The sequence below is a fragment of the Chanos chanos genome, chromosome 8, assembly GCF_902362185.1.
Source record: "Chanos chanos chromosome 8, fChaCha1.1, whole genome shotgun sequence".
NCBI lineage: Eukaryota > Metazoa > Chordata > Actinopteri > Gonorynchiformes > Chanidae > Chanos > Chanos chanos.
The window spans coordinates 11,155,552-11,284,186 of record NC_044502.1 but is presented as its reverse complement, the minus strand read 5'-3'; the positions used below and the strand labels follow the sequence as shown (position 1 = coordinate 11,284,186).

The 128,635-nt window shown below is 40.3% G+C and overlaps 10 protein-coding genes across 12 annotated transcripts; 4 read left to right on the top strand and 6 right to left on the bottom strand.

Moving 5' to 3' along the window:
- Positions 1 to 23,327: 23,327 nt before the first annotated feature.
- klf1 (Kruppel like factor 1 (erythroid)) lies at positions 23,328 to 25,584 on the top strand. The gene is made up of 3 exons (XM_030782327.1): positions 23,328 to 23,599; positions 24,365 to 25,250; positions 25,360 to 25,584. Exons 1-3 carry the CDS (start codon positions 23,525 to 23,527, stop codon positions 25,533 to 25,535), a joined length of 1,137 nt encoding a protein of 378 aa, XP_030638187.1. The 5' UTR covers positions 23,328 to 23,524; the 3' UTR covers positions 25,536 to 25,584.
- Positions 25,585 to 37,788: 12,204 nt separating this feature from the next.
- nfil3-3 (nuclear factor, interleukin 3 regulated, member 3) lies at positions 37,789 to 41,474 on the top strand. Of its 2 annotated transcripts, none has more exons than XM_030783393.1 (2): positions 37,789 to 37,969; positions 38,776 to 41,474. In XM_030783393.1, exon 2 carries the CDS (start codon positions 38,903 to 38,905, stop codon positions 40,097 to 40,099), a length of 1,197 nt encoding a protein of 398 aa, XP_030639253.1. In that variant the 5' UTR covers positions 37,789 to 37,969; positions 38,776 to 38,902; the 3' UTR covers positions 40,100 to 41,474. The 2 variants fall into 2 exon arrangements, with proteins under 2 accessions (XP_030639253.1, XP_030639254.1); XM_030783394.1 differs by lacking the exon at positions 37,789 to 37,969 and adding an exon at positions 38,136 to 38,413.
- An 8,339-nt stretch (positions 41,475 to 49,813) lies between these two features.
- Positions 49,814 to 51,661, top strand: nfil3-5 (nuclear factor, interleukin 3 regulated, member 5). Its single transcript, XM_030783336.1, has one exon. The coding sequence runs from the start codon at positions 49,835 to 49,837 to the stop codon at positions 51,659 to 51,661; it is 1,827 nt and encodes a 608-aa protein (XP_030639196.1). The 5' UTR covers positions 49,814 to 49,834.
- A 12,182-nt stretch (positions 51,662 to 63,843) lies between these two features.
- Positions 63,844 to 68,946, top strand: iqcb1 (IQ motif containing B1). The gene is made up of 13 exons (XM_030782849.1): positions 63,844 to 63,955; positions 64,048 to 64,213; positions 64,582 to 64,702; positions 65,190 to 65,283; positions 65,397 to 65,496; positions 65,640 to 65,812; positions 65,996 to 66,105; positions 66,913 to 67,034; positions 67,235 to 67,377; positions 67,612 to 67,760; positions 67,871 to 68,002; positions 68,414 to 68,570; positions 68,723 to 68,946. Exons 1-13 carry the CDS (start codon positions 63,844 to 63,846, stop codon positions 68,944 to 68,946), a joined length of 1,803 nt encoding a protein of 600 aa, XP_030638709.1.
- A 2,228-nt stretch (positions 68,947 to 71,174) lies between these two features.
- tbx19 (T-box transcription factor 19) lies at positions 71,175 to 77,346 on the bottom strand. The gene is made up of 8 exons (XM_030782675.1): positions 77,114 to 77,346; positions 75,498 to 75,762; positions 73,470 to 73,604; positions 73,251 to 73,312; positions 72,212 to 72,273; positions 71,913 to 72,092; positions 71,663 to 71,798; positions 71,175 to 71,409 (listed from the first exon to the last, which is right to left on the bottom strand). Exons 1-8 carry the CDS (start codon positions 77,344 to 77,346, stop codon positions 71,175 to 71,177), a joined length of 1,308 nt encoding a protein of 435 aa, XP_030638535.1.
- Positions 77,347 to 80,041: 2,695 nt separating this feature from the next.
- On the bottom strand, positions 80,042 to 83,942 carry sft2d2b (SFT2 domain containing 2b). Its single transcript, XM_030782460.1, has 8 exons — positions 83,823 to 83,942; positions 83,362 to 83,451; positions 83,122 to 83,207; positions 82,849 to 82,930; positions 82,659 to 82,694; positions 82,510 to 82,568; positions 81,427 to 81,456; positions 80,042 to 80,779 (listed from the first exon to the last, which is right to left on the bottom strand). The coding sequence occupies exons 1-8, from the start codon at positions 83,883 to 83,885 to the stop codon at positions 80,740 to 80,742; spliced, it is 486 nt and encodes a 161-aa protein (XP_030638320.1). The 5' UTR covers positions 83,886 to 83,942; the 3' UTR covers positions 80,042 to 80,739.
- A 1,383-nt stretch (positions 83,943 to 85,325) lies between these two features.
- LOC115819286 (uncharacterized) lies at positions 85,326 to 88,081 on the bottom strand. Its single transcript, XM_030782848.1, has 4 exons — positions 87,902 to 88,081; positions 86,390 to 86,644; positions 85,766 to 85,864; positions 85,326 to 85,433 (listed from the first exon to the last, which is right to left on the bottom strand). The coding sequence occupies exons 1-4, from the start codon at positions 88,079 to 88,081 to the stop codon at positions 85,326 to 85,328; spliced, it is 642 nt and encodes a 213-aa protein (XP_030638708.1).
- Positions 88,082 to 90,086: 2,005 nt separating this feature from the next.
- Positions 90,087 to 92,273, bottom strand: LOC115819285 (PI-PLC X domain-containing protein 1-like). Its single transcript, XM_030782847.1, has 6 exons — positions 92,190 to 92,273; positions 91,853 to 91,989; positions 91,644 to 91,772; positions 91,198 to 91,353; positions 90,710 to 90,890; positions 90,087 to 90,343 (listed from the first exon to the last, which is right to left on the bottom strand). Exons 1-6 carry the CDS (start codon positions 92,266 to 92,268, stop codon positions 90,087 to 90,089), a joined length of 939 nt encoding a protein of 312 aa, XP_030638707.1. The 5' UTR covers positions 92,269 to 92,273.
- Positions 92,274 to 95,813: 3,540 nt separating this feature from the next.
- On the bottom strand, positions 95,814 to 99,514 carry rgn (regucalcin). The gene is made up of 7 exons (XM_030781347.1): positions 99,415 to 99,514; positions 98,425 to 98,590; positions 97,880 to 98,062; positions 97,429 to 97,635; positions 97,178 to 97,309; positions 96,696 to 96,850; positions 95,814 to 96,555 (listed from the first exon to the last, which is right to left on the bottom strand). Exons 2-7 carry the CDS (start codon positions 98,585 to 98,587, stop codon positions 96,505 to 96,507), a joined length of 891 nt encoding a protein of 296 aa, XP_030637207.1. The 5' UTR covers positions 98,588 to 98,590; positions 99,415 to 99,514; the 3' UTR covers positions 95,814 to 96,504.
- A 360-nt stretch (positions 99,515 to 99,874) lies between these two features.
- vps16 (VPS16 core subunit of CORVET and HOPS complexes) lies at positions 99,875 to 108,221 on the bottom strand. 2 transcript variants are annotated; one of them, XM_030781700.1, is made up of 24 exons: positions 108,057 to 108,221; positions 107,515 to 107,603; positions 107,236 to 107,327; positions 107,018 to 107,146; positions 106,779 to 106,923; positions 106,453 to 106,568; positions 106,145 to 106,267; positions 105,773 to 105,828; positions 105,556 to 105,651; positions 105,288 to 105,376; positions 104,497 to 104,573; positions 104,003 to 104,134; positions 103,761 to 103,888; positions 103,453 to 103,488; positions 103,218 to 103,326; positions 102,981 to 103,115; positions 102,746 to 102,854; positions 102,573 to 102,670; positions 102,200 to 102,304; positions 101,932 to 102,009; positions 101,271 to 101,440; positions 100,831 to 100,927; positions 100,621 to 100,724; positions 99,875 to 100,411 (listed from the first exon to the last, which is right to left on the bottom strand). In XM_030781700.1, the coding sequence occupies exons 1-24, from the start codon at positions 108,104 to 108,106 to the stop codon at positions 100,267 to 100,269; spliced, it is 2,508 nt and encodes an 835-aa protein (XP_030637560.1). In that variant the 5' UTR covers positions 108,107 to 108,221; the 3' UTR covers positions 99,875 to 100,266. The 2 variants fall into 2 exon arrangements, with proteins under 2 accessions (XP_030637560.1, XP_030637561.1); XM_030781701.1 differs by lacking the exons at positions 103,761 to 103,888; positions 104,003 to 104,134; positions 104,497 to 104,573; positions 105,288 to 105,376 and having other exon boundaries at positions 105,562 to 105,651.
- Positions 108,222 to 128,635: the final 20,414 nt, after the last annotated feature.

Sequence of the window (128,635 nt, the reverse complement as noted above, 5' to 3'; positions counted from 1 at the left end):
CTCTTTTAGAAATGCCTCATGTTAATGTTAAGCACAGTGTGAGCCAATGTTGTATAAAGTATCCTGTAGTCATACCTGAATAAAAGTAAAGATACCTCTGTGTAAGATGACTTGAGTAGAAATTAGAGTAGCCCAGAAGAAAATTACTTCATGATGCTAACTGTATGTAAGTATGAAACGTACATGTGAATGACATAAACAATGAGAAAATGGCAGGACTTTTCCTTATTGTTTGATATGTTTTATATATGGTCAAAAAAAAAGAATCTTTCTTATGAACTCCAAAAATCCAGACATCTCCTTTGTGACATGAATCACAATGTTGATTTGTTTGTTGTTTTTTAATACCTCTGTGTTGTTACACGAATCCTTAGGACTCCAATTACAATCACTTAAGCATGGGCAAAATAACCAACTTTGGCAAGTTTATCAGCCAATAAAGTGATCTAAATAAGATACTGATACTGAGTAGGGCTGAAATGAGGCTGGGCCATTGGCATACCGCCCATGCAGCGTGAGCTGGTCATAACCATGGTAACCTTGAGGACCCTAATCTCGTCTCTAGGAGCATGTAATTTGGCTGAATGATTCACGGAGCAAAGCACTGTGCCTATTCGTCTATTTGCAGTTTTTCTGCTGATTTGACATTGAAGTAAGGAAGGTGTCTGAGGAAGTGTACTGGAGTAAATGTAACCATTTCCTCCTGAAAAAGTAGTGAAGTAGAAGTGAAAACTGACAAAAACATTTTATGTTTGGTTAAAGTACAAATATCAAATATTCCTAAAACATACTTTGTTTGTTCGATGCATAAAGCAGTTGATGCAGTTAAACTAATGACAGGTAAATGAATTGTATGTTGCAGAAATTTGAACATTGCCAGCTTCATCTTAAATAAAGAAAAGAGCCCTAGGCTGGGAAAGGTCAGCATGTGTTGCTTAAAGATTAGTGTTGCAAGGCCTGATTTACCCAGTGCATTTCATTCTGGGTTTAGGCTAGCCAGAAAAAGATCACCAATGATGTAGACCACTTGCTTATTATTAAAATGAAGGGAGGGGGAATATAAACGGGGGAGGAGAGAGGGAGTTAGAGAGAGAGAGAGAGACTTATAAAGGTCTGGACTTCCAAGCACACCATGTTGCATACGTGTTGACATCTGTCTATGGTTGTGAATGAGACAGCTCTGAAGGTGTGACTTTAAGGAACTGTGTGGAAGTTAATCTCACCAAAAGGTAAGTTTTTGTGGTTCTTTTATATTAATACTTATGTGAGGTAAGCCATGTTGTATCCTATTTTTAAAGTTTCATATTCTGTCAAAGAAGAGGAGCACTAATAGTCGACATGTGTTTAATACTCTAAAGCCAGCGGCAGAGTTAATGCATTCACGGAGCTTTTGAAACAGAATTTCATTTACTTAAGATGCGCAACATAGTGGCTAGGGGGAATACATTCGGTGCAGGCTAAAATTATTATTATTATTTTTTTTTTTAAAACTGCCTAGATGCACACAGGTTAAAAAGTAACACTTTTCAGGTTTTGTAATATATTTTAATGACATCATAAAAAGAAAAGTTTGTTGTGTTTACTATTAATAAGTGGAAGAGGAAGAAGAAGAAGAAGAAGAAGAAGAAGAAGAAGAAGAATCCCTCAATGAGAGATGGGAAATGGGAAATGAAGTTTTATGTACGCTGAGACTAAGCAGGGTGTAATCTGATTAAAATGTATCAATCTGTGTCTTATGTAATTGGCATTACAGTGTGTGATGCCTGAAAATCCTTATGCTGCTTTCAGAGCAATGGATATATTTAGCAGTACAGAGTTCACTTATGAGTCAGTCCATTGTAACTGGCCCCGTCTGTGTCAACACAATTAAAGGTTCACGGCATTATTATGTGTAAAGATATATGTGAGACGTTTCTCAACCTTCAGCCTTTGTCTTTAAGTAAATACATCTGCGTTAAGGCCTTTCCCTAGTTAAAATTTCACTCACCAAACTAGAGATGATGTATTACTCTTTCAATCACACCATACAGACATTACGAATATTTCCTTTTGAATACACAACTTCCAGTGAGGTATTTTTTAGTATCAGTCCAAATTTCATGTAGCAGAAGAGTGTGTAAACTGCAGAATCTTTGTGAATTTGGTCAGTGGAAATCAGTAGTCAACTCAATCTTTTCTACATCTGGTCTCTGATAGAAGTCATTGTATTACAATTAATGAAATTACCTGCCAGTACTTATTAGTTCTCATTCTTGACACCCAAGGATGTAATTTTTGTGAATCTAAATCCAATGTTAAATTTCTAACTGGAGGTACTTTGGCTTGCTTGTACGAATCTTACATACTAATTTAGCTGAAATACATTTTGAGGTTCTTTTTTTTTTCTTCTTTGGTGGTTTTACCTTTATTAGTACATTTTAACCAATGCACGAACCCTTCTAGTATCATAGCATTTCTAAGCATTCGATATGTGTTTAATGTGTTCAGACCACAGACATGGGAAGATGTCTATGCTCAGCCACCCTTGTGTCACATGGTTGTGTGAGCACAGAGGGCAGTCACAAAATGTCCCTCAGCCCTTGGTCCTCTAGATTCCACATTCCTGGGTTAATCATTTTCTAGCAAGTGTGCCAACACTGAGACCTCTCTGGATGGTTCAGCAAGCAGGGAAGTATTATTGGCTTGGCAACTCATTCAAGGCAGCTCTTTGAATTAAACAATTACAGAGAAGGGGCGTACAGACTGGAGTCTACAGGGACTGATTTGGGACTATGCTATGAAGACATTCGAACAGGATATGGAGCAAAATGAATGAATGAATGAATGAATGAATGAATGAACGAATGAATATACCAGTGAGAAAATATCCCGTGAACCTTTAAGAAGGAATGGGATAATATGTATGGGATATGGGATAATGACTGGTAAAAGATGAATCATATTCAAAGTGAAGACGTACAAAGTTTTAAAGGGGAAAGGCAGGAAGGGGGGGGCAATAAAGTATGGAATGGGAGTACGGAAAAGAAAACGTCATATGCCATGGTGCGTGACAGAGCTACGAGCCTTGATTCTGTCCTGTCAGTTGGAGGATACATTTTAAATGAGCTCTGTTAAGCAGCTCACCAAGAGTTAAGCAGATTAAAGTTTACTCTAAATCAGCAGAAAACTGAGTGTGTTGTTCTGATCCATTGTTTCCAGTAACTCAGTGCAGCTACAGAGCAATTACACCATCACTGAAAGAAAGAAACCCATAAAAAAAAGAATCACCTGGGACATTAGATTGAATGGCTTTTTTATTGCCATTGTCTCAACAGTGTACCTGCATTGCTGAAAATTCATAAGGAAAGACCATATTATATATTCTTTATGAAATTGCATTCTGCAATGAGAAATCTATCAAAGGTGGATAATGTTATACATGTCTTTAGAGGGATGATGTTCAGCAGATTCCTTCTGGGGCAGTTACAGCAGGTAGTATTAATGGTTTTATTTGGTTGTTTTTATTTATTTCATCATTCATATCTATCCTCTGTATTTCAGACCACAACTAATTGGCCTGCAGTTGTACTGAAGTTTTAACTTCCTTTTGGCTGCCACAAAGACCATGGCGACAGATTCCCTAAAAAGTCCACAGAGCTCAGAGTGCATGGATGAATGGGGGAGTGGATTATGGAAGGAAGGAGATTCTGATTCAGCTGAGGATGTGGTACACACCTCCTCTGAGGAGGTGGCACCCAAAGCGGAGGAGGAGGATTTGTGTACAGATGCTCCAGACCAGGAGATGTCACAGGGTGAGTCTGTCACCCAAAAGCTGGAAACCCTGCACCACCTCTCCACTGAGGGTTTGCCTTCCACCCCTCTGAGCAATAACACCACTTTACCAACAGAGGGGGCCACAGAGCCAGAGAGCAACTCCCTCCCTGATCAAGCAAATGAGTCCAACATTGGCTCAGAGGACCAGTTAGTCAATGAGAATTGTATCTCATCTGAATGTCAAGAAATCCAACTAACAGCTCAACAGGACAGAAACATCCAAGCAGAGGAAGAAACTGAGGAAGTAGTTGAAAAGGATAGTGGGGTTGACAGTAACAAAGTTGAACAAACACAAAGAGAGAATTGTGAGACAGTGAAGACAACCTCTCAAGAGCATCCACCAGAGTCACAGGAGGATGACTCCCCCATATGCTTATCTGAGGAGAGTGAAAAGCACAGTGTGGATTACAAACCTCTTGACATCACCTCAGCCAGGAAGCAATGGGTCAAACTGGACAGCACAAGCAGTAAGCCTCCAAAACCGGCCTGTTCCAGAGCTTCTTTCAGAAGTCAGATTACCGATCCAATCCCATTACAGGGAACACAGCGTGTAGAACAGACACTGATACAGCCTGGCACAGGGGAACAGGACACTCTGCAGGGGGAGCTGATGGTGCAAAACCACTCCTCTGTGAATAAGCAGCAGGAAGTGCAACAGGTGTGCAAGGGTGCTCCACCCCTAGAGACGGTTGCCGATGTGGCAGCCAATCCCGAGAGAGGCAGCCCCATCTCCAGTTCTGTTGCAGTGAAAGAGCCTTTGAAAGAGACAGGAGGGAGGGGGGAGGAGAGCGAAAGTGAGCAAACAGAAAGAGAGGGAGAACAGAGACAGTCGGACACACACAGGGGTGAGGCCGGGAGAGAGGACTGTAGAGAAGAGGAGGATTTGAACAAAGTTGAAAAGACAGGAAAAGAGAAGGAGAGCACAGTAAGATCGGGCAGCCAGGGTTGCCCGCAACATCCCAAATCCAGGATGGAGTTAGACCACTCTGATGACAGCCAAAGTGACAGTGGTGTTTCAGCAGACTTCTCCCCCAGTAGTACTGTGGAACTCTCAGAACGTGAGAAACCACAAGCCAACGAAACCCCAATTGAAAGAGAGATCCGCCTAGCTATCAAGAGGGAGCAGAGCTTGAGACGTTCTCGCGGTCTAAATAAGAACCAAGAGTTTGTTGAGATTCCTCTGAGAAAGCTCATCTTGTCCCAGGAAATGCCACCCAAATCAGTGAATATCCAGAATAAAGACAGACATTTGGCTGGAATGAAGATGCAAAGGGAGATCCGTATTGAGACTGAGAGGGAGAAAGAACTGGTCAAGCTTGGGCGTCTCCCAGGTTTCTACGACAAGGGCACAGTCAGAGAGGTTCGTGAAAGGAAGCTCCTCTTCGAGGCCTTTCAAGAACCAAAAGAGTCAGAAATACTGTCGAGAAGGCCTGCCTCTGTGTCAACAAGTGACATCTCCACACTGAGATTTCAGGAGATTGAGTCCTCCCGCTCACCCATGAAGGGAGGCCGCCTGCGGCGTGGACACAGCCTGGATTTCCTTTCCGAAAATACCAGCTCTGCTCCAACATCAGCATATGATGGGGGCTTAACTTACACACCCCACCTCTCACCAGGTCCTAATCTAACTGATGGTACCAGTAGCCAGACTGTTATCCGCGAGAACAATGCAACTCTCCAATCATCTATGCCCAAACCTAAAAGTCCTCTGCTAACCTCTCCCGGCAAGAAATCACTGAAAGAGACAGGAGGTCGTACTGTTGCGGACTCAGCTACCATGAGGCTAAGCTTGGTGGAGGATGGCATGAGGCGAGACTTTGTGTACAGATCAGGGGAAATTGATGAGGATGAGGATGCCTTGCCAAAGGAGAATCCTTTCTATAGGCTACGGCCCTCCATGTCTCTGAAGTCCAAACTGGAACAGGACATCCAAGAGGCCGTGGAGAGGGAGAAGGAGCTCCGCAGGCAAAGGAGTAGAATGTATGGAGGGACAGGGGCTGAAGGAGGTGGAGGGGGAGAAGTTAAAATCCTCAGCAGAGAAACTAGGAGTCTCACATCGTCACAGACCAGTTTGAACACTCCAAAGGGGTCAGGAGCATCCATCTCTGCAAAATCAGGTGATTGCTCTGTGCTGTTGGGGTTTTTTTGGGGACGTGAGTGGTTTTGACAGTGTCTTTTTTTTTTTTTTTTGGTTGCTCTTCTGCTAAGGTGAAAATTCAAGGAGAATTTTCCTTTGCAGTCTGTACCAGATGACAGTATCTTGACAAGTCTAAGAGCGAGACCATAAAGTTGCTGTTAATAAAAAAGAAGTACTTTCCGAGGGTACTTTTTATACTTAACTCAGAAATGAGTTTGCAACAGGAACATATACTGCCCTTGTTTTGCTTATTTCAAGTAAATTTTGCAGAAAATATTATACCACGGCACATCATTGAACAGATTTTGAAGTGTCATATTTTCATTGAAGTGCTGTTAATTTAGCAGTGGTGAAGCAGTGAGGAAAACATTTAAATTGATGGCAGTTCCTGATCAGGACGCTCCTCTGTCAATGTACCCTTGAGCCATGTACTTTGACCAAAGGCTGCTCCAGAGGTGCATTATCACTAAAATAGATAAACTGCAGGATGTTATACATAAGAACATCGGCTACTGAAAATATGCAACATACAATATGCTATTATAATAGTTTCATATATTTGAAATGATCATCCTTGTACAATGAAATTATCCAACACATGTATCTTCAGAGTAAACTTAAATACATTTTTAAGTAAAGCAATGGTGTACTAAACCGGGCCAATTTCATTCCCAGTAGGTATAGAAACAAAATGAATATACAGTAAGATAAAAAATAATGGTCCAGTGCATAGCCATAGTGCTTTCTGGACAAAATGTATTGGCTACAGTAAATATAAATGCAAGAAAGTATGCTTCAAGTATACTGCTTTTTTTGTATGTGGAATCTTGGCCCACCAACACATCAGCAAGATTAAAAAACAAACAAACAAACAAAAAACAGAAAACGTGTGTGTGTGTGTGTGTGTGTGTAGGTGTGTCCATGCTGTCCTTATAAAACCAAACCAAGGGTTTTGTTTGCTGTGATGTAATGATGCTCTTATTGACTATCTGTGAGGAAGGCTTGATATTCGTGTCTTTGTGTGTTAGCTCCCGTCTTTAGAAAGTATATGAGCTGTCTAGATTGTTCTGCCCTATGGAACTGTATCATGCTGCTTTACAAAGACAAGGATAGAGAGAGTGGAGGAGCCTATATAGAACAATAAATTCATTGCTGACACGCATGAGTGAGGGATCTCTGATGCATTTACACCTGCTGCCTTCATTTCTCATGTTAATCAGTAGGTGAGACATTTCTATATCTTTGAAGCATCAGACCCTGTGTAGGAGCAGGCCTAGATTTCAAATTAAAACCACTATGATCTGCCACCATACTAAAAGTGAAAGGAGCTGACCAAGATTCCCAAAATTTCTCTAATTTTCTATTCCTCTTTCTCAGAATTTCAATTCAAGAGTATTTGCTTACTGATGCAAGTTTCGTTAAAGCTGAACCTTGTTCACTGAATGATTTAATATGAGTTCTGTGTCCCTGAACTCCAAATGAAAGAATTTGTCCTTTGTTATTGCACGGTTATGAAAAAAAGTTTATGATTGTTAATGATTGGTTTGTACTGTTGTTGTACAAGGGCATGATCAGTTATATCCTTTTATGGTCATAGATTTCGTCGAATATACATTATTGCATTATCTCATCAACAGTTCATTATTCATAAATTATGCTACAATAATGGCTAAACAGCCATGGTTGAAGTGAAAGCAGCTTTTTTTTTTGTTAAAGGATGAAATAACCTTTGTGAACCTCAATATTGTACTGATATAATATAATCCACAGAGGAGCACTCACTAGCATTCAGTGACCTATATATATATCTTAGCATGGTAATCAGTTTGAGTTTTGTTAAATCCATGCCTCGCGTTTTTCTATTCCTTTTTTTTTTTCAAACTCCTTTTAAGTGTCAGTCAGAATTATGATTCTAATCAATGGAAAGCGCTAGAATGCTTCATTCCTTAGTCTTCAGTCCTTCGTCACGCTTTCCTTTTCTCTCACCCGCAGTGGGACAGTCCTCTGGAAAACTAGGACTGACGTGGCCTCCGCAACAGCTAGAAGAAGCAGGAAAAGTACATTCAGAGGTAAACGGTGTTATTATCCTTCTTCCCTTTGACTTTTGTTGTCATGGGTTTTGTTTCTGTTATGATGCCATGGTTATAATACCATTGACTATTGTTTGCCCGTTCATTGTTGATATTGGTTTCGATGTGAAAGAACTGTACAGAGACAAAGTGCAGCACCCTTTGACCAATGACCTTGTCAACAGGCTGTGTGTGCACTCTGTGTGTGTCATTTTTTTTTTTCATTGTGTACATTGAAGCTTATTTCCATAATACTGTCATAAAAAGGGCAAAGTGAGACAGATTTATCACGCGTGAAACTACCTTTATCAAAAGCACTCATGAACTTGATCCACTCTTGTGAACAACCAGACTTCTTCAGCTTCTTTGAAATAAGGACATAGTTGAAGTTTCGAGTGGTTTGCCCTTTCTTCTAGATAACTCAGTATGATAGGACAAGGCTGAGAGCTTGTAAGGCAAGAATTTATAGAATATGTTTATGACATTCAGTCATTAAAATCTCACCGGAAATGACAGCTTGCTTGTGGTATGTCACAAATTCTCTTAGTTTAAAATTCATATCTGTTCTGAAGCATGTGAAATTTATTCAGAGAGTACACTTTTAAAAATGTAAACTGATGATGCCCTTGAAGTTTTTCATTATTCCCCCTTGTTTTGATTGATTCTCTCAGGTGCAGAAGAGCACAAAAATCAAGAACCACTTAACCCCACTCTTCCAGCGTTGGGAGTCCGGTATGGTGAATGGACATGGAGAAGATTCAGACTGAGACAAGCTAAAGAAGTTGAAGACAAGCTGAAGAAACTGAACTGTATATGTTGGCATGTGGGAGCATTTGAACAAATGTATATTTACAGGACTGGTAGAGGATTTTAATGGAAGTTTTCCCCTGTTTGCCACGGTTGATGGACAATGAACAAATCGTCTCGCCCAAAGAGGCATTAACGAAATGACTCAGGACCATTGATCTGCAACTGTTTATACATCAAAAACATACCGTTCCCGTCTCTATGTCAACACTGGTTTTCCTGCTGAATTCATCAGGAAACTATGCCATTTGACTGCTTTTCCATTGTACTTTAAGCACATCATTAATCATTATTTACAGAGAATAATACTACTATCTCAAGATTAGATAAAAGCAAGCATCTGCTCATAACAATTGTTCATGCACAATTTAGTATCACAGCAACCAAACCATTATGAGAATAATATCTTTTTGCTTATTAAAATCTATATCACAACATAAAACACAGATTTTTTTTTCCCCAGTTAGCTTTGAGATGTGCCTTTGATTTGCATTAGTGCTTTGAAACTACACACCCAGTAACATCAGTCGATGTTACTTTCAGGAGTGAAGGAGTGACGTCAGCCTTGTGTAATCTGAAAGGCTGCTTCAAAGGTTCATGCTACCCAGCTGCACAAAGCAATTTACCTGTGCTTATCTGAGGCTTGGCCCCAACTGTGTAATCATTATGGAGGGGGAAAAAAATGCCTTATACAATTTTTGTTGTGACTAGAGGGCAAAGGTTTGACACAATCTCCATTTCTCTGAGGGTAGCATGACACCCCCCCCCCCCCCCCCCCCTTAAATAGGGATATGATGCTTAGAACCATACATCAAAGGGGTCTCAATGGAGATTGGAAGGAGAGCATTTGAGGGCAACGTGAAATAAACATCCAAGTGTTAGTCTTCACTATCAGCCTTGAGTGAGAGATCACGTTTTTTATGACCTCTCAAATCCCTTGTTAATTATTCATTGGCTAATTCAAACTGCTGCCAGAGCAGAGCTGTCTTATCACATGCTGTACAGGAATGTTGATTTGCAAATGAGCCAGCATTTTATCTAAGCCACCTCTTATAGATACGAATGCAAAGTTCACCATTAGTGTTGCTGGGATGAACATCATACGGCACTGTTTTCCCAGGCAAGGGCCAAATTACACTTTAAATGTCTACTTATTATTTGTGAAACCAATTCATGCAATTGAATGTAAGGTTCAGTTTTTGCTAAAAATAAGTAGGACATAGTGTTTCCGCCGAATGAGGAAAATGACACAGGCCAGTACAGATTACCAAGCTGCCTGTTATAATAAATGGTCATAAAACTATTTTGGGGTTGTGCTTTTCCTCATAAATTCACTCGAAGACGTCACAGGAAACTGCAAACTATCCTCACAGAATGATGGTTTTACTTTTGCCCTCTCTGGGTAGGTTCATTTTACATTCAAAATACTGTATGAAGAGGAAGGAGAATTGAAAGTGTGTGTGTGTGTGTGTGTGTGTGTGTGTGTGTGCACTCATGTATGCTGTGTCTGCATGGCACACAGAGGCTGATGACTAGAAATGGCACAATATGACTTGACAGGGACACAATGTCATTGTGAACCCCAGTGCACTGGTTCAGGAACTGGCTGATTGCCTCTTTTCTTTTTACAAAAAGAAGAGAAGAAAAAAAGTTCTCTGGCAGCAGAGGAGAAAGGAATAGTAGCATAAACAATAAATAGCTAGCCAGTCAACCTTGGTGGAGTTATTAGAGACTGACTTAGTCAAACTGAACAATAAGTTATCAACACGTATTTCCTTGTAGCTTCCCAGGTCCAGATGGAGCTGGTTTCTATAACAACACTGAACTTTATGTCGGAGATAACAAAAATAACAACCGGAAACAATACTGATCATATTATGCGTGTAATGGTAAAAGGCCTTATCTGGTGACCATTTTATCTATGTATATACTCTGAGTCAACAGTGGGAGTGTAATTTTTTTCCATGTGGAAAAAGAACTCTTTGAAGTGTGTCTTGTGTTTGTCTTCACAGACACAGCCCAACATATGATCTACAGCGGACTTCATAAAGCCATGGCTTATCTCTCTCACTCAGTTTCAGATAGGAAAGGGAGTTGGAACTTTCTTTTCTGTCCTGGCAAAATAAAATATTAACAAGTAAAAACAGAAAGCTAATGCTCTTCCTCAGTAGTACCCCCTGTAACTGTCAAACAGCATTCAATAATGACATGTCACAAGATGTAATCTTCTTCTGAAATCATTATGTACAATTGAACAGTATTCATGGATAAACTACCCTAAATTTAGTTAGTTATTCAGAAATACTGTGAAATTCCAAATTCTACATCATTCTGCATACAATCCTGGAGTGTGAGAAAAGAAATAATTTTGGCTTTGATCATTTTGACATTACGCAGATGGATTCTTACCTTTGGCTGTGGCCATTAAATTGACATCTTAAGGCATGAGACAGAGATCCCTCCACCCTTGCAATAAGACATTTATGGGTACATCCATAAAACCCACAACAGTAGTCAGTGCATGTGTTGAATCACTGTGTAACCACTCAACCCATTTTTTCCATGATTCATTTTTTAAAATTGTTTTAATTGTCTTCAACTGGGACAAGCTGCCAACAATCCCATTTCCTGGAAGTGAAGAGCCCTCTAGTGGCCCTAAAAGTGAACTGATAACATTTATGGTTTTTATTATACGTTAGTCAAACAGAGGAATTATTGTGTGTATGTTGTAAAAATATTTTTTTATTTCATTATATTACATAAAATACAAAAAACCAACAAACTTAAAAATGAACACCAGGTATCAGGTATCAAACATCAGGTATCACAATTAAAGATTGTGATTAATTTTATGACAATTTAATCATTTTTGTCAGCAGAGATTAGTACTGAACATATATTCCATGACTCATCTGAATATCAACAATGTGTGTAAACAACTTTTTTTTTTTCTTTCTTCTCCTGGCACCGCGTTACGACATCATATCATATTCATATGACTGGGGATTTCTGGATTCCTCAAAACAAGACTGCAGTGGGCTTTTGTCATGAGTTGACAATAAATATTGGGGGGGGGTTTGATTCCCGTTTTAGTCCGGAGAGAGATGAGGTATATCATGGGTGAAAGAAGAGAAGAAATGTAGGAGAGTGAAAACAAGAAAGGGCAGTGACCTTATGGGCAATATTACCCATCGAAACTTTGAGAAAGAGGGGAAGACATGGTGAAGGATTCAGGCGGAGGAGGAAAATTAAACGTAGATGTCGGAATGTCATAGATGGGCTCTACCGTCGGCTCCTGTTTGTTGGTGAATGATTCACAGTCCTGCAACCGGCAAAGAAACATCATGAGAGCTTTTACAGAAACACACAAGAAACACATGACTTCATGATGAAAAATGTCCAAAAAAAAAAAGGAGGATACTTCTGCTTTTCAGTTGAGTAGAAAACAACGCAAACTGTCACTATTATCATTGAGAACGCATTTGATTGAATGAAGTTTGAATATTTGTATTAAGAAATATCGATGTGGTTTGTCGCCTTTAAGACTTTTCAGGTTATTGTGTCCCATTGAATCAGTAAGGACTTTCCATTGATGGTATCTAATGAAACTTACAAAACTGCTTATCCTGTTTTATAGCAGCAAACACTGAATCGGGTATGACTATTTTGCAACACAATAACTCTCGCTAAAGAAATCTTAAAGAGGTATCATTAGATTACTCCACGCCGTGACAGTCAAATAATGCTTATTATCAGTTACGTGTCGGCATGTTGGTTGCTTGAACTTGGCTAGTTGTCATATTACTAAATCTCAAAGACATGTTGCAGGAGTGAGGATGGGCATTTTGAAATCTGGTCATAGGGAAACAGCATGAGCTCATTTTGAAAGGTAACGTTGGGAGATTTACACAAAGTAAAAAGAACCCAGTCAGACAGGTATTGTCACAAACCTCCAGCCTCGTGAGCTGCTTCCCACAGTAAATACCCACCTCTCTACCATAGGCACGCATTGTTAACCAGAACCAGGGGCTTTGGAGGCAAGAGTTTGGATTAATGAAAAGATACAGAAAAGTATATTACCTCTGAATCAATTCGAACTCGATTTAGGGTGAGGTCTGAAAAGAGAAAAAGAAAATCTGTCGAATTTCTATTGTTTTGAATTGTGACGAAATTTAATATGAACAGCATCCTGATGATGATGATGATGATGATGATGATGATGATGATGACCAAAAACAGTGACTGAGAATGCGGAATAACAGTCAAAGCATTTCTTCACAAAACTCACCTACTATGTGGTCTTTAGAGTGTACCCCAGCCCAGAATAGATTTTGCTCTCTAAGGACAAACAAGAACAGACTTTCACATCGACATTTTAATCACAAAATATTTACTTCATTATGAAGATTCGTTTTAACATAACATTCACGTATGACTAAAATGCATTCAATTTAAACGCTGTTCTTCAGTTCTTACCTCTGCTTCCTTTTCTCTTCTGCCTCTTTTGCCATGGCTTTGCCTTGAGAAAGAAACCGTGGGAGGTCATTCGAGCGTGAACCTTACCGTTTTCAGTTACTTGAATAGTTAATCAGTACATCATGTTTTGAAAACGTGGGACACACAAAGTGTTATGTACCTTTCCTGTGTATGATAAATCCCAGCAGACCCAGGGCTATCACAAACAGAATCCCAGCTGAAAAGGAGCCCAGGATCACAGGCAAGTCCATCTTCCCTTTCATGAGAACAGACAAGAGAAACACACACACACACACAAAAGTCTTTAGACAGGTGCTACTGGGGCTGTATATGAAATGGAGGTGAATCGTCTGAAAGGGTGAGAAATAGAGGTCTTGAAGGAATTCTATTAAAATGTTACCTTTCGATGGTGGGGTGTGTGGGGGCACTTCTGAAAGACAGAGAGAGCAAGTTGGTGTGACAGCAGTTATTACGTGGAAAGATTGGCTTATTACTTTATCGATTGTTGTTCGAAAATAAAATCCAAGGTCTACAGAATAGAACTCTAACAACAAACCTATTATTTCAATCAGAAGTGCATAGATTTACACACATCCTTTTCTTCCTCTCTCTCTCTTTCTCTGTCTCTACTTTTCTCTCTGTCTCAGACACACATACACACAAAGATAGTTTTATTATGTCTACACACACACACACACACACACACACACAGACACACACACACACATACATATATACCCATACACGTACCTGTGCCCCCTGATATACGCACTGGCGCACTGAGCTCTGAATAAACCCATTCCCGACCCAGCTGAAGACTGTACTGACACTGATACTGAGTTTCAGGGTTCTGCTGATTGGGCAGGTGAAAGTGCACACTGTGCTTGATCTTCGAGGCGGAGAGTGTGGCATCAGGCGTCTTAGCACCGTGGCGAAACAGAGAAAACTGAGCACCGGGATAGGACGGAGAGCCTGTACACTCCAAACCCTTCTCGGCTTCAGCGGACACAGACAGAGCGGGCAGAGGCAAGGGTTCTGTGACAATGATGAAAAAAATAACACAGACGGAGGAAAAGAAAAGCGATGACTGTGATTTGATGGAGGGTAAGATTTCTTACACAGTCCAGCAGTAAGAAGTTAGAACTCTAACTGCTATTGATGAAGCAACCTGGGAAAAATTTCTTCCAGCCTCTTACCTGTTACGGTGATATGAACCGGCTCGCTGAGGCTAGAATTCACCTGTCCCTTTTTGGGAAACTCGACTTGGTACAAGCAGGTGTAAGTACCGCCTGCTTCCCTCCCGACCGGACCCACGCTGAAGGAGGCTCTGGGGGAGCTGGAGACCAGTGTGGCAGGGGCAACCAAAGAGCCCTGGCTACTTCGAGGCCTTCTCAGCAGAAGGAAAGTTTGAGGCGTCTGGCGGCCAGATGGGGGTGAACAGTAGAATGACAAGGTCTGACCTTTCTGAACCTGACCACTTGACGGTGTCACTGACAAACGAGGAGACGGAGGAGGAGTAACTGTAAAGACAGACAGAGGAGGAGTAACTGTAAAGACAGATGGAGAGAGAAACGGAAAGACAGAGGGAGAGAGAGAGAGAGTTAAATGTAGTGGAATACAATACTGATGGTATACAAAACAATTTTGGGACATGACTGATTGTGTGAGAGAGACTTCAATAATAACTAAAGAAGAGAAAGGATTTTCAAGGCGCACTGAAGAGAATGGAGTAAAATTTTGGTGGATTGAGGACAATTTAAGTTTTGAATTTTTTTATTTTCATTTTTATTTTCTTCTCTCAGCCTAATGCACACAATGAGCAGTGTATTGAAGAGTTCATTTCTTGTGGTTTTAAGCAAACTTGCAATTTAGCAGCGGTTTCTTCCCGCCTTTCTCTCTCTGCTCACCTGTTGTGGTTTGGAACTGTGGTTTGAAGCATGCATAACTATATCCTCCACAGATGAAGTGTTGCATGTTTAACAAGGTTCAGTGATAATCATGCTAAAAATTACATTTGAATTAAACTGACAAAGTGAATACACAAATAAATAAATAAATGACTTTTGTGTCTGATTTGGGGAATGTACGTTGTAGACTTTGATTAAGTTTTGAGTTTGTTTTGTGCTATTTTGTATGTGTGAGTATATGTGCATCAATGGTACAAAAAGATGAGAAAACACGTGCACTGTGAACGGAGGTTGAGAGAGAGAGAGAGAGAGAGAGAGAGAGAGAGAGAGAGAGAGAGAGAGAGAGAGAGAGAGAGAGAGAGATCAGATCAAAGTATATCTTCTTTGCTGAGAGGTGTTTGCTTTAGTATGGAAGTCACTAAAAGGTGTACAGCTGCTTGGGGCTTAGGTCACCAGTTGTAAGAGTTCTGCCAGCTGCTGATGGAAAGAGAGAGAAAGAGAGAGAAAGAGAGAGAGAGAGAGAGAGAGAGAGACAGAGGGAGGGAGGTAGAAGGAGGCTCTGTGTGGTTTTTCTGTGAATCAATGCAATGAGGTATCCACAGGATGTTTGTGGGTTTGAAGCAATCCTTTCTCACAAAAGGGCGGAAGGGAGTACCCAATTCTCACTCAACGTACACATCATTTTGTCTTTAACGGACTCATTCTCAAGGTGATGAGAAACTACAGTGCATTCATATTACTACAACGTATTTTACAGTTATGTGAGTTCTGAAAACTGAAAACTTCAGAGTATTATAAGGGGCTAACTGTCGACTGACATTGGGGGGAAAAAGGGAGATGTAAAAATCATCTGTCAGTCAGGGGTAAATGACTAATAATCAGAATCAGAATCAGAAATAATAAAAGACTCACCACTAGGAGTCAGTTTCAGGTACGGACTCATGACACTGTAGCGGCGAAGGTGGTTCTCGTACTGACAGCAGTATAGATTCTCCCCACTCAAGTCTTCACTTTTCAACTTGAACTGAGCCTCCTGCTCCGGGATTCGATACTTCACACTGTCAATCAGAACTGTGACTCTAAAAAGTCTGAACAGGAGCCCCCCGTGGCCCTTGGGGGCCTTACAGATTACTGTAACAGCGCCATTCACAGATGTCTGAGAGAGCGAAGGGGCCGGGGGAGTGTCTTTGTCTCCCGCTTTGAGAAAAAGAGAAAATAAAGACATGATGTATATGTCAGTGATGAGAGAACATGTTCACACTGCAGCAAATTCTGTTAACAAATCATTTTCATCGTCATTGCTTTAAACAGATCATAATTGACGGCAAGATATGAAACCGTTGGACATGTAACTAAAAAAAATTACAATCTAATGGATTAGGACAAGGGATGAGAGATGTCGATCTTGCTCTTTAGCCATTTCTGCATGTGATTTCCTCAGTAATATACAAATATAACATGTTTGTTTTAAAAAGATATTTTAACAGCTTTTTCTTTTTCAACTTTAGCTTTATTCATCCCTCACAATGTAATGCTCTGTTACATAATTGCGTCTCTAGACAGTGATGAAGTGGGGTTTTTTATTAGTTTATCTGCAATAATAAGAACATACACACACACACACACACACACACACACACACACATAAAATAAATAAAAATACTTACCACAAAAGTGCAGATAGCAGCAAAGCAGAAGTGCTATGTAATGTCCAGAAGGCATTCTTTAAGTGTGACAGGGCACCCGAGTCTTGTCAGGAGTTTAAATACATGTTTGAGAGTGATCATGTGCAGGGACAGAGAAGTGCACGTCTGGTACAGCTTTCACAATGACAGATTGAGAAACTGATTTCAGAGGACTCTGCGTCTCAAAAACACATGGGTGGAGGGTGGGGATATGGGGGGGGGGGGGGGGGGATGTTGGTGGCGGCACTCTTAATCTCTTTAAGATGAAAACAAACTTCTTCTTTCTGGGTGATGTCAGAAACCTTTACTTCACAATTCTTCGGAAAATGAGTTAACAGGAGCAGTTCTGTGTCAGACAAATTTCCCACGGCCTTTTTCAATTTTATACGCAGCGTACCAGTGCCCTCATGTTCCCTCTCACAAGCAACCCTCAGAGTGATAAAGATTAATATACAATAAGGAATTCAAATAACAGGTTTAAATTTTACTGCATGGATAGACACAAAGTCATTTCAAAGGCCTACACTGACTGATATTTCTCTTCATTTCTTATTGCAGGCGGTGTTGATATCATTTTCAGTGTTACTCTGATACACACTTTGATAGATTGGAGGTACATGTACCACTGGTGGTACGCAGTGCTCCCTTCAGTGACACACGGAGGAATCTCCAAAGTATTTTTAAAAAATGAAATACAATGAATTTAAAACATATATCGACTGTCAAAATACTACTACAAATGAAAATACTTTATCCATGAGATCAACGAAACAGGATTTAAAATAAGTTTTCCCTTTCCTTTATTTTTGTTTCAATATCAGCCTATTTAAATGTTACGAGCTAATCAACTGTTACAAGTAGCCTATTAACAGTTACAAGCTAAACTGTGATGGGACGATAGTAAGAGGAGGTGGCTGAAATGATGAATGGTTCAAAAACACTGCAATCGTGGCTCCAAACAGGAACTATTAGGAAGAGAAGTGCGGATCAGGAGGAGACTATTTCGAGCACCCCTGCAGAAACTAGAGTGGTGGACAGTGAACTGAGCACAAGCACTAGTGGCTACTTCAGCAGCGCCATGAAGTCTCCACAGCACTTGCTAGAAGCAAACGACGCAAAACAGTAAGGAAGTATGAGTCGGGGTACATCAAATTTGGATTCAGCTGGAGGGGGACGGAGGAAGAGCCCGGGCCGCAGTGTGTGGTATGTGGTGATGTTCTTAGCAATGAATCCATGAAACCATCGCATCTCAGACAACATCTTACAACCAAACAAGCAGTGTGTGTGTGTGTGTGTGTTTGAATGAAATACAATTGTTATTCTTAATCTTCTCACTTGCTGTGTGCGTGTGTGCGTGTGTGTGAGGGGCTGCCCCTTGCGTTGTGTGGAAGAGTTTAAGTGCCAGTTCTAGTGCTACCCCTTTTTTGTACAGCATGGCTGTGGCTGACAACAGTAATAAGTAATATTCTTATAAGGAATAAATTTGCCTCCTGTGTGAATTGTGCGTAGCTGAATAGGGTACGCCTATGCTACTGTATTATAACATCAGTCATAATGGTGGTACTTAGAGAGCCAAGTATTTTTTTTAGAGGTGGTACACAGTGTAAAAACTTTGAGAACCACTGGATTAGAGCATCCAGCTGTAGTTGGTTTGTGATGTTGGTAATGATTTTGCCTCATTGCTTGTGGAGGTCTTTCGCCCCCTAGAGGAAACTCCATTTCCAGTGATGGAGTGGTACTGGGTGATGGTGGGCTTAAGATTAAGAAATGTGTTTCAGAAAATTTTCAGCCATTTTTCAGTGGTTTCAGTGGATTTTTCAGAAGTTTTCACAGAACAGTTTCCCGAGATGCCTGTCTCTTATTGTTTAATAGAGCTCAAACAGCACATTAATGAACAGTCTGTTTGATCTCGCAGCGTGTCATTGTGAGGTTAAAAAACCAGTAAGGGTTGAGTATCCCTTGGAATGCAGTATTTGAAGGGACACTGAGCCTGTAAACTTAAAGAGAGGATACTGAAAATTAGTTACTGGAGAGTTTGTTAGATAGTGTAAAGATAGCTAGATAGTGAGAGGACAAAAGAGGGAAAAACATCACTTTAAACTAAGACAACCACAGCAATATCTTTTGAGAACAGCTGTGAATCTAAAGTAACTACCGAGTACAAAGAATATATGAAGGTGCAATTCAGTATGCAGAAGGCCAACGAGCACAACTGCAGCTCTCTCTCTCTCTCTCTCTCTCTCTCTCTGTGCGTGCGTGCGTGTTCTTCTGGAAGAGAAGAGTCAGGAAGGCCGAGCTGTCTAAAAGCCCTGCGCTCAGGCTGAGGAACACTCGCCTGTTAGGAAACACCTGTTGACGTGGGTCTGCCGTAGTGAAACTAAAATATCCCGAAAATGGACTACTAAAAGCGCATCTTATAAGATTCTTCGCCCCGTGCGTTCTTATCGTGTTGTATAAAGGTGGACAATCCGGTGAAAATATTGCTTCATTACCAAGGTTGGAATTGAAATAAAAACGAATATAGGCTACCAGTCACAAAGGTGAAACGAAATGGTTGCCACATTGAGATCAGTTGCTCACGCTCACCCTCCTGTCCACTCACATTTATCGACATGAATCCCAAATGGTATGATTGTATGAAAATAATTGTTAAATTTATGCAAAATAGGCATGACATGTGAGGCCTACAAATCTACAGCTGAACCTATCATCATTCTTAAGTTTGAAACATGTGCATTAAAAAAATCACCTGGCTAAAAACGTCGCATATTCTCTATCCCCGGTCATGTTGATCGTTCGTTTTCGTGATAGGCTTAATTGTACGCCGCTTTAAATGTTGGTGCCGCAAGGAATTGTGGGACAGCATTAACTCCTTTCCTTTCGTATAGGATGGTCCAGTATACCCTATGCTAAAGGAGGTAAGAAAGGAAGCATTGAAGCACCTTTCCGTAACATCTAGGCAATTCGACCAGCTCTTATCGTGGCTGCCACTTAGATACTTCCGGGTCATTTCACTCAGTTAGGAACCTTCCTAAGCAAAAAACAAAACAAAAAAAAAACAAACAAGTATCCGACCGCACCCCTGAAATTGGTCCCCAGGAGTCAGCGGCTGCCCACTGCTAGCTTGTAGAGTGTGTGTGTGCTCACTGGTGTTGGAATGGGTTAAATGCAGAGGCTGCAATTCACTGTTCACTGCTCTATATGTGTGACAAATAAAGTACTTCTACCTCTACTTCTTCCACTTCTACATAAGTGGTGGTAGTAGTGATAATACTAATAGTAAGCTGACACTAAGATAATGAAATTATTTCAGTAGTTACAAATTAAGATGCTTAATAGTAAAAAAAAAATCAAAATATTTCTTCAAAATTTGCTTTTAAAACTCAAAGGTACCAAATATCTCAAAACAAGGTACAAAAACAGTTGTGAGGACGTGTTTTTTATTCAGTTCACAAAGCCTTAACCTTTAGATCTTTATGCCTCATGCAGTCCTTTTGCTGCCTTTGTCAAAATGCGAACAGTGACATTCAATGTCACGAGAATCTTCCTATTGTGTCAGAATTCTACAAGTAAGATAACTGCTGCAACAACAAAGATAACAGAGGGAGACATTGAAAGTTTTTCATTTTTCATGTGTTTGCCTCCATTTCCAGCATTAGTAGAGATGAAATACTGATTGTCTGTGAGTCTCTGAAGGACAGATTTACCAAGCGTTTTTTTTTTTTTTTCTTTTACACTACAGCGTTCTTACCTTAACGAAATGTTCAAGATGTTAATATCCATGTCCTTGTAACTAGGTTTCATGGGATTAAAACTACAACAGTGGGGGGAAAAAATGTGGTCTGCAGTACTCCATTTGTGTCCAGTTGTGGAAGATGATTGTTTGAATCTTACAACTCAGCTATGACAGGCAGTAGAACGCATTAAATCCTCAATGATAAAGTTGTTTTACAGTGAGAACACATTGGTGGAAAAGAGATGGTAAGCCTCTTCTGTAAATGCCACTAAAGGCTCTCTCTGTGAGAGTTGCTACTGTGTAACGCAGCACAAAAAAAAAAGAAAAAGAAGACCTGTTGCTAGATGGCACAGGATTTGAATACTCAATTTAGACTTTGTTTGAGGCTTCTTAATCCAAAAACCAATTGAATGGATGTACAGCTGGATCAACAGTCAACAGCACAATAACAACAACAACAACAACAACAACATCAAAAACACTTGCGCATCTCACAGTTTTGACAAGAAAGAAGGTTATTAAGCTTGCTGCTGAAATGTAAACACTTCTTTATTTGCCTAACAGTAGTCCTCAAACAATTTCAAGGAGGAAGCACCTTTGAAGAGATGAATCAAAAGATCTTGTCATACTTGCAATAGTTTACATTCAGTTTCAGGTCTTAGACTTGCATTGGCTTGCTTTTCTTGAACAACGTTAAGAGTCCAGCGACAATGGTGACAATTTAGAATCTTCTGGAGATGTATCCTGTTTTGCACAGAACATGCCCTAATAGCTAGAGAGGAATTGTCCCTGTTCAAAGAGAAGAGTGTCTCCATTCTAAACCAGTCGTGTGGAAAATGTATAGTTCAGTACTACTCACGTCCTAAGCAGGATGCGAGAGAAAGTTTAAAATGAACAATGCGTTGGTGAATCACTCTGTGAGATGAAAGACAATACAAACATCAGCAAAATTTCTGCTGAGGAACAATTAAGCTGAAAGTATAAATTCTTACTCTTTGTGTCCTGGTACTGTCCCTTAACATAACCCTGAGCACAGATATGAAACATGCATGTAAGTAGATCTTACTAATAACTGATGACTTCAGGCAGTTATTGTTTATCTTGCCTTGGAACATGAGAGAAAAATAACAGAAGAGACCAATGTTTTTTTTACATAAACTTTAGAAGCTGAAGAATAGTCAGCAGTTGTGTCAGAAAAGAATGACATGTCAAGATGAACCTTTCAAGAACAAGCTATGCCCCGCCACTAAAAACGTTTTTGAATGAAGAACTTTTTCAAATATTTTAATGAATCCTCGACCCATCACTTCGAGCTTACTGGATTCTATTCACAAGTCCTTTAACACTCAGTAAACATATAAATATGAGTTTCAGACATATACCACAGCTATTGCTGTGTTGTCCATCATGGGTAATACCACTTTGGATTGGCAAACTCCTCTTTGATCTTTTGAAATCCTTAAAACATAGGGCGAAGGTTAGGGTAAATGTTTAAGTTTGAAAAGGATCCATTTGTACGCTCCCCTATTAAAATGCTTTAGTATATAAGAGAATCAAAACTATATTCATGCCTGAGGATGACCAAGTATGCCTCTTCCCAAGCCACTGCATGTCAAATACCGTTTTTGCAAAACGTTAAGCAAAGGCATTGGTTCAAGCTACAAATGAGTCTTTCTATGGACAAGGCGACAGCTAGGTAACAGTAAAAATGGTTTTCTATTTGAAAACGTTACACTGTGAAAAGCCGTCTTTCCCGTGATGTGGGTCTTGAGACGAGTAGCGCGGTGAGCCTTTATCTGAAAGGAGGAGAGGCAGCATCAGGGACTGTCAGAAACCAGTTTCTTCATTATCTGGTTTGAGCCAGGGGCCAACTCGTCAGCCCAGCAGCACTGATAAACATGATCCAGCACCTAATCACCTACCGCTCACAGGTCTTCTCAGAAATGCACGTTCTCGTCACGAATGAGTGTCTGTGCGTGTGTGTGAGTGTGTGTGCGTGTGTGTGTGTGTGTGTGTGTGTGTGTGTGTGTGTGTGTGTGTGTGTGTGAGAGTGTGTGTGTGTGTGTGTGTGTGTACACACTGGCCTGCTGAAGTAGTTGAAAGTATCTTCAGCATATACTGAACCCTAAAGGGAAGTGTAGTTAGCACGAAACTCTTCTTCATGGAAATTAATTTATCATAACTGACAATGCCAGCCATTCTAGCGCTTTTGCAGACCATTTTAAATTTAATCGAAGATTCTATACATAATTTATTAAATGAATGTATTAAAAATGGACATCAGTTATACTTTCATCATTTATGTTATGCTCATCAAGAAAGTTGTGTTTGGTGTGCTTGTATCAAGGAGATTGTGTCCAGTCTCATCTCCTGTAAACTAATATTGCACACTTTATTTTTAAAAATAGTGTAAACATTTTCTCATTTCATATTTCTCTTAACTAATGATCAAACATCAGACATTCCTGATTTTGGTCATAGTCTTACAAAGTGAGCAATAGTTTTGGTTCAAATATAAAATAAGGAAATGCTTGGTCACTGCTCTGTGCTGCACTGGACAACGGTGTGTTTTGAGTAAAATTGTGTTAATACACACTTAAGTCCCACCCATTTCTTACAACGGTCTGAACACAGTGGTTCTTCAAGTCAAGCTCAGAAGTGAGACAGCTTTGAACTGTAAGACCATTGTGAGGAACAGCGACCTACAATTTCCTATTGAAATTTTTGTATTTTGAATTGAATTCAGGTAACACTAATAAGTGGGTTAGTATACAATTAGTATTATTATTATCATTGTACCTCGAAGGCAATTTTGGCAGCATTATTTGAGACCACAAATTTTTGGAGGATATAGTAGTTCTTGTTTTAATCTTCATTCAGGCAACTGGAAACGGATGGCTTTAACTCAAGCTGTGTTGCCTTCATTTAGTTCATTTTCAAACTTCTGCAACCCAGCTGACAACATGAAGGTATGATTATATATTTTTTTTGCTTTGCTGAAATAAACTGTAGACACTTCATCAGCTTTTTCTTTTTCTTTTTTCCTTTCATTTCTTTTTTTTTTTTTAGGTTTTCTGTGCCAATAATATCAACGAAGCGTATGAAAACGATAATGTTTTTCACAAGTAATCTATTTTTCACAAGCACTTGTCACAATAAATACATTGTGATGGCCTATAATTATTTGTATATATGTGACTGTGTCTGTGTCTGTGTGTGTGTGTGTGTATGTGTGTGTACATGCATGCGTATTTGAATATGTTTTTTGCTAGATTAATGCAAAGAATCCTGTATAGGCAGTTATAAATAGTCAAAACAACATTATATATTTTTTATGAATATAAAAAAAGTGCTGTAGTTATAAACATGCTTTTCTGTGTGTAAATTTTGCTTTGTCAAAATACAGGCCCTCCAACAAATAAATAACAAGTACTGTCACTTCAAAATATTGTTAGCTTATGAAATGGTCTATCAACTTTTCTTCTGAATGCCTGACCATGATAAGCCCTGCATGAGTTTAGTACAGCTGCTGATTAAGTAAAACCATGGCCTGTGGAAAAAACGATATTATTTTTGTTGTGTCATGTTTCCGTGTGTTCCCTATGACAGTAAATGGATGCAACTGCCATTTATCCACACTAGAATTTTTTTTTTTCTTTACAATTTTGCAATTTAGCTCTTAAATTCCAACATTTCATTAATGTTTTATGTTCACCTACACTGTGACTTGAAAGGTGTGGAAGTCTGAAGATGGCTCACTGGGTTTGGAACCACAAGACAAAAGGTCCCAGTTTGAAAGTCTCAATGCAGAATACCAGGAGTTTCCTCAACTTTTCAGAGAAGAATGCCTCGATCATGATAATGGAGTTAGCTGGGACATGGAGTTCTTGGTCTCCGGCTGGGATGCCTTGTCACCTGATCTGAACTCTACCCAGAACTACAATTCCCAGCGTCCACCACTGCAGGACCAAGCAGAATTGTATCAGGCTAACGTTCAGGAGGCCAGTGGACTGAGGGGACAGGCCAGGCTGGACAGACACCATGTGACCAATAACAATCTAATGATTGAGTTTCTGACACATGAGGAACCTTCCGGCTCTTCATTAACAGAGCTGTATAATGGAAGCTACAACGCAGAACAACAGGGAAAGCAATTCCCACCACAACCAAACACGGATCAGTTTGTCTTCTCTCATGGCACCAATATGAACAGAATGAATGAGAGAGGCAGTGTGGACTTGAGTAAGGCGAATTTTGGACACTTCTATCAGCAGCATGGTTCAATTATACCCTTTCCTGATTCCAAATTTCTCCAGACAGGAGTGGCCATGGAGACACCTACTGTCCCTTCTCATCACTACAATTTCATCCCAAATTACTCCCACCATAGGCTTTATCCCCAGCCAGTAGGCTATGTTCACAGCCAGGCAGCTGGTCTCATACCTTCACCACAAACCCAGCTCCCTGATTCAACAGCACCACCCACAGGCATGGAGGGGAAACGCGGTCGGAGACTAGTTACAAAGAAACGAGCTGCAGTGCATACCTGTGAATACCCTGGATGCCGCAAAACATACACCAAGAGTTCCCACCTGAAAGCGCACTTGCGCACACACACTGGTGAGAAGCAGACCTGATTATGGAGTAAAATCATTTTTATCTCTGCAGTGTTTATTGTGAATTGTAATTGACTAGCGTATCTTCCTCTCTCTCTTTTTTTTTTCTCCAGGAGAGAAGCCCTACCACTGCACTTGGGATGGCTGCGGCTGGAAGTTTGCCCGTTCGGACGAGCTGACGCGGCACTACCGCAAACACACAGGGCAAAAGCCGTATGAGTGTATGTTGTGCCAGCGAGCGTTCTCCCGCTCTGATCACCTAGCGCTCCACATGAAGAGACATGCCTGAGAGTGAGTTACGAGGAATAGGACACAAAACACACATGCACACACATGCTCATACTGCACTGACACACACACACACACCACATGTACATACACACAGACGCATACATACACGCACATACACACACAAACACACGCGCACACGCACACGCACACGCACACGCACATGGATGGCCCTTCTTTCCATTCTCTATTTTAAACAGCAGTTTAAAATAGAGACAGGATAGAAGAGATAGAACAGAGATTTGAAAGAGGAAAACAGCGATGGCATTGAATATTAAACCAATAATTGATTCATAGTTTAATTTCTCCAGTGCATAAATGATGAAAACCAAGGAAATGAATATATAAATAACACACTGCACTCGGAGCTCCCTGTAGCATGAGAAACGGTAAAAGCATAATTATGTGAAAGCATCACACCGCACCATTAGACCTGTGGAAAATGCCATCCAATCACATCTTCATATCAAATCTACCTTAGGCAGTGTGAAAAAGAGGTTAGAGCCCAAACCACCATTGCTGTAATGTTCCACCAAAGGACCAACAAGATGTGACGCTCATCTAGAGATGAATTTTTGTACGAATGCATTTAAAGCTCTTGATCCGTGCTGTTGTGATCTGTAAGTTATAAAGGGAATTACATAAATACTTAGAGGGATTCATACTGATAAGACAGAACTGACACGATGCCGTAAAAGAATGAATATGAAGCAAACTTTTTAAGCTATTTTTTTTTTTATTGAAACCAAATGATAATCAAAATCCACAGAAGACGCAGAATGAGAGGAATAAGCCAGTGTTTTTATTATTTAGATCTTTTTTTTATTATTATTTGCATGCTTTTATTCAATATTTATTATGTTTCTATAATCAGTTCTGTTCCACTGATCCAATTTAATATGGAGGGTTTGAAATTCTTCAGTGGGGATTTACTGATAATTGTCTGTTTTTGTTTTTGTTTTGTTTTTTTGTCTGTTTTGTGTATACTATTTATTCAGCAGAGATTATAAAAAGAAAAAGTACCATAGGGAAATGCAATGCTTTGGATATTCACCATGGTAGGCTAAATTGTGTTACTTTAATGTATTTAAAAACAAATGTTTGCTTGTATAATTTTTACTTTTTTTGCCAATATTTATAAAACTGATTTTGCCTCAGAAATACAGTGACTGTATTTGTATTATCCACACTGCTAGGACCATTTTATTTTTAACAGTAAACAAAAATTCAGCTTTGATTAAAAAAAAAAAAAAAAAAGCTGAAAGACAGAAAGTTAAAGCACTTTTGGATACAAATCTTTAATATCAAGCCTTTGACTGCTTCTCTGAGTTTATACTCATTTTAGAACCATACCTAATTAACCACAGAAATTCGTGAAATGTTTTGTATCGTTTTTCAATCACACTGGAAATATGACATCAGTTTGACGTCACAGGGCAGCCAGAGAAATTTTATCATTTTATTAAGCTTATTTCATTGCACAGTGCTACCACCATCGTTAAAACCCCAAAACAAAATACTCCACATAAGCGTCTTGGATCATAATATTTTCGTGAGCGTATTCCTTGATGTTCTGAATATTTGCGTTCATCAAAACCACATTGGACACGGGGCATTGGAAAATGCCATGGTAATTAATTAAAGTGCTATTTGACATTTCTGAAAGTACAAACACTACTTCAAAGAATGAGCAAGATGAGCTGTCAATAAGAAAAGAAAAGAAATGAAGAAACTGACGTTTCTCTGTGGAACACCGGTAACACGTATTTTATTTTTAGTACTATACACACATTCACCAGTAGATGGCCATGACACATAAGGCTGCACCCACCCACCCCACCCCACCCCCTCCCTAAAAAAAATCACCATTGAAGATTAAACACTACAGATTGTCTCATACCACACATTTATGCTTCTCCTGAATACTGCACATGTAACCTGTTTAACATTTTCCTGTAGGGTGTCAGGTAACACAGGACACTGTGCATATGCTGTGGTGTCATTTTGCATTTTGATTGCGTAACCTGTGAAAGTCGCAGTTTAAGAGGAGTTGGGTTTGCTGAGTGCTACTCCACCACCGTTGTGTACGAAGAGTATTCTAGCAACTCAGACCCGAAAACCTCATTTTCAGAGTGGAGATTGAGGAATGATGGGTGATGTTGAAACAAAGCGGTTTTCATAAGATTTCAGCTTCCGACTCAGTATCATTTAGCTCCACACGATTCTTTTGAATAAAGAAACAGACAGATATTCACAGGCATAAGAACAAAAAGCAACAAACTGGAGGAACTGGAGGAGTAATACTGCTTTTTTTTTCCATTCAAGTTATTTCTTAAAGATGAGCTGACCGTCTCATCGATTTAAGTGCTTCGTAAATCCTTACGGATTGCCTAAACACACACACACAGAACTATCACTCAGCCACATAAAAGAAGCACTTCTTTATCTGTGAATGAAAAGAAAACACATTTCATCTGTGATAAATTCAGGCTGGTCCCTCTTCATCCCAATATCCCAATTTCTTCAAAACTTCACCTGTGCTTATTTGCTGTGACTGAAACAAACAAAACAAAAAAAAAACCAAATCAAACAAAAAGCGTACCGATATCATTTTTGACAAAGATTGTTCGGATTACGCTTTTCTGTACTCCTTACTCATTCCTTGAATGTACCCAGAGTCCAAAACTGGTCCTAAACTAACAGCCTTGCCAAATCAGGAGCGTGCTATGAAGGAAGACTGCTGTGTGTAGTGCAATATGGGTCAGCTCTTGATCATGGAAAGCCTCCGGTTCTTGGAGAGAAGAAAAAGTGAAAAACCTCTCATTAAGATTGAGCAGTGTTAAGATCTGGGATCTAGGGAGGACTTGGGTATTTGATTTCACCCTTCTGTTAATAAAATCACTCTTGAATCCATTTGGTAGTGTCTGTGTGGGGGTCTCATTGTCTTAGATTATGGGAATGTCTTAAGAAAATAGTCTTTGCTTCGTGGTGTGCACCTAGATGCCTATCTTTTATGTGGTATTATACTTGTAGGCAGCAAGTCTACCATGAAGAGACATATTTAAACCTGCTGCTATAGCCCTGCCACTGCGTTTAACAGTTGGGCACACATAGGTTTGTTGGGTTTCTTTGGTTTTCTCCAAACACCACCACCACCACCACCACTATGACCAACAACAACAACAACAACAGCAACAACAACAATTACAACAGCAATTACCAGATGTTTTGTGCTGACTACAGAATTATACTTGGATACATAGTGTTTTAAAACAGCAACTCTGTGGAAAATATCTTCTTTGTAAAGTGTATAATGTACAGCCTATTTTGAAACTTGAAACTCATGTTGTGGTGCTAAGCATGTGATCATGGTTCCTCTTTCCTGCAGTATTTCTGCTTGTTTACCATATTGTTTACCAATGTTTATGTTTACCACATTGTGATATTTACACCGTTCAATGACCTCCCTTTTCTGTGACTGATGGATGTGCATTTCAGATGCAAAATATTTAAGCTTCGTTGATATCTTGTGTTCCTTCTGAACCTCAAATATTACAGTACTAAGCTCAAGGTACCAGTTACAACAGAGAAATATCAATAATTGCTACAAAAAAAAACGTGTTTGAATCTCTTTTTTCTTGCTATTAAGTAACTGCAGGATATAAATATTTTATTTTAGGAAGTGTTTCTATTATTTTGGCCATCCTTTTTTAAAGCTACACGCTTGAATACATGCTCAAGTAAATTGTGTGAAGAGTTTGGTCAAATGACATTCAATAATCCGGTTACACAGCTGTGCCCAAGGTTCATGAACAGAGAGCAAAGCCATCTATACTAAATAATGACTTCACTCTACTGATTTTCATATCAACACTATCCTCGGTTCAACTCTATACCGCAGTTCTTTCTTTAGAAATGATGAAGCAATACCTTTTTTAGGTTATGTAATCTCCTCTATCATGACCCACTTATATTTAAAGTCAGTTGTTGCCAGATGATTTAGAAATATCCAGAATACTTCTTGAATCCTTGACAAGTCAACAACATGTCTGAGTAAACAAAGACTGAATGTTTTCTGTTGTACTGAGGGTTTAATATTATTCACGTATAAGTCTATCTGATGCACATGTATCCATTTATTGGATTATGCAAGCTGTTTTCACAATTGTTTCATGAAAAGGGAGGGGGAGCTGGGTTTAGAGAGGTATTTTCAGGACAACAAATTATTCTCCACATTCTCTCTCTCTCTCTCTCTCTCTCTCTCTCTCTTTCTTTCTCTCTCTTTCTCTCTCTCTCTCTCTCTCTCTCTCTCTCTCTCTCTGCTACTCTGAATCATTCACACAGTTATAGACACAGACACAGATACAGACACACACACAAAGGGAGAGACAGAGACAGACAGAGACAGAGACAGAAACAGAGACAGAGACAGGGACAGAGACAGAGACAGACAGAGAGTATGAACCACCCCAGTCCAGGACAGGAAAAAAAACAACCACACTCTACAGCACATTGCCTTGGTACCAAAACCCATGACTGTGGCCCCGATTATTGTCCCGTTTCACAATAACCAAAGACTGAATCTCTGTGCACAAATACAGTGACGATGTTTAGAAATTTTTTTTTTATGAAGAAAGATACGGAATGGCATATCGTTCCCCAAAGGGTTAAAATAACAGAAGATTGCCCTATTCAAACATACACACACACACTGTTCCAGATGTAGGTGGTACCATCAATCCTAATATACCACAACGTTGCACAACTTTTGGAAGGGATTTTCTGTCAGCATTTTAGGGGTGGGCATCTTAGACACGGATTAGACTTGGACACAGTGCCGTGTCCTAAAAAACCCCTAAGCTTTGGACTCGTGTCACGTAGAGTGAACTCACTGAAAAAAGTAACACAGGACAAGTGTCATTTGAGGACACAGTGCATGCTTGCTGCCTCTCTAGAGATATTGATCTGATGCAGCAACACTGGTGTCAACACGGCACAAAAAATAAAATGTATTTAGAGCACGAGAATAAGACTGGGACATTTGGGTAATGTTTTGTATGCTGTGTGTTTATTGGCTAATGTAACAGACGTAATCTGTTGGATTCCTCTCCGGCAGAAAAAAAAATATTAACTGTAAATAATTCCAGGAAATAATCATTCAAGCAATTGAAGATACAACAGATGTGCTTTGTATATCTTTCGCTTGTTTTTGTCAGAAAAAGACTTGAGCAGCCTTCGGTGGAAATGTTTACTATTCCTATCATTTACTATATCCAAGTATTATATCCATTGTTAGTTTGTTTAGTGGTGACTATATCGCATAATTCACATAATTCAACATAGAGTGTATGTGAGCAAGAGAAAGTTTCTCAACCTCTTGGAAAAAAAAAAACAAACTACAAAGACCTTGAGCACACGAAACATTCCAATATTCATAATTCAACCGTTCTCTTTGATGACTGCTCTTTGATCACGTTTATTTCAAACGTGGGATTATGTTTAAAGAGCAGTTTATGATGTCCGCTACATTCGTGCCTCTGAGCTTTGTATGCTCATGCCTGACAATGAGGGAAGGACGGTTGCCAGGCAATCGGTGGCGTAAGAGGATCGGGGGGGGAGGGGGGGGGGGTTGTTTACAGGGCTGAATGACCTACATCATCAGAGTGCATAACAGGACATAATAGAGCAAGAGGGAGATGAAAATCATTTCCCCAGTACCAAAAATAAAATACATAAATAAATAAATAAATAAACAAGCTAGCGATGACAAGCCACAGTTTCAGGGGGTTTTTTTTTTTTTTTTGGCTGGGTAAAATGTTCACAGCTCACAAATTTTTTTTTTTTTTTTTTAATGCTTTTGACTCAGAATTTTAATTCTTTTTTTTTTTTTTTTCCAGTTGTGAAATATTTGTAGAGGAATACATATTGACATTAAGGGAAGTGCCTGAGTGAGTTGTTTTTCATGGAACCGTGCCCCTTGCCAGCTTGATTTTCTCAGAAATGCCTTAATGATTTTTAGCTTCACAGTTTGTTCCTGGTGTATGTGGGTTTTCACCGGAATAGCAACGCTTTGATTCATATCTTTGGACATCTTGTCTACCGATCTTGTCTTCCTTGTCAAACCACTTAAATCCGTTGAAAGATGACCTCTTTTTAGCGTCTAAACCCCTGAAGATATTTTTCTCTCATTCCAAGAACATTTGATAAAGTCCATTTATGATTTCCAGAATTTGAAAAAAAAACAAAACTCGACTGATAGTAACATCTTGCACAAAACGAATATATTCATATAACTTTTGATAACTGGCCACATTATTTAAATCTGAAGCCTAAAGATTGAGAAAAAGAAAAGAAAAAGAGAACAAAGAACATGATTCACAAATATGCGGTGATTATATACACTTGATACTGAAAATGATTTGGCTAGAGCATTTGATCAATGGCGCACTTTGCATAGTTTCTTGAAACAAGGCCATTTGCATTCAGTGAGTTACTTTTCTGCCTGTCTGCTGGTAAATACACAGTATTATGTAAGTTTACAGCACTGGTTATACAACCTCCTGACTCCCTCCTCCCCACCTCCCCCACCCCCCGTCTACCCTCCCCTCCCTCTTCCTCTCCTCTTTTCCTCCCTGCTGATCGTCACCAAGCTCTCATTCAACCCATTTTCCTTTCAATTTTGCATAAGCTCTCCCTTGTCTACATCTATAAAAGGTTCTATGCTTCATTATTCAATAGTGCCATTTTAGGACGACGATGACGACAGTGTTGCGACATAGCTGGTTGCCGTGGTAATAATAAAATTAAAATAGCTTTGCTTCTGGGAGGGGCGGGGGCAGGGAAAGGAGAGATGATATGCAATCTTAGAAATGCTGAGAAACATTGGGGGTTTGGTGGGGGGGGGGGGCTTTAAGTGAAGGGGGAGAGATTTTGAGAGCATTTTGTTTCCAACCTGTTTCAGCCTGTTAAATGTAGTCCGTGTTCTGGAGGGATGATGCAACTGCTGTTCGTCTTCTATGGTACATGTGTCATCAAGGTAAAATTCAACCTGCCCTCATGACCTAAGCATTTTCAATGTTTGTCATATAAAGGTTTAACACAAATGACCCAGTAAAACACATCTAATGGTAGAGAAACCTTATTTCCAGGAAAGATGTGTTGGCCCTTGTAAACATGTTGTATAATTCAGCATTATGCTGGATTATGTTGTGCTGATCGCAGCCATACGTACAGATTCATCCCTGAAGAATCTGTTCAAATGGCTCTTTCAAACTTTTTGATTCATCCTAGACAGAAATATAAAATACTGTGTTTTTGATGATCTTTAGATAAGCGTGTTCTGTAATGTACAATTTCTGTAATGTACAACTTTCACCAAATGTTTGATAGGACAAAAGACTAAAAATTAGCATTATTTCCATGTGAACATGTTTACAGACAACAAACAAACAAATTACTAAAAAAAAATGTATGTTAAGCAATGAAGTCCTTTACTCTATACACTCGCGGTGATGAGAAGACTCATTCAATGCTCACATTCAATACCATGACGTAAAAGTTGTAGGAGAACAAAAGCGTGAGTGTTCAGAGCTTGGCATCCATTTGATCAGAGGACACAAAAGGACAATCACCCACTCCAATTCCATCTCCCAGATGGTATAATTACAACTCTCTCCCCTTTCTCAACTGAAAACACTGTGTTCCTCATTTGATCTCTAGCATTTCATTTCATTTTGATTAATCATCTCTTTGATTTTTTTTTTTTGGTCATGACACGTACGATGAGTCATAGACACTTCAGTGCCTCTTCGGTGTTTCAGACTGTAATCAGGCATACCAAATGATGAAGCATTATGCAACCTTTGGGTGATTACGAGGACCGGGCCTCCCTTCGCATCCATTAGCTTTGCTGCCTTGGACTTTCAGCTGCTTAGGGGGACAGGAGAAAACGTCTAGAAATAGAATTCCATTTATTTATTTATTTTTTAAGATTTTCCATGCTATCTGACTGTCGGATGGTTTCTGATTTCCAAAGAGATTCTTCCTAAGTCCTCACAAAGGGAAGGGGCCAGCCCTGTGGCGACGTATTACGCAAAACTCATTGGCCGTGGCTATGAATAGACGTTTTGACGGAAAGTAAACGTCTTTATACATCGTCGAATCTGCCTATCACTGAATACAGCCTCAAACAATAGAAAACATATTTCACATTCATTTTCCAATCTATATCAGTCTATTTGGCTTTGGAGCACGTTGCCATGCTCTTTATTTCGTTCCATAATGTACAGAGATAACAGTGTCTGTCCATGTATATGTAGTGTACTTATGGTCTCAGATAACATTGTCTGTGCAGTGTTGATGCAGTTTCTAAATGTTACGTAATCATCGATTGAGCCATGAACTGAGATCATCGTTTCGTCTCATTTATTACACAAACTCTCACAATGTTGAGACAGCCTTCAGCCGGAACAAAAGACTAAAAAAGAGAGAGCAACAGAGAGAGATAAAAGAGAGAGAGAGAGAGAGAGAGAGAGAGGGAGAGAGAGAGAGAGAGAGAGAGAGAGGGAGGGAGAGAGAGAGAGAGAGAGAGAGAGAGGGAGAGGGAGAGAGAGAGAGAGGGGGAGGGGGGGAGGGAGGGAGGGAGGGAGAGAGAGATTAATTGAAGTTGTCACATGAACAATGTCCTCATGCCACCTCTCTAAATCCTTGAGCAACCCAACAGTAACAGGTTTTGGAGGGAGTAGAAAGGGCTGGATGGCTTTGCAATTTCCTCACTTGAACTAACAAACACAGTTAGAGTCAAACAAGGACATGATTTCTTCAATACTGTCCTCACCGACAGGGTGATAGCGGCATGTACCTGAGTCAGTTTTCTCAGCAAAATAAACTGGATTCTTTTAAAGTCAGGAATACATAAGTGGAAAGGGCCACAGGCACATTTTAGAGCTCCAAGGAGTACAGCAGTGCACTAGCACATTGTAGAGAGTTAACAAACTGTTCCAAAAAAGTGAGAAGACATGTAGGGTAATATTGGGTCACGGTTCACCTGTCCATAGCATCATAAAAACTTTTCAAAACTAAAACTAAAACTCACACTAAAAGCAGAACTACAACCCACCACTCATTCCCAAAAGAGTTTTACTTCACATCTGAGATCATGTTGCTTATGTTTGTGAGCATGCAATACAGATTTTCAGTTAGACAGAATCACAGATTTTGCCTGTACAAGAAAGGAACAAAATAATGGAAATACCAAAAAAAAAAGAAAAGAAAAAAAGATATGAATATTTAGCAACTAGCAACGCTGACAATTTTTTCAAGAAACAAAACTCTCTGGGACATGAAAGAACATTTCAGTGCATTCAGAGCTCCCTATAAAGGTTCAACGACATTTAAATCTGATGACTTATTTGGAACATGTTTGATTTCACAATAATACTCATGGAAACACACTGGAATTTAGAATGGTCTCTAGGACTGTTATTGCTTGGAACCTTTGAACATTTTAATAAACCAATGTTTAACCAAGGTGTAACCATCAGTCGCCTATATAGCTGCATATTCCTTGGCCATATATGTACCAGTTAGGATTACATCATTCGAACCCTGTGACTCACAGGAGAGATGGCTGCCATTCCATAACATATCTGTCAACATGCAACCCCCAGAAAACAGGTGAAGTGAAGACTCGCTTTGGAATTCTCCATATATAAACGCATCCAGATATAGGAAAACGTAAAAGATTAGATCGCATTACAGAGGAATCTGTCGAGCGTCCTTATTGCTACAGGACGACCGTGCCTGACTGATTGAACTTGTTCGGTCTTGGGACTATGGAGGTATGGACACAGACTTTAGTTACAGTGTATATGTGAAAGGAGAGTTCACAGAAGCACTGTTGGTATAAGAAGAAAATTAGGAGGACTTTCTTTCTGTATCAACTCTTCTGTCCTTTACATCCTGTAGGATTTTACACAACGCCCCTACTATTTGAGTCTTCTCTTCTCTTCTTTTTCAAAACATTCAGCTTTAAAAGAGTTTAACCACGAGGTCTTGAATTCCTCAAATTGGCAGAATACACAAACCAATTGTTTTGTGCCCCTTGAAGCCTAAACTGATAACTAAAAACACCATTTAATTTTTTATACTGGAAAGTTCAGTGTAGTTTTCAAACTGCAATTCAAAAGACTTTTCATGATGTGTCCTTGAATGTTCTGGATTTGGAAATGAATGACTCTAATATGTTTAAAGGTCTTATTAAATTTGCATGCTCTGTGATTTGCCCATGTGCCTAGCATTAGTACATTTTGAAGGCTTTGTGAGGTGAGTAAGAGACTCCTTGGTATCCAACAGCTTTACTAAGAACCAGCACTGTACTTCTCAACTCCACTGGCAGCAAAAAAGCAAAAAAAAAAAAAAAACCCAACTCTTTAAAGGTGTCTATAATGGTATCTTGATTGCTTTGTGTTGTTGGTTGTGCAAATTAGTGAAATTTGTGCTTTGACATAGAATTTTTTTGTAAATTCACTGGACACCAAATCAATGTACATTATGTAGCGTGTACGATATCTATACATGCTACATATGAACCAGAGAGAGAGAGAGAGAGAGAGAGAGAGAGAGAGAGAGGGATTAAACATGGGAGAATGGAACATCTGTAGTCATGTACATTTAGGCCAGGCTGCTGGGCACGCTGCCAGTGGCAAGGATAGAAAAAACACTGTGAGGTCAAATGATTTACAAGAGATGTGCTAACTGGAATGGAAATAAAACAAACAGATGACATAAGCGTGTACAAACATACAATAGGTGAACCAGGTCATGAACAGAGCAATAATTTTTCATTGCTCACTGGTATATTTTACACAACACCTAAGATTTGTGTAATATTATTACCCACCCTGTTCAATTAAAACATTTTTACACAAAAAATTGCACAATTATTGCATTGTTAATTACACTGCTCTGGAAAGTTTTGATTTAATGAACAAATAAACTTTGTACTAGGTGAATAAACAATTTCGACAGTCAGAACATTCCAGTGGACTCCAATAGAGAGCTATGTACACACAGATATCAGCTAAAAAGTTTTGGTGACAACAAAACATTGAAAAGAATAGAGCAGAAGAATGTTGTAGTGGCCAAGTTGATTTATTTCATAGGATGCCCCAATGTTTACTGGAGAGCCTAATACAGTTTCCTGGAAGGCAATGATAACTCGGAGAAGAGACAATCAAACTTTTTTTTGGGGGGGGTCATTAAGGAGTTCTGCAGGAGGATAGAACCTGCTTAGAGTCAAAAATTTAAGTCTAAGTATTCTAAACATCTAAAGGATGATTTACAGAACTGTGCACTGTTATAATCTGTACAAATATGAGTAAAGTGATAGAATGGATGTTCAGGATCTCTGTGTTTCAAGATTGTGTGAATAGCAAACAAAAACTAAAAGAATAGCATTTCTAGGGTGGAAAAATAAAGACAGAAAATTTTGAGAGATGTCAGAGGGGTGACAAACAGGTTATAATGCTTTAACATCTTGAGGGTGAATTTAGGTGAGTTGAGTTTAAGTAAGTAAAACTGAAATGGGAAATCAGTCAGACAGAGCTCTTTTTTTTTTTTTTATTTAGAAACTCTATTGTCATCCAGTGCTGCCAGTTCAACTCTCAAAAATGTCAAAATATCCACCTCGTGTTTCTCAGATCCCTCTGCTTGTTCCTGTCTAGGACAGGGCTTTAAATTGGATTTTTGGAGGCCCAGACGTCTGCAGCTTACTTTTAAGTATAGTTCAGTTTTTATTTTAAGGACAACATCCGCAGAGACTCATATTACATATTCATTTACAATACTTTATTTAACATTTTAGGTGAGCAGCACTGTAGTGACTGTGTTTCACGGTCAAGTAATTGCCAGCTTTGGCTGTCCTTAAGAAGCCTCAGAATTGTCCCGTAAACAGCGCCTATGGGGAGCAAAAGACGCATGGGAGCGGGGGGGGGGCTAAAAAACTTAATAATTTGTATACTGCAGTTTAAATTTATGTCTTGGAGAGATTGCAATAGGAAATTGCATTACTCTGTTAAAGTGTATCAAATAAGCACCTCTACAACAGAAAAGAGGGTTTATCGTGACAGCGTGTTGCGTTAAATCGGTGTAGGCGGTCTTTACGGTTGCTTCTTGCAGTTGCCCGGGTTCACACGAGGTAAGTGTACGACCCAGGCTGAACTTGCCGGAAGAAGAAACAAATATGAGCTACAGCCTTCCGAGCACGCTCCAGAAGTGAACAGTGCCTGGTGTGACTATTAGTGAGAGCAACGGACTGCGTCTTCTACTCTTAGAAGCTATTAATAGTGATCGATTTGTTTGGCGACTAACATTTAACAGCTCACTGAGAGAAACCTTCATTACGGCGAGAGATTTAATAGGCTGATTTAACCCGAGGTAAGACTCGCAAGACGTCAACAATTAGGCTAAAGAGTTTTTAAAAGAACGAAGGGACGTTTCTTTCATATCGTACTATTATATATTCCATCACATATACAGCGATTTATAGCTTGTCATCGTTGATAGGATGTGAACTATTTTTTTTAATATAAACGATAGATTCAGAAGAGGAACAGTTACAGGACGAAGAAGAAGACCAGAACAGTCTAGTGTACAGTTTGCGAAGAACAGCTATTGTATACTGTGTCCCTAGTATTGCAATCGAATGTTTAACGCAATAGGTTGCGCAAGGGATGTTGTAAGTCACTCTGAAAGCTACGTTTGTAACATTGCATAATGTGCCTGGAAAATTACATGAGAAGGAGGACAGAATCATGACTGCAAGATAAATGTATACGTTTATCTGCAAAGAAAAACCAAGCTACACCATTACTTGAGCAAGTATGGGAATGGCGTAATGTGTATGTCTAAAATATACTAGTCTAAATTGTTCAGTTAGTTGCCTACAAACTACTACTACTACTATTACTATTACTTTTATTATTATTAGCTAATCAGCGTTTGAGATTTTCCTCTATCGACATTTTCAAACAGTTCGTTTGCTTCCGCGATGTTTAATTTCGAGTTATTTTCGGTGCACTGCTACGTGGCCGCATAAAATTAGATGCACCGGTACATTGCATAACTTGTGTTGTGATCTTACATAAAGTTCTCTACGCTGACATTCTCTCTCTCTCTCTCTCTCTCTCTCTCTCTCTCTCTCTCTCTCTCTCTCTCTCTCTCTCCCTCTCTCCATGTAACAGATAAGTGGCCGCTGGGCGGAGCTGTTGGTCCATTCGACGGAACTTATCTCATAAACGCTACCTGCAAGTTCTTCACTCTGTCACAACAGGAGGTCTGAACTAGAGATCAGTCCTCAGTTATCACAGTATGGGTGACCAAACTGTTGTGCCTCAAGAAATTGGAGGGGTATACTCTGCTCGGAATGGAGCATTGCTGGAGCCAGCTAATCTAGATGGGACTATGTCTTTTACTGATGAGGCAGTATCGATTTTGACCTCCAGCAGTATGCTGGTACGTTCTCTCCTTGGCCACTCTACAGGCCATAAGCGCAGAGGCAGCACCAGTTCTACCACCAATAACAGCAATGCACCACGCCGCAAACGGGAGTTTATTCCAGATGAGAAAAAAGATGACGGTTACTGGGACAAGCGTAAAAAGAACAACGAGGCAGCAAAGCGCTCAAGGGAGAAGCGGAGGGTCAACGACATGGTTCTGGAGAACCGGGTGATGGCCTTGTTAGAGGAGAACGCGCGACTCAGGGCAGAGCTCCTAGCACTCAAGTTCCGCTTTGGCTTGATCAAAGATCCCTGTGATACACCTGTCCTCGCTCTCTCCTCAGCTCCGTGCACCCAGCCATCACCTGGTCCACGGTTCTACCAGCCCTACACCAGCAATATCACTCCTCCTCGCCTTCCACCTCCCCAACAGCAGGGGGCAACCTACGGAACGCGAGGCCTCCGCGATGCCGGAAGCGCATCCGAGGACTCAGGGTTCTCCACCCCAGGTGGCTCGAGCATCGGAAGCCCCGTCTTCTTTGACGACGGCATGAGCGAGCACAGCAAAGGTTCCCCCTGCGGCGGAGGGGAGGAGCCAACTTACGAGCACCACCCGTGTCCTTCCGCGGTGGAGACGGAAGCTCATCCCACAGGTAGGGGTATTTCAGCAAGACCAGAATGCAGCGGAGAAAGTATGAAGAGTCTCCCTCATAAACTGCGATTCAAAGTGCCAGGAGGCAACGAGGTCCCTGAGGCAGAGGTCATTGTACCAGGAGAAACCAGAAACCACAGTCCCTTGCTAGCGAAGAGTCACGACATATCCCGAGAACAACCTATGGCCCAGTACGGTTATGGCGCGGTGGAAGGACAGGGTGTCTGGCAGGCACAGCAGTCAGGGGAGCACCAGTTCAATCTCACACCAAACGGGTACAGCTCAGCTCCTCCGCAGAACCAGACGGACTCCAACGCGGAAAACAGTGCCCTGAGATCTCAGCTGAGTTCCCTTAGCGAAGAAGTGGCTCAGCTTAAGAAGCTTTTCTCCCAACAACTGCTGTCGAAAGTGAACTGAGCCCAGTGGCGCAGGAATCAAACCAGCATGATTACCTCAGCGTCTGGAGGAGCAGTTAGACAGGGAGAGACGGACATACTCAGTTACACTAAAAAAAAAAAAAAAAAAATAGGCAGTTTTATGCAACTTGCCAAACCAAATACTGTATGGCCTTTTTCATACTCAAACGTTCACTGTCGGTTTGCACCTTCACTCGGTATAAATCCTATTTGTCTTTTTGATAGATGTGATTTTAATGTGGGGTCTAAATCATCTAATAGTATTGTTCTCTTTTGTGTTGTTTTGATTAAAAAAAAGACAGACAAATAAAAAACATAAAAAACAAAAACATTTAGAATCTCTGAACATCTAGCGTTACCATTTTAAGTACAGTATCCATTCTCACAAAATTAATAGAACTACAGTGGTCAGTAGAAAAGTGAAGTCAGTAATGCAAAGATTCAGATGTTTATGTAATCCACTTTGTAATCTTTTGTCATTAATGGGCATTTATTTTATTATTATTATTATTTTTTTTTAATTCAGTAGGTATTCCATGAAGTGCTATTTCTCATTCTTCAGTAGGCAAACACTTAAGGAACATTCCTATTGGACACCCTTGACTTGTAGCTCAAGTTGTCTGACTAATTGAGAAATTTTGCTTTGTGGGATAACCATTCCCAAGTCACTGATGTCACATTCATCTGTTGATCCGTGGAGTTCTTGTGATGAATTTGATCCGGTTGTGTTGTGAGCACCCAGAGCAAATATGCATATGGAACTGTTGCTGTTTTCCTCTGTCTAAGTGGTAACCGTAACTATGCATTCCTCACACTAGAGGTACTATAGATGTAGAGTTTGTTTGTGTTTCGTGTGCTCTTTGTGTTGTGTTGTTTGACACTGAATGTCTACTTACTGTATGAACTAAAAAAAAAAAAAAAAATATCATTGTGAATTTAATTTTAGCAGATTTTCTTTTACATAACTTGACAGAACATACAATTTCAATGTAAAAATAAAAGTTAAAATAATCAGTCTTTGCTTTGATACATATGAATTTGTTCACTATCTCTTTCCACAGTATTAAAAAGGTATACAAAACCTACTTACATTGATGTATTTGTCATCTTACATGAGAGTTTTAAACACCGATTACTTGAGACAGAACCGTTAGTACCGTTATTGCATATGACTGTAATATGACATGAACCGCGTCTTCTTTGTTTCTTGCACATTCTTGCCATTTGGTTATTTTCTCAAGCCAATGTAATGTAAACAATATTTATGTTAACTGTACTGTTAAAATGCAATATCTTCAACAAGGACACACTGTAACTATCAAAAGTTGAGATCATGTAGGCTAATGCAATGCAAAATAAATATCTGTGTTTTTGTATACAACTGATTCCTTCTTTTAAATTATGATGCTTATTGAGGAAGAAAATACATTGAATATTATTTTACCACTGCAGTCGTAAAAGATAAATCGCTTATTTCTTTGTCTTCTGTTAAATATTGTCTTACTCATAAGACATGTTTTAAACCACTGTCTTGTTCAGCAGTGCTACAGATGGAAGCCTGTTCTCATGTCCGGAGTTCCTCAGGTTTACAGCGCTCTGTGGAGCAGGATAGGATGGCTGTGTGCAGAAAGGGAGGCTCTCTCTCTTTCAGCATCAGCACTTCAGGAGCTATTTTAAGCAGCAAGGAAAGGAGTTATCGATTCGCCACTGCCAGCTTGCATTTGTGGCTCAGATAAGTTTTAAGTGAGCACAGTGTGGTATATATAAGGAGAAGATAAAAAAAAGAGAGAGGTTTTTTTTTTTTTTTTTTTAATATCTATTGTTTAAAAGATCGGGCAGATAATGTGGTATAATTCAGACGGTGCTGTTTGCTGCAAAAGACTAAAACTGGCTTGAAGGACAATTGTTGTATTTTATCCTTCACTAGAGGGCGCCAACCATCAAATTTGTTTGAAAGCCTCTTTTTGTGACGTAACATGTGAGGTCATGCGTTTTGTTTATGCATATTACTGGTGAATTTCTTACATTCATATTTCCATTCAGATTCAGAGAAATAATAATGCTACAAATGTAGAAAGAAATCTTAGTGACCACAAATGTAAATAAAAATGTAATAAATGGCTTCAACCACTAATACCCATTTTTCTGAATCAAAATAAAATAAGAATTCGATAGATTGTCTTACAAAGCAGTTCACAGCTGTAATTAGATCAGAAATTTGCCAAGTTAGGGTCTGCAGTAAAAAAAAAAAAAAAAATACCATTTTGCGGTGGCTCCCTCATAAGCTTCCTGTTTTGTAATCCATATTAGATAAACACGCACATTGGGGTCTTTGTCTCTCCAAACCACCCCTCATCAGCCCCATTCCGTCTGCAGGGGAGGGTTAGTGGGGTAGGGCGGAGGAGGGGAGGACCAGTTGCTAGGCAGGCGGCACAACGGTTGCCACGGAAACCCTCACAGACGCAGCTGGGTGTGAGGGGAGTCTGCTGGGGGAGGGGTGCCAAGTTCAAGGCCAACGTTTCCAATCTGTATTGTGTCAGTCAGCGGCGCAACAAACGAGGGAGGAGGGGCAGAGTCGTAGGGGGAGGAGGGTTTGGTATGATGGTGACCTGTATATTTCCCCTTGTCCCAGTCGGTCACCTCTACATCAACTGCTCTGTTTAAAACTGACTGTAAGGAGACACCCCCTGGGTAATGTTGTTGGTTGGCGACGAAAAAACAGTTCTGTCTATTAATGGGTGGAATTCTGCATAGAACTGAATGGGAGGCTGTCAGTAAGAGTACAGTTGAGAAGAAACAGTTCAAAAACAGGTTAAATGACACAGGACCTATGGCCAGTTGCCCTAACATGTGACGAAGAGAGGAAAATCCCAACAATGAACCATGTGAAAGAACTTGTCTCTCATGACAGGACAGGTAGCATGTTTGCTGGGCAACTGAACAGACAGGAGGGTTGTTTCTTCTCACCCAAATCAAGAAAAATTCACTTGAGTTCAAGGTCCTGCTCAAGGACAAACTGCATTCTTTGAAAAGAGATAGAGAGAAAGTAGAAATTTAAAAAAGAAAAAACATGACAATTTAGAGGAAAACTTAAGACTACAAGCAAACAATAAAGAGGCCATCAGAAAATTGTTCAAATTTCAAACTACAAGTGGCAACAGTTTCTAATGACAAATTGTTTATTTTTCTCATTATTTTACATTATCTCCCCGTTTGGCCTATAAAATAACCATTGCATGTAATCTTTGTGCTCTTATTTCATACTATTCATGGAATTATTTAGTCTTATCTCAGATAGAGTCATGCCTAACACTGTGCCAGTCACAGTTAGTCAACAAAACATTCAGCCAAATATTAAGATTAGCTTTTTGAGCCAGCAGTCTGTGATAACAATAAAACTACTCGTGGAGAGAGAAAGCAATGAAAAATGAGGAAATATGTTTGTCTTCAGGTATCATAGTCAGGAGTTTTGGGCTGTGCCCATTTCTAGGAATTGGTCACCGCCTGTTTTCTCAATCTTCTTTCATTTTGAAAGTGCTGTCTTACATCAACTCATATTGTGTAATGGCTTTCCTGACAATATACTGCTCAAGGTTGTTGTTGACTTGTAAAACTGTATGACAGGATTTTGAAAATTTGGTTACAATGAACTTAAGTTGAGCATAATCGCTCAAGTCATATAATGCGGAAAAATGCTCGTAAATAATGATGACAGTAAATTGAAGGGCAAGTGTAATGTGTACACACACACAAGCACAAACTCTCTTTCTCTCTCTCACACACACACTCAATCACACCCTTGGACCCCCTAACCGCCCCCCCCTCCCAACACACACACACACACCACCGTCACCACCACTACCACCACACACGTTGACAGAGAAATGCAAATCACTGTCTGTAGCTGTAGTCCTTGGATATATTCGTAGTAAGCATAAATGACCTATATATAAATATATGTTTTGGGGTTCTTGTTTTTTTTTTTTTTACATTTTACCGATCCCAATCTCCCGTCCCTCCCCCACTCATTCCTCGTGTCATGTTGACGGAGGTGGGGTGCACGCTTTAAGAAGAACAAAAACGTGACTAGGCACCCAAACCTTTCTGTTATGCAACTACTGACCTACTAACACACATTCTGAGACACACACACACACACACCCAGAGCGAGAAAATTAGAGCAAGCCTCCGACATAACATGAAGCCTCACAGCAAAGGAGGGAGACACGGCAAATACAGCCTCATTCAGGAGTGTGGTCAATAGAGCCAGTGTGTAAAGCACGAACACGCGGGACATTTTTCAGCTGACATTCAAGTTCGAAGAGGAGAAAGAAAGGAATAGGAAGATAAGAACGCACGGAGTACGAAGGGCAAGCTTTTTGTTGGCCTATCCAAGTGGATTTTTGTCTCTTTTTGCTCGTAGGGGAGTCGGCTTTGTTTTGGTGAGTTCATTTCTTTGCTGGAGTACGTATGTTATTCAAACGAATGTTGGGGCGAAACATTAGTTCGGGTACATTTAATGGTATATTTTGTGATCTACGATGAATATTATGTATGCTTTACGTTTTGTGATCGGTATTTAGAGCTCTCTCACCTTGCAGCTCAACGAGGACTGTGTCTAGGTTATTGTTCATATGGCGACAAACACTAGCCGGTCGCGTGTGATTCGTGACTTGAAGAAATGTTACTGACATTGCCGATGGTTCTGCTTTCATTTTACTTACTATTTATGAATAAGAATGTGCGACTTGATTAAAACGATACCCAATAGGTTTGTGTTATACGGATATTTAAAAGGTACGCTTGTACGGTTTACACAGTCAATGTCAAGGCGAAGTGTTTCCCCCCCAGTATATAAATGATGGTGTGTAAGAATGCATGTGTAGAATTCTGCACTAAATTCAGAAGGTCTTGGGTTGGAAAAGGAGATTATAGACGCATACGCGTTGGTTAAGCACTTTTTGGAATGGGATCGTAAACTTTTTTCTCTGACTACATTCAATAGTGGAACAGAACTTCGTTTTACTCGATGCAACTGTGTTTCGTCTGTGCTTACTACTTGATTTTTACCATGACTAAAAGCTTACGTGAATTCACTGTTAACGAAGTTTGGTGGGCTCACATAATTTACAGTCAACGAGTACTTGCGGTTATTTCGCAAGGTGCCAGCCCCTTTGGACGACTTTAGTGACCCAACAGGAGGACTGACTTGAGACACTTGTCTACTTTGTCACGTGTAGACCTTGGCGCCGTATCTCCAGGCATTTTTTGTAACTTTGACCATATTGTTCCCAGATTGGTAACTAAATATTTTTTCCTAATACTGTCAGATGCCGCAATTTGTTCCATTTATCAAAACCTGCCGCCAGAGTGAATACAGTATGGCCTCATTAAACCGAATTATTCCAGACGAAAGACATCTGAATAATCCCAAGATTCAAACTGTGTTAAATTAGGCCTATTTTTGATTTAAAAAGCCTGGGCACAAACCTTAAGTGTTGCATGACCTTAAAGTAGTGAAGTAGTGGTCAAATCAAAGTTATAAATGTTGTAGCATCTAACCTTACTAATTTATTTAGAGAATATTATTAGTGGAACAATGTTAAGATCAAAATATTAACCAATGCTTACATTTTTTTCGCACGTGAAGTATTTATAACGATTTGATTTTACAGTAGCTGTATATTCACTGAGTTATGTAACAAAGCTTTTATTACGGACCAACAGGTTGATCAAAGAAAGAAATGCCAAAGGATGATCAGATACAAAAAAAAATAAATAAATATGGTATGTAACTTGATCACAATCGCTTTCTGCTGGACGGAATCCAGATTAGTTGTCCTTTTTATATCTAATATTGGCTTAAATTGATTATTTAATATTATACATAAAAAAACAAATAATAACTGTTTGCTATCTTGCATACTCAAGTAGTTGTAAAGTAAACTATAGTTTGTGCACTAACGAACCATTCCAAAGTTGCCACTCCCTGCTCAGTAATGTGAGGAATTTGAAATTGCCTCTTGACTGGCTCAAACCTCTTTTTCTGGAGCGCATCGGGTTGAATCTGTTGGGCCCATGATGGGCAGGTTACCCTTGCATTCAAAGGCGGGTCTTTGTATATCGCATTTGTATATATGGTACCATATGTAGTTAAACAAAGCTAATTCCCGTAATTGTAAATGAATCGTATATTTAAATTATCAATTAATTCCTTACACTTACTCTGAAAATGTGATACCAGAAACATGAGAGTCTTTTGTAGATGAAGGTCACGCTCAATAGACCGATCTAAATTATGTCTCACAACTTCACTGACCTACTTGGCCTTCATGCTGAGGCAAGGCCGAGGAATACCAGTCCAGCCTCGCTACATGTGAGTGAGCAGACACATGCTGACTGGTTTCTATTTGTACACAGTTTCCATGTGGAACAGCGCATAACCCGCTCTTAGGGTTTACCTCAACCTCGCTTTCCTGGATTGCAGTGCCAGATTCTTGGAAGATTAAGCCACTAACAGAAAAGTAATAGCAAGTCTCACAGATCCGTATCACTAACTTTCCCTGTGTTTGAAGCAAGTTGAGAAAGGCCCTCTTATTTATTTATTGAGTCTCTAGTTGCATCTGTCTCGGACGAATTCATAAATGGCACCATATTCTGACGAATAGAGGAAGACGACCAAGGAGAGAATGGCCGAGAGCAGCAGTGTAACTAATAAATCAGGGGATTACATCATCTAAACAGGCGAAATGTGAGATAAGTGTAAGACTCAATCCAAGGTCTTTGCTCTCTTTTCTTATTTTTTTCTAATCCTACTTTATATATGATCTTCAAATTGAAGATTATTTCATATCAGCTACAGATGGTCGCAGTCCACGTGCATCGGTTTAGCTTATCACTGGTTAGCATACAAGAAATGCCCAACACTGTCGAGAATAAATTGTTTACGTTAGCAATTACAGTTTGTTAAGATTCAGTGGATGTGGTTACACGACACTTTGTTTTGGGTGGTCGCAGTGACATTGGTGGCACACAAGGTGCCGGAACATCTCAGAATGAATACATCAGATATATGACGTCAGTGCTGTTCCGTAGTTTTCAATCACCCTCTCTGCATGTTATCCATCACTGCGTATTTTTCCTGTTAAGTGCAGAGTCTTCGTATGTCCGGGATTAATTTTGATGACATTCATTGCTTTATATAATCATATTCTGTTGCTAACGTTTCTGCTTCGCCATTTTTTATACCGCAGTGCTGGTAAAATTCCTTCCTTCAAATCTTCTACTCCTCCCTCAGCCCCGTTCGCACGCGCTATTTTTAGTTCTCTCTCTCTCTCTCTCTCTCTCTCTCTTTCTCTCTCTCTCTCTCTCTCACTTACGCGCACGCACGCACGCACGCACGCACACGCACACGCACACCGTCCCACTGACCTATTTCACGGCACAGTCAAGACTGAGCTCAGTGTTTGCGGTGCAGTCGGTTTCTAGGTCAGTGGGACATACAACAGAGTCGTTCTCCTTCCGTGCCCTGTTTTGCAACCGAACTGAGTCGTGTAACAGATCAAACCCCTGCTCACCTACATTTTGAGTCTTCTTTTTAAATAAGACCACCAGTAGCTGTGTGGATTAGTAAATGCAGACAAAAGTAAGCAGCTGCAACAGAGGGTCTTTGTTCGGACCCCCTGGGTAGCTGATTCTTGTTTAACTTCTTGGGCTAGATTGTGAGCATGTATCTGAATGAAAGTTGATAGTAGTGAGATTATTTTTGAAAGAGGAATTTCAGCAGTGTAAAGTAAAAGAAAATCTGCATAGTTACATAACAGAGACCCAAACCCCTGGGACAGGCAGGCGTTTGAGTGAGTGAGGAGAAGAATAACAGAGCGACAATTAATTCTGTGAAAAAAAGAAGGATATATCTATGTACTTTTACTATATATAAACCATTCACATGTAAATATCCTGTGCTTTCATTGTCCTACCATGAGTCCTGGATAGTGTAAAGGAAAGACAGCATTTGGCAACAGTGCTGTTGATTGTGTAACACCCCTCGGACATTTGAAATTGCAGTCTACTGTACATGGCTGACAATTCCCAGGAAGACTTGAGCCCAGTTTGTGGTTTTGCAAATACCAACCATTTAAATATTGTTTTGCAACTAAATAATTGGTTTGAAAACAAACTGTATTATCCTTTGTTATTTCTGAAAAGCATTAGACGTGCATTTCCTCCTCAAAGATTGTTTTTAAAAATATCAGATGCTGGTATTGAAATGATTTGTAAAATTAGAACAAGATTTGTTGCATGGGGGTTTAGAATGGATTGTACTGTCAGACTAAGGTGGTCATTTGATCTTGTCTGGTGGGAGGAAGGTTGCCCTACTGGCCTGTTATCTGTTGTGTCTTCCTCAGTCGAAGCCTCTCTGCAGTCCTGGCATTCAGTCAGGTCCATCTGGTTATGTGATAGTGCGGCGTCTTACGCAAGAGGTGCTGCAGCACAGCACATCCTACCAGCGCACCCCCCCCCCCTACACACACACACACCCACCCTCTCCACATATACACACACACACACACACACAAGTGACCTATATTTCTCCATAGATCCATCATCATATTAACGCGGTACAATGCTTAGTCAATATTGTAGTAACTGGAAATGCTAATCTGTGCTTCTCTCTTGTTTACATATTAATTCTACTACTATAATTCTACCTTTTAAAAACATGGTATTATATACTTGCTACTAATACTGCTTAGTCTAACACGATGGTTAAAGAGAAATAAATTATTATTTGGAGACAAACATAATTCTTACGAATGCAGTATAGGACAGATGAACATGTGAATATGTTGGCGCAGATACAAATATCCACGTTGGTTACGTCATACTTGTCCTTCTCAGTTTAAGGTCAAAGGAAAGAGGATGAAGGTCAGTGGCGGATAGGATCAGTTTCAAAGACTTGAAATGAAAACCAGACTGCGCTGAAATTACTGTGGTTGTTTGAGCAAGGGAAACAATAAAATGAAGGAATAAACAATTTCATGTAGAATTTCTGTTTAAATGACTGTTAGGTGCTGTTATGCATCTGTTGTGCATATTACAGTCAGTTACATTGTTAACAAACACCCTGTTTTGTTTTTTTTGTTGTTGTTGCAGCCCTTGGATGTTCAAGCAAGTTTGAAATCTGGTTCCAGGGAATATTGGACCGTGACAAATCCTCAACAAGACACAGTGACCTTCATCTCTTGGAAGACGCTTGTAACAGCAGGGCACTGTCCTGTCAGCAAAGCTTTGGTAGAGATTAGAAAAGAACCCAGAAACAGGGACACAGTTGGACTTCAGGAATTCCTTGAGGAGCTTGTTGAGCTTAAGCAGAAAAATTTGTGTACAACATAAATGAAAGGAGAACTATCTGATTCCTGAACCTAATTTCTAAAAACCTTTTAAATGTGGGAGGTTTTCATAGAATTTCATCTCTTCCTGATCTTCCTGGCCAATTTGGACACTTGAAAGTTTAGAGAATCTACATAGCATTGATAGAAAAGAAGAGGAAGGAAGTCAACGAGGTTCCTCCTGAGAGGAACTCAGGGACCTCATAAAAAGTGTTTTGTGGATTCCAGTCACTTGGCGTTTCTTCCTGAAGCGAAAGTGATAACTGTCACCTCGGATTTTCAGAAGTTCCACTTTCAATGTCAGCTCTGTGCCAGATATTCAAACTGGCCACTATAGGACAGCAATGGAAAGCTTAAATATTCAAGTTCAAAATTCTGGCGCCAACTTAGAAAACGTGGATACGTATTCTAACTTTAGTGACGGCTTACCATCACCCCAAATCGCCAGTCCTTCACGTCAGGGCAGACTCTTGAAACCCAAACCCAACATGACTTGCCGGCGAAAGCGCGAGTTTATCTCGGATGAGAAAAAGGATGCCTCATACTGGGAAAAGCGGCGTAAAAACAATGAGGCAGCTAAACGCTCCCGAGAAAAGCGCAGACTTAATGACATGGTGCTGGAGAACAGAGTGATTGCTCTTAATGAGGAGAATGTGCGGCTGAAAACTGAGCTCCTGCAGCTGAAACTGAGGTTTGGACTCATCAGTGCTGCCTCTTACATGGAGAAGAGTCAACAGATCAGCAGTGGGACTGGAGGTGGAGGCAGCTCTGGTGCTAATGGTGGCACTCCCTCTGGAAACAACTATTTCTCCAGTAGTGGATACTCCAGTGCCTCACAAGTAATGGTGAACTCTGATTCTTCCGAGGCTGAGCAGTCAAGTCGGGGAGAACGGCACACGCCCCTGCCCAAATACTCCCCACGAGGATCCTTGTCTGACATGTCAGACGGGTCCTCCCGTGACAGCCCTGAACCTATGAACTATGAGATCAAACACGAGAGTTCAGGCATGGACATCAGCAGACTTGAGGCCAGTGTTCTCAGTGGCATGTTCAACAGCCATCACAGTCTTGGATCCATGAATTCACACCGCCCACAAGAGGTAGAGCAGCAGGAAGGTGCTGGCAACCCCGTTCCTCCATCTGCCACACCCCAGAGAAGTGTCATCCTCTACCGTTCTGGCAGCAGTTCCTTCCCCATTGAGAGCCAGAGGGCTGAAGCCATGGATCAACACCCAGTGTCTCAGTCACAGCAGTGTAGATCTGTGTCTCACATGACTCAAGCAGGAGTCAGTCTATTGTCACCAGCAGACGGTTTAGAGACTATTGCAGAGGTGGCTCAGCAACTTGCGAGGAAGTCTTTAAACTCACCAACTTATGAGTATGCCAATGGTCACAGTGAAGCTGAAGAGAGTAAAAAATTGATAAATCTTCACCATCAAGAGCACAATGCTCAAGGGCACTGCGACAACCAGTGTGAAGAACCTCCAAACAGCTGTACCCAAAATTCTTTTGCTCCCAATCTCCTCCCAGGTGAGGCTGAAAAGGCTCATTTATATCAACGCCAACCCTCCTACCTCAGTTCTCTGGATGAAGACCCTCCCGTGTTAACCTATGAGGGTGGCCCTAGAGCAGAGGGTTTTTACCAAGAGCACTCCTCTTCAGGCAAAGACACCTCCTCCAGTGATGGTGATCCTAGAAGTTCAGACAAAGAGGCCTCCACTGATGACGAATCTCCCTCGTCGTCCTCCTCCGAGACTGGTGGTTACCAGTGCTTGTCTGGAGCTCACCAATCAGCATCCTCACCCCCTGTGCCCACCACTGCTGCATGCCAAAGTGGAGAGAATCAGACAGAGGTGAAAGCTACAGCGTTGCCTCATAAGCTACGACTAAAGTACAGGGCACTGTCTAATGGTGGAACCCAAGGGGATCACCCCTACACTGCGGCCATGACTTCATCGCCCAATGCTCCACTGCCTCAGCACCCTTACCTGGCCCTTGCCCATGGCAACCAGCAACTAGGGCACAGTGAGGGAAGCAAAGAGGGAGAGAGTGAGACATCAGATGGACTTTCGAAACAGCAATGTCAGTCCAAAGATGATGAGGAGCTCAAAAAGGAGAGTGGAAAAAAGGGTTCGAATGGGCGGAGTAACAGAAACAAGAAGCGTGATTGAGGCTGGTGGACTTCTGGGTTTACTTTTCGCCTCAACTTGTGAGATATCACTGTAAACTTCACAGCAGCATCACTATGATGCTAAACTACACCAGTAGAATTACATTATGATAGTCCATTAATCACTTCCCAAATTAGTAAGTGGAAACCTCCCTCAGTTCTGGTTTAGGTGTGTTTTCATGACAGGATGAATACACCTGTTCTCTTCTGAATGAATTACCCAAGCACTTATTGGCTAAGACAAAGTATGAAAGGGAGGACTGAATCCTTTCTTTATTCAACAGACAACCCTTTTTAAAGACAAAAAAGAGGTGAAAGAAGATAATCTCATCCAGTCTATGATTGTAAAAATGGAGTAATATGTGAATCAGCCCACACCTAAAAATTTAGGATGAATTGCCCCTGTTATGACCATAGCTGACTGTGTGTGGCCTTTAAAGTATTCCCCAAATGCATTTCTGCAAATGCATTCTGAGGTCCAAAGACACAATTCCCTAAAAAAAGGAGATCCATTCTTCCTCTTAAAAAAGAATCTTCCAGTTCTCTTTGTTCCCTAAGCCTTTTCTTATTCAAGCACTTGGATTATATAATACTGTGACATAAATTTACATATCATTTGTATTGTAAGGGGGGGGAAGTGTTGAAAACAAAACATAACAACAAAAAAAAAATTCTAAGGAGGAACAATGGAAGAGGACTACAAACATCCATTTATCAGTGCTGGAACTCTTGTATAGTCCTGTATTATCTAATGTTTAATGAAATGCTTCCATCTTTTTTCTCAAGTCATTTGTGTATGTGTCAACCATGAACCATGGCTTTTAAAAATTCCTTAAATGTTTCCTTGTATTCAGTCCTGTAGCCGTTCATAGGACTTGTTCACCAGCTCTTCACTGTATCCATGGTCACCCAAAACAGCCACCATTGTAAAGTTAAGAGGACTGGTTGATCTCATCCAAAAGGTCACTACAACAAAAAAATATGTTACTGTTTCATCAACAGCTGAACACTGTCTGCTCTCTTACCAATGAGTCCTTTCAAATTTTTCAATGCAGTCTGTTCTGAGGCTAAACGTTAACGTAACATAGTATATGAGAAATGTTATTGTTTATAATGTTACCTTTGTAATCAGGTTTCAAAGATATCTCACATGCTACCTCGTATAAACAAATGGTTGGAGGTTAAGTGGTACTAAGGATCATATTCTGCTCTCACTTGGCATGACTGAATTACAGTCTGTACCCAATGCACTTATTCATTGTAGGTTTTGTACAAAAACATTTAAATGTATAAAAAAAAAAAAATGCTGCATAACACACCAAATTGGACACATTGGACAAACCGAAATGTGACAAAAATGAAACTGCACCCATCCTACCAGTCCCTCTGTTGTATTTATCACATCAAGTAGCTAAAAGCTAACTCTGCACTCTGTCATCAGGTTTGTACAATCTGTGTTAAGTGTTCTAACAGGTGCCTGCCACTGGCCATCGTGTATAAATGTAAAATTTTCTCTCTTAAGTAATGTAAAGTTTTTATCAATTTTATTTTGGCATTCTATAATTATTGTATTATTATCTTATATTCATTCAATTATTATTATTATTTTTTTGTTTATATTTTCTTGTGCCCCGTGTCCCTTTTTCTCCTGAATGTGACTTTGTATGTATTTTACATGTCCCTCCCCATCTATTCCACCAATGTACTCAGCTGTGTTGTGTGTTGTTTGCTGAAGTTGTAAGAAAAAAAGGAAAAGGAAATGTATGAACATGGGTTGGAGGGTATCTTTCAGTGCCCTGAATGATGGTAATGTAAACATTGAAAAATGGGTCATAAAAAAATTTTAAAAAAATAAATAAAAATAAAAATAAAACAATGTTTAAAATTGAACTGTTGTTCGCTGTCTTCTCTAGCAAAACTATACAGTGTGACGTACATACTGAACTTTGAACGTGTGCATTCAACAATTTCGATAATGTAAACACAGTTTTCCTCATTCCGTTTCCCCATTCCGTTGACTCAGAGTAACCCACATAGAGTTACTAAAGGGGACAAAAGGGAAAGGTACTTTCACAAAAGCACTCTATGTCCCATGCCCTGCTATCTCTTGTTTCCTCTACTCCCCTCTTGGCATGCAGGATTAATTGAAATATGAGATGCATCTGAGTGACCCACAAGCACATAGTATCCCAGCAGGGTGCCGGAATCTTCCGCCCCTGACGTAACAGTGACCTAGTTACGGCGTACGTGTCAGGAGATCCAGACATGTCGCCTAGGGTCGTGAAAAAGTGTACAAGCACACTCTCTCACTCCAACACACATGCCCTTAATTAATATCCCATTAATGCTAAGGTCAAAAGTCCTTGTCAGATTAGTCAAATGCCATAAGAGATTTTAGAATCCTATAAAAAGACAGATCATGGGTGTTACACACAGGTCTTCTCATAGACCTGCTCATAATTATATACTGCATATTAAATAGCACATTAAGGTATTTATTTACTATCCGGGGGTGTTATCGAATAGGTAACAATTTTGAAAACAGCATCTGTGTCATGGAAAACTACTATCAGATTTAGTGTGCAGTACGCAAACCAAGTTACACAACAACTCAACGTCATTAACTCAGGGGAAAAAGTGTTTTAAGTATAAGTTTTTTGTTTTATCTTTTTACATTTACCTTGCATTGATTTTGAACATGGTGCACTACAGGTTTTCACAGAGCTTTAGGTTTGAGGATTGCTGTCATAATCAATTATAAAATGTAGTAATGTACTAAAGATATAGATGTCTTTGGCATACAACCAGCTGTATAAATTTTTTACCTCTCAATACCCGACCATAAACATGATGTAACACATGACACACCATTACACAACCAGCAAAGACATTACAGTAGCGGCATCTATAGTGGTGTTAAATCAGTCATTTGATGTGTTCTTCACGTCTAGACCGTTGATTGAATAAAAGCGCGTTAAGTGATTGCACCGAGCATGTTTAAATACTTGTTTTTTAAAATCTGGACTCAGACAAAGAGCAGAGACCTCGTTTGCTACTCATTAGCATGTTGTTCCGTGCATGCCACTCCTGTATACGTGTTTAAATCTTGCCACATGAGCCATGAATAACACTGCACTATCGGTTGCTACGGCAGCCAGAGAACAATAGCAAGGTGACATTCACTCACAGCCGCAGTGCTTTGTTCTCTCCACTGCCCCTACGTCTCTCTCTCTCTCTCTCTCTCTCTCATTTCTTTTTTTTTAAGTTGCTTTTTTTTTTTCTTTGGAGCATGCGAAACCTTACGAAAGCAGGTCAGGAGAAAACTAGGTCAATGCAGAGGGGAGGAAAGGGAGAGGGGGGGAATAGGATGAGGAAAGAGGGGAATTCAGAGCGAGGGAAGGGGGGTTTGGGGGCTGGGACGGGGGGGGGTGGGGTGGGGAGGGTACGTCATCGAGCTATCCTCATAAAGAGCAAAGAAATGAAGAAAACTGAGAAAGCTGCCCTCTCTCTGATAACCCAACTCAGTTGCACTCTTGCGAAGTTCAGTCTTTTCACAAAGCATAGAGCACATAGATCTATAGAATGCTGTTTGACAACAGGTCTCTTTCAAATCTACTTTTTTCCAGATCAGCAAAATTCGAAATTCAAACTATATTGCTGGAGAAAACTGGTGTCTCTTAAACAAACCAATAGAATTGTTAAACTTGTCCTATAAGGTCCTAGGTTAAAGAGTTCATGATCATTTCCACTGTTTTGTTTTTTTTCTTTTCTTTTCGACAGAAGAATGTCGAGCAGGTTTAGCAGGATAATCTATGCTGTTGCAGATATACCTATAGTATCTCTATTTTGAAATACTCCTTAGATATGGTATTAATTACGTTTCTCGACGTTACACAACAAAATGCTTCTACCGTAGATGTGTAAACAATGGGATTAAATTCAAACCTTGTCATTTGTAGGGCTTCCAACACTGACTGATACAGATTGTGAGAGGTAGTTTGTGAGTCATACTGCAGCAGCAGCTTTGGGATTCCAGAGAACAGCATAACTCTGGTTATGTAACTGTGATGCTCTGGGTGTTTGAAATGTAGGTCATAAAAATTTAGATCAACAGCAGGGGGAAAATAGGCAGAGTGTGGAACAGTGCGTACATGCAAATGTGTGTATGTGTGTCTGTGTGTGTGTGTGTGTGTGTGTCTGTGTGTGTGTGTGTGTGTGTGTGTGTGTGTATTTTTGTGCGTATCTGGGAGTGTGTGTCTGTGTGTGTGCTTGCGCATCTGAGATGTTAATCTAAAACACATATGTGTGACTGCAGTTACACAATCTAACTCTGTTTACCACATCACTGTGCTTCCTCTTATAGCAAAACTTGATCTCCTCAATAAGGGTATAACGTCTGTCTCTGGAGTATTATACCTTAAACAAATAGAACACAAAAGAATCACTTCAAATACACTACACAGCAATAGTCTTTATAATGCACATCACACTGAGTACAATAATCTATTTCAAAGAGGGAGCAATTCAGGTAAAGCAGGTCTATTTCTGGTTCTCTTGTTGAAAGAGAGAAATGAGTTCTTGTGATGTTACCTCTCGATGATGGCGTAACCAAAGTATGTTTTGTTCAAACAACCTTTAGGATAAACAGATCATATTACTTGAAATTATGAGAATTACAAAAGAGTGGTACACTTTGTTCAGGTCTGACTTCAGTGCAAACAAAATACCTTTCATAAACAGTCAGTTACAGGAGTCAGGCTAGCCATTCTTTGTTACCGCCATACAGACAAACTAACAGGAGGATATAATATGAATCGGGGAGGGGGGGGGGCTATTTTGTTACAATAAAGAGTATAAAAAGTCCCTGACCACACCCCTCAGCACTATTCTGAAGGCTGGACTAATAAAGTCCTTCTATTGGCCTGTCTGCATGACTATCAGGCCTGTTGTTGTGAACACATGAGGAGGGACCACCCGGGGGGGGCGGAGGGGGGGGGTCGAATTCAGAACATGGAGTGGGAAAAAGGGAGGAAAATGTTTGTCAGAGATCCTTAACTATGTGTTCCAGCAGACAACACTGGCTTAGTTCAAACAGTCACGCTGGCGCAATTCAGAATTAGGTCACCCCATGGGTATGCTGGTATCATGTTACATCCACAACTTTACCCAAAGAAGAGAGCATTCTGAAATAAGAAGCTGATAGTCTTTGTTTAGTTTGTCTAACACAATTTACAGAGGCTGAGAAAGAGAAGAATGTAACAGAAGGAGAGAAAGACATTAAGTAACCTCTAAGCGCACATTGCCAGGACCTGTCAGCTCATTGTGGCTGTGGTGGTTGGTGGAATTTAACCTTTCCTGGAAAAGAAAAAAAGAAAAAAAAAAAGAGCCTGATTAGCAAACAGTCTCTGTGAGGGGGATCATGGGGAGGTCATTTCAGAATGTAGGTCAGCCCATCCCCTTGCCTCTCCCTACCACCCAAGCTACTCCGAAAATGTTCTGCAGTTAAAATGGTTCGTTCCCTCCACAGAGCCTCAAATGACCCACCCCCCACCACCACCGCACCCCCAACACCCGCGCCCCTCCCCCTCCCACCACAATGGCTTTCTCTCTCATTTTCTGTCTGTCTCTCTGCCCTTCTCCTTTTCTGTCTGTCTGTCTGGTTTGTCTCTCTTTTCTTTTGGTTTATCTCTCTCTCTCTCTCTCTCTCTCTCTCTCTCTCTTTCCCCACATAATGTGCATGCTTTTAGACCTCAAGCACCACAAGTAGATGAAGGACGCAGTCACTTGGCAAGCCAGACCTACAGTCCTCCATAACCTCAGCAAAGTTTTAAATGACCCCCTCTGTCTCTACTCCTTTTTTTTTCCACAGGCAACGATCCCTCTTTTCAAAGATACGAAGCCATTCTCAAGACAAAGGTTCCAAAGCAAACGTTAAATTAGGAAGACAAAAGAAATGTTGAACGATTTATTGTGAAACGCGTCCCCCAGACGCTCTCCCGGATCTTGTTCTTTCAGCCTCTATGAAACAGTGCAAGACGTTGGCAAATACAAAAACCACAGAGCGCAGTGTTCAGGTTTGCTTGTGTCAGCCACTGCTTGCCGGTTGTTTCCAGAATGTTCTCCACACCCTACAGTGTAATACATGATATATAGAGCATGACTGTTTAATAATGGAATTTGGACCATGTGACTGAGAGATGAGGGCCAACATAAAACAAGCAGGTTTCAGCGGTGAAAGAAGAGTGCTGGGATTTCCATCTCTCTCTAATAAAGTCTGTACGATCTTAGAGGCCCCCGGTAAGCTGATGTAACTCTTCCTAAGTTGTGATGTGAAGAATGTGTCTTTCCACTCAGAACTTACAAACTGGCATCTGCACACCACCCGATTCATAGCTGGGGGGGGGGGGGGGCTTTCTTTTGTGAAGTCATGAGTGTTTTGTTCATGATCACGAACACTGGAGAATTGTGTTCGCCTTGAACACTCGTAGTTTGTACAGTATATAGACCGTGACGTTGACAGATTTTCATATTTTTGCAACTGAAGCTTACTTCTATTCTCTTTGCCAGATCAAGTCAGATCCAATTCCCATAAGAGTGTTACAATTACATTATTGGCAGAATAAAAATGTTTACTAATCTTGTCCACACTCACAAATGACATTGGAGAGATTTATTTACCAGCTCATAAATTCAAAACGAATAATAATAAAAAGAAAAAACCCCAAACAAACAGAAGATAAGCCAGTTAAACCAGTCAGAGCTTAAAGAAGCTTTAAGAAGGTTGCCTTGAGACTGCTGTGGAATTCCTTCATCCAGTAAGTCTGACAGCTCATCTAAATGCAACAACTGGAGAAAGGCAGGAAACAATACATATCTTTCCTTTTCTTGTCTTTTAACCATACTAAATCACAGAACTGGTGAGGCACAGGTACCTGAAATGCAGTTGCCGTGGTGATATATAAATAACACAGAGAAAAAATAAAAAAAACAGTTGCTTGTATTAGCGTTAGCGTGTTTGAATATTAACCGTCAGTTCCAGGGCATAGTGGAGATGTAATTGAATACATGTGGATGAGATTTAGGCCAGTCAGAAATGTGAGTAAAAAGAAATAAGTAGGGCAAAAGAGCCCCTAAGTGCTTAATATCTCTCTCTTTCTCTCTCTCTCTCTCTTTGTCAGATGTGAAATACGAAGTAGGCCATTCGAGAATCAGGGCCATGATGAGTCAGCTCCAAGTTATGCAACTCTAATAGCCCAGAGTATTGCCACATCCTGTATGTGGTGTGTCTGTGTGTGTGTGTGTGCCCGCATGTGTGTTCACAATGCGCTTGTGTATACGTGCGTCACGTGTCTTCTATGCATAAAATTATGCAAAAAATGTATATACCCTGTAATGGAAATTCACAGTGCAAACCAGTACCTTCTACATTCCATCATATAAATGTAAATGTATTCCTTCTCATATTACACTTACCTAAACAGTTGAGAGGATGTCATGAAACAGTTCCAAAAAGCTGTTCCCAAAAGGTTTCTACAAGGGGCTTCTACACCTGCTCTATTCAAACTGTGCCATGAAATGATGCGAGTGGATAAAGAAGAGAGATATAGGAAATCCTCTAAATTAAAGAAGACACTCTAAAAATGTTTCACGCTTTGTTTCATGGTTAAACTGGTCAAGGATTATGGTCGTGCTATCTTTAATCGGCAAAGTACTGAAATGAGATGGAATTATAGGACTATTATAGGAAGTAAAGGAATAAATACACTGATAATTTGAACAAATATGTACAGCCCATCAGATGAAGTGTTGTTTGCTCTGCTCTCTCAGAGAATGAAAAAAAACCCCAAAACATATTCTAATGAGGAAACATCATTGCAAACCATTACTAATCACAAAAATAAGGACAAGGACTCCACTTCCCTCCTGTAAACACTTCACAGAAATTACCATATGAATATAATGTAATGTGTCCACAACACTGGGCTATTTTAAGTGATCTGTTCTGCGCTAACATGTTTTGGTTAAAGTCTGTCTACCTGTGAGGTAATATCTTACAAAATCTGTTTGGGCCGCCATCAAGCTGAGTAAAGCGGAGGTTTATGTTATATCTCCAACATACAGCAGTCAGAGACTCACGTGTTGGTAATGGCTCAGCATGTCCAATAGCATATTAACCCAATTAGCCTCCAGATTAGCATTAGCCCCCACCATCTGTCCCCCAGGTCTTCAGTTACTTGCAGTCAACAATGTAAGAGCTCCCCCCCATGCACTGGACACAATCTGCGGAGTCTGCATGCTAGCAACCACCAGAACAGCAGCGTCTTGTGTGGCCAAGAGGAAAACCTTGTCCTCCTGACCTAAATGCAGACACATACACACATAGAAAGGCGCGTGTACATGCATGCATGCACACTCATGGTGACAAAGACAAAGTAAAGGTTACTTATTATTCTAAAATATTATTCTAAATTAGAGAGATCTTTCTGACCTTTTTTCATATTTTTTTTTTAGAAGGGGTTACCACATTCACAGTTACAGAAGAAATGTTTTGTATGGGATAAAATGACAGTAATCCATTACCTCATGTATAGGCCTACAAACATACATGTACACGTACACACAGACTCAAAAAAAAACAACAACTGACAGACAGACAGACAGACAGACACACACACACACACACACACACGTACACACACAGCAACGAAGGGTTTGTTTGCTTGAGTGGTGTATTTCTCTGCAGGCTGATGTCCTCATCTGGCCCAGTATGTAACACAGAAACCTGAGCCAACAACACACCAACATAAACAACTACACCTGACGTGGCGTAGCCTGCAGACGGAAGAGGAAGAGCAGTGAATTAGAGGAACAGTAACCGAAAGCTCTGTTTACAATGACCTCCCCCCCTCCCCCTCCACCTCACCCCTCTCCACCACCACCACCCCCCGACACACACTTTCCTCTCTACCCCCCCCCCCACCCCCCCTTCTCCCGCCTGTTGCCAGAACAGTCACTCTCTAATCCAAACACCTTGACTGATGGTGGTTTGGCCCATGTGACAGAGAACTCACATGTTCCCCAGCAGACAGTGAGTCAGTGGAGCACCTTGACCAGGATGGCTGCAGGGTGATTAAGTAAAGCAAAACATAAGCACACAGGCTCTATCTGCAGTCTCTGTTTGGGCGGTTAATGGGACAGCTCAAGTCAGATCATGTATGGTCACTGAAGACTGCCTTTGTTTAGATTATTTGAATTGTTTCAACATCAAACCTCTCCCTAACCGTCAAGTTAGCAAAGATTTCCAGCCCGAAAAAAAAAAAAAAACAAGCTTCATAAAACGAAATGAAAATATGCCGAGTGGCAAACTAAGTGTTAGTGCTGTAATGAAAACTCAGTGTGGTGTCTGTGATACATTGACTCTTTTAATTAAGTCAAGCTATCCAGGAAAGGGAACAAGGAAACGTATCCCTTTTTGGGGAAGTATTGGAACAAAACCAAATGAAGGAGCATGATTCCTGTTTCTGTTTGGGTTATTAGGTCAATGTCCAGGCAGAAAAGAAGGAGGGGAAGAGAGACCTGCCACGTGAAGAGAGAGAGTGTGTTCAGGGGCCTCATGTGCTTAAGATGAGCATGTAATGAGAGTCATGTTTTCAGTTAGGAGGGATCATTCAGGTCTCAACTCTTTTTTCCTCATGCTCTTTGTCTTTCTCTCTCTCTCTCTCTCTCTCTCTTTTCTCTCTCTCTCTTTTCTCTTCCTCTCTCACACCCTTTCTCTCCCCTCTCTCTTTTCACACACATTTAACCATGTAAGTGCAGTCTATATCTCAGCCCATTTTACTGTAAAAGGACTGATCTTCCCAGATCACCCATATAACAACTCATGTAATAATTTCTGTTAACCTGAACCCTCTATGGAAAGTTTCACAGCGTAAACAAAAGAGAGAAGAGGGCACCCACAACCGTAACTTAAAATAGCCCCCATCCATAAACCTTGGACATAGTAGGAGCCGACACTTAACTCTCTCTCCCGGTAGACATGCTGGTTGAGCTCATTACAAGACATGGCAAAAAGGAACGGGGTGACGGGTTCATTGCCTGGATCTGCCACGGGTCTAAACATGACTTATAACTTCATTTTGGCATCAAAGACGCATTAAAAGAATGACCTCACATTTTCAGTGTTGACATTTTCTTTTCTCCTCTCCTTTTCCTTTTTTTTTTTTCTGTGTGCATCTTGCATTTTGAAAAAAAAAAAAAAAATTAAACATATCAGTTACATCCATGCCTTTCACTGCTTCACACATCTCAGTTTATTTATTTATTTTTTTTTTAATTTGACAAAGAAAGCCTTTTGCGCTTCCGTCTGTAATCTTGGCGAAGTTCGGAGGAGCACAGCCCTAAATAGTCTGGAAAGATGAAAGGATTTCCGAGGAACGGTTGTTCCTAGAACTGTGGGGGCCTTGAGAATCACGGCACACCCGTTAAGTATCAGTTACATGAAACAGTTGAAAGACTGACCCCTGCTCGGCAGTTTAAGAATACCTTGTACAAGCCTTTGGTTTTAGTAGACATCATTCAAACGCCAAAGGGACTGTTTCAGTGCCTTACAACTCACCTCAGAATGACACTCCCTCATCAGGGTCGTGGGCTATTTAAAAAGCTTTGAAAGTCATCCTCCAGATTGACCTTTTGCATTACAGAGAAGGCTTGAATGCAGACCAACAGCAGCTGCACAGGCTGTGGCATGAATTTCAAGGTTAAGGGGGCATGAGGTCAGACAAACAAATTCACGTCATATTTGTATTTCCGTTACTTTTATCAGTAGAATGGTATCTGCTCAGCATACGTTAAGTTGTTTTTTTCACTTTACTCGTTGTAGATACGGTCCAGCATAGCTCTGATCTGAGAATACTGTTGATGCACTAACTTTGCCAAAATAAAAAGAAAAGAAAAAAGAAAAGAAAGACAGAAAGAAAGAGAGAAAGAAAGAAAGAGAGAAAGAAAGAAAGAAAGAAAGAAAGAAAGAAAGAAAGAAAGAAAGAAAGAAAAGAAAAGAAAAAAACTCTGGTAATATCCCACAGAGTAGATTAATATGGACTCCAATCTGTTTGTGTGTTCAGTGATCAAACTGAAGCGATTTGTAACATAGGCTCAATGACTCTTGTCCTTTAGCTCACTTTGATATGCCAACAACTTTGATGTATGTCTTATTGCACAAATGTTTATGTATGTTCTCTCAAAATGAGCAAGACCTATTACCTGAAAGATTGTATTCAAGTCGTAAGTCTTTTCAATATGACAAAAGTGCATCTGAGCATGGTCTCAAGTTTGCAGTCACTTGTAACAATAACACTCCCCGAGACAAGCGGCGCTGTGGATTTTCTGCATTTTGTGCAGTATTCATAGCCGAGTCATGCACTCCCTCTTCTGACTAAAAAAAGAAGTTCAACCGATCACATTCAAGAGATATAAAATTAGTGTCTCGCAGGATTATGACTCTATAAAATATATTTTTACAGGTTTCACGCGTTGAAGAGGTATAAAATATAGTGTTGTTTATTGTTTATCTGAATTCTCTGATTTTCAATATTAGTTTCCTGAGTGGCTCTTAAAAAATGAACGAGCTGAAATAAAGGCTGACTGCCTTTCATGCAGTTGTGGCACTGAGTTAACTTAATTACTTTCACAATATGGTGTGATCCTAAACGTTTGACGTATTTCTGCGTTATATTCCTTGAAAACGATTTGTGTTGATAAAAAACAAAACAAAACAAAACAAAACAAAAAACATTATGACTCATCAACAGTAGTTTTGACTTTGTTCTGAAACGTTACAAGACGGCATCTTTGACACGTCACCAACATTATGCTGGAGGTTGCTGAATGACCTTCACTGTCGCTAATATTACATGATAGAACAGCATATGTCACATGATACAGACGAATTTTATATGCGTGGCGCCAACAAGTGTTGTCGCAGTTTAATGACGTATAGGTTGCTTTAGAAACCAAAATGCTCCCTTCTCTTCCATTGCATTGCTTGCACCATACGGCATGCGAGAGAAGAGAAACCTATGTCTCTAATTTTTCTTTAAATGCAGCATATTTCTGACGTTAAAATTAGGTTTGCCGCGTTTTCAGACATAAAACTGGTTTTTAACATTGCAAACGTCTAGCGCAATAATGAGTTTCTCAAGAACTGCAGACACTGTTGGCACTGATCTGAAGTTACTGGTCGCTGACACTCAAAGTAAATCCGAACATAAGGTTCGGGGTGTTCTGTCGAAGTTAAGAGGTAGGAAACGGTTATTCTTGATTGTCTTTACCTTCCAGTGATAACTGACTAAAGAAACCAATGACAACTATTTTTCCCTCTGCGAAAACAAGACATTTTAGGAAGGAAATCTGTTGGAGACCAAAGGGAACTGGAGAAATTTAAACAAGACCTCTACCACCAGGGTGTACTTACGTACTGTGCAAACACCTTAAAGTTCAATTATGCCAAAATCGAAGGAGGATACACAACCGCTGCACAAATGGCAGAGATATTGAGGTACTCAGTGTTAAAATCGTTTCTACTGTTATTCATATGTTGACCACTAGAGTACAGGCTATTATTTACATATTGTACGATAACGCAGAAAAGAACCGTAGAAAACAAAACATGCTGACCTACGCTGAAATAAGTCTGTTTCCGGTCTTATCTTTCACTTTAGGGGCGACCATTAGAATTCTTAGGATTGTACAAAACGTTCAATCTATCTGATGGAACGTGAGTAGTATGCCTTACGTTAGGCAGAGTAAATAATCTGTTAGGCAAACAGACTCAAAAAACCTAGGTAGTATTATCAACGTACTTGAAGGCATTTCAGAAAAGATGTAATTTTTTAAAGGTTTTTTACCCTATCTTTTCCTTCTAAGCACATGCTGTGTGGGTCTAGGGCCTGATACAGAGAATGTGGTCTTCCAGAACAAATTCCTTCCAGAGGTGGCAGAAAATCTACTCTTTCTGGCGGACCACCTGATGAACAGAGCTCAACGGGTAAGCTGCATAGTCATCACAAACCTGGCGTATACATGAGTATTTATATGTGAATTATCCTGTGTTGTTTCTCATTTTTTTAACTGTATCTGAATGACAGAGATAAAGAAAATCACAGTTTCGACTGGTGCAAACAATATGCTATAAGACAGGATATGGTGTTTTCTGTACTGTAGTAACAACTGAAAGGGACAACAGACGTTAATGTGTAAGAGAATCAGGGCTTATCAATCAGTTGTTGTATTTTACATAATAACTAGTTTGAAGAGTAGAAATGTCAACCGACGGACATAGGGTTTTCTACCAACCCAGTGGAACCAGCATGACATTATCAGCTTTTTAATTTACCAAGGTGGGAGCTTTGCTGGATGAAAACTTCTTGAAAGTTAAAGAGAATTTCAGGACAGACTTAAGTCAGCTAAATCTCACCCAAAAACATTATACAAATCTTCAAAACTGCACTCAAATGTTCCTTTCTCTCCAACAGGACAAAGGACCAAATGAGATGCTTCGGCTCTTCAGAAAAGTCTTTGATTCCATTGGCTGGCTCCTGAGGGTTTACAGTCATTTAATTCCTCGTGGTATGAGAGATTTGTGGGGTTTTTTTTGTCCTCTTATAAAATACATCTAAATTAAATTACTCTCTCTGATGAAAAAATGATTATGAAAGCCCCAAGCCTGTTTTTCTCCACAGTTCTTGGATCTAAGCACTATGAGAGTGTGCAGATGTGTGAAGATGATGAGATTTGTAAAGTAACTCTGCTGACATGGCATGACGTACTGAGAGCAAACAGGTACAGCGGCGTTAGTCTTTATCACTCTTTTCACCCTAGTTTTTACATTTTTAAATTCACGCTGCGAAAATGAAAATGTACAGACATACCCTTTCTTCCTCTCTCTCTCTCTGTCTTTCTGCCCCCCCCCCCCCCCGGTACAGTGCAGCGATATCTGAAATGGGGAGTGAAGCCCTAAGGAGCATTATGGATGATATCGTGTATAAAATGGCCAGCAGCTCAAATCCTGTTATAGGCGGTACGGCAGTAAAAACCTTACTGCTTATCATAAATCACCATACCCTCGCTGTTCCGTTCATCCTCAGGAACTATAAAGGTAAAGCTCTCTGCTTTGCGTTAGCAACAGCAAAGACACATTGATATTACTCTTTTGAATCCTATGAGGTCAAAAGTGTCATAAATAACATCTAAAGTACTCTGGTAATGGTGTGTGTGTAACGGAGTGTGTAAATATAGGGGGGATTATCTCGAACTGGAATGTAGGGGATTTGTATTACAGGTCTGGATAACTTGGTGAGGAAAGACTGGAGTGGCAAAGGTTTTGATGCGGCTTTGGACCGACTGCTCGGCCTCCTCCAATCAGGACTGCTGAAAGAAGAAAACTTTCAGGTCAGTAGCATTTGACGTTATTGTCACGAAAGCAGCACCCTCACTTTAAATATTGAATATATTCTGCATTCTCTGAGCCCCCAAACCGTATAATCAGTCTTTTACCTAAGTGTTGTTTGATCATGTAGTCATGCCTTAAGAGTTGTGCAATTTCTTGATTTGTAAATTTAGAATAGGTTATTCACTGTATTATGTGGGGTTTAAAAATCAAAATGGATAATTATTTTGAGCATAGCTGTATGAAAACAAGCATCAGTTTGGCTAAGTGTAGCAACGTAGCTGTTAAAAGTAGACACATATGAGCAGTGTTTCCTCACATTACTTTATCTACTGCACCCAAAGCTGATAAAGGATAAAAGGATATTTAAAATCTTTTTAAAGGATAGTTTGCCATGTCAAACAGACTGTCAAAGATACGGGGCTGTCAGATTTTCTTTTTTAGCACATTGTTTTGGAGGATTTTGGGGAATGTTCTTGTAAGTACCATATAAGCAGGTGTCAGCGGTGGTAGGCAGATGAACAGTGATGAAAAATATGACGCTCACGTTGAGTCACATGTTGCATAACTCCTCTGATTTCCTCTGGTTTGACAATGACTGGTCCTTCCAAATTCTCCAGAAACGCAAGGTAGGGACCATCAGGTATGTGAAAGTGAGGTGTTAGAGAGAGACGTAGATGGGCACAGGGGCTCAAATACAACGGTGCCGGAAATTGGCTCCCGCAGCGAGGCCTGGCACGACAGCGAGACCAGTTCGGTTTTTGAGAAACAGTTAAGTACCGGTGACAAGAACATTTTATGTAACGTAGGGTTCATCTGAAGAGCGAGTAAAAGCCGCGTGTGTAATTCAAGCAGCTTGGAAAGCATATCAGACCAGGAAGAGGATGAAGAGACTACCCAGAGCTGTCAGTGCGATTCAGCGCAGCTTCAGGTAAATCCATTCCAACAGACAGTTTTAACAGAGATTTTTAAAAATATTGATTGTGTGATAGGTGAAATGTTCATAAACATGTCACATTTTCAGGAAATTTATCGAAAAAAAATATGTGTGCATGTGTGTGTGTGTGTGCGTGTGCATGTGTGCATGTGTGTGTGCGTGTGCGTGTACGTGTACGTGTGCGCGTATTGTAGAGAGAAAAGGCGACAGCAGCAGGAGCAAACAGAGAGAAGGAGAATAGAAGAGGAACTGCGATATGAAGTGCGCCTGCGCAGACAGAGAGCCATCCGTCTGTTCCGCCAGCGTCAGCTCCACCTATTGGAAATATTACCGGCGGGTAACCGAAAGACACAGTCACACATGTGGGGAAAAGTGAGGGAGATCAATGTAGAAAGGAGAGAGTAAGAGTGTAAGAGAGTGAAAGAATTCCCACTGCGTGCCGTAATGATTCATCCCTGTGTGATAGAGTTTCTCAGAAAGTTGGTTAGAGCTTTGCCAAGGGCGATACATGTGTCTGTCTGAACGCCGTCTTTGTTCCAGAGGGATGTAAGTGTGTGTATGTGTCTCTCAGCTCAGATAGAGCGTTACCTGGGGGAGGTGGAGAACAGGGCAGCTCTGCTGATTCAGAGGGTGTGGAGAGGACACAGAGAGAGACGAAACTTCCAACAGCGTAAATACATCTTGAAACAACACAAGGCTGCAGTCACTTTACAAAGAGCTGTGAGTTGGACTTGTCTAGATGAATAATCAGTCACGTGATTTCATGTTGTGCTCTAGAGGTATGTTCGAGTGAGTGTACTTTTATACGTTGAATATGCGGTGTTTTGTAGACTCTACGTTTCCTGAAGTGGCGGAGAGCTCAGAGGAATGTTCCAGCACCGTGGAAAGGACCCAAAGGCCTGACTGATGCCAGGAGAGCAGAACTGAGGAGACAGGTGGAGGAATATATTGCCCTCCATCCAGTAAGCCAGTACAGAAAAACGACTATGTCTGAACCACACCGTTTACTCTTTCATCAAGAGATCGCTGGTCTCGATAAGCTTAAAACTAATAAACGTGCTTCTCAGCCAATAAAAAGTCAAACAGGGACCTTCAGCATTGTCTATGAATTGCCCCCAGGGCAATTAAAGTGAAAAATGAAGTCACAGAGTGCAGAAAGTAGAGCAGCTTAAATGAAAATCTGAGACGTTCACCCTCATTTGTTCCCAGGGCACAATAAGGTTAAACACACAGACACTGTGGTATGATCTTTTCTAAGCTAAACAAGCACTATTTGTACTCTCACAACTGATGTATTGGTCTTTGAGGGCTTTAGAGTTGTGTGTTTGCTGTTCTGAGGTCAGTAATGCTCCTGTAAAATCTGCTGTGTTCAGTCTACTGTTGTGTCAGTGGAAGGCACTATGGAGCTTCATCAGCGTGCCCAGAACCTGCTACAACAACACCTTCTGACCAGAACCTCTAAGCAGAGAGAGGAACAGCACAGACAGGCCCTGCTGGCCCAAATCAACACTGACATGGAGCTCCTACTCAGTAAGAAACCAGATCCTTCAAGAATAACCAATATATGATTTAGGTTGCTCTGTTACGCTGTCAGCGTCAGTGACAGTGTACAGAGCTGACGTGCAGGAATTCCTCCGCACCAGTAGGTGTCTCACTATCTCTCTGTGTATTTGTTCTCTTAGATGCGCCCTCTCTGAAGGATGCCACAGAACAAGACTCAAACCTTTTCTTGAGCAGGTCGGCCCCGGTCGCGGCTCGGGCCAAACAATCTCACAACAGCATGGTCCAAAGCACCCGCCTTCCCTGGTGGAGGATGCTGGGAAGTGAGTTTGGTGACTCAGAGCCCCTCCCGAAAGCAGAGTACGAAATGGAGTTTGAAACACTGTACCAAGGTGGTAGCTGTTAACATTGGCCGTATCCTTTAAATTTTAAGTATCTATTCAAAATTGAGAATGAATAGCTTACTTTTCTTTTGACAGAGGACTGGGCTGTAAATCTTTAAATCTACAACTGTAAAGCAGTTGTAATATTGTTGGTTGCTGTTGATGGACATTATTAAGTTTTGTATTTATATTCGTATTTATTTGTATTTATGGCACTTTTGTATTACTTTATATTAAGATTAATATAATTTTCCCAGATTAATGTTTGGTTGAAAGAATGCTGTTTTAGAGATCACTGTACTTATATACATTTTTTGGTCAATACAACTGACAGTAAATACCACAACTAAACAAATACAAACACCACAACACAATGATGGAATCAAACCAAATTGGCTTGCAAATTGACTGTGGAACAGTTTTTCAGTGAGACGTTGTTTTACCTCAAATAAATTTGAAAGTCTTAGTTACCTTTGCTCAGTAGAAGCTAATTTGCGACCGAAAGAAAATGGAGTCATTGCAGAAGAATGACAAAAGAGAAAAAAAATAAATGGAGACTCACTTTAGTGGGTAATGAAAAGGGGCTGGATTCACAGAGAACACAGCCTTTTCACCTTATCTCTCTCTCTCTCTCTCTCTCTCTCTCTCTCTCTCTCACACACACACACACACACACACACACACACACACATATCTTCTGCCTTTCTCAGTGGTGAGTAATTGAGTGCAGGAACTCGGCTCTGTCTGGCTGAAGAGAGGGAGTGTGCTTTTGCTTGTTCCCAGGATGTGCCCACCTCGTGCCAGGGTCCCATTCACAGAGCGCTCCTCATTATTTCATTACATACATGTGAAAACAACAGAGTGGTCCACTCCACTGGCGTGATTAAAATAACATTTTCAAGAGGGGGGGCGGAATATGATGGAGGAATAATTGGCTATCTCTTTATGCAGTATTTTATGGCAGGAGAAAAATAAGGCTTCATTTTGTGTGTGTGTGTGTGTACGTGTGTGTGCGTGCTGGCTGGGTTGTTAAAGTGCTGAGCAAATGTGTGAACACTGTGACTGCCAAGGATCTGCCATGCAGGAGAGCGGCAGAATGGGATTTAATTGGATAACTAAAACGACCAATTACACTAGAGCCTAATGGCTAAATGAGAGTTTCAGTTCGGCTCAAACTGCCCAACTTTCCAGTAAATTTCTCTGTTTGTCCAAAATCAGACATTGTTTTATATTCAGATTTGTAAAGTAGTCATGTCCTCCAGACCTCCAGTAGTCATGTAACATCCATCCCAAGCTACATATTTAATAAAATTAAGAATGCACCATAAAATGGTTGATTTTGACACCTAAGAAATGTATTAGAATACCACGACCATTACCATGTTTCTAAGATTCCTTTTCCATTGTCACATACTTGTTGAATGTGGCTTTGAAAGCTAAGGATCTTGTGATTTCAGCATAAACAGGTCTTGAAAATTCTGCCAGATCCAGAGCTTCCCATTGTATTTTCATGTTCAGTGTTGTCGGCTTTTAAATTTAAGTTGTTGTTAGGTTTTCACTTGTCTTAAAAGTGAAATTTCATGTACATCATACATTTATGGTATAATGTACATGTTCAGTATTTGTGGTAATAAGATCAGACATTCATTAATATTGACAAATAATATTTTTTCTTTTACATTCAACATTTATTTATTTTAACAAAGTGCTATGAACCATAAACCAAGACAGTATATTCACAGTTTCTCAATGCCATAAGTGTTGAACATATTTTCACATTAAGTGGTAACATGAATAGGCCAAAGAAAAAGCACGTGGTTTTACTTTTTTCCCCCCTTTATCAGGTTCGATGCATATGTTTAATTTCACATATCTAATTTGAAACTTAAGATACAGCAGCATTTTATTAAATTCTCCACCAGAATATTTGACACTCTAACACAATAACGTAGGCCATAACAAATTCAACATATATATCAATAACATGGAAATTATACAGCAACACCAAACTCAGTCCTGCATTCCTGTTATGACTTACTTACTTAAAAGTCAGACTATTGCAGATATTGTCTGTTTTTACATTTTTCTAATAGGATTTATGGGCAAAAGTCACATCAGAGAATATCCCCCTTTTTTTTTGAGTTTTGCACAAATGACCAGATATTACCTGCACTGTGCTGACACATTAAGGAAACAGAAGACTTGGATACTATACCCACAGACAGGTGAATTAAAGACTTTGTCAAAATACTCAAAAGGAGTGGGTTGACACCGCAGACCAGCTGGCCCCGTCCACCCTGTTAGGATTGGGTGGGTCCACTCCACTCTCTGTGCTGGTTGGGCCATGGGTCTGCAGTAGTGAACATGGCGAGGTGGAGCTTTCTTCAACTCGACTATCCTGTTGGGATTGGGTGGAGCAGACAATGCCTCCTGGTGGACTGGAGGTTACATTACAACTGCTCACTGTCCACAAACAAGGGTACTGACTGAAAGAAAAAAACAAACAAACAAGAAGCTGTATTTCACAGTTGAGAGATAGGAACTGTCAGTTGAGTGTCTCCAAATCAGGAGTGCTGTCTGTCTGTCTCTGTTGAATAAACATTCATTTACACAAGCCAGAAAGTGCATAATCTGGGTATAAAGGAATAATAATAATAATGTTCTACACGGGAGAGTTGATTTTGTGTCAGGCTAAGTTTCTGATACCTAGTACGGTATGATCTGATTCAGAAACCTGACCTGCTGGTTCCAGGGGATGCAGGGGTGGGTGGCACTGAAAGCATACTGGGATGAGTTTGGGGAGACATCCCTGCCCAACTCTCATGACCAGAAAACATCTGCAGAGCACCTGGACTCAAACTATCAGTGAGAGAAACTAGAGAGAGCGGCAAACAAAGAGAAAGAACAGCTGACATTAATGTACTCGATGAGAAATAACCTTTCTCTGCTCTTTACTGAAATGAGTTTTGTTTTTGTTGTTGTTTTTTACCTGAGTTGTGGTTGCGGTGATGATGGAGGTAAGGGGGTGGGTAAGGGGCATGGCGGTGCCCATGGAGGCTAGGGTAGTGCTTGTACCCTGGATGAGGAGTGAGGGGCAGTCCTCCAGGGTATGGGAAATTACTGCCACCAGAAGAGCACAGGGAATCTGTGTTGGAAATGAACCAACCACCTACAGACATATCAGACAAAAGAACCAAGCACGATAAGTGTCTAGAAAGTTGAATGACCATGATTACTTTTTATGGGAATTGCATGTATAAATTGTAGAGTTGGATATAGACAACTCACAGTGTGGTATGCCTACGTGCTGGTTTTCTGATGGAGATTCTGGAAGGCTTTTAGGATGGCTTCTATGGGCAGAAAACAAATTTACTCACAAGTTAAGCGAAGAAAAACATCAAAAATGTCGGACTTATCTGAATCAGTGATTCTCAGCTCTAGTCCCGGGGGCCCACTGTCCTGCATGTCTTTGTTTTAACTCAGGACCGACACACCTGATTCCACTGATCAATTAATCGTCAAACTCTTGATTAGCTCAATTAACTGTGATAATGAAGAGTTAAAACAAAGATGTGGAGGACTGGAAAGGACTGATGTTGAGAATCACTGCTCTAAAATATATCCCATTATGTTGCTACACAAGCAGAAAAAGTGGTTACACTTCCAAATTAAAATGAAAAAAGTAAAATTTTATATTTGTATATTTTGTTTATTTATTTATTTCATTTTATACATCATCGCAGCCCATTAAACAAACAAAATTACAAACTCAGAACGTGTGAAAAACTGAAATAAATGTAATTAATTACATAATCAGGTGTAAGTGTGTGTGTGTGTGTGTGTGTGTGTGTGTGTGTGTGTGTGTGTGTGTGTGCATAAAGACACTGTGGGACTGTTATTTAGCAACAGCGATAATAGAGGTCAGAGTTAGCACAGCATTGTGAGACAGAAAAATGGAACCGTTTTCCTGTCCTGAGTGGTGTGTCACATCTCACACACTCTATGGCGCTTACGCTCAAAATCTCTTTCACACACTTCACACCGTCTCTCCAACAAGCTCCTTATACAGAGATTCAGCTTGGAGCTTAAATGTTTAATGATTGTTTTCTAAGCGCACAGGATTTTGCACCGTCATGCCAGCTTGACTAACACCGATACCTGCCATGATACTATGATTTCAACTTAAGTATCTAATATTTCACCGATTTAAAAACTATTGTATGAATATTATTAACAAGAAAAGTTCATCTGTGACCAAAAAAAAAAATGAAGTTTCACTTTTACAACAATGAGAGAATAGCTCTAGGGACCAAAAACACTGACTTACCTCTCCTTGGCGTCCAGGAATGCTTTTGCAAAGGGGTTATATTTTATTTTCAGCGCTGTAATCTGTGAGAGAGATAAGGATGAGTCATTCTATGTTGACTACTTGAATGGAAATCCAAAATGATCCGTTTAGTTAATTATGGCCCTAATTTCTTATATCTCTTTAACCTTGTGCGTGTAAAAAAACAAACAAACAACAACAAAAAAAAACGAAGCTTACCTCTTCGTTCTGGTAGGCTGTGACAGCGATGAACTGGGTGTCCGTGAAAGAGATGTTAGTGACCATTCTGTGATTCCCGCCCACGCGCACTATGTGGATCTGGGGCTCGTATTTATGAAGGGAGTTCAGCATAATCTGGGCAAAGAAAGATGGATAAGAAGAACGTCAAATGTTCAAGGGGATGTTCCTGGTCGCTCACTCGCACATCAGTGAATGTCTGGTGGGGTACAGAGTGACCCATTCTACAAATCCAGATATTCACGATCGAGATAATAGTGGCTTTTCATAAAGCATATTTAAAAGAGATTTTATTATTGTTTGATATTTGCGCTTATATTTGATGCCTGGTGTGTCTGTCAGAACTGTTTACTGTTCTCTGTGTGTGTGTGTGTGTGTGTGTGAAAGTTCTAAGGCCTCTTAGTAATACGCAAACAGCTGCATGAGCCACACAGAGACTGTACACCAGAGAGGGTGCTGGACAGAGAGAGAGAGAGAGAGAGAGAGAGAGAGAGTGAGCAAGCAAGAGAGAGAGAGAGAGAGACAAATTGTTTTTCATTCTAATTGAGAGCTTTACTTCACCTTTCACATTACAATGACTGATGAGGGGTAGGTACTCATCTGCTTGGATGCAGGGGACATAAGGGCTTTGGGTGCTTTTTTTTTTAACCACCCCCCCCTTCCCCCTTCCCCCAGCCCCCCCTGCCTCATATTTTAATATGTTGCTTTTTTTTGCGGCTGAAACATCTAAGGACTGATGGCTAAATTAATTTCACATAGAAAAAACACAGGTAATTACCATAATGTACAACTAACCACAGTAATTATTTCATTTGGAGCTGGTTCTCACTCATTCTCCTCTCTGCTGCCAGCACTGCATTTAAAACACCAGAGAAAGGCAGTGGAGAGGAGCAGAGGATAGGAGGTGGAAAGGGTGGTAAGGGGGTTTATGTAAATACCAACAATAATTTTACTGTGGAGTCATAATACTTGAATGGGGCAGATTAGAGCAGTCTAGCTGTGGTTCCTGAAAGCGGGGATGACTAGTGAAGTAGCCCGCTTTCCGTTGAAACAGCAAAAAGTGCATTAAACTCCAAAAGTGGCAATTAAGAGCTGTTTATTCCTGTTTACATGCAGTCCCTACAGAACAAAGGGGCTCCATAGGTGAAGTGGCCGGAGAGGAGAGCACTAATTGTATAAATGCATACTTGATATTTCCCTGTGGCAGCAGATGGGCGATTAGAGGCAAGCCAAGGTTCCTAAAAGCCTGAGGACCTGAACACATAAGTGGTCTGAAAGGTTAACCAAGATAACCAAAAGGGCACACAAAGTTGAAAAGATTTCACATATTGAGTGTAGTATTATTTGATGCAAAAAATGTTGTACAATTTAGATTCATGGTCTAACTGCGTGTCGCGAACCTGTACAGATTTTGGAAATGTTGTGGGACTACCTGAGGCACACCCTTATTAAATACGTCTGCTGATTAAGGGACAATAAAAAAAAAATCAGACTATGGGGAAGCTTTGTTTGAGTCACGATAATCTAAAAATGTGGAGAAACTCAGACACAAGAAGCTGGCACACACTCATACATGAAGGCAAACTGGCAGATACACAGACATGTAGCAGACACACAAACACATAGGCACAGATTTTCAGTCAGGGATGGACAGAACAGAAGAAAATAATAAAGTTGACATACAGAGAGTTGTAAGCAAGGTCAATTCAAAAACGCCAACATACATACTGTTACATGAAGTGACAGGCAAGCAAGAGACAAAACTATATAGACGGACAGAAAATGTGATAGTTACTTGAACACAAACAAGTGACAGATTAAGTGACAGATCTGTGACCCAACATAGCTTCACAGATAAAAGTAAAACAGACAGACAGAGAGACGTTCGGGGAAGAGACAAGACAGACAACTAAACAGACAAATACGTAGATTTTCTTGCAGACAGACAGACGCAAACGAAAGGTGGATGGACACACAGAAAGCGTGAATGACGTGTGATATTTGCAGAACCTGTCCTCCTCCGTTGAACTTGTTGGTGAGCTTGACTTTGCTGAAGGACACAGGTGCTTTCATCCAGTGGGCGCCGAAGTTCGGGGAGTCGGGGTGGATGTAGACGCAGCTGTGACTGTGCGGTTCTGGCTTTCCCGCCGGAACCCACTCTCCGTTCACATACTTCCACCTGTGGCCGTCGGCTGGGCTGAAGTCCAGTAAGAAAGAATACATGGCATTTGGATCTAGACCAGACACACTGACCTTCAGGACTGGGAACATCCTCCTGTTGACCAAACCAAAAAAAAAAGTACAGCCACAATGCTGGTGAAGTCACACATAAAAATAGATATGACAATATTTTTAGAGTTAACTCAGCTTTTTAACTTTTTCACACACACACGTGTGTGTGTGTGTGTGTGTGAGCATATGTATAGAGACAAACAGTCACATACACATATATAAACAAACATACAAAATATTACTGTGGAGAAATAGCTGGTACACACACAAATTTCAAAAGAGGTGTTTGAGCATCTTTTTTTTTTTTTTGTCATTGTTCGCTGGTGCTTTGTGCTTTTTTTGTGCTTGTCAATTTTTAACTGGACAAAAGCAATTTTAAGTGGAGCTGCTAGGAAACATGCAAGTGGAAAGACTCCCAGCTGTAGCAATGACCCTCTGCTACAGTCAACAAATCCTTCAGCTCAACATTAAATCACAACAAGCCAATTCAGGTCAATTATACTGTCAATCAATTATACTGTCAATTTCAGTAAATTTATTTTATGAAAATAATCACAATAACAATAATAACAACAGACTGAGAGAGGGAAAGAACAGATAGATAGATGGATAGACAGGCAGTCAGGCAGACAGACAGACAGATAGATAGATAGATAGATAGATAGATGGATAGATAGATAGACAGATAGATAGATAGCTAGATGTGCTCTGTAAAATTTAACTAGTTAAGTTCTAAAATGATCTGAATTTAAAAAAAAATGTACTTGTAAGACCTCACTCAGGTATGGTTCAGATTGTTATGAATCGTACTGGGGACCAAATCATTTAGAAGTTTTTAATATGTGATTTATCTGATTTATCAACGGGTGAGAAACGGTCTGAACTTGTTCAAGTTCAGATCAAGTTGACGTTTTTGACGGTGAGGGAGACCGGGGCAGAATCGAGATTGCGAAAATAAGAGAATACCTATTCATAAAATATCACATTGAAAAAGTTACTTAGTTTAAAAATGAAATACTGTCATTTCATTAAAGCGGACGAATAATCAGGGTTTTAACAACAAAACGTGTAAAAAGATTACAATCTGTGCATTATTTCCTGAATTGGCATATATATTTTTTTATACCTAATCAAGAAACATAAATCGAAAATTCAGAATTAACAAACCAGTGTAGACAAAATAAACTGACCAGCGTATGGCTCGAGCAGTTATCTTACACTTGTGTTAAAATGACCTTTTTGGGTTGGAAAAACTAGAACAACAAATTAATGAATTCCAGCGACATTGGAATAAATCGTATTAACTTGCCCGGCCAATTTCTGTAATTCAGTTTACCTCAGGCCAGTTGTAATATGCAACAAAAGCGTACATTTTGGAGACCAGTACTACTTACCTTCCGTTCTTGGTAACAATCATCTCGTTGGTAACTTCTCTGAATTTCTTCCAAAGATCTGCATCCTCCAGGGTGACCTTCAGTTGCTTCTCTGTAGGATCTCCCTTCTCACGGCCCGCCTGTAGTTCACTCTCCACTACACTCAATAGCCGAGTTATGCAGCATTCACTGCTACTCCGACCCCTCGCCACCAGTCCGCCGCTACTGTCTCCCATTTCACCTTCAACCTTCATCAAGTCAGGTGACTTCAAGAGTTTTGCTAAGAAATTTCAGGGGAAAAAAAATATCAGAAAAAAATACTTCCAAGTCAAACTGAAATCGGTGAAAATATGTCAAAGTTCACGGACATTACTGTTGTGGTGTCTTAAACCAATCAAATGTGCAAATGCATGATCTGTCTGCGCTGTCCGGTCTTACTAAACATTGTAGATCACAGCCATTAGGCTTTAAGCCCACCTATTCCCATGTACAGGTGGGCAGACGCGATCTTCTATCACGTGGGTTTGCGCTGACTGCAAGAGGTTTTATGATGCCCTCATTTATTTTCTCAAATAAAATGAAACTGAATATGAAATATTATTCTAAAATATATATAACGTATAGTATATTTGTGTCGTTTAATTTATTACATTTGAATGGCTATGCAACTGCTGGTTAGAGCTACTTCTTGTGAGTGTAAATTGAATAGGCTACTAATTCAATTAATGTCTGTCCATTCTTCACTGTGTCTTCTTGTGTATAAACAGCTCCTCTCAGAAAGTTGATTTTCAGCAGTCGCTTCAGAATTCGGTAATCTTCGTAAATACTGGTGTAAAGATAAAATTGGAATAATATAGATTTAAGTTAAGTAGTGAAAATGGACAGCGAGTCGCTGCTTACCAGGGGGTCTAGCATCACGTTTCAAGTTATAACCTGTTGCCACACGATATTTCACTTTTGCTGGTAAAATGGCGTCCAGCCTTATTTTCAGAACTCTGGATAGCGTCATGGAGAAGCCAGCTTCATCTGCTGTGTTCTTGTACATAACATGTGCCTGATGCTGCTATTTAGCACCTGTTAATTAATTTAACGAAAGCCAGGATAAATAAAAGGACTTTGTTTTTGAGACTTTGTTCCCACTCGCATTGCTAGCGGCACAGAGGGAGAAAATATCCAGGAGGTATGCGAGAGGACCCTTCAGATACATTAGACTAACTTCAAAGGAGCTCTCAATTCACTGGAATTAGTAGGCCGGTGAAGTAGGCTACTCTGTATCAGTTCTTGATTAGTTTAAAAGCTCCCTTGAACGAATCACTACGCAAACATGTAACTTTATTCCAAAACAGTTTTAAACCTATGACTCAAATGGTAAGTTACAACATTTTAATCAATCATGTTGGCCAGTTGTGAAATTCGTTTATACATAGTTAATTTATGTTGACAGCGTAAGCAAACAGATGAAAGCGCGCGAGCGCTTTTTTTTTTTTAAAATTCTCCCAACGTAGCGACATCGGCAAAATGTTTTGACCAGCCTAAAATATTATTGGAACACCACACGAAGTTCTTTTTCATCGTGGAGTCTAATGGCACAGTAAATCAGGACATACGTTCAGAAAGCGTTTATATTATCTACACCACCTGAAGCAAAAGGCGCACGGGATGTTCTATGTTCCGGATGGGGAGTGGGGGAAACCTGATCGGTCCGCGGTTCAGTTATGACGGCGCGGACTGAGGTGCACGCAGCTGCCGCGGCTAGTCCTCTAATCACACTCAGGTCGCACACGGAGATTAGAGGATTTAAAGACTTACAGCACATAAAGGTCTCATTAAAGGGCTTTTCTCCAGCATATCAAAAGTAAGAAAATCAAACCTTTGACCTTTCGAGGACTGGAGACTGGAGATCTCGCAATCCCTTCATCAATGTAATCAATGTAGACTACCTAACTAAACTTCCAGACACACTAAGTTCCAAGAAAACACACACACACACACACACACACACACACACACACACATATATATATATATATATATGTATGTATGTATGTATGTATGTATGTATGTATATATCTGTGTGTGTAGACAGACACACACACACACACACACACAAACCATACACTTACAGAAAATGCATTACACTGGTTTATTCATTTCTATACAATGACAGACACTTACATACATATCTTTTAAACAGCAGAACATAACATGTATATATATGCACATTTATTGAACACATGAAATTGTGAAACATGAATTCCCTCCTGTTAAAAGGGCATATGGATCTCAAAGTGTTTTCATCTGTAACAACTACTTAAAATAAAACATTTAGAAGAAAAGTCACATTTAAAAAATAACTGTGACCTTTATTACAGGCATCAAAACAGTATAAGCTAACAGCAGGTATTTCAAAACAAATATCTACTTAAATGCAGTACTTAAATCAAGCACTTAAATACAGTCTTCAAGTCAAGTACTTAAATTAATCTGAAATGTGTTTTGTGTTATGTTTGTCATGCATATTATGTGTATAAAAACCATTTCAACATTTTCAGAAAAGACAGTGAGATAAAAGACATAGGAAGAAGACACATTTCTTCAAATGAAAAATTTTTTGATATGCTTCAAGTTTGTAAGTATCTCTGCAATACAGAAACACCAAATATGATACAGCACAATCAAATCAACCTCAGTTAGATTAAACTGTCTGTCTCTAAAGCTTCTAATGACTCCTAGTAATCAAAGTGCTTATGTCTGTTATTAAATTCAACTATTGTTCCTTTGACAAAAAAGTACTCAGATTGTCTCCAGGAAATCCCTGATCTGATCTGCGAAAATGTACGAACCGTTTTGATCTATGTTTGATTAGAAATATAGAGCGTTGCCTTTAAGGTATCAGGTTAAAAAATCACAGAATAAAAAAGGATTAGTAAAAAAAAACACACACACATAGTATTGTTTGTTATTTTTCAATCAAGATAAAAATCAAGCTCATTCAAAGCCCAGGATATGTGCATCAAACTTCACTGCTTAATTTACACAAGCAACTACTCCATAAAAGCCACTGATGAGCTATATCGAGAGAATGAAAAGTACATGAAATGTTATGATGATCCCTTTTTGTGGTGAAATGAACCCACGTGATGCAGTTCAGTCAACATGATTGCTGAAGGCCATAAGCAACAAATAGCAGACAAACAGACAACCTCTATCTCTAAATACAAGCTACATGTTCAGTACAAGTTTTTCTAATCAGTGGTTAATCAGCTCCTATAAGCTGACACTTCTACAGGCACATACAGAGAGGAAGGCACTAGGGAAGGAATTAGTAAGTATAAAATACACCTAACAGCTAATGATTAGATGTATATCCACAGCAATAAGTCCAGCTTTACCTGACTTCTTAGTGCATGATGAGAGGGGGGCTATACCATCCAAGGGTACGCTGTGTCTGTGTGAGTGTGTGTGTGTGTGCACCTGGAGTTTGTCCAGGTGTGAGGGAGAAGAGCAGCACCTGTGAGGTATGCGCTGGTGCCAGGGAGTAGAGTGGGTGCTTTAGTGGCCATTACCGTTGGGCATACAGTGGTGGTACCACATTCACAGCCAGGATGAGCAAAAGGAAAAGTTCAAGCCCGGCGCACTGCCGCATCTCACTTCAGGCAGACGGAGAATAACTTAATCACCGCGTCCCTGAAAAGCCAACACGTAAATAAACCACTGAAGCCAAAACAAAAGTGGTGTCTAAGATTGGCTTTGTTCAGTCTCTGGGTTTCTGGCCCGAAAGTGAATTGACCTAATGATGCTGTTTACATTAATACCCTGTTTAACACTCAAATGGTTTGTTTATTAGAGTGAATGAAATGGACATTTAGAAAATTGAGTGTGGACCAGAAAAAACAGGTGTACTCCAAAAATTGGGTAGGTGTGTTGTACTGAACCGCAACTGACAGAATGCTTTGTAATTAATAAGAACATGATGTAGTTTATTCAACACATGTCCTTATTAATAGCACGTAATCTGAGTAACTATTTGAAAGATAATGAAATGTTAATGTTACGGCATTTTGTCTCCTTTCATTCAAATGCGTGTTAACGGAGTTCCTCAACTGAAATAATTTTATTTTCAATCATACTCTATCCTTTGCTCTGTTGTTCTCTAAGAGGCTCTTTAATTCTGAGGTTGGAGTCCCAATTTTGTGTAAACACCAAGCGTTATGATTACATTTTTTTTATTATTAATCTTTAAAAATATTAAATGAATCAAAATAACTTAAAATCTTCAGCTCAAACTGAATTTATATTCAGCTGTAGACCACATCATTTTTTAAATACCCCACCTGGCAAACGGAATGTAAGACAAGCCATACCTGTAAACAAAATGTGGAAAACAATTAGATGAATGTTATCTCATATACACATCAATCAAATTCAGGAGATGTATTAACTAATTAAATATATTGGCATGCATTACACAACACTCACAACCATTTTACTCACTGACTTCACATCAAGACAATGTCACCAATGCAAATTCTACGCTCCATTATTGTCATGCTGGTGGCAGTGAGATCTTAAAAACAACCTGGTATGACAACATCTCCTGCTCTTGTTAAAAAAAGTGCTTGAGAGAACAAAGACTAGAGCATTTATCAGGTCCAATGCTGGCAGCTCTGACCCTACACAAATGAGCTTGGCTAAAAGCTACAGAAATAATTGGCTTTTTTAATCATTATGGTGCCTGCCAAAACGTCATCAGCACAGAATGCATTTTTTTCCGATGCACTCACCAATTTAAAGAGTGAGGACACTCAAATAGACATTTTTTTTTGTTTTGTTTCGTTTTGTTTTTTTTACATTTACATATGCATGGTGATAATGTATACTGATGGAGCAATCTGATCTTTTTATGAAGGGAAACTTGCAAATATGCAAAAACCTACTTAAACTCACAAGATAAACACATACGCATCTGAGATGCAGATCTAACATGGTTTTGTACAAGTTCCCCCTCTGACAGAGGAAGAAAAGTTGAAAAAAATGATACTCAAAGTGAATGGGAGCCCAAATTAACATCCACGGTGTTCAGTCAATATATATCTGATTGCAGTCAGTAAAAAGACAGGATGTGCTGAGGTTTTGACAATAACTTCATGCAAAATCCTGTTTTAACTTTACATAATCATCCTGAACATCACCACAGAGACACTAAAATGTAAACAAATAGAAACTCCAAGATGAACCTATGGTGACCATTCCAGAAATATGAAAATTGTTGATGTGTTCTTATAGTTTAATCATTTGTGACTGTCTTAGTATATCTCTGTGCAGTTAACAAAATGGACAATTGTATAAATTCTGGCACTGTAGTCCAGTTTTCCCTTTGAGCAGTTAAAAGAGTTTTTGGGCTCTTGATTACTTACCAAGTAAAGGCTAAGAACTGCAAAATGCAGAACAACAGAGCGAGTCCTTTATTCTTCCACTGATGCAAGAAAAAAAAAAACAAATTCAAAGACAATAAATAAGATATAAAGGGTGGGTGTATTGAAAAAAGAAGAGAAAAAAATCATACCCAGAACGCAGCACAGAGGGTTAACACAAGACATGTCTGCAGAAAAGAAAAGAAAACAATAATATTACAAGATTCACTTAGTGTACAGGACATATACAATATAGTTATAACTATAAAATTGATACAACAAAGTCATCCATACGGTACAGATGTTAGTCTGCTTGTGTGTTTTGTGTGTGTGTGGACTCACAATCATGATAGCAGTTGCCAGGGCTCTTGTCTTGTCACACATCCTCTTAACTTGCTTGAGCGGACCCATAAGAAACATTGTGCTGCAGACAAAACCAGCGAAATATCTCATTGGCCTTCATTGGCCTTAATGATCAATCCAGACCCTATCAAATGACATAATACCAATCGCGACCGCACACTAACATTCAAAATAAAATCGTCAAGTCAAGCGACACACCTCTGAATCGAGCACAAATGACTAATACGGGCGTGAGGCGGATGTGGAACTCACCTGGCCAGGGAAGCGATATTGCCCAAACTATACATGACTGCAAATAGGATCAGTCCAGTTCTAGGAACCCACAGCAAACACGTTCCCTGAAGTATGTGGATGAAAACGATGTGAATTTAAGCTCCGCACAGACATATAATAATGTTTAATCCTTTAAAAGTGCCGAAGAGGCCGTGTAATTGTTTTTAAAACCATGGTGATCATTCATATTTACATAAATTGTGACTGTAACCTACTCACCAGCACTGAAAACAGGACCCCAATTGCAAAACAAACGATGAACCCTTTGACTCGTGAGCCCCAGCCTAGAGTTGTTGCTTCGTTTGCCGCCTAACGAAAACACGCGATCTGTATTAATTTAATTACAGTTACAGCAACTACACTGTTGTTAACAAAGCTCAACATGAGCCAAAACTATGGAAAACATTTCCAGCGAATTTTAGCATCATCCCTCAGCACTGCTGGTAAGCAACTGTTACTCTCTCACCGTTATAAAGTGACAGTAATGTTGCAATAACCGTTTGATGCTTCCTGGCTGTGTGTTTCAAGAACATGGTCACTAATCACTTCAGTTAACTCAAACACCCAGAAAGTGCGTAACTATTATAATATAGATTTTTACAGATTTTATTAACTCAGTTGCAGCCAAGTGTAAGATATTGAACAGTCGTCCGTGGAACATTGCTAGCTCCTGACTCTACCTGCAGGACGTTGAGGTCGTCATTACCATCTTGGCCACTTAAAACTTTCTTTAATTTGTCCATGAATGCTCAGGGAAATACAGTTTAACAGCAGTAGATTGCTTCTCGACGTGCAAAAGGCTATCGCTTTAAGAAGAGACTTTTTTAAAGAGATAACCCGTTTTTCCTTTTCGAAAGCGCAACAGGTGAATTCAGTAACTTCCGTCAGCTTGTAGCCTCAGTGACAGTGTCAACGTCATCACGCACGATTTGGACGCAACGTCAAATAGATAGTTCTGAGGCCCTGTGAGTGAAAGTACGAACAAACAGGCTAGTATGTTGGAAGGCAGAAGACGTTGTCATGTGCAAATGACTAAACACAAACATCAACAACACGTTAATGATTTAAATCTGTCATGACAATTATGATGCATAATCATGATAATAAACATTTTATTGTATTCAGCCATTCTTTAAATGATTGTGGTATATGATCAAGAGATTGCAACATCGATTTGAGCAAACAATGCAAGGTGTACTTAGGCAAAAGGAGATAAAAACCAGCACGTCACAGAGATACAATAATTATAAAGAGTTAAATTATCAGTACAGCACTAGCTATGATACTTTAATTTAAAAACTTTAAAATATACCAGGCAAATACCGTGACATCAATTGAAGAAAGAAAGAAACAAACAAAAAAGATATCACTCTCCAGAGAATTTCTGCAGATGGGGGAGAAAGCAGTAAACTTCCAGTTTATCCAACATTTTTGTCATTCTTTAAAAAATGATTCGGTTGATTTAACATATACGGCAGCCCTTCCTTGTTCACAGAACACACTAATTTCTATTTTCCAGGACAACTGGAGCATAATAGATGCTAATGCTGATAATCAATCTTTTATTTGTTTGTTTGTTTACTTGCTGCAATTCAAACCAAACTGGCTAAAGCATTATATATTCCTTTCTTAATGATCTGTGACAGAGTATGAAATATTACAGGAAAAATATTTGGACCATTCACATTTACACTGAAGGAACAAGATAACGTATCTGAAAAACTAATGGAAAGCATGAAGTCACCTGCTAGACTGCGGTCATATTTCAGCTCAGCCGCAGTGATTTTAAAATGTCTGGCATTTCTATCCCTTATATTTACTCATATATACACACCTCATTTTGGTAACTTAGTAACTTGTAAAATCCCCATAATTCAGTCAATAGAAGACCTATTCTCAATTCCCAGAGGTGAAAAGTAACAGTCTAGAAATTGAAATAAATGAGGTCCTGTGGCCAGATCTAAATGCACTTTGTTAACATACAGCAAATACATGAATTAACAGTCTATTCAGCGATTTCACATAAAGTGAAATGGTGACCTTTTGTGAGACACAAAAAAAGACCATTCTATAAAAGTCCACTGCTCCCATTTACTCCTGTTTTTGGTAGCTTTGAGTCCTCCAGTCTTTGAAGCTTTACTGGTGGAGCCGACCTGAGAGTTTCACCAGTGCTTGTTAGGAGATCAGGGCACTTTGACTCGAGTAGACGTCCAGTAGAGAGGTTCTGGCATGGCCACGTGCACGCGGCAGGTAGGGCAGGACTGCTTTGTCCAGAGCCACTCCTCTATACACTAAAACACAGATTCAGAGTTTAAGTCAGGGTAATGAAAACTTAACTGCAATGAATACAGGACCACTACCGGTACATAGGACCAGTGTAGAGACACTTTAATCACACAGGCAATCTAACACAATCTAATGCAACTATAACTAGTCTGAACAAGAGCAAGCCTTGAATAATGTCATTAAGCCCGCTTTGTACAGCTATTCTGTGATGTTTCTAACATTAATGTGAATAGAATTCTCTTAGTGTTCTTCAGCTACCAGAGTGAATGCATGAGAGTTCGGTTCAGTCTTACGCTCACCGAGGATGAGGGGCAAAACATCATTCCTCTTTACTTACCTCACTGTGGAAACTGTGTGTGCAGTGTAGCTCTCTAACTCCACCGCTACCTTTCCGCAGGTCATCGTGGCAAATCAGACAGATACTATCAGCATCACTCTGGAGCAGAAATTCAAATCTTCAGTCAACATCACCACATCTTTAAAGGATAACTCAAAGAATAGCAAGGTAACACTTGATTGTATTGGCTTTTGAATGCATTCTGAAGCCGCCAGAAATACATATTGTACATTATAACAGTGTTTTTCATATCCAGGCTCACTGATCACCACATTAGCAGTGTAGCACTGTGCTAACTAGCTCTCATTTGACTAATTAAGGGAGCACTGATTAGCAGACAAGTCATACCAGGTGTGTACCAAGACTAAATTTGATAAACACTACAGTCGCAACATACAAGTGGTTTATTGTGAGCAACAACGTAGAACTTCATGCTTTAACTGTTTAATTACCTTACCACTATTTTTGCTTAACTGTGTGATTAGATTTTAGCTATTTTGCTTACTTCTGGCTGTCTCTCTCAATGTCATATGATGTCACATACTAATCTGAAGAATTATATACAGTATATGTCTGTCCAAGTGAAAAGAATCATTAAGAGAAATAACTTTGCACGCGACATACCAGTGACATAACATTGCGACTTCTGAAGCGCATTTTCCTTTCCAGTGGTTCCATCACCTCAGGGATGGTTGGGATGGTGGAAGGGCGTCTTCCCAGAATGCCAGACTTGGTGTGGCTGCCCTGCTCATCTACACTACTGTGATGAAATCGTGACTGTGTTCTCAGATCACTGTCAGCTCTGTGCTTTACGTGAGCGGGGCTCGGCGCCATGGTTCCGACATGCAGACGGGTTAGCTGCATAGCATGCAGCTGAGCCTGAGAGAGAGGGAGAAAGAGAGAGAGGGAGAAAGAACGAGACAAAGTGAAACTTATTGTTCTCGTCTGTACATCCTCTTACCAGTTAATATTTATCAGTCAGGATTTGATTTAGCATTTGGAATATTATCAGTGACAATCATGACAATGACTTATTATCCTGGCTTGAGACTAAATTTAGAGAGAGAGAGAGAGAGAGAGAGAGAGAGAGAGAGAGAGAGATTAAACACGTACAGGGCTCTTTCATCTTACTTATTTCTTTTTACTCACATTTCTGACTGGCCTAAATCTCTGGGCTATTCAGTTACATCCTCACTATACTTATGGTTAATATTCAGACATGCCAACACTAATGCATACAATTATTTTTTTTCTGAGCTATTTTTATATTTATTGTGCTATTTTTATTTTTATATCACTGTATTCTGGGTACTTGTGCCTCACTCTTTATGTAATTTTACATGATTAAAAGACAAGAAAAGGAATGATAAGTATTGTAGATAAGAGAGAGAACAACTGAGATCTTTAATGTTTTATGACTCATTATACAGTCACTTGGTAATTTGGAACCAGTCAAAGGCCAGATTAGGAATAAACTCCCTTTAGAGCCGGGATTATGTAATGTTGTGGAGTCCTGGTTTGCACTTTGTAACACCATAACATGACATCAGAATACAAGACATAAACCAAGCGCTAAAGTGACCTCATTAGACTTTCTGCTTTACGGCTAAAAAGTGACATTAATTTCCCCGTCTAATTAGTTATGTTTGACTCACATTTAACTTTTCTTGTATATGAAACAAGTTACGCTTTGTCCCGTAGTGGACAGGACTAGCCAGGGGCCTCTAACTTCAAAACTGAACATCAAATTAAACTGAAATAAAACTAGTGTTGCTTACCATAATTCGGTTAAAGTCTGTGTTATGTTGATTGGGTTTAAATCATTAACAAATAGCAAATTTGTCTTTTGATTGTCACTGAACAATGCGCGGCTGCCTTAGACAAAAACTGTCCATTTAAGGCTGCCTGAAACAAAAATGAAATGGAAACTTTTCAGGTTGTTTGGGCTGGGCAGATATGACCCTACAACTCAAAAATTCTTCATTTGGATTATTGCCTTCATTTGCCTCATGGCCTATCTTTTCCTATTAAGATATAAACAAGCAAACAAAAGCACATATATGCACACAGACACATACATGCACAATTATTTTTTGATGATCTTTTATCTGTAACGTTCTAGAAAAAGCCACTCACCGGACAGGGAAGAGAGGCTCTGCGGGTTGCCAAAGAACGAGAGGACTTGGGTATGTCCACACTGCTCTTCCTCACCGTCTCTTCTTCCTCCTGCTCCTCCTGTTCTTCTGCACCTCCTTCACCCTCATATTCTCCCATCCAGGTTGTGAAAATATTGTCCTCTTCCTCCTCATTCTCCATAGCGGGTCTAAAGGGTCTCAAGACCCCTAAAAACACGGAGAGAGAGCGGGTGTCGGTCCGGGACAAGGCGCTTTATAGCTGGACTACCTGCTCTCTCGCTAGGCCTCTGAGCGCTGATTAAATCCCTGTAATTAGATCCTCCAGGTTCTTCAGGACCATCTGTTTGCTTTGTGGCTCTAACCCTAATTCAGACGCTCACCATACTGGGACCAATGCAGTGCTCACTCAGCGACAGTGAATCCTCAGTAATCTATTTAGCACTTAGAGCAAGAGAAGCACAGAGCCTATGAGGTCTGGTCAGGGGGTGGGGAGGAATTTTAATCTCTCTCGAAGTTCCTCTGTCAGATTTTATAGAAAAAAAAAAATCCCTTTTCATAATGAATTTTGCACAATAAATACGTAGCAGACAATCTAAAAATAAATAAATAAATTTTAAAAATCCTGTGTTTATGAAAGATTATAAACTGAAATCCACATAATAATGAAACATACATCAGGACAATACTAATAAAGAACAGTTATGAGGCTTCAAGTAAAACAAGCAGCATTTGACAAAGTTGCCTGGTTATGTGTAAACTCATTTGAAGTCTTAAAATAAAATGAAAGGCAAATCCACAACTATTAATTTTTTTTAAAAGCAATATGTTTATTGTTAACATACATATATACAAACAAACATAAGAGCAAGATTGAAGGTGATAGTGAGATAGGAAACAAGATTATCATTTAAGTAGATACAATAAGCGCTAAGCATCTTACAGAATGCCAAGAGAGGGGCAATCTAAAATTAGTCTGGCCAGTGACCTTTCACACAAACAGACCAGCAGTGGATTTGAACATCAGAACTATTTTTGCAATGTAGGCTACAACAGTTTTTTTTGCAAAGTGTTTTCAATATATTTACCCAGAACTAAAGCTCATTAAAATATACCAAAAGCAGTTCTGTGTGATACTTTTGATGGTTAAGAGAGGGACACGTGCTGTTATTGCTGGGATCAAGTGATCAGCGTGACCACTACCTAATGCTTGATAACAGGGGTCATCAGAAATGTCATTCAAATTTGAATGAATAACACATTGAGGTCTGTGTGCAGGTTGCATATTATACATTCATGAACTATTCACAGGCCCACTGATTCACAACCATTGATTCATCTTATCTGTGGAGAGTCAGCGGTATTACGTAGGATGACAAAGCTTCGTTACTGAAATTTACTGAGGGACAATTTGCTCACAAACTTCATCTGGCCTCTAGATGGCGCCAATACACAATGTGTAATAATTCCAGCACAAATTCAATCCAGTGGATCTAATTTTTTCAGACGAAAGTTCACAAAGTTACTTAAGGTTCACGTTCACCAGTGGTTCACCACAACCTGACAACCAACCACTCAGAACCTAAGGAGAAATGCAAATGAAAATCACATTATGCATAAAGGAGAAACGAGATTTGTCAGGAACAATGAGAGCATTTATCATAAGTAATGTGAACTCATCTACAGAAACTCTCTTTTACACCATGCTGACGTCTGGCAGACAGTCAAGTCAATTATTTTGATCAACTACACAACCAACAATACAAACTCACCAGGAAGTGAGTGACAGAGAGTTTAGGGAATGTCATAAAAGTGTTTTTCTTTTTTTTCAGTCTTATTTAACTTTAAAAACACACTTCACTATAAATTTGAGACTTTATACTGCAGCAAAATGCTTGGCATGTCCACAGAGAAGAGTTTTTCGCCAAAATCATTTGCTCATTTTTCATTTCAAGGAATCAAGAAAGACAGTCTGTAGTTTCTCAGGTTAGACCTAAGCCTTCACAAAACAAGGAAGTTGGTACTTTTTCACCCTTGACGCTTTTCAAAATAAGTGCTCAATGCTTTGCATAGCAAGGCGATAGTCAAGTAAGATCACTTCTGTCCATCTTAGCATTCAATTTACAGTAAATCTTCCTTGTGCCCTGGATGATAAGATTGCATGGTTCCTTTTGTGTTATCTTCATCTTTCATGTTCCCATATCTTCTTTTAGTAGTCTCTGGTTTAATTCTATGACGCTCTGAGCGAAGACATTACTGGAAAATCCTATAAAATCTGCACAGATGATGTTGATGCAAGTTTTGCCTGAGCCCGGACACTGGTCCTTCACCCAGTTCAGTAAGATCGGATAGGCCTTCTTAGTCATGATTCTCATGGACCGACATGGATGGAGAAGAATATATCTCGCGTCTTCAGTCATGTTCAGGCCAGCTACAAAAAAACTGTCTGAAAGATACATGGACAGAAACAATGTATTTAGAGAGCTTTTTTGGGCATGCTTATTTTACAGTGTAGTTTATAGTGTAAACTGTACTTATCATAGTACAGCTTACAGCGGTCCAGCCGAGGTAAATTTAATCTCGTGACAAGTTTTAACAAGAAATTCTTGAATCTTACATAACAGACAACCCTCGAGCTTTTTTCTTTGAAGCAAGTATCCAACAGCTGCATAAAGTTGGAGTTCACAACTGTACTAGATTTTTAACACATAATCATGACACGGCATGGTACGGAAATAAAGGCTGTTTACTTTTGAGTGATTCCACTGACAATGAAACTGCTGATAATGATATTATCATTGCGCAAGCTGACCTGGTCGTCCTTTCGCTTTCCTCTCCTCCAGGTAGGAGATGACTTGTGTGGGATCTGACTTGTTAGCCCACCAGTAGTCCCACTTTGGCCATAATTCTTTATGACCAACAGCACATGAGTTATCATAAGACAGAATAACCTGATAACCATGATCCCAGCAGGTTTTCAGTGTGGGCTTTTCCTGTAACCAGATCAAAACAGTCATTTTACACAAGTCTCCCTTACAAGACTGTAACATACAAGAGGAAGAATGGAAACAATACAATAAAACCATACAAGGAAGTTGGAGATTTTGATAACAAATGTATAACAAAGACATATTCAACAAACAGAAAGTCATATATGTAAAGCAAAATAAATGCCATTAAACAATAACTAACATATAATAATAACCATGCATATTAACTGATTACACTTCTCCTGATGACAACATTTAAGAAAGGACGATCTCGTTCCTAAACCTAGTGGCTTGTTCATGCATAACTCACCCAGTTCGGGCAGAGCTTATTTAGAAACAAATTTTTTAAATGGTTGATGAGTTCCTGGTGCTGGCTGCTGTCTAGGCCATCAAAAGAGGACAGGGCAATGATGACCACCTCTTTGGGATGTTTCTCCAACCACCAGGCCACATCTATGAGAGCCTCCTGAGAGGGTTGAGAAGGAGAACAAGCCAGAATAACTTTAGGAACAGATATTACTGTGGAATAAAACTGTCAACACAATCATTGAACACTGAGACAGGAGAGAACTGCCATTTTTGCAATCTTGCTCAAGCGGGAGGATTATTTTGATGATGGGGCATTTATGGCATGCAAGAATACAAGAAACTCTATAAACTAAATATACTCTCCTGTTTGAAATTGTGTTTACACTATGCAGACTTTCATGTTTAGGTTGGTTATAGCATCAATCGACCATACCTATATACTTTTACCTTAACTGTCCAGAGAGAGTATATTCCATGGGCAAAGTAAAACGTTTTATTGGAATCTTTCTTCTTATGGGCAACTCTCAGATCAAGGAACCGAATGCCTGAATCAAGCTGACTTGAAATGGTCCTTTCCTAAAAAACGGCACAGACTGAGTATGAAACATAAATTGTCAACAGCACAAAGACAAACAAATACACTACAGTCCACATACCTGAGTCGTGCCCCATCTATTCACGCAAGGCCGTATGATACAAGGTATTATGCTGTCCAGGAATCTCAGTGTTTTGGGTTGAGATGGCAGCACTGGCGAATGTTGGTCCAAGCAGTACGTCATTGTATCGTGACTCCCTGAGAAGTAGTTATACTTTCTTTTTAAACAGTATTAGAACATAATGCACCACGAAGAACTGTCGCTCTTAATTTGTGAATAGATAGATAGATAGATAGATAGATAGATAGATAGATAGATAGATAGATAGATAGATAGGAAAGTGATTGACAAACGACAGACCAGAGTAACTTGAAAGACGATAATTGCTATAGCTCACCGGGTATAGCAAGTGTTGACAAGGGCATATCCAAAAGCTTCTCGGGTAGCCGTGACATCCAGTCTACACAGCTGGACATATCCCGTCCTTTCAGCGAATCAGTCATTATCCTAAGTCCGACAGTACAGCGCGAAGCATTCTTGTGGCAATGTGTTAATGAACACCCAATACGTCGATGAATAGCGGATCGTTGTTACTCACTATTCCGAAAAGCAATAGGCTACACAGCTGCATCAGTTTTCTGCTCATTATAGTAGGGGAAGTGAAACGCTGTTTACCGTATTCGGTCTCTTAAACACGTGAACAAGATATAACCCTGTAGTTATAGCCTGAAGATACTTCATTAACAGAATTCAAGTTTTAAATTTCCCTTTTTCAACAAATGAGTTCGTATACAAATATATAGAGCCAAATGAGGCGAGAGATTCTCGTGACATGGTTAAAAGACTTCGTTCCGGCTGTGATGTTAGGGACCGTCTGAATGTGTTGTTCATTTTTCGTTAACGTTAGACTTTGTATTTAAAAGTAAAGTTCTCTAGATAAACCGCTTAAATTACATTGCCAGTGTACTCAAACGGTGGAAATGAAAAACCTTTCGGAAGGGATGTCTGTTCACGTAGACAAAGAGCTGTAAAAGCATTTCATAGGTACTTCGGCCGTCATTTGTCATCACGTTTGGTAACTTACTGATCCCACAGCGTTGTAATGCAGAAGACTGGATAAACACACATGATGCTAGTTTATATGTTTGAGGTTTTCGAACAATAATGGCTCTTCTCATAAATATTTCGCATCATGTTGCCGTGTGGTCATAGTTTTTGGCTTTGAGCATCACTCCTAGCATATTAGAAGGCCAGCTACTGACTTTACCGCGTGAATTTCTTCACCCAGACAATGTTAAAATTATAGTATATATAGTAATATATCATTCTTATTGCTGGCTTTCTTCCTTCTCTGCAGCACACTGGCATAATTATTTCAGACGAGCAGGTGTTCTGTAAAGAAAGAAAAAAAAAAAAAGTCTTTCTCCCTTGAAGCTGATGGCAGTAATATATACCATATCCCCAAACCAATAGAAAATGATAAATGTTTCTGCCCATATTGCTCATTTATTGTATTAACAATTAATGACAAAATTCATCAACAAGCTGCTGAATTTCATGTGTAGACGCACACTTTTCTCTGGAGTAAGAGAGTTACAGAGACTCATTCAGAATCCTTAAGAATCACAAAGCGTCCTCTTAGAAGAGTCTTCTTTGAATTGAGTTGAATCACATCTTGGACTAAGTCACTGACTCCCACAAAATCAGCAGCAATAATGTCAACACAGTTCTTGTCAAAGTTAGTAATCCTGTCTATTTAACATGCTGTAGACCTCCATGGTCATGGTTCTTGTTGACTGACATGGGTGGCAGCATGTGTACTTGTCATTTTCAGTGAAGTTAATATCAGCCACAATAATAAAAAAAAAATTATATGTCATAAATAAGGACTGGCAGTCCTGGTACGTTATCAATACAATTCTGGTTCAATATTAACAAATTCCACGTTTCAAGAAATATATGGCAAAAGGTTGAAATACAGCCTTTCATTATGCAACCTTAAAAGTCCAATCAGTTGTGCAGTTAGTTATCCAATGCTAGTGATGTGCTTTTCTCAGAGTTATTCAACTATTTCTTTAATATCCTCATATCCCAAAGCTAGCCCCTCATGCATATTGCTCTAATAATGACCAGTTCTCTTCAAAGAACATAAAAAATTCAACCACAAAATTTTCATAACTCTAATGATTCTTTCCTACTTACAGGTAACAGTATTTCATTTTAATACATGTCTTAGTTTGGACTTACATCTTCTACCTTGTTGCCTCTTGTCATTTAGTGTCCTGTGTTGGTCCCTGTCACCTCTGAAGTTCCAGCCCCTCTGTCTGAACCGGCGCCTGGGGCCCCACATCTTTTGCTGCCTGCGTGGTGTAGAAGTCATTTCATTCAGCCCTCTCAGTAATCCCTAGATCAAGGTAATGGATACTAGCATCAAGCTGGTCAGTTATTCTCTTTCCCTGAGGTAGTATGAGAGCGTTATGATTATATGAGCTCATAATGTATATGTAATAATATGATACTGAAGAGAGATGGAGTTTTACAATAGCACTTAAGTGGTGCTCCATTGTTTTACACAGCTGCAGATTATACAGGGCATACAGGGATCCAGCCACTTCAGACTCCAAGGTTCTATTAAAGGGGAACCCTTATCAAAACAGTATGTCATCAAGACCCTCCAGGGTAACACACAGAAGTGAACAGAAAGCTATTGAATCTTATTTGAAAACATTTCAAAGGTCAACAGTCCAGTTTTCTGAAGGTTTTATGCTTTCATCTTGATTGTTGCCTTGACTGTTTGTGAATTGGAGAAGTGAATTGCAGATTATAAGAACATTTTAATGTTCATAAAATCATCACCAAGTTATTTTAAAGTGAGTAAAACAGAAACACCTCATACACAAATAGCTCACATTGATTTGCAGACTAGGCTCCTGTTCTTTTCAATATGCAATATTGAAACATAATACTTACTTTTGCACACTTATTTTTCCTCATTCTTTTCCCACTTTTGTCATCAATTTTTAAAATGCAAAACATTAAATGTTGCTAACTCACTGGGCATGACAGCAAAGGTCGGACCAATTTAGGACCTGTTCTCTGACCAGTCCACAACCCAATCTTCAGTCTTTCAGACACACCATATATTCATTTATATTTTGGCAGAATGAAAATGAAGATTGAAATTGTTTTGCATTCCCTAAAATAAGGTTCCCCCTTTCCATGACCTGTTTTTCTAGAACAGTTCTGATGAAAACATTTGTCCTGCTGTAATAGTTCTTTCAGATGTGGAAAAAAATGACACTGTCCTCAGCAGTGCACAGTTGTAACTTATCTAGTAAATTTGAATGGTAGTAAAGAAAATGATACGTAAATAGGAATTCCCCTTTTTTTAATCTCAGTTTTATCCTGTTTGTGGATGAAAACAGTTGCTTCTCACTTCCCCAATAAAAAGGAACATAACTGCAACTAGTGATACTACCCTTTGGTGAGTTTCTGCATCATTAGACTTGGACGGTTAAATTTGTAATATTGAACAAGTACAGGCAAAATTGACAGCCTTCATGAATTTCAGCCGCTTGAGACCGGAGATGTGTGGAAATGGCCTAATATTTGGTGTTTGTTTCCATTTTTAACAATTTGTCTTAGTATTGTGCACATGCAAGAAATATCCCTGTTACTGTACTACAATTTACTGGAAGAATGGTCCAACAAACAAACGATATGATACTGGAAATGTCTATACTAAAGAATCCTTAAAACCTGAAAAAGCATTTCACAACAACTCTAGAACTATCTTTTTCGTTGTTTTAAGCGATTCTGTCCCTTTGTTTCATAGCATGGTTACTAAAACAATGACGTATTTCATAGGTAGGGAACAAACTTAGACTCCTCAACAAGTTTTCATTTTAAGAGTGTACATTCAGAATCTACGAATAGCTGATCTGTGTTCAGAGCAGTAAACATTAAAACTCCGAGCACTCAGAGAGATAAACAAAAAGGGCTCAGTCAGTCAAATTTTTTCTTCATTTTTCCTTTTTATTTTCTTAATGCATTCACCTAAAAATGTTTTACATTCCTCCAGTTGTTCTTCATTTGTGATAACCTTACACTTTCACTTTTAATTTCCAAACTTCAAGCTCATTACACAAAAGCTAATGGAAGACATTAATGTTTTACCATTAGACTGGTAAAACATTACCAGTAGAATAAGTATTACCAATACAGGTAATATTTAATACACGGTAGTGTATTAAATATTACCTGTATTGGTAATACTTATTCTACTGGTAATGCTGTATATTAGTATTATCTGCAGATGAACATTATCCCTTACGAAATTATCTGAAGCATAATGCAAAATGCAAGACATGAAAACATGTCAAAGTCAACTCCTGCTTCATTCATGTACACTTTTTAATTCCAAAGGATTATCCAAAGACCCTTTTCATTATCCATTTTAGGTCCGTTTTAAAAATTGTCCATCAATCTGATGCATGATCAGTCTGGCACAGCTAGATTGCTGTAATCCATCGCATACTGCCTTCAAAGCTGAGGTTTTTCATGCTGATGAGAAACCAATCAAACAATGCTTTAACGGATTTCTAACACAATTTAAGAATAGTTTTGTTTGTGATTGAGACATTGTTATGAAGTGTTAGATCAATGCAATTCCTTTTCTGATACAGCTAACGGGAATAGATTTCACTGAAATTTCAACCAGCGAATGAATTAGGAGGAAGTCCTTTCACACCGAGACCTGTAACCTGTTAAGAGAGGAAAGCAAAAAACAGAGAGAAAAAGAGTGAACGACAAACATATGATGAGTAAAATGGTCAGTATCTACCTTTTTTTTTTAGGGCTATAGGATTGCAATGTACACAGTATGGATGATTGTTGATGTTACCCTAAATATGCATCCTGCTTCGGGTTGTTTGGCCAGCTCCTGGTCGTCCAGCCCAAGGGAGGCTGATGTTACATACAGATCACTGTAGTCTTTTCCACCAAAACAGACGGATGTGATCTTCTGAGCTGGCAGCTTTACTGTCTGAACTCTAGCGCCTGAAAAACACCCAAATAAAGTAGAAAATTAGTATACGTGTGAGGTGACACGCATGCATGCATAATGGGGACTTCACTGTGACTTCTACTTTACTCTAACTAAAGATTAATGACCTAATCCTGACCTTAATGATAACTAAAGGAATATTTTCAGAGTTTGTTTTAAAAGGAAGACATGGCCATCGTTATTACGGCAAAGTTTCAAACAGGGAACTAGCACAGGTTCACCATTAAGTCTGTTTTTTTCCCCCTCAGATTCTTATACACTTGAAGGGATATTAGCTCCACATTAACTTAAACCACACACACCTACCCTCCCATACACACCTGTCTGTGGGTCAATACGTAGCACTCTTCCTCCATCAAAGCAGGCAACCCAGAGCTTTCCCTCATTATCAATGGTCATACCATCAGGCACACCCTCTTCTTTCTCCAGTTTGTATACTGATCTGCGATTAGCTGCCATGAAATTGGGTACGACAAACACTCTATCAAACCAGTTTTACAAAGATCCTTTTTTGAAAGTATACATGAATGCCACGGCATCATTAGGTAAGTTTTAATTCTGAGGTGCTCACAGATGCTGCCGGTCTGTTTGTTGTAATCAAAGGCCTCTACCATGTAGTTCAAACTGTCGATGTAGTAGAAGACTCGATGGTCCAGAGACCAGTCCAGGCCGTTAGAGATGCCCACGTTGTCAAAGTGTTTGACTACTTTGTTGTCAGGATGCAAAGAGTACAAAGAACCATCTCTACGTCCCTGCTCCCAGTCTAGGAGCATTGTGCCTGGCATTTAAAGAAGACACAACATTATTAAGACGTGAGAGGTGACATTTGGACCCTTTAATACGTTGCTATACGACATATGTTTCAGTGAAATGAAAGTTGATGACCCTGTAATTGATACATGCTAACTTTTTCATTACGTAGCAGGCTGGCCTCGCGTAGGCCTACATGTTGTACAAAACACAGCACCAGGCTTAATGGCTATCGAATAGGAATTCTGAATCCTGTTTTGACTTCTGCATACCTGCGAAAAACCTGCCAGCTGGATCGACTTTGCCGTCGTTGAAGCGATTGTTGACTTTGTCGCTATCCACCTCAGCAATGGTGGTCAGGCTTCGCTTCTCCCAGTCTAATGCTGCGAAGCGTCTCCCCTCGCATACTATGTAACCTCCTGACGTCCGCGGAACCACGCATCCCACAAATTTCTCTAATCAGGATGATAAAACAAAAAGCCCTGTATATAAGTGATACAGTAATACTGCAAAATTACTATTAATCATTTATTTAATGGAACCATTTTGAGAGCGTGAAGAATGAACATGGAAAAACAATAAAAAAATTGAGTTCAGTTGATTAATTCCAATCACACGGCATCAAAAAGCAGTTTTAAAGACATGAATTATCTACAATCTGAATAATCTACAATCGTGATCTTAGTACAAGGACAACTTAAGTCATTCAGTTAATATACTCTCAACACGTGATTACACTATCGGGGTTATGGTCTGGATCATGGCTCACATTCAGCTGCGGTTGCACTTTGATTTATGATACATTTGATTGGCTTACCTGTGGTAAGACTTTGTATTTGATTGGTTGCCGAGTTCCATCTGCTCACGCGCCTACCACAGACATCCACATACAGAAGAATGCTTTCTTTTTCCTCCCACACTGGACCCTCCCCAATCTCACTCCTCTCTTTCACAACACATTCGACTCTTGGAGAGGCCATGACCTGTATCGATATTAGTAGTAAGTTATAAGTTGGGCAACCCTAATGTTACTATGATAACGTTTGATAGTCCTGCATTTATTAACTGAGCTCATTATCAGTATTATTAGTATTACTATCTAGTACATTTAAGGCTATTGTGAACCTGTTCACCACGAACTGAACATTAACAGATAGATTTTATTTGCTTTCAACATGGATTTAACTTAAATGTCATATTATGATGCAGTTTCAACACAAGGTCAATAACTTTCTGTTGAAGCGACTTGTGAGTATAAAAGTGATACTGTAGTTCTACGCAAGGTGTAACTTATGTTGAATTAAGTTTCCTTGCATGCACTGAGACTCAGACGCGAGAGTAAAGTGTGACAACCGGCACCGCTCTACGCTGTTTAAAAACTTTTTCACAGTATCACGACACACAATGATACTGAACGCTGCAGAGAAACAGAGCATGCCCGAGAGCGAGAGAGAAAGGGGCGACTACACGAGTTGAATTTGCAACATTTCACAGAGGCAAGCAACAAAGTTTCCATGACCAATCATACGACACGTATGTATGCACGGCACACAAGTTTAAACGTAATTAGTTTGACTGTCTAAACAAAGTTACTTATCGGGGTCCCAGAATATTTCTCTTTTCCAAATATTAGCAAATTCGCAGGGCGAACGTTGCTGCATTTCGATACTCATATGACATGAATGCATCAGGCAAACACACACACACACACGAAAACAAAAACAAATGCCGAAGGAAGTAACAACCCCAAATATAAGCTACATAACTCCTGCTTTTGTCGTACGTTCAAATGTTTCTACTTCGTTACCTTTGACGGTGGTTCAGTCGAGTAGGCTCTTTCAACAGTTCTCACTGCTCTCCCTTGACTGTGTTGTGCAGAATGTCTGTTTGACGCCGTGTTACTGATTTTGATAGAAGTGGGCGCCCCCAGTAGACAACGAAATTACGGTGCAAGTGATCACGTAACGACTGGTCATCAACTAGTGTTTTAGGATAAAGTGCATGAAAGTGAGCCAGTTTTGATATTAGGACACTTGCACGCAGGAACTGCATGGTATGGAAATATCATTAAATACTCTCTCCCTTTCTCTCTCTCTCTCTCCCTCGCGCACACACACACTCAGACAGACACACACATACACAAATACAAACAAAAGTAGTGATTTATAAGTCTTTTGTGAGGTTAAATTAATGTATCAAAATGGAGAACAAAATGAACAAATGCTGGTTTTACACCACACAAGGCCAGAAAGACACTTTACAAATGAGCATGATCATTGTTTAATGAACAATACACCGTATTTCATTTTGGGCAGACTATTACAGACATACAAGCTTGAGAGAATGCAGAAAGATTATTGACACGAGCAGATCAAGAATATGAGACAGAGAAACGTGCGTCTCTCACAAATACACCAACAACTATTTACAAAGAATAATAGTAAAAAAAAATCAGTATTGTGGAGAAAAAAGCGACAGTGTTAGTATTTTGCTCTCTTCATGTCTTCTGATATGCATTCTTTCATCAGCGTATCCTGAAGGACGAAGTCCACCTGACCAGGCAACAGAACATTAGTACAGAGGTGACGAGGTTCAGAGGACAATTTTTGCCACTGTGTCTTTGTCAGTTGCATTTTGGGTGTTGTGACATATCCTGGGGTCATTTTTTAGCGGCGGTGGCTCGGGCGCGGTTCAGACGTTCGACCAGAGCGCGGTCGGTGGTGGGAGAACAGCGGGAGAGAACCGTGCTGATCTCTGCTTCGCTCCTCCGCTCGATAGCCGCGTCCGCAGCTCCCTCCAGATCGCTGAGAAAGACAGGAGGAAGAAGAAGAGGAAGAGGAGAAAGAGAAAGGGTGGAGAGGGGTAGGAAAAAGGTTCGGTCAAAAGATGGATGACAGAGACTCCATCGTGAGCTAAGACAGGCGTTCACACAGAAGAACATCCACGGACGCACGCACGCACACACGCACGCGCACACACACACACACACACACACACACACACACTAACTCACCCAACAGCCAAGTGGGCCTTGACCTTCTGCTCAGGTGTTACTTTTGACACATACTTCCTGGCTTCATACTTGTTGTGGTGTTTCACACAAACTTCTACAAATGGCTATAAACAGAAACAGTGACGTGAAGGAAAATAATGTTTTTTTTTTTTAATTCATGTCCAGAATACTAAAAAAAAAAAAAAATGTAGTTAAAAGAATATCTTTTACCAGGTAGCCAATAGGTGACTTCTTGCTCTTGCCAAATTTCTCCAGCTCCTCCCAGTCCTCTTTCTCAGCCAGGGCCGTTAGCTTCAGCCACCAGTACCTGAGGGCACCCATACAGCTGGTCATCATGAAAACCCATAACCAGACAATGGTTATGGAAAAAACCCAAAAAAACTTTTGCTACGAAATGTGCAGTGCAATGAAACATTTGAATTAAAGACGGGTTTTTATATATATATATATATATATATATTTTTTTTTTTTAAATATCGGAAAAACCCTTCCGTTTTCCTCCTCTATCTTCCATCCTCCGTTCTCTCTGCCCACTAACAGTTCCTCATCATAAAGCACAGAGCAGGGACTGCTGAGTAAATGGTTATACACTGGTAATCTGTAATCGTGAGACGTGTTTGCGCTCTGCTCTCTGCTGGTCTGGGGCTGACCTCTTGTCCGGCACTCTGAAGTCCTTGTAAAGCTGCTCTGCCTGTTTGTGGAGGCCCACGGCTAGTAGACTGCTCAGCGTGTCGTGGAGGGAGAAACCGACCAGGTGCTCCCCCTTCTCCTCCTCCAGCTTCCGCTGGACACGCAGCAAACGCATCTCCTCCTCTGTGACCTTGAGTGAGAGGGAGAGAGGAGGAAAGAGAGAGAGAGATCACAAAAGATACTGTTACTATCAGATGATAGGAATAATCGTCACTTTCTTAGCAGTTGCTACTTCGTTAGTATCAACGAGTTGGCAAATTAGCAGCGACAAAGTCTACAACGATGTACCTTGACTTTGAATTGAGAGGAAACTTTGAAACAAAATGAGACTGTTCTGCTGGCTTCAAATCTATGGTGTTGAAATGTGTGTCTATAAGTGGACTTGTTTAGTGAACACTTGTGTCTAGATTGACTTTCAACAACTGCATATTCAAGCTGGTTTATCAGTCCAGTCTCCACTTAAGTGAAGAGTGAAGTAAGAAAAAAAAATTGAGGTCCTGACATTGAGGGGTGATGCGCCCACAGAGCAGGGACTTTCTCTGACAGTTTGAAAAAAAAAAAAAGGGAGGGGGTGTACATGAAGAGCTATTATATGGTCATGCTAAGGCATCTGTCACTCACTTTGGCAGAAAACTCATTCTTGGCCTTGTAGTACTCATCCACAGCGCTCTGCAGAAGACCTATCCGTGCTTCAAGTCTCTGCACACGAAGAAAGGCACGCATTCACGCACGCACGCACGCACGCACGCACACGCACACACACACACACACACACACAAATAAATGATAAATAATATTTCATTCATAGTGGAGTGACCCTGAGGATGTTGTTTTCCACTGGAAAAAGCAGACAGAGCTGAGATGTGGAAAAGCCAGAAGTCCTGCTCACCCTCTCTTTGTAACTGGCCCTCACATAGAAATTGCCAAGCTCTTGGTGGTCATCATCTTGGTTGAATAGGTCTTTTAGTGTGTCCTGTTCCTGATGTTTACAGAACTGTAAAACAAACAAACAAACAAACAAACAAACAAACAAAGACAGGTTGGTTAAATAATTTTTCGTCAGACACAGAACATTTCTGTGTGTGTTGTTGTGCTTTAGTGAAGTGAACTAGGACTCGTGACTTTCTCCTCTGAATCAGTCATCTCAGTCCATAGTACTCAAACAGTTGTTTACTGACAGTTGACTGCACTCTGCTTATAGGACTTCAGTGTATGCTGTAAACACCCCCGTAAAAATTCCTGAACGCTGCTGTTTGTCTTACCTGTCTGTAAAGACTTAACGCGACCGGCTGGTTCCTAAGTGTCATGAAAAAGTCTCCCCTGTTCATCTCGTTCTTCAGGTAGGAGACCACCGTGTACACTGTGAGGAAACGTAAGGTTACTGATGTGAATGAGACATTATGTGTCTGAGGTGTGTGTGTGTGTGTGTGCATACCCAAGTCAGTGTCTCCACTTTCGATGGCTTTGCTCAAGGCCAGCTGACTCCTCTTCATCTTCAGTAGTAGAGGAACCTGCTCGCCAGAGCGAGGTTCAAACTCCAACAACTGAGACAAACAGAGAAAAAGAGGGATGTGGAAATGACGACAGAGATTCGTGGTGTGGGGAGGTTAGCGGATATAGTTTCTCTCTCTGTGTTTTCTCTCTCTGTCCTGTTGAAGAGACGAGATTACCTTAATGGCCAGCTCCGTTCGGCCGCACTCGTAAGCTTTGGTGGCGATCTCAGAGTACGAGATGCCTGCCGTTTCGCCCAGCTTCACACAGATCGCCCGAGCGATCACGTCATCGGCCTCTTCCTTCTGCTGGACCTACACACACACACACACACACACACACACTCCAGTGTAGTCACACCATGGCATGCATGTTTAATTTCATTGGCTTGATCATATCTGTACACATACTCTTACCTTGCAGCAGGCCCAGTGTTTCAGGACCCTGCTCACTCCTTGGTATTCTGGAGTTTTCAGGTAGCGACAGATTTCGATGGCCAGTGGATAAAGCTTACGATACACTAGCCTTTATCAGAGAGAGAGAGAGAGAGAGAGAGAGAGAGAGAGAGAGAGAGAAACAGTACACCACTCAGTTTTCGACCACAGTCGTGGGAATTTGGAAAATGAATCATTAGCCATTTTTTTGTTGTACCTGTCAATGAGAACTTGTACAGTCATCTGTTTGAATCTGACAGAGAGATTAAAGACAATAGCAAAAGCAAACTGTAATGATGAACATTCATTATATTTCAAGAAATGTACTTTTATAAATTGTAGTAAATGCATGTATTATTTTATTACAACAGCCACAGAGTGGTCAAAAACTCAAACATGCGTAGTGAACAGGTAAAACAGAAGAGGGGAACAGGTATATTCCCTTAAAGGGCCAACGAAACCCAACTCAGATGCTGTGGTAGGTTGTGTGTAAACATCTTCTTTTTTTTTTTTTTAAAAGGATACTGTGTGTGTGTGAGGGGGATGCCCACGGTGTAATCCCGCACTGCGTTGAGCACTCGCAGGTCTCTGCACATGCTCACAAACTGATCCGGTGGAAAATTGCTCAGGAAACACTTCCCGAACGAGGCAGCCTGAAAAGCGCAGGAAAAAAAAACCCCAAAACAAAACACGAGACTTTTATTTTGTCGTTCAGGTAAAGGCGCGAGTGGCTTTGTGCGGTAGCGTGAGGCACCGGTCTCCCTCACCCTGAGCAGCGTTTTCTGAGTGTCGGGGTCGTACTCGTGACCCGCGGCCTCTATGCACTGTCTGACGGCCTTTCCCAGCAGGCTCTGTTCTTTAATCTCTCTCAGATACTCATCCGCCTTCTGACTCTCCTTCTGCATAACGCACAACCAAACACACGCCCGCAATCAGTGTACTCACATACAATACAACACACACAGTGAACCAGATTCACACACAGCACAGAACCAAATATATACAAAATGCACTGTGAGTGTACTCAACACATTCATGCACAAAACACACCATAAGAGTGATCACAGAAACATAAAACACATAAAATACACAAATTCTCTGAAAATGATATGAGACTCAGCAGACATCTGAAAGCATTTACATTTGTAGTACTAACATTTTCATACACAGTTATACCCAAGGGCCTTGGCCTTGAGCTGTCTGAAATGAAAGTGTATATGCGCGCATACGGATTAGGCAAACATAACTTCATAACCCTTACCTCATATTCTTTATGGGCTTCTAGTAGCAGTGCTCCTGGTTCCATCGAAGCAATCTTAAAGATCTCTTCACAAGCTCCTAAGAAAAGCAAAAGGTATGTTAGCCTGTGCGTGTATACCAGTCAGTTCTGACTCTCAGATCTTGTGCAGTAAGAATTACAATAACATCCTGCCCCTTGAACACTCGCTCCACCCTGTTATTTACAGTTGTCTTGACCAGTGCAATGCGTACTCGCCTAGCATTCACTCCCAATGTGTCTGTTCAAATAGAGCACATCCCCTCCACTTTTCATCCGCTAATGGATCGACTTCCAAATTCTCCTGCTAACCTTTAAAGAGCCGCGTAAAGTAACACCCCCCAAATGAAATGAACCTATCCACCTCTGTGAACCCACCCAGTCTCCTCAGCATCCATCACTTCACTTCCACGGTTTTGGAAAGTTCCTGGACTGCACCCAGACCCTGGAACTCACTCTTTCCATCTTCACTTCCAATCTCAAAACACAATCTAATCTCACACCGTGCTAATCCCCATTCCGCTTATCTTTCTGAAACCTACCTACCACCGTCACTCATCGGCTACCTTTAGCTGCTCATCCTTCCTCTGTTGCTTTTTCCCCATTATCCACACCAATCTCTTCTCTATCCTCTGAGTTATCTCCAACCCTGAGTTACTCTGTTTCTTTTTTTATACATTCAAATATATTTCTTAAGTACAATTACGATTTCAAGGATATGTATGTGTGTGTGTGTGTGTGTGTGTGTGAGTGTGTGTGCGTGCATGTGATCTAACCTGGGACCTCCTGCAGCATCTCATGGTGTGTTCCACTAATAATCCGAACCCCGTCCAGCTCCGGCACCAAAACTGAGTCATCGTCCAGGTTATATCCACATTAGAGGTCAAAGGTCAATATCCATCGCAGTGTAAAACAGACCTTACGTTATAGCATAGACTGTACTGTTCATGTGACTACAAATAAAACTAAATGTGAGGTGTACTACTACTGCAGTCCAGCCGTATCAAGGCATCTTATTAATCATCAAACCAACATCGACATGAAGGATACTGAATAGATTCTTTGCACTGTCCAGCCACTAGGAGTTGCTGATCCCACATAATTACCACTGAGGGCTGTTGACTCTTAGGCCTGCGACACCTGGAGATACATCAGTCAACATGCATGGGTTACGAATGAAAGAGTGAAAGCAAACGCAGATATGTGTAGATACATACTCAAGTGGGGAAAAGACTGGGGTATTTTCTATAAGTGCGCCTACCAAGCCATCTGTTTAGGGGGAGCTCTGATTTTAGTCTCCACCTCACTCAGTTTGTCCTGCAAATGAGAGAGTGACTGAGTCAGGCCTGAGTGAATAGTTAGTACACAGCATTTTCAACCACACCACTGATTACACGGAGCACCATATAACAGCAAAAATAATGGAAGTATTGAATACTACATTGTGCATAAAAAGGAAGAACAAAGACATGAAAGTATATCAAAAATGGGTGTAGCTCCGTCTTTCATGAACTACAGCCAATCTCATAACTTATGGGCAAATCAGCTCACACTGACAATGTTATGTGCTACTGAATGAGTGACTAGATAAAGTGAGATATGACCCAGTGTGGCCCAGTTTCCTTCTGCTCACCCTGAGGTTGGACGTGCCCATCCACACATGGCCAGAGTCAGTGAAGAGGGCCAGGTACTTATAGCTGAAGGACACAGCCATGTGGACTATACTCGTGGCCTGCGGAGAGAGACCTGGAGGGGCCTGAAAGACCACACACACACACACACACACACAGACAACAAAACAAAGATATGATAGAATATTACACCATAACATACCAAGCAGACATACAGATAATCTAGGTGTGTTCAGAATTCTTTGTATGATCTATACTTGTGTGTGTGTGTGTGTGTGTGTGTGTGTATGTATGTGAGACAAGGCCTCACCACGGCAGTGCAGACAGTGTTGTCCAGAATGAAGAGGTCAGCCCCACTAGCGAGCAGTACTTTACTTTGCCTGTCTTGTGTCAACACTGCCCAACAGGAGGGAAGCCCCTGCAGACCTGTAAAAGGCCATAAATACAAATTAACAGAGTCTGCAAGCACTTGTCCTAGACACATGACAATAACACACAGGTGTTAGAGATGACATTAAACAGTCAAATGAAGTGATTTGCTTGACTGACAGACACATCAGTGAGTTGTAAATTGTAAAGCTGACTATGAATGCACCCATTTGAATACTAACGACAAGAGAGAGACAAACAACACACCTGGAACCTCTGGTAATCTGCGTAGCTTCAGGTCATCGATGTTTGTTGCCAAGGTAAACCGAAATGTCCCCGTTACTATGGCGATCCCAGTTCCGTAAGGTGAATGGAACACCTTTGCCTCAAGCACTTGGTTCTGAACCACTTCCTATGAAAAGCAGGCAGGATTGATAAATATCTATTTCAGCTGATGAACAGACATGTGTGTTACTGTGTGTGTGCGTATGTGTGTTTTCACTCACACTGCCCATGCTGAAATGTTTCTTGAAGTTTCCAAACATGTCGTAGACAAGCACAGTGCCGTCCTCCTGAATGCACAGAAGGTCATCGCTCACTGTCCAACCTAGCTGCTTCACTACACCACTCTTCCACTGGAGAGAGAGAGAGAGACTCAGAACAGTATTCACTCCACTCAGGGTGTGACACAGTGTGTTAGTTAATCTTTGTGTAGTCTTTATACCAGGAAACTGGCCATGGACACCCCAGAAGATGAGTAGATTTCCATCAGTGGTCTAGCACTGGGAGAGCGACGAAGCGGCTCCTTTAGCAAAGCTAAAAAAAAGACGGGGCGAGAGAGAAAAAAGGGTGTGTCTCTTTGAACTGAGGTTCTGATGAATGAAACCTGAGAGAACTAGAGCTGAACTGAACACACTGAAACGCTATACAAACTGCCATAAATACCAAAGTATGACTGAAGTCAGTGAAGTTAGCCCGTCTAGAGCGGGACTCAATTACCCACCAATGGGACCTCCATAAGGCGCTGCAGCGAAGAGACAGTCTCTCAAACCATCCTTTAAGTTCCAGCCCATCTCATACAGCTCAGTCTTTCTGTTCATGACACAGAGAGAAACAGCTGTCAGACATAAAGCGTCTATTTAAAATGATACTTTCAAAACAGAACAAAATCTTTTCAATCAAATATTGTAATTCAGAGAAACGAGGATGCAATGCATTTCGTTTTTTGGTATATATATTGAAAACAATTCATCTGAAGAAACGTAAATCTTGTTTAGACTTCGACTTAGATCAGCAAGCGTCTTGTTTGGACGCTTCTCTTTGCGCGTGAAAACTATCACATGACTGACTTCTGGTTCCAGCTGCTTTTCCGGGCAGCTACATACAAGCACACGAATCGTATTTTACTCAGTATTTAGATACAGATTAAATTTCACCATTCTTAGCTAATTTGCATTGCAGATTTTTCAGAATTTAGATCAGAGTATGCCATATGTGCCATAACCACAAAACACTGGACAGAAAGAATGGTAATCTTGGAAATACCTGTAGAAAGCCTCGCCTAGAGGATTCCAGTTAGCTGTGACGAATGCCATGATCAAGCGGGCCCCGCGAATTTATGTCGGAAAAAGTGAGGTTTTCAGGCGCGGGTCTTTGCCCACCTTGCTGCACTGTCTGTTGTTGTTGTTGGTGGTGTTTATCGGTTTATTTCTCATGTCATCTTTCACTACACTTGCCCGGTTCTTCTTTGTCTTCTTATTTTGACAAGGTTTCGTGTTTTTATTGAGCCTAAGGCTCAATTGCGCCATCTAGTGTATAGGAAGCTTCATTTGTCGCTTAAACGTCAGACACTGAACATTATCATCCGCATGATGGCGTTAAATATCCACGGATACGCTGCAAGATAAAACTGAAGGTCTGCGGAGAGTGCGTGAGAGGGGACTGGGTTATGACGATGATGAATCATAGCTTTCAAACCATTCTGTTCAAAACATTTCTCGTTATCATAATTATCCGTGGGAATAAAAATAAGAACACTTTGAATGTGAATCAGATTATTGCTGTATTGTGCGTTGTGTAAAGGCAGTCTAGCGTAATTACTTATATTCACCTGTAGCACCAAAAAAAGAACACATTCAAATTTCAGTCAAATGAAACAATTAGGGGTCTTCTTTATATGGATGAAGGCTTATTAAAAAGATAAAAGATCATGATAAAAAAGAACCGAGTAAAAAAGTGTAATAAAAAGTTTCACTCCCCCTGCCCTTTTGAGTCACATTTACATAATTTAATCAATAATTTTATCTTTTGCTTTAGATAGACAAGCCTATGTGAACTTTTTTAATTTGTGGGAACACTAATTAATCTTCCATTCAAAAGTATCCCCTATCAGTGAATGATCTTTATATAACCAGAATAATCAAGATGGATAAGAATGAGAAAATGAATAAAGGGTGGAACAAAGGAAAGTATTTGAGAAGTGAGAAGAGGAGGATGTGGTCTTTTTCTGCATTATTGTGTAATGAAGAATTCCTCTGGTTCCTCTATTCAATAGAGAACCTGGTTTATAAGACACGCATGTAATACCTGAGCTATTACCCTTAAAAAAGAACAATACTGAGGTATTAAGCCAAATATTCACCCCCCCCCCCCCAACACACACACACACACACACACACACATACACACGCACGCACATGCACACCACACACAGCCACTCACACACAATTATCATGCTGTGGATTCTATCAAAATATTAATGCATGATGGTGACAAAGAGAAAGAGAAAGGGGGAGAAAAAGCCTTTCAGTTTGAGCACGAAGTTAGAAAAACTCATTTCAGGTTTGTAACATTGTACATTTACCATGAAAGTGTTCCCATTTCTCTGAATCAAATATTTTTTCATGACTCATTTTTTCCCCCTTTCATCCACAGAAGGAATTCCTTATCAATATATGACAATAAGCAGGTTTTGTGTGTGTGTGTGTGTGTGTGGGGGGGGGGGGGGGTCATTGTTCATGCTATGGTAGAATTCATTTCAACATTAACCAAGTTTAAAAAAAAAAAAAAACAGGTAACCTGTGTATGAAAGGACTGAATTGAAATTCTGTCAGTATTTAATCAAAAGTACAGATAAATGAATTCACCAAGAAAGTAATTTTGTTTCTGCGTGTACATTCATCTTAGATAGAGATGAAGAGAAGGAACTGTTCTCCAATGGCACTGCTAATGTGTTTGGTCAAAGGCTAATAGAGGGCGTTCTGTGTTCAGTGCTAGCAGCTAAGGCATATCAATCCTTGTTTGGCACCTCAGTGCCTTGTCTGGGCTAGTCTCAAAGCATTTAAATAACAGTTCCTCCTACCTGAGTGTATCTTTCACTGTGTTTCCAACACATTCTCTCACATCTCTACCTGATGATAAGTGAATTCAAGATGTAAGTTTTGTACTAACCACTGGAAGTTTACGTGTAAGATTTGTGGAGATTTTAGCAGTATCTTATAATACAAACCCAACTCGGAAAAAGTTGGGATGGTGTGGAAAACGCAAACATAAAAAAGAAAAGAGTGATTCCTAAATTTACTTTGACTTGTGTTTCATTGCAGACGGTATGAACAGATATTTCATGTTTTGTCCGGTCAACTTCGTTTCGCTTGTAAATATACATCCATTTCTGCCATGTCAAGCCTGCAACACGTCCCAAAAAAAGTTGGGACGGGCAGCAATTTAGGGCAAGTAATGAAGTAAAATAATCAAATAATGATGTGATTTCAAACAGGTGATGTCAACGGGTGATAGTAATCATGATTTGGTACAAAAGCAGCGTCCAGAAAAGGCCTAGTCCTTTAGGAGCAAAAATGGGATCGCCAGGATTGCCAGTTGGCCAACCAATAACGTGAGAAAATTATTGAAATGTTTAAAAAGCAATGTTCCTCAAAGAAAGATAGGAAGCGATTTGGATATTTCACCCTCTCCGGCGCATAACGTAATTAAAAAATTCAAGGAATCTGGAGGAATTTTGGGTGCGTAAAGGGCGAGGGCGCAAGCCTGAATAACTGAAGCCTGAATAGCCGAATGACTGTGCTCTCCTATCCCTCAGATGGCACCGGCTCAGGATTGCTTTGGCAAACCTTCGTCAAGCGCTACAGTGCGTAGATATGTCTACAAATGCCGGTTAACACTTTGCTGTGCCAAAAGGAAGCCTTATGTTGACTGTGTCCAGGCGTGCCGTCGACTTCACTGGGCTCTGAGACATCTGAGAGGGACCATCACACGTTGGAAACATGCATTGTCGTCAGACGAATTAGCGTTTCAGGTCTTTTCTGGAAGAAATGGATGCCGTGTGTTCCAGACCGAAGAGGACACGGACCATTCAGACTGTTACCAACAACAAGCCCAAAAGCCAGCATCTGTCATGGTATGGGGTTGTGTCAGTGCCCTTGCCAAAGGCAACTTACACGTCTGTGGTGGCACCATTAATGCTGAAAAGTACATAGAGATTTTGGAGCAACATATGCTGCCTTCAAGGCGACAGCTTTTCCAGGGACGCCCGTGCATGTTTCGACAAGACAATGCAATACCACACTCTGCACACATTACAGAGGCATGGCTGCGGAGGGTGCGGGTGTGGGTGCAGGTGCTGGACTGGCCCGCCCGCGGTCCCGACCTGTCCCTGATCGAGAATCTGTGGCGCATTGTGAAACGCAAAACGCGACAACGAAGACCCTGTACTGGTGCACACCTTAGGCCTTTTTGTTGCTGGAAGAATGGGACAAAATCACACCTGAAACATTTCGCAAGTGTTGCGAAAAGGAATGGCAACATTACATGGTGGTAAATGCCTTACTGTCCCAACTTTTTTTTTTTTCAAATCTGTTCTGAGAATCAGAATTGAGAAGAGTTTATTTGAAAAAAAAAACAATACAGTTCATGAGGCAAAACATCAAATAATGTGCTGTTGTATTGTTTTCGATGTAATACAGGTCGAAGATAACTTACAAATCACTCTTTTCAGTCTTAATTTGAACTTAACATACCGTCCCAACTTTTTCTGATTAGGGGTTGTACTAACCCACTTTTTCTCTAACCCGGAAAATGTCAATACCATTCACATGTTAGCACCGATGGAGGTGATGCTTGGTGATGTTATTTTAATTCTCATTTATAATTCTGTTTATTACGGTGTGTGAGCGTGAGGGATGCTGAATGCAGGTTGAGCTGGTGGCTGTTCTGGTGGCTGGTCCTGCAATAGATGGCTGCTTACACGCTTTGCTGGCAGGTGATTTAGCGCCTGAGTCGACACAGAGGATGACTGAAGCAGCTGCCATTTCTCTGACCAGCCCTGATGAAGAGGAACGGCCAGCTCATCCATCAGGTTTCACCCCGCACGCCAGACGCTATCACTCACATAACGAGAGAGAGAGAGAGAGAGAGAGAGAGAGAGAACGAGAACCTACACAACGATGTTTTGCTCTTTAAATATCAGCTGACAACTCCTCTTCTTGATGTACCCTCACTCGCTTGGCGATGTCTTTTTTTTTTTTTTTGTCTTATTACTGAGGGCTGGCTTTTTATTGGCATTTTTTTTTCTTTTGAGCGTTTAGAAAAGGTGACCAACGGCCAAGTTCTGCTCAGTTTTCCCTGTGGTTTGTTTTTTGGTGGTGACGCGCGTTGGCATTGTCCGCGTTCCTTAATCACCAGCCGAGCCAAATGATTCACATTTGAAAGAATCTCCTTTGAAGTTTGAGGTGCTTTGTGGTTTGATCTGCACAGACTGACAGCAGACAGCTCCTCAGGTCTTTTTCCCTTTTCTGAAACAGAAACAGGGGAGGAAAATGAGCGGACTCCCCTCTGATAAACTCCGCTGGATGTCAGAATGAAGAGCAGGGACGCAACACAATCTGAACCTCATCCCACTGGCAAATGAGCTCAGTTTCAGGCTGCTTGTCTCTGTTAAGCTCTCTCTCTCTCTCTCTCTGTGTGTGTGTGTGTGTTGGTGGTGGACTTTGTCCTTAGAGAAGTTCATTCATAGACCCTTTTTAATGGCCAGTTTCTATAACAAAGTGACTCTCACTCACTCATTTGCTCACAGCTTGCCTGTCTGGTCTCTCTATGTTTCCTGAGTGGAGTGAATGCTGTTCCGTGAGTCTCTCTCTCTCTCTCTCTCTCTCTCTTTCACCCAAGCACATACACTTGAAGCCTGGTAACCCTAGTAAACTACTAGACATGTCCGAAAAAGAAATTTGAAGTAATTTGTGCAAACCAGCCCAGAAAAAAAACGAAAACGAAAAAACAGGATTACACAGTTTTAATCAAAATCATAACAATGTATGAATTTAACAAGATACTTGAGACTGTAGATTCAGTAACAATTCAGTAACCACTGACTAACTGTCATCACATTGGAAAAATTTTAGACCAGTTTGGAACCTTTATCACCATTCAGATGACACACACAAACACACACACACACACACGCACACATACACACACACACACACGTGGATGCACACACACACACACACACACACACACACACACTTAGAGGAGCGGCTCCCTGTTGAGGTTAATGGTCTCTCACTAATCCAGCTGCTGCTCTGTCTCAGAGGCTGTTTAATTCTCACTCAAAGAAAATAATGAGGCTGGAGAGAGAGAGAGAGGGAAGAGAAAAGGAGAGACGGAGAGATAAAACTAAGAGAAAACAGATCAGGATCTTGCCGCATGGTGAATGATTAACCAGCCCCTCTCGGCGTGGAGATGCCGGAGGAAGAGCCTTAAAGGACGTTGTCCTTAATCACCAAAATCTCTCTCCACTCCCTGTCTCTCTGTCTCTCACTCTCATCGTCCCTCTTCCTCTATCTCGCCAGAATTACCTGAGACAGTGTCAAAGGCCTGAGTTATTTCTGCTGTATTAATGAACATGAGTTTCCGACGCTTTATGCAGCTGATAATCATGCACTTGCAGCACAGACAGACAGACAGATGGACGGACAGACAGACAGATACAGACACGCACACACGCACACGCACACGCACACACACCCACATGCGCGCATTCGTTAATGAGCAGGAGTCTATTTTTGTGAAGGTCTTGCTCTAATTGGAGTTTTTGGAACCACTAAAAGTGGGCCACGGTTTGAAACAAACAATGCCTGTCCATGCTAAAGGGGAGAGTGTCTTTACATTGCAACAGGAGACAAGCTGTTAACCGTAGCAGGTGATGGTGTTAGAGATAAAAAAAAAACACTTTTTGATACCAGTGTTTGTAATAAATATTAAGTCTCCCCTGCCATCCACACATTCATCATAGGCTTAGTGGAAGTGGGAGGCAAACTAATATTTGAAATATAAAATTCCTTGGGGTTGAGCAACAGGCTGCAAGATTAAACCAAAATGATCATTGCCCAAATGCATCTCATTTAAAGATATAATCATCGCTCCTTGATATAGTCTCTTAGACACTGAGGGGTGCTGGGGAGGGGGTGGGGGGGTCATTTTTAAGAAGCACTTTAAGTGTTTTATGAAGTCTGACATCATAAGAGGGGCACTTCCCTCGTGCCGTTCGTAACACTATATCCCCCATTAAGCCAATCTGCTTGCTGTGGGGTTGAGGGAGGGCAAGCGTCGGAGGGGGTGGGGGGTGGGGTGGGGGTGGGGGGCGAGGAGGAGGTGGGCGGGGGTGGGGGTGGAGTGGAATGGGGAGGGTGGGGTGGTGCGTGCTTTTAAGGTGTCAGCGGTAAAATTTATAACACACCAGAGAGAAGGTTTACAGCACTTGCTGGTCGTCCACGGTCAATGAAAATCAGATTAAAGAGGGAGGGGAAAGAGAGAGAGAGAGAGAGAGAGAGAGAGAGGGGGAAAAAAACAAAGTCAAGTCATGAGAATTCAGAGAATTGAGCAGCTGTCTATGTGACCACCTGGGTTGGTCTGAACTCTTGCTGAATTATTAGTTTTTTGTTTTCTTTTTTTCCCCCGCCTCCCTCTGGCCTCGTTTCCTACACCCATCAGGCTCAGGTGTCTGTCTGATAGAGGTCTGAGTGGCTTCTGTTTCTTTTTTTTGGGGGGGGGGGGGTGCAATCTGATGATTAACTCGTAATGCACCTTGATCTATACACATCATATTCAGCACACTTCTCAACAACCAATTGAATTGCTCACTTTGATGGCTATTTCCTGACATAATAGCAAGGTACTGATTGGCAGTAATGTGGGTGTACTGACAAATGTGCTCACAAATGCATACAGGGATGTACACACAAACACACACACACTCACACACACACACACACACACACACACACACACACACACACACACACACACACACACACTCACACACACACACACACACACACACACACGTACACACATACTGCTAAGACCTGTGTCACAAACGTACTTTTTTTCCTGATTTTTTTCTTGGTTTTTCACTGTTGACAGAAAAGTCATTTCCCGTCCAACATATAAGAGCTAATTAAAGATGAAATGTCCCGACCCCTCTCATTAGAACAGCGGGACAGAACCAGGCCGAAGACTCCACTCCCGAGAAAGAACTAAACTGTGAATGACCCGAATGCCTGGGGATGGAGCGCTGGAGCACTCATGAATAAAGATGTCTAAACTGTCAAGAGTGCTTACTGCTATCAATTACTCCAGAGACATCTTGGGAAGTCGAGTCAGTCAGCTTCGCTTGAGTGGGATGTCTTCATCCAACTCTGATCTTTAATTACGTTTTTTTTGTTGTCGTTGTTGTTGACACTTTGCGCTTGAGACTGTAGTCTCTGAGATCAAAACCACCCCACCACGCCAATAAAAAAAACAAAAAAACAACAACAACAACAACCAAAAAACCCAGAGACTCATTCATCTAAATTCTCTTTGGAAATACAAAAGCAGTTAAATGAGAAAGAGCAACCGTGAGCATCAAGGCAGAACTGCACTCTGGACGCTTGAAGGAAAGTGTTTATTTGCTTGAGTCCACGCACAGTTCTTTAGGCACCTGGTTGACAAGCTAGTGCCACTGAGCAATATGGGAGGGAGGTGCCCTGCTGTCAGTTTGTCCATGAGGGAATGCAACCAATTGCATTCCTGGGGATTTCTGGCCATCCATGAGAAATGTAACACAGCTGGGTTTCAATCTGTAATCCTAGCAGTTGGACTCATCCCTGTGCGGCACAATACAGTATCTGAGGTGTGTATGATCAAAGACTTGGATTAGTGCTAATGTGAGAATGGATGTGTGATATGGACTTTGTTTTGTGTGTGTGTGTGTGTGTATGTGTGTTTGTGTGTGTGTGTGTGTGTGTGTGTGTGTGTATGTCTTCCTCGAAATCGCCAGCTGTGAAAAAGGCACGATTTTGAAGTGTGGATAGCACTAAAATTCTGCTTAAATTCCTGTAAGAACTTGTTCCTTTTAAAACCACAAGCAAACTGATCATCTGTTTACAAGAACTAGCTGCCTCCAACACTAATTTCTAGTTAGACACAATTGTTCACAATTGTTCAAGATGGAAATCAGAAATTATGTGAGCAAAGCTCGGAGCAAAGTTCAGTGTTGGTCCGACAGTAAGGCGTATATGCTCGAAACCCTCGAAAAAAAGGGAAAGAAACAGATTTGAACAAATTACGTCACAAAGGCAGACAGACAAAAACATAGACCATAAAATTCAACTGAAAGACATTTTTTGTGTGTAGGTGTAAAAATAAATGTTAAAAAAAAAAAAAAAAGTTCACCAAGTTTCCAGTCATTAGATGGAGCAATCAAGCTTGTCAAACTTAGATTTGACAGGTAGTATTTATTTCATCAGAGTTCAACAGCAAAAGCAAATCCAGATGTGTCATTGAAATGACTACATGCAGAATAAACACAGCAGGCTCAGCTCATTGTAGAATTTCATAATAAGAAAGCAAACGGCAAAATTAAAATTGGCCTTCAACGAAAAAGCAGACCGGAGAACAGTACGGGCTCCTCGAAGTTTTCTCAGTTCAAGGTTTACTTCAAGACTATTAACATCTTAGATGATGTGTTTATAGACGCTCCCTGTTCTCCGTGAACTCTCTGTTCCTGAGAAGTTCTAATAGCGTTTTTTTTTTTTTTTAATTTTTGTGGATGTTTGCTAGTTCTCTCAAAACTTTCTGTCTGTCTGTTTATTTCTGTCGCTCTGCTTCCTTTGCAACTCATCCTTCGCTCATGCTTAATTCAGAAGCCTGTCTTTTGATATTCAAACATTCCAGGTCAGCTAATCACCCAATTCATTCCCGAGAAAAGTATTCCAACTAAATTACGGCTGTGATTTTCATTCCAGGAGGAAACACAACAGAACAAGACGGCTTTTGAAATGCAAATCTCACAGGAGATCTTCTGTCTACTTTTTAATTAAACTGAAAAATTTGATTTCAGCGGGGACGGTGAGTAGTAATGTTCAGTGGAACCGTTTCTGCTCTGTGTCCAGGTTTATGGAGCTGTGACTTATTTGCAATGTTGGATTTCTGGTTGGTTGGGTGCTGATACTGACAGCCCATAGTGTATGTATATGTATATGTATATGTATATGTATATGTATATGTATATATATGTGTGTGTGTGTGTATACATACACACACACACACACACACACACACACACACACACAGTACATCAAATGTATGATGTTACTATAGCTATCTATGCTATATGGTTATGTTATAGTCACTGGATAATTAAAATTCTGTTTCTGTCTGTCTCTCTCTCTTTCTCTCTCTCTCTGTCTGTCTGTCTATCTGTCTCTCTCTCTCCTTCTCTATCTATCTATCTATCTATCTATCTATCTATCTATCTATCTATCTATCTATCTATCTATCTATCTATCTATCTATCTATCTATCTGTCTATCCCATGCTTTCTCTCCTTTACTCACTCATTTTGAAACTGCTTTACCAGTTTGTCTCATATGGTCCTTTTCAAAATGAATAAGAGGGGATGCTAGTACATTAATGTTCCCATAAACCTTCAAGACACCAATTTTTAACCATTATTACATTTCCATTTTGTGATAAATGAGAGCTCCAGGCCATCAAAGAGAGCAAAGTGACTACACTACATTCTGATCAGCTCTGACTGTGAGCCAAAATGGAGGTTGCGTAATAACTACATTGAACAAATTCACCACTTTGGAGGCACCTGACATGAGAATTGACCATCTGTATTCAGACGAGCTTCATTTTCACATGTGTCCCTGTGGATCTTAAGGCACTCAGGACTTTCATCACTTTGCCATGGCAACTTTTAACTGCCCATTCTATCCAGCTTTATATATATATATATATATATATATATATATATATATATATATATATATATATATATATAAAACTACTGAAATGTCAAGGGCTGGAAGTCAAATACCAGATGTTAAGTGGGAGATTAGGGGTCATCTTGGGTTTTGGAGAAGGTCTTTGCTGTTAATTTACTGCAACTGACGCAGGTGTGCAGGGTTCAACCTTATTTTGTAACTAAGCGGCTCAACAGCAGCGTGACTGGATAACTGAGATGTTTGGAAAATGACTGGAAAATCAGTTTTGTTACGAACCTATGTTGCCAAAGACTGTTGTGATATGTCACCGACAAGCCTCTATGTAGCTATTGTTCTTCAGACTTTGACCGGAAAAAATGTGTTTTATCAAATAAACCGGATAAGAGAAACTGGCAAAAAAAAAAAATCACCGCTTAACTGGTTGGTTTTCTTCATACTTCATTCTTTCTTTCTTTCAAGTGTTTAAAAAATGGATGAAAAACCAAGGAGCCAGAACACAGCACCAGTGTCCCGGTGGGCCCGGCGGGAGCCTGGTGCATTGTGGGCGATCCCTCCTCGTTAGGGCTGTGTGGCGCGGGGATAACGGGATATGTACTGCTACAGTGCTACCCTGTGCTTTTTTGTGTGTACCGCGCAGGGGGAGTACAGCAGACAAAATCGATAGCCTGCCATCATTACCGCCTGAGCTGCCTTTACACTGAAAAGAGGCGAAGATTCATTCACACAAACACCCGCACACGTACACACACACACACACAGACACACACACACATATTGAAGAACACAATAAAATGGATGCGTTGCAAACTGCACACGTTTCCATTTATAGTCCTGAGAATTTCCTCTCATAAATCAAAGCTCTATAGATTTCCTCTATTGCCTGGCTTAATCGCGGTACAGTATGTATAGATTACCTATCTCGAATAAATCCTCTTATTCCATCTTGCTATGGGGATTGACCTTTGTTTAAATGTCCCTATTTATTTCTGCTCTCACTGATAGCTCTCATATGGATCTGCATCATCTAAGCTACTTAGAGGAGAAGAGAGCTTGTAATGTTTAACAATGCTGTGCTCTATCGGATGAAACTACATTTCCCTGGGTCACCATGAATTCACATGACGCAGCGCACCGAGACCATTGCTATTTGTACATGCATGTGTTGTTCCGATACAAAAGTCAATACGTTTCACACAAAGACACAGAGCGAGAGAGGACCTTTCAATAGACTGTCAGACTGAAAGGAGACAAAAACACCCGATAGAATACAAAGACACAAACAGACCTGTCCCCTCGGCTCTCATTTCCCAAATCTCTAGAGACACAGTCAGTCTGCCTGGCAAACCCAGAGAACCACAGAGGTGCATTCTGGGATCTGTACCGTGAGATCGTTTCTTATCTTGGTGGCACACGCCGGAGAGAGGCTCACACCAGAACCACCCCTTCCACGAGGGCATGTCAGACAACCCCCTGCAACCCCCCCCCCCCTTCCATCCAGCACCCCCAACCCCCCCCCCCCCCTCGCTGCCCGGCCCACTGTGCACCAACCAGCAAATGCCTTTGCCAACCTGAGAGAAAAAGAATACCCTTTGGGTTGATCCTACCAAGCTGTCCCGACAGATACTAGTCTGACAGAACAAGGCACATCCTGTAATAGAAAAATAGGAGACACACTCAGTGAATAACAAAATACTGGCACCTGCTTACAGAGCTCCAAAGGATGTTCCCCTATAATGGCTCTGTGTGAGACTACACACAGTCACACTTGAAGGCAGTCATCAAGCTTAATTAACAGAGGCTTCCATGTAGCTTAGTTAGTCCACGGAATGGCTATCAGTGTTAATAACCAGTTAATGTTCCGTTTGACGATTTATCTTTCTGATAAGTGGTGACAGTGATGCTGTAAAATGAATCGCACCTGTCAGAAGCACTGAGGGTGGCGATGCATAGCCAGAATGATTGGTGATTTCGCTACAAGGATCGGCTTACAACGAGAGTGATGTCTGCCACCGTCGTTTTGATGAAATGCAAAACGAACAGTTAACATAAAGGATTTGCATCTCAGTTTAGTAAGAATCATAACCCTCTACCAGAATTTTTTTTTTCTTTTTTGCCCAAAATGATTTTTAAGGCTTAAATGTGATATCCAGTCTAGTCAAACTGACCTTCACGACTATTTCTTTGTATACTGACAGGCTAAATTAATTGTAATGTTCAGCCTTAACAGAGAGTTCTGTTTTGTGACTGTCAAATTTTTGACATACCAGTTTGCTTTTGAAAAGCTATACGCAGTTATTGTTCTGAGTAACTGAAATTTGCAGAGTGAATTTTTCCAGGGCTAAAAAAAGCTCCTTCCAGATATTTTACAACTATTTACACTTATATTGCTACAATTACGAGGGAAAATGACTTTGTTTTCAAGTGCTCTCACAATCTGATTCACTCTGACAAGAGGCAGAGGGATGGAGAGGTGCTTGTATAATCTCATTCACCACTGTGCATTATAAAAACACTTTTAGGGGAATTTCCTGCACACAAACCTAGTCCTGAACTACATATCATTGCTGGTGGGTATTTAAAGTCTTTTTGAGCTCTCAAGTAGTCGTAATCTGTCTCGGAAACAAAACAGCCATACAAGCTAATTTAACACTGCTGAATTGTGGTGTGAACAGTGGCAGGTGAGTGAACAGACAGATTTGTCAGCTAGATGTGAAATGGAGAGTGTGTGTGTGTGTGTGTGGGGGGGGGGGGGGGGGTGTAGAGATGGAAATTAAACTTGACAGAATGAGCGGGAGGCAGTAGGCAGCAATACAGCAACAGCAACACCAGCGGTACCAGTGAGCGGCGTGGGCACAGCGTGACTGTATCCGTGCTTGGCAGTCTGCCGCAGGCTCCCCCCTTTGGCCCCTTTGGCTTGGACCTCAGGAGCATCAGTGACAAGGATCATTATCTTCTAGACACTTTTACTTGTAATGTTTGCCCAGTAATGGTGTGGCATAATGGCGGGAACATGTGGCATGGAAAAGGAGGAAATCCATGATATTAATCCTTATGGCACACACAGCAAGTGGGGCTTAATGTGCTTAGCACGTTCTTATTTAAATGACATTATATGGACACATATCTGCGCTGGGGTGTTTTTTCACTGAGGTTTACAGACGTTTCAGTCACCGGCTGTATAATGAACAGTCAAGGTGAAATTATGAGGTCAAATGAAAGTACATATTCACACATTCACAGACAGGAATTATTATTCTAATGTATTAGGGTGTAGTTGTGATGTGCTCAGTTTTAACGGTTCAAGTGATGAAGTACCTGAGAGTCTGACTGACTTCGTATAAAACAAAAATACCATGCTAACTTGCTAAAGTGTGTTATATAGTGTTATATATGAAGTGTGACTTTTAGCAGTGGATATCCATTTAGCCTACTTCTGTCTACTGTCTGTTCTTATTTAACACAGACACCAAAGACCAGTTCTGAGCGTACTGAGTGTGTTTTGCTGTGTGGGTGTGTGTATTTTGATGTTTTAGTGAGCGTGTGAATGCCTGGACATGAGAATGAGAGAGAGCAAGAGAGAGAGAGAGAGAGAGAGAGAGAGAAAAAAAAGAGCAAAAGCAGGATTTTTTGGCCTGACCTGTTTTAGCACACAATAGTCCCGTTTTCCCACTTCTACCCAGCTGTTTCTTTTCCTCGGCTTGCCCTTTCTCTGTAGATGACCTTGAAGACTAAATAGGGATATGAAGTGAGAATAAAGAGGGAGATATTCTTGTGGCTCTCCAGACAGTAGAGGTCTTAAACGCTTCTCACGCTTCCTCGGCCACCATCATGCTTAATAGGGCCCCGCGGCAGACTTTGCCTCACTTTAACGACCTTTAACGGTGGTCGGAGCGGGAAGATGAGCCGAGGGAGTCTCTTGACTGTGCAGACCACCACTGCACTTCGGCCCTTTGGTTCTGATCCAATGAGCTTGCAGCTATGGTGTACACCAGGGGTCCCCTTTAGGAGCGCTCAAAATGACTACCCAGGAGAATCGTTGCGGAGAGGTATCAGCTGCCATCATCTCCCGTGTTTCAGCAGCACAGACGCTTGGGGATTATATCCGTCTTTATAATTTCTGTCATCTGTCCAACACATGTTGGGAGAGGGGGCGAAAAAAAGATTTTTCAAATGCCGCATGATCTGAAGGCTGTATTTCTCTTCTTCTTTTTTTTTTTTTTTTAATGTTCCTTAAGATTAAAACGGACACTTTTTGAATACAAAAAAAACCCATGATGCTTATCGCCACCAAAGTTGTCAAGGTTATTTCTTTTGCCACATGCGAGTTGTACTTTTACACTAAATAATGAAATATACCTGTCCTTAAGTAGCCATTAAGAGACAGTCATATTTCATCGTTTTAGAAGATGACATCTCATCCAAATCTAGAGCACATGTTACCGCTAAAGCTGACAGAAACTCTGTGGAAAGTATTTGTGTATAACCCTGTTGAGTGTGCCGTAAAGCCGTTTGGCTTTTTAATTTGGCGTTCCTGAGAGTCAGCGGTTGGCTTTGTACTCCTTGCTTTTCATCCACAGCCAGAAGAATGCTCAACTGTCTCATTTGCATATGAAAGACTCTCGCTCTTCTCATTTGGTTCTCTTCCCTCTCTCTCTCTTTTTTTTTTTTCGCTTCTGTGTTTGGAAGGAGGACAAGAGACGAGCCAAGAAAAGCTGCTTTTCACGCGCCACTTGCCCAAAAAACCTGAAAGGCGGATCTGACAAAAAAAAAAAAAAAAAAAAAAATGGACACGTTCAGCTGCCTGGAGGAGACGTGAGTCAAAAGTGTGGCTGGTAGTCATTTTCCAGAATGGCAGAGCAGACAGAAGAGCCTTTAACACCTTGAGAAATTAAGACTTAGGAAAGACATAAAAGAGCTGAACAGAACGGTTTGAGAGAGAAAGAGGGACAGAGAGAGGGAGGGAGAAAGAGAGTGCGTGTGTGTGTGTGTGTGTGTGTGTGAGAGAGAGAGAGAGAGATGGGGAGAGAGAGGGAGAAGAATGAACATTTAGCATTTGGTGCTCAATGTGGTGTGAAAATCCACATTGCAGAAAGACTGTGAAACACACAAAAAGCATTTTCCAGAGTGGTATCTGCATTTTATTACTGCCCACACGGCAAGCAGGTAATTGTTCTCAGTGATCATCTAACCGCCTGTTAATTTCACTGCCAATTTCACAGCGCGTTTTCCCCCAGCCATAAAAGTATGGGCAATAATTATAGCGTACTAAACAACAAAGGGGCTCAGACTGAACTGTAAGCCTGTGACTTTCTCTTACCTTGTCTGTCACGTGACTCAGTATTAAGACATTTTAAAATTCATTACCAGGCTGTTATACAAGCTAGATCATCCATGAATCACTGAACTATACAACTGATAAGGATAGTGTGAAATGTCGTTTCACATGATGAAATTTTAATAGTAGAACACACACAAACACACTTTTACACACACACGCACACAGACACACACACACAGATACACACACACACACACGCACACACTTACAATGTACACTCAGCACCGCTGTTTTGAGGGCTATTTTGATGAACATCCACTGATTAAAATAAGATTGTCGACTCTCTCAATCACCAAGTCCATCATTCCGGTTTGTTATCCTTTTCAGACTCTTTAAAACAGAGCCACTCCTGTTCGCTCCATCTGCGGAGTACCACTTACTGCTTATTCACCTGTTTAAAATGCATGTGCCTGTGTAGAGTGTAACTGGGAGATCACTGTGACCCAGAGCTGGTAATTACACCAGCGGCTAATGTTTATGCATTAGAACAGAGTTAGAGTGAGAGCCAAAAAAACAGCACCCATATACTGCTTCTGATTCACTCTGCTCATAACCCAAACCGTAAATACACGATAAATTCAATATGAAACAAATATATATATATATATATATAAAATGAATTAAACATGATATTGCCTTCTTTTGTGACAACAAAAGATTGGTGTTTGTTTTGTATCTTTTGAATGACTTCTAACTCTAATTTTCTATATTTTCTTTTTTATTTGAAGTTTTATTTCTTTTCTCTTTGTATTCATTTATTTGGGTATCAGAGCTAAAAAAAAAATCTTTCTAGAGCAATAAGTTAATCGACTTTGTTTATTTCAGTTGACTGAGTTAGTTTTTCAGGAGTGATGTAGATTGACTCCTGATCAATTTTCGTAAGATCAACAATGAATCAGCGTCAGGAGGCCTAAGGACTGACTCTTAAGCTTACGTTTTTGGAGCAGATCTATGGGGAGCATCAGACGCTGTATCTACCGTTTTTCGCTCATAAATCCCAATTTCAGATGAAACCAGAGTCGAGCCATTAAACTGGTGTCCTATACCGCTGGGGGGCATTTATCTCAATCACTGCGAGTAACAGCTATTTTGAAGCTGTCCTCATGTGGCAGGCTCCATTTTGTGTATAAATGACACAAAGTAGAGAGTGGACATCAGGGAAAGAGAGAGAGAGAGAGAGAGCCAGAGCCATCAGGCAAAAGGCCTTGAGGAGTCCAGTCCAATTCAAACAAGATTTTCCCTCAGGGTACTTCAGTAGACTTTCTTTCCTCCCCCCCCCCCCTTTCATTTATTTATTTATTTATTTACTTATGTTGTCTTCCTGATGTTGTTGTTCACGGTGTTCTATTTTTGTTCGGAGAGCTTTTTTTGCCACGAGGTGGATTTTTTTTTTTTTTTTTAATCTTTGATGTGAGACAATCTTACTCTCTTGTCTCTTCGTTCTGCTCATGCTCATGCCGCCTTGAAGTAAAAAAAAAAAAGGATTACTCATCTCTCTCTCTCTCTCTCTGCTCTCAACTTTTGAATTATGACAGCATAACGAATTCTACCAGCCACACGTTAATTAAAAATCACCTGATATAACGACGCGTGGCCAACAGACCGTGAAATGAGCATCTGCATCAGTTACCTATAACACCCAACAGGCTTTCATCCGCTATTTCTCCACTTTCTTTCTCTGCTTGGCTGGTTTTTTTTCCCACTCTCTAGTGTTTGTTGTGGGCTTCAAGTGGAACTTGACTGGGTTTTAGCGCTTACTTGTGGGGACGGCGCGAGGAGCGGTGAGAACCGAACAGTCCTCGACTTCGAGACAAAATTTAAGTGTGTTCTCTTCAGTGTGATTTGAGATGGTCGGAGACATATGCAGATTGAAAGCAAACTGGGGTACTCTACCCATGAACATGAAGCTTTGTATGAAAATGTCAAAGAATTTTTAAATTTTTTTTTTTTTGTGTGTGTGTTGTTTGTGACATTTTTTTTTAAATCCCTGAATGATACATTTCACCTTACGTAATGAAAGTCGCAAGCTCGGTGTTGTTCTATAACTATGCACCAAAATACGCAAACACACACACACACTCACATCTTTGTGGGCTAGATTCTAGGGACCTTCCAACCCTAATTAAGCCTATGAAATTATGCATTTTTTTAAGATGATCAATTAACACTATAATTTTGACCCCAGTTTGACCAGATTTTGCCAGTAGAGTAGGAGAAAAACAAGCACATACGACGCATGCACGCGCACACACACACACACACACACACACAAACAGGGAGAAAAGAAAGAGAGAGAGAGAGAGAGAGGGAGAGAGAGAGAGAGAGAGATACCCTTCATGCTACATTACACAGACAGTGAAGAAAGTGAAGACTGTTTCTCCATTTTCAAACTGCCAACGTACAGAATTAATGTGACTTTAACCATATAATTCCACTTACATCTCCTGAAGTGACTCATAATTACTCTTCATCTCTTATCTGAAGTCTTATAACTACTTAACATTTTAGAATCATCTTGACCTTCATGTGGGACTAAAGTAACTTACAGCAGAATCTCAAGAGTTTGCTGATCTGGGAAAATCTGGGGGGGTTTCTTTTCCCATCCACAGGGTTTTTTCCCCCATCAGTACGCACACATACACACACACACACACACACACAAGTGCGCGTCGACACCCGCATGTCCCTTCCTTTATCCATTTGAAATTTGAATGACTTTTTCTAAGACTGACTGCCTTCTACTGGTAAGTGATCCAACAGTAATCAAATGTTGATCACAAGAAAAAAATACAGAGAGGCAAGCAATCAGCTGAATATCTAAAATGGACAAAATCATTTTTATTACTGAGTAAAAGCAACAAATACAAAAGCACATTAAGGACAAACACTGCATTCCCAGAGAAGTGTTCATTAAAGGCAATTATAGCTGATTAATATCGGGCACATCAATAATAGCAACATTAAATCTGGCATATTGATTAGTGCTGGTTTACTATGATGTTTGTTATTGTATTATCACTCAAAGATAGAATGATTCAGGCTGCAGAGTTTGTCAGAATGTGCCTTACAAGTAAAGTAATACTTGCAAGAGTTTAAAAGAAAACACACACACACACAAACCCAAAGAAACAAAAAAACGAATGAATAAAAAATTAGCTGTGTAATGCTGCGACTTGTATTTTTGACAAAGTTCTTCAACATGGGCGAAAACAATACCGTTTTGTGGTTTATACGCGCTCCGGATTACTCTAAAAGCAAATCAAACCATGAAAGTGCAGCCGTTCAACTTAGAACAAATGACTCACTTTGCCTGTAATTAGTTTAAGCAATTTTGAGAAGGAAAAAGAGAGAGAGAGCTACAATCATTAGTGCGAACATGAAAGTATGGGGAATTATTGAATTCCGCTCGCGAGCTGGCTTCATCGCTCCGGTCTCCCTCTCAGATGGAAGTGTGATATGGTGCGCAAACATTATGAAGGGCCCGTTGATGGGATGCATTAATCCGGCTGTAATGACATTGAGAAACACATCAGGGTCATTATAGGCCGGCCTCGCCGGAGCCTCCGCTCCCCCGTAACGACCCTCACGTCAAAGAAACAAATGTTATCAGCAGAGTAATAAATATCCTAGTCAATTTACTCCCAAGGAGTAAAGAGCTTCGAGCTATTTCATGAAATTTCTGTCAGGGAAGAGAAGAAATCTGGATGGATGATGTCGTTATGTGTGCCTGTCTCGTTATTGATCGACCAATCGCAAGCAATCGGAATGGGTGCGTTTTAGTTATATTTCCCTTAAGCTAACATATGCGTTATCATAACTGTACCATTACATCTGCTTAGGATGTTATCAGTGCCATTGCACACGTCCTTATCCAGTAGATTTACATTTGACGTTTGTTTAAAGACAAAACTTTTCCTTCTTAAGGGATACATACTTTTTTTCAAGAGGCTTAACAGTCAGCGTCTTGTATCACGTGAAGCGCATCCCTCTTCATTTCAGTTCATTTATCGTAAAAACACATATTGCGTTTAAGAGTGCTGCTGCCTCAATACTTTTCATTGATTTCAGTGACCTTGAAATGACAATTCAAAGACTAAGCTCATCCCCATGTTGGCATTGTAGACATTAGGTGTGAACTAAAATAAAATAACTTTCTCACAGTAAGCTGGATTCATTAATTGTGAAACTGAAATTAATGAATCCATTTGAAGTTGGCAGTGGACGTGGAGGTGAATAACGCTCACTAATACTAGAATCATAATCATTTCAGATCAAGGGCAATATCTTTCATATGTGGGAGAGTCTACTACACAAAATGATAAGTGCTTTAAGATTAATTTTGATAAGACTTACAGAATATGAGTTCAGAATTGTGCTCAACCCTCTTCATGAATTAATCAACTCAGCATATCTATTAGATTAAATGCCCTTGCATACCAACAATCCTATTAAGATCCTTCTAAAAATAATCATACTATATCAAATAACTTTCATGTTTGGAATACATTAAAAGGCTTTCCAAGCCCCATCAGAGAGACGAATAAATAGTCAGTAAAAGGTTTGAGTATTTTGGTAATTTTTTCTTTTTTCCATTTTAATCATTGTAATTCTTTGTGCCTCCTTCTCTCTGAGCTAGTTCTGTAGTGAATCTGTCAATCATAGTATCTCGCCTTTGGAAAGAACAAAAAGACACCCATCATACCCCCACAACTCAGCTACTGCCTTTCTTTTCTCATGTAACATGGCCTTGCTAAATTGTTCTATTATGAAGACTGCCATAAAACTAAAATATCAGGTATCACACAGGCTTTGATAACCCTTGATCAAAGGTTATGGCAATGATATTACTGTCTTAAGTACTAATAACATCTAATGTCAGTTTATAACGATTATACTGTCGTCATAGTTAAGCCCTCCTACTAGCGCCAATAACGCCTGATTATGGTTTGTGAAACTAGGACTCATTGTTATTAGCATTAACAACCTGCCAGCTAGCATTAATTAGCCCAGACAGCTCAGTTCATGGCAAATACGTTACTATTGTACAGATGCTCTATGGTTAAGCTGCTTGAGAATGGCATAAATTTCCAATATGTCAACTTTAGCAACCAAGGCGAAGCAATAACTTATGATAGATGGTAATCAGTCTCAAGAATGCACCATGAAAAAGAATGCCAATTGAGCTTTACTGTTGTGATATTTAAGCCAATGGAAATTTCCATTCTATTTCAACTGCGCTGTGCCAAAAATCATTAAGGACTATTGCCGATAATGACAACCCTAAGCACTCTGGTGCATTTTGGTCTTGCCTGCGTAATGACCGGTTCTCGGTGAGTATACATTACTGATGAAATGCATTATGCAAAATTCCTCAAACCACATCATTCCGTTCCTGGGCTATCTTCCATTTTGCTGTGGCGGATTAGGCCCCAAAATGGATTAACGCAATGCTGGTTAGCACTCCACATGTTGCGCAATAAATCGATTTACAGTTCAAA

Bases quoted from the DNA above. Each gene is read 5' to 3' on its own strand.
- iqcb1 (XM_030782849.1), top strand. From the start codon at position 63,844: ATGAGTTTCTCAAGAACTGCAGACACTGTTGGCACTGATCTGAAGTTA. The intron at 63,956-64,047 runs GTAGGAAACGGT...TGCGAAAACAAG, and splicing joins TGTTCTGTCGAAGTTAAGAG to ACATTTTAGGAAGGAAATCT. The intron at 67,378-67,611 runs GTAACCGAAAGA...TGTGTCTCTCAG, and splicing joins ATTGGAAATATTACCGGCGG to CTCAGATAGAGCGTTACCTG.
- LOC115819285 (XM_030782847.1), bottom strand. From the start codon at position 92,268: ATGTCCAGCTGTGTAGACTGGATGTCACGGCTACCCGAGAAGCTTTTG. The intron at 91,773-91,852 runs GTATGTGGACTG...GCCGTTTTTTAG, and splicing joins ATAGATGGGGCACGACTCAG to GAAAGGACCATTTCAAGTCA. The intron at 90,344-90,709 runs GTCAGCTTGCGC...TGTATCTTTCAG, and splicing joins GAAAGCGAAAGGACGACCAG to ACAGTTTTTTTGTAGCTGGC.
- LOC115819286 (XM_030782848.1), bottom strand. From the start codon at position 88,081: ATGGAGAATGAGGAGGAAGAGGACAATATTTTCACAACCTGGATGGGA. The intron at 86,645-87,901 runs GTGAGTGGCTTT...CCTCTCTCTCAG, and splicing joins GAGCCTCTCTTCCCTGTCCG to GCTCAGCTGCATGCTATGCA. The intron at 85,434-85,765 runs GTAAGTAAAGAG...TCTGTGTTTTAG, and splicing joins CACACAGTTTCCACAGTGAG to TGTATAGAGGAGTGGCTCTG.
- vps16 (XM_030781700.1), bottom strand. From the start codon at position 108,106: ATGGCATTCGTCACAGCTAACTGGAATCCTCTAGGCGAGGCTTTCTAC. The intron at 106,569-106,778 runs GTGTGTTGTTTG...GGCCTTTTACAG, and splicing joins CAGATTACCAGAGGTTCCAG to GTCTGCAGGGGCTTCCCTCC. The intron at 105,377-105,555 runs TTCATGTCGATG...ATGTGGATATAA, and splicing joins AAAGAATCTATTCAGTATCC to CCTGGACGATGACTCAGTTT.
- nfil3-3 (XM_030783393.1), top strand. From the start codon at position 38,903: ATGGGTGACCAAACTGTTGTGCCTCAAGAAATTGGAGGGGTATACTCT.
- sft2d2b (XM_030782460.1), bottom strand. From the start codon at position 83,885: ATGGACAAATTAAAGAAAGTTTTAAGTGGCCAAGATGGTAATGACGAC. The intron at 83,452-83,822 runs GTAGAGTCAGGA...TGTTTTCGTTAG, and splicing joins ACGACCTCAACGTCCTGCAG to GCGGCAAACGAAGCAACAAC. The intron at 81,457-82,509 runs GTAAGTAATCAA...TTTTGTTTACAG, and splicing joins CAGTTCTTAGCCTTTACTTG to GTATGGCTTGTCTTACATTC.
- tbx19 (XM_030782675.1), bottom strand. From the start codon at position 77,346: ATGAAGGTTGAAGGTGAAATGGGAGACAGTAGCGGCGGACTGGTGGCG. The intron at 75,763-77,113 runs GTAAGTAGTACT...TTTGGTCAACAG, and splicing joins ATTGTTACCAAGAACGGAAG to GAGGATGTTCCCAGTCCTGA. The intron at 73,605-75,497 runs GTTCTGCAAATA...TTCTTTGCCCAG, and splicing joins AGTTCAACGGAGGAGGACAG to ATTATGCTGAACTCCCTTCA.
- klf1 (XM_030782327.1), top strand. From the start codon at position 23,525: ATGGCTTTAACTCAAGCTGTGTTGCCTTCATTTAGTTCATTTTCAAAC. The intron at 23,600-24,364 runs GTATGATTATAT...GTGACTTGAAAG, and splicing joins ACCCAGCTGACAACATGAAG to GTGTGGAAGTCTGAAGATGG. The intron at 25,251-25,359 runs GTGAGAAGCAGA...TTTTTTCTCCAG, and splicing joins GCACTTGCGCACACACACTG to GAGAGAAGCCCTACCACTGC.
- nfil3-5 (XM_030783336.1), top strand. From the start codon at position 49,835: ATGGAAAGCTTAAATATTCAAGTTCAAAATTCTGGCGCCAACTTAGAA.
- rgn (XM_030781347.1), bottom strand. From the start codon at position 98,587: ATGGCCTCTCCAAGAGTCGAATGTGTTGTGAAAGAGAGGAGTGAGATT. The intron at 97,310-97,428 runs GTGAGCACCTCA...ATTTCATGGCAG, and splicing joins CAAACAGACCGGCAGCATCT to CTAATCGCAGATCAGTATAC. The intron at 96,556-96,695 runs GTAACATCAACA...CTCTCTTAACAG, and splicing joins AAGCAGGATGCATATTTAGG to GTTACAGGTCTCGGTGTGAA.